This window comes from Cinclus cinclus, chromosome 12, assembly GCF_963662255.1.
Source record: "Cinclus cinclus chromosome 12, bCinCin1.1, whole genome shotgun sequence".
Lineage (NCBI taxonomy): Eukaryota > Metazoa > Chordata > Aves > Passeriformes > Cinclidae > Cinclus > Cinclus cinclus.
In genome coordinates, this window is record NC_085057.1 from 14,526,419 (window position 1) to 14,633,547 (window position 107,129).

Genomic DNA, 107,129 nt, shown 5'->3' on the forward strand with positions numbered 1-107,129 from the left:
TCCTGGCTGACACATTGCTTCTCTTGTCTGTTTGATGCAGGGCTCCTGAGTCTCCCCACAGACCCCGTACAGGGGCTGGGGGGAATTCTGAGGGCTCCCTGGGGTCCGGCTCCATTCCAGCAGGGGCTGAGGCAGCCACTGCAGAGGGACTGTCCCGTCATCCTCCAGCATGGAGCATCTCACAGCCTGCTGTCTTGTATGGCTTTTTATTCCTATGTGATTATACATCCCACTTCATATAGGGATTGAAGCCGTGCAATACGCCAGGGTCCTACGGCGGAGAGCAGCCCCTGTGCCGCACGAGCCGGCCTCAGAGGAGCTACCAGAGCTGTCCCCTGGGGAGCTGGAGGAGGATTGCTGGCCTCAGCCTGGACTCCATCCTGCATCCCAGGCTCCCTAGCCCTCTTGGGATGTAGGTGAGGAGTGCCAAGCTGCTTTGGGGTGAGGCCAGCACAAGCATTGCATCCCCTTGCAAGGGTGGGCCTGGTTCTGCACCTCATCTGCTGTGAAGAGCCCTGGTGACTGCTCTGGCAGGCTCATTCCTGGGGAATCTGCTGCTTTGGTTTTGTCCCCAACTGTCCTGGGACATGGGTGACAGCCTCTGGCAGCATCTGGGTGTAGGCATTGCCAAGAGCACAGGGGAGGAGGAAGAGGAAGAAGAGGAAAAAGATGCTGAGGAATGACCACGACAGAAAGGACTGCCCCAGGCACGATGCTCCTCAAGGTTTCTCAAGAGGCCTCAGCCGCTCTTTCAAGGTTTGTGCTATATCTGTCACATTAGCAAAAATAGTGAAAATCGTGGCTTGTGGAGGAGATGAAAGGCAGCCCCTTCCAATGCCTCCATAAAGGAAGGGCCCCATTAACACCTAGTGAATTATTGGCCATTAATCAGGCTCAGTGCAAAATAAAACCATCCACATTTATCATTATTGGATCCTTAATGAAGTGATAATGGGAATGCTGGGGAGCTGTGATATTAATGTCTTCTAAGAGGCAAGAGCAGAGCCAAGGGCGGCAGCCAAGATTTTTAATTTACTGCCAAAAGCTCGTGCTGTTAATAAGGCTGTTACTTCTCCCGGCCATTAGCACTGTTTGGCAACGAGCTGCTGACTTAGGAGAGCAAATCAACCCTGAAGATACCCAGACTTGTTCACCTGCTCCCCACCCCGCATCTGAGCACATCGTTCCTACCCATGTGTTGGGTTATGGCCAGGGAACTGGTGGCCATCTTCACCCAACTGACTCCTTCCTGAAGACTGGCTGGTGTAGGAAGATTTCTAATAAAAAGGGCTGTGAGCATCAAGCCCCAGTGGCTCTTATTGTCCTCATTCCCTCTGTGACTTTTCTCCTTAGGCACAAGCATGCCAGAGGCAGGGTGGCTCAGAGCTGGTACCAGCACAGCCCACACACTGGGGTTGCTCGGTGTGACCGCAGCCACACTCTGGTTTCTTTATTTGTGCAGCTTGATTTCCATGAGTCCAATATCCCATCCAGGGACAAGCATGGACAAGCTGCAAAGCCCTGCTCAGCTGTGGTGACTCAAATGAGTTCCCAGTGGGAAAGTCATTGCTCCTATCAGGCCCTGCCAGCCCGGAGGCAAATCATTACCAGGCAGGTAAGTGATGCTCTCATGTCTTCAGATTTGTGTTATCTCACAAATCCTGCTAAACCTGACCAGTGTGGCCCAAATGTATGTTGGCTCATGCATGGGACCTTTTGCCCTTTTGTGAAGGGACTGCAGGTCAGAGGGAGCTGGCATGGGGCTGGAGCACTAGCAGACAATTCCCTGCTGAGCACTGTCCAGAGGAATAAGATGATGCTTTGTGAGGGTTGCACACACTTCAATGCTCCTTTTATCCCTAGGTAGAAGTTGCACGAGGTACACCAAAGCAACCCCTCGGAAATGGAGCTTTGAGTTATCCAGGTAGAAGCATCAGAGGAGCATTTCTGTAGCCTGGGTGTTCTTGCCTGAACTTCCCCTGGCCTCTTCATTATCTCTTCATTAGGAAAGAAAGGACAAGAACAGAATCCATATATGGCAGCCAAGCAAAGGTAGATGGGGAAATGCACTTCAAACAGCTCCATCCCTTCAACAAACCTTTTATTAGACTTCTCCCCAACACACACTCTAATCATTATGAAAAGCGACCATTCAGGAAGCAAGGACACTGTTCTGGCTACCCGGGGTAGGCATTTCCCAGGAGAAGCCAGCCAGCACTAGCCCAAGGTCCTCTGAAATTGCCTGGGAGGCAACACAAGCAGCAGCTCGAAGTCCAGGGTGATGCTCAGCAATGTGGCAGCGCGGTGGGCAGGGGCTTACGGTGGTCCTGTGGCAGTGTGCCCAGGCTGGCACACTGCACCACTGCTGAAGTGACCCTTCTGCCAGGCACCCCAGCCCTAAACTGGAGTCACTGTGCATTCCACTGGAGCAAAGTGGTCCAGGGAGCACTCACCATGTTGTGGAGCCAGCTTTACCCAGTTATCCTGGCTGGAGCCCACACTTCTGGCTGTATCACTGCCTGTGTTAGTGCCCCCGTGGAGCTGCCCTGCTGGGCATGGAGCAGGTGACCTGCCAGTGACCTCTGGAAAAAAAACACACGGCACAAAGCAGCTTCTCCTGCACAACCACCCCCTGACATTGCAGGAGCACAGTGAGCTCTATAACGCTTGGCAGATTTTTCCCCAGCAGATCTTGGAGCTGTTTGCCAGTGTGAGCAAGTTCAGACATGTTACAGAAGACCTTCAGACTCAAGGACAAATGAGATGTGTGGACGAGTTTAAACCACCGGGCAAGACTCAGGTTTTGAAATTCCCAGGGTTGTGCCTTATTCTGAGCCTGGGCCGTAGCCCAGACAGTCCAGCTGCCAGCCTGGCATTGACACCAGGCCCTGTGATGGTCCTGCTGATATCCCTACTTGTTAGATACTGGCTTTAAAACCAAAATAGGTTTTGCATTCTCCTCAAAACCCCACCCTCTGATCCACCTTGAAGTGGGGTGCAGAACAACTGACTGTTCAGTGAGACACCACAGGGTGTTGGCACAACAGTGTATTTATGTCACGGGATGAGATCAGCCACACAGAGTAGGTCGGTCTGTCTGGAAAGAGTCTGAGTCAAGCGTGTCCTATTACATTAGAGCTGGATTTTCAAAGGAGCTCAGCTCCCACTTAGGCTCTGTAACAAACAGACAGATATTCAAAAGGAGTTGGACGTGCTGGGTCATATTGGCTGCTGAGCTGTAGTCCTTTGAATATCCAGCCAAACTGTCAGTGTGCCTGTTGCTGCAGGAAAAGCCCTCCTGAAATCCAGTCCCACTGTGAGCTCCATGTCCTGGGAAACCAAGCTCAGCTCTGCTGTCCTGTGTATCACACTGCAGTAGGTGACAAAAACGTGATAACCACCGTGTCCTTGTGCATGTGGGGGGAGCAGCTCCCTGTCAGAGCACAGCTCCAGCAGATTTGCCCTTTGATCAGCTCAGCAGCATGGGTCAGGAGAGCTGAGCATGAAGGTTTCCTTGCCTTTTGTTCTGTGGAATTAGCAGAGTTAATCAGAATGACAGCGACTTCTGCCTCAGTGCAGAGGAAAGGTCAGTGGCTCAGGCTGGATGCACGAGTTTTCTAGACAGTTGGAAAACACCATGAAAGCTCACAGCATACATGCTGCTGGCACGGAGGCTCTCCCAACAGGGACCAGCACAGATGATGTTACTGTGGAGGGAAGGAGGCTGGAGGAGGACTCCACACAGCTGGCTTGTCACTGCACTTCATTCATCCCCATCCTTGCATTGCACAGTGAAGGTATGTCATCCTCTTTGTCACTGTGCACTGCTTGTGTCACAGAACCACTATCAAGAACTTCTCTCTGCCAATGAGCTTCTTAGCCACACTCCTGGGTGTGCATCCTGCAGGACTTGGAGTCTCTGTCATCTCAGTTCCCTGGTGCTGGATGTCCCCTTCCCACCACATCCCCACAGCACCTCCATGCTTCAGGTGAGGAGGCCTTGCTGTTACTGCTTTTACATCCTTCAGTCACTGTAATTTGCTCCATTGAACCCCTAAAACCCCACTGCTCTTGAGCCAGGGGCACTGGAAGTGCAACAGTGCAGCAAGGGCCCTCTATGGTAGCCCTGCTATGACCTCAACTTCCCCACATTTCTTAAATTAACTATAGTTGAAGCAGACACAAGTTTTAAATCCAGTTTCCTTGTCTGTAATGTGACCTCTTACCTTCCTCTCACCCCTCCAATTACAAGTGCTTGTTTTTGCTGTGGACATCCACTCATGTGTCCAGTCAGTGGATTCTTTCTGTCAAAGACACTAGCAGCCTTGACAGTGAGCCCTGATTTAAGTAGTTTGCATTTGTCCACAGCATTGGTGCTTTCATTTATTCCTTCTCCTAATTAAGTGCATCTGGACATCTGCAGAGGGAGCTTTCATGATCTCTCCATGGCTCTAATTAAAATGACCTGTATGTCCATGACATTGGTGCCTGTCAAGCCTGTCACCAAGAGGTGACGCCCACCTTGGAACTGGCTGAAGAACGTGTAGGAATCATTGTTCCTGAGAAAGGCTTCCACATCTAGGCCCTCCTGAAGTGCCTCAGCCACCAGCCCTGGGCTGCAGAAGGCTCCTGCTGCCTCCGTTGGCCCATCCTGCCCATCTGTTCCCCCACTGAGGAAGAGGATCTCACACCTCCCTTGGGGGCTGTTGGCTCCTGTGGCCTGAGCCTTGTGCAGCCCCAGCCCCACACGCAGGGCCAGCTCCTGGTTTCTCCCTCCCATGCCAGTTCCTTGGAGCTGGACTGTGGTTTCTCCACCAGCCAGGATGCAGACTGGTCTGTCGGGCCATAATCCTCGCAGGGCCTGTAGAAACTCCTCCAGGTCCAAACCTGGGATCTGTAGCTCTGCTGCCAGCTGCAGGAGATTCCCCCTCAGCTCGTCACTCAGGGGCCCTTCTCCAAGACTGGTGAAACCCAGGTGGAGCAGCTGGATCAGCTGGCAGTACAGTGTGGCAACACGGCTGACTTCCCCATGGACTGCTGCACTCAGGACCAGAGCTGCATAGCCCAGGCCCTCAGCCTGGCATTTGGCCTCTTCCAAAGCCAGTGTGTTGGACCCAAGGATGATGTTGGAAACATGGGAGTAGTTTTCTGGAGCAGTGGGCTTGGTGGGAGAGCTGGAGAGGACCATTTGCACTGACTGAGGCAGGTTGTGCAGCAGGTTGTATTTGGTGAGTATCTGAAGGCAGTCTTGGACAGTGTGGGAGCTGGCAGCAGTAGGCCCACTCGCTATGATGTCCAGGGGGTCACCTATCACATCAGACAGGATGAGACTCACCACCTATGGAAAGAAATGCCCACAGATTATTGCAGAAGGCAAAGACGGGTGACCACAAAAGAGCCCTGACATAAGCACTGCTCTGAGTGCAATCCCCACATCAAAGCAGATGGAAACAGGGTAGGCCTTCACCCATTTTTATTTTATAGACCTGTGAGTGTCACCTTGCCCTTCTCACACCCACAGATTTACAGTCCCCTTTGAGGATGGACTGTCATATTGGAAGATGGAACCTGTGATACTGCACTTGTGAGGCCCAACTTAGTGTGGGTTCAGCAATGGCACACACTGAAAACAGCCCCCAGAAAAGCCAAGGGTTAGAGTCAGCCTTGAAAGCACTGTGCTGAAGCACCACTTGGAAGTGCCTGCTGGGTGTGGGCTGGCATTTGCAGAGTGGCATGATGGGATGGCTGATGTTTCCCAAGTCTGAATTGCCACTCTTCCATCTCTGTGTCCCTGAGAGTTTTGGTGCTCAGTGAAATCTCAGCCAGAGAGCCCAAAAACAGTGTGCAAAGTTGTTCACTCAGTATGGACAAAAACCTTGCAAGTTGATTAAAACTCTGTGTTGAGGGTAGCTGGGTGATCTCTGGGCAAACAGGGGTTTTCCTTGGTTACCTGTGCAGGATGTGCCAGCTGGGCCAGCCCTCCACCCTTCAGCATGGACAGAGTCTTCCGGACAATGTTCAGCTCCTTTATGGCAGCTCCTCGGGAAGCCAACATCTTTGTGAGTTTCTCCTTCTCCTCGAGGAGGATGGGAGGGATGGGAGCAGGCAGTAGGGCTGATCCACCCCCTAGGATGTAGAAGAGATGGCAAGGACATCAGGATAGCAGGAAAAGGAGGACAAAGGAGAGTAGGGCTTTAGCCTTTTAGCTTCCCTTACCAGTGTCTGGAGGGAAGGCAGAGGTGACTGGGGACATAAGCTAACATCTCTGGAGAATTCAGTCACCTTCAACAATATTCAGCTGCTGTCCTGTACTCTCTGAGCCAGCTACACTTCACCCAGGCAGTGTGAGCCTGGCAGGATGGGGGGCACCACAAGCCTGCAGTGTGGGGGATGACAGAAAAGGGACAGCAACTACCTTGACCTCTGCACTGGTTTACAAGTGGGTCCTCACACTGATACTCAAGGGTTACCTGGATGGGTGAGCAGAGAGCAGGGCCTCCAGGGCTCACACAGCAGTCAGTGCTGTGCACATGGGGATGCTGCCTGCTTTGGTGGCTCCATTTATTCAGGACAGAGTGTAAAAACATTGGCTAGGGATGCAGCAAGAGTGGAAACTGCTGAACTGCACTCATTTAGGCCTGAAAGAAGAGGGAGGACAGAAATGCAAAGGACAAAGCACACCCTGAGTCCAGGGTGATTGCTTCACTGATGGGAAGTCTGTCTGATACAAGCAGGCATTGGAAATGTGGAAAAGAAGGCAAGGTTCTAATGGAGAAGTGGAACGGTTGAAAACTACAGAGGAGAAAAGAGTGAGGTCTGTGCAGAGAGTGAACATGCACAGAAGTACAGCTGAATTTTACTGTCAAAATACAAAGCCTGCTCAGAGGTTTGAGACAAATCAGTATCAATAAAACATGATGAGCAAGAAAAACAAATGCAAATGCCTGTGTTTCAGTCAATAGCCAGGGATCTAGCTGAGAGGCAGGAGCAGTTGGGGACCGGCTGCTGTGTGGGAGTGCACATGCATAGGGAGTCACAGCCACGGGGATATCCTGTACAGACTCCCTGAAGGGCTGAGGAGTGTCTTGGAGATCCCTGTAGCCAAAAGACAGGAGGAAGCCCAGGGGAATCCCCAGAAAGCACAGCTAGCTTCCAATCACTTGGGTGTTTGCCTAATGGCACTGCTCTCTCTGTATCAGATCAGGCTTCAACATCCACAGAGGAATAAATACTGAGCAGAGGAGTCCAAGGCCTTTCTACAGAACTTTCTGCAGAGCTGCAAGCCCCTGCATGCTTTTACTCTGTGACAGCTCAGAATGAGGTGATGTCACTGCATCCCTCTGATGCATCTTCTTACACAGCCCTGGATCTGGGGACAAACTGGGGGCCACTAGCCAGGCCCTGGGGGTATGCAGGGCTGCCCCTGCAAGGCATGCAGCTTAATGTATAGTACCTGGAGGCCTCGTTTCCACTAGATGTGAAGGAGCCAAGCCCTGGGAAAAGTCAGTCCCAAATATCAGCTTTCATACTCGTACTCCTGCACAAATGGGGAGCATGCAAGTCTACCAAGTGCTTGTTTCTCCAGGTCTGCACTTCCAAATGTAAGGAGGGGCAGGAAAAAAGTGTCTCCTTGCCAAGAGGTGAGAACAGCTGCCAGGCTGTGCCCAGAGGTCCCACTTCACTATGATGGCACAACCGCAGGATGCAGCTGTGCAGCTCAGCCTCTTTCCAGTGCTGGGAGGCAGTGTATCCACTGCAGCAGCAGGAAGCCCTGTGCTCACCCTTTCTGCATCCCTGGAGAAAGGATGGCAAAAAGAAGAGGAAAAATCAGAAGTGCAGGTGTCCATGCTGAAGGGGCTGGCACAGCACGGCACTCTCTTGCTGCATGGCCCAGGGGTGGGCAGGTAGCTGGGGGTCCTCAGCAGATCCCATTCCCTGGGATCCCCACACTACCTGAGATGAGCACAAGGAGCAGGTCATCTGCAGTCAGACCCTCAGCCAGCTCCTGGATGGCAACTGCTCCCTTCAGTGCCTCTGCATCTGGGAGGTTGTTCTTGGCACCTTCGATGACCTGGATTTTGCTGTGTGGCTTCAGTAGCATCTCCCTGGTGAGGTAAGAGAGGCAATTACACCACAGATCTGTGCACCCACACAGGCAGCCACTGCAGGTACCTGGTGTACCAGTGGCGTTCAGCGAGTGACCAGGACAGGCAGATGGCCTTTGCTGAGAGTCTCTTCCCCACAGCTGGAGAATCAGCACATCTAGCACAAGAGGTGGGCTGCACCACTGGTGTTACTGGCACGTGATGATGGTTGAAGATGAGGGCAGTGGGGTGGATGGGCTGGGCAACAGAGCAAGCAGCTCAAAAGGACTTGAGGTGTTCACACCAATACCCCACAGAGGACAAATCTGACAGCCTACACCCCTCCTTCCTGCTCCCTAAAATTATCCAGAAAAAGTCCTTACTGCATTCCTGCTTGCTGCAGGCTCTGCTGGATCCCTAGTGGCACACTGATAATCCCCCGAGTGAGATGGTCTCCCAGGATCTCTTCTGCTGCTGCAGCCATCCCCAGCACAGCTTTTCCGAAACCCACCAGATACAGGTGCCTCTTCACTGGAAAGGCCTGGTCCTTCACCAGCAGCTGAGGGCACCCACCTCCCTGGAGCTTCAGAGCCCTCTTCAGCATGGGAACTGGGCGGATGGTGCTCACAGCACCATAGAACAGGGACAGTGCATGCTCACGGAGGGACATAGTGCACAGGCTGGCAGGGCTGAGCCACTCTGTGTTGTGGGGTGGGCTTGTGCACTCTCTGCCACCACTGGCAAAGCCTCAAGGGCTGAGACAACCAGCAGCCTCCAACCTGCAAGGGAAAGTGAAAATTTTTTTCTAGTAGAAGAGACAAGGCTGTCACAGAAAGAACAGAGAGATCAAAACATGAACCATGGAACTCAAGCTCCTGTTTCCCCTAGATTAAGGTGCCACACAAGCAGCATTTTCTAACTTTTCCCCAGGCAGGAAGAAGGGAAGGACATTGTCACATTCAAACTATCTGTAAGCTTGTGGTTCCCCTGCAATCTCATCACCTCCTGCAGGGAAGGTGAGCTCTGCCAGCCAGCTTCTCCATCACTGTAGATTTGCCACTGGCATGCCATCATTTCTATTTGCTTAGCATTTGACACCTTTCCAAATTGTGGAAGCTGCTCTCTGTCCTGGAGAGAGCAGGGCATCTGGGTGGAACAGCTTTTCACTACATTAGCTCCCTTCTCCATGCTAGCCAAATGCTGATGTCATCCTCTGGCTGTGCATTGCCCCGTGTGTCCCTGCAGCATCAGATACAGACTGAGGAGAAACAACAACCTCGCTGGCTGCTTACACAAAACGTCATTTACCTTTCTTTTTTTAGTCCTCATTTTCCATTAAAATAACATTTAGAGCCCAAATAAGACTTCATATCCAGGCAAAGTTGCCAGCCATGTCTGTGAAAGCCCATTTGAGCTGCTCTCCACTGAGCATTAGCATTATCTGCAACAGATCTGTGCATGGACCACAAGATCTCAGCTGCTCAAGGGCAGATACTTGTCTTGACAGAGGAAAGGTGGCCCCTGCCAGCACACACACATCTATTCCCTGCCAGCATTTATCCTTCCTTCTGTTAACTGGCAGCAAGTTCACTGCTGGTTTCTGAGGATCAAAGATCCTTGTGATCTGCATCTCTTCTGCTCAAGGCATTTAAGGCAGGATGCCAGGAGGCTGAAGCAGCCAGGGCAGCGCACTTGATCACAGACCCATTGAAATTACCTCAGAGAGTTAGTCCTCTCTCTACTAAGTGGATATGTTTTGTGCAAGGGCTTCTTTTAGGAGAGCTCAGGAGTCCAGAGGTCTCTTTGTCCTGACACTCCCATAGCATTGCGAAGTGTTAATCATTAAGCTGGACAAGCTTTTCAACAGCTCTTTTGGGTCTAAATCTGCCTTATTTTGCTGCAGGGATCCAAAGGTTCAACACAAAAAACCTCTACACACCTTCTCAGGCATTGAAACTTGGGTACACTCTGAAATCTTGCAACAAGGGACTTGTACGCAAGGCTATACAGAGAATCAAAGGTTTATCAGAGGAAGAGCCCCAAGAATCACTGAAGTGGGAAAAGAGCCTTAAGAACAAGGCTAACAGTAAATGATTCATTGCTTAGGAGAACAGATTTTAAAGCCAAAAGCCAAGACAGATTAACTACCTATGTGTACTCCCTTTAGGTGCTGGTCAGGACTGTCTTTTCAACCACGAGGAGACAGGAGAACAAAAGACAGGGTGCCCTCACCCTCAAAGTGCTCTCACCACTTTGTTACTAGACTCTTAAACTTCATGGCAGCTGATGCTGCCAGCAGTCTAAACCACTGACCCCACTTCAGTGAGGGCCAGAGTAACTGTGCTGACTGCAGTGAAGTCAGCTGTGCACCTCTCAGGAACTGAGAGAAGCGTCTCTGCTCCCAGCAGGTCTCTAATTCCCCAGCAGCACAGCTCAGAGGAAGGTGCTACAAAGCAGAGGTACATCACACCCCAGGTCACCAGTCTGAGCTGCAATACAGGGTTTGCAGGAATGGTTGAAGAAAAGTTTAAAGGGAGCCAGGGGAGTTTAAGGAAATAAAGCACTGAAGTTTTAACAGGCTTTGTCTCTGCCTTGATGTTTCTGTGCAAGGCTGACCCTGAAGCCTGGGGAAATTGAGCACAAGCAGACCTGTCTGTGGCTCCTGTCACATGTGCCCTCCTGGCAGCCCCGTTCAGCTCCGGCTCCAGACACGACAAGCAATCCTCTCCTACTGGAGGTGGAAAAACTAAATGCCAGCTTAATTCATCTGGCACTTGTGTACATATTGCTAATGCTTACTCTGGAAAGCATTTCAGTACAATAGCAGGCATGTAATCTGTTTTCTGCACTCTGAACTCGGATTATATTTTAACCATTGAGGCCTGATCCAGTCTGTGAAGTCAGCAAGCGCCTTTCTATTGCATCTCAGGATTTTGGGGTCCACTGCCTGGCACTGATCTCAGAGCACAGGTGTAAAGGCAGAGTAAATACAGTATAAAACCCCCTTGCAGTCAGACGTTATCCAGCTTTATACCAGTGCAAGAGAGAGCTGAATTTGGCACCAATCCACTTGCTTTGGATGTCTCAGTGTGTGACTCTGCTCCTTGTCAGCTCTGATTAGACACACAGGCCCACTGGAGGCTCCCTTTGGAATGCGGGTGCTGCTAATGATACCACAAATCCGTTTTTATGTAACTTATTTATACAGTTTCAGGCACTGGGTACTAAATGTCATCAGGGAACAGCTATAAATCAGTGCTATGAAATCCACTGTAGATATTAACAAAAAATAAAACTCCTACTCATTTTACTAAGGCTTTAACAACAAGATCAAGAGAACTGAATATCACCCCAAAACACAGGCAGTTGTAGAAAGAAAAATAACCCAAATGGCAGCTCTCAGGCTCCTTCCCCAGATGGTGGGTTTAGAAGTGGTCTAATTGCCTGTTAACTGCTACATATTGCACGAGGGGAAATTACACCCTCACATCCCTGCATTTTCCTCTTCCCACTGCTGGCTGTGAGGAATCTGGGGTGGAAGAAGGGGCTGATGATGTGATTCATTTTACTTCATACACTAATCTTAGTTTCCCAGTTTCTCAGGAAAATCACTTGTGGATGAATGAGCCCTCTTCTATATAGTTAAAGGTGACGAGCTATAGGTATGAGTGAGGTTCAGGTTTCACACCTTCCCTTTGTCCCTGGTTGGGATCATTTGGAGTTGGGATATCGACAGTCTTTTGAAAAGTTTCCTGTAAGTTCGCACTGAACTTAGGATGAAAATGATGCTAAGAATTGCCTGTTCCAAAGAGAGCTGGAGGATTGTAAGGGGTTTAGATTAATCCCCTTTAAATGAAAACTTCCTCCGATTTCATTCATGAATAATCTATGCACTTATAATAATCTACACACACCATTATAAGCCCTTTCTTCAGAGGGCTCCTCCTAAGCCTGTAGAAATTTCCACTCTTAGCTCTCACACCAAAAAGCAGCGAAACACCAGCTTCTCATTTTCACTTTCTCTGGGAAAGAGGGAGGGGAAGGAGCTGGACTGTGATAAAATACAGGCAAAATGCTCGTTTGCATTACCTTTCATTAACTTTTTAATTAAAGCAATTCTGCAGGCAAGGAGCCAAAGTCAGAGGGAGACCGAAACAATCCAGCAGTAGGGGCAGAAATGTGGTAAAGCTGCCAAGTAAATTGGATGGTGGCAAGAGACCAAAAACATGGACATAGCAGGGCAGAGCGAGCCATAAACTTGGAGGCACACTGGGGAAGAAAACAGTAAACAAACGAGCTGGCCATGCCCATGCAGTGAGAAAAATGAGCCAGCACCTCACTCCATGGCAGGTACTTGAAAGCTAGAAAAATACTTCTTTCTTGGGGCCAGTCTGCCATCACTGGGCACAGATGAGCTGTTCCAGGTGCTGTGGTTGGAGGTTTGTTCAAGGATTTGCATCTTGGGCTCGTGGTTTTTTTGAATTCGGGGCAATTAAGCTTGTTGCAAGCCAACCCAACCACACACATATCCTGAGCCTTTCAGGTGCTGTGAGATCAGAGGATGCTGTACCAGAATGTCTGATTTAACTGAGAACTTCAGGGACCTAAGTGACTTTAGCTTCTGTGCTGTCAGGATGCCTCTGGATTTCCTCCAGGACTGGTGGCTGGCCCACCTTGTGCAAGGTCAACTACAAAATCTCTGAGGGTCTAAGGAAAATATTTGAGATAGCACTGGATCAAACCCCAATTGTTCGAGGATAATTTTGAGCTCAAGCTTTAAGAGACAGATTACAGTAGTAAATTCCTAGACATAGCAAGTTTTAGCAGTGTCTCTCGCTACTTGTTTTTCTTGCTGTGTGACTTTTTTCTGGCCTCTCAGAATTTAAATTACTGACAGACTCACTAAGGCTTCCTGCTTCCATTTCTCCTGCATCACCAGGGGAATTTACCTATGAAGTACAACAGAGAGGAGATTTTACTGCCTTAAACTCCCCCGTTCCCACTTACTGACACATCTCCTCTATCATTTGATATATCAACTTTAATTTGCCTGGTGAGCCCTGCTCAAACCCAAGCTTGCTGCTCCACATGGTCCCAAAAGCATTACAAGAAAATTTTCCAGGAGATGCACTGAACCCAGGAGGGAAACAATGCAGTGAAGGCTTGTTCCAAGTGACTATTCTGAGAGGATCAGATGGGGGATTTTTTCGAGACTAATCTCTTTAAATGAAAATTTCAGAATTTGATTAATTTTTTAATCTGCACATGGATTTGCATAAAATTACTGCACTGCCTCATTCACATTTGGCAAAAGAGAAAATGTCTGCAGCAAGGATGTGCAACTATGAAGGGTCTGGTGCACGAGTGGGTGTCCAGGGGCAAGGTGAAGGGCCCTTTGCCCCCTCTAACTGCAGTGCTCCTCCTGCATCCACAAGTGGGAAAAAGGATGAGGGTAGTCAGAGCAGTATGATGAGACCAGAGGGTTTGCCAGGCAGGCAAGGGAGAAAGTAGGATGGAGCCTGGATACCTTTGTTTCAAGAATATGCTGAGCTCTGGGAAACCCAGGACTCCTAGTTTCTAGTACATGGCTTTCTATATGTTGCTTGGAAAAGAAATATGTTGCTCTCATGACTAATTTACTCACCAGGAAAGTGTCAACAGGGTCTCTTTGCCTTTGATGGGGAATGTGGCTTAAGGCCAAACACAGGGAAGATAAGTGTTCTATTCAGCATTTTATATATATAGATCAGTATCATTAGCAAAAAAAAAATAACTGGATCTGACATATGCATCTTACTAGTTTTTCTAGGTCACACTCCCTTCACTCCCTATATACCTTTTGGAAATGATTTTCTCATGCTCTGGGGATTGCAAAGAAGAGAAAAATTTCCCTAAAAATTCTTCTGTAGCTCAACACAGAACACTACTACCCTGAAGCCAAGCCCATGCCAAGTCTACTTCCTTTCATGCTGTAATTTTTCAAACTCCCTATTCTGAGTCAACTTGCCATCAAAGATGAGAGTAATTTAAAATACAGGGAAGGATCACAGTATTCTAGAGAAGATGAAAAGCTGCGAGCCTTGAGGACTGGAATACTAGAAAGGGGTTGAAATTCAGTGCTGCAAAATACAAGGTCATGGTCTTAGGGATTAATAGCAGAAAATTATGAGCTCCTCAGCTGGAAATAACATAAGAGGAGAAAGAGCCGGGATTCTTAATCAGTCACAGGATGACAATTACAGCTGCCCTCTGGGCTGAGACAAGAGGCTGTGGGGCATGTGGAAAGCAGCAGATGTGAACTGCCTGGACTTTGCTGAGGTTTTTGACATCATTCCTGTGAGCATGCTGGAGGGTGGGCTGGGCAATCACAGCCAGCCCTGCTGGAAACCAGCCTGACCACTGGGCTCAGAAGGCAGAAAGCAGTGGCTCAGGGTCCAGCTGACATCTGGTAATCAACAGGGACTGCTGAAGCTTGTGTCACCCCACAGCTTCATTAGCGACCCGGAGAGTAGCACTTAATTTGGGGGAACTGCTGATGGAGGCACCTTCCAGAGGAACTGCGATAAACTCAAGGTCAGGGCCCACAGAAACCTCGGGGCACTCGGTAGGGAGGGAGAAGCGTGGATTTTTGCTGCTGAGCAAGCACAAGTCCCTGTGTTGTGCAGGTTCCAGTGGTATCAAATACAGAAATGCATAGGTAGAATAACTGCATTTGATCGATATTACTCAAGCAGCAATTAAACGTTTTTTTTTCCATTAACTAATTTTGCAGAGACATTATCCATAATTCCTACTTAATATGACATTTTTCTAGGAGATCCAATTATCCTGCCAGCTAAATTCCAGCTTGGTATAAACTGACAAAGTAAGTTCCAACGATTAGGAAGAAAGGCAGAAGAATTAAAAGGAAGTGACAAAATATCAAATCAACAACCCACGGTGTTATACAACTCTAAAACTTAGCTAAGTATTGTAGGTGTTTTGAAGTAAATTGTCTTATGATGTTATTGGTGAGTCACCTCCGGAGCCCGCAGGAGATAATCCAGGCTTTGATCCTGCAATTTAGAGTGTGCAGGAGGTACAACATTCTGAGCTTTTCTAAAACCTCTCATCACATGAAAATCAATTGTGGGTTTTGAACTGGCCTAACAAAGGGGCAGCTGACCCCGAGACCCTCAGGAGGAATGAGGGTGTGTTTTGGTATCCCTGGACTCCCGTGTGAAAGTCTTGACTTTGTTTTGAAGTAAAAAAGGTAAATTATTCTGAGGAGCCAATTCCACTGCAGCGTGAAAGGATGAGTCGGGTGAGATCTCTAAACAGGTAACGGAGAGCTCCAGCAAGCAAACAGCAAGGGCGAGGATCAAAAAACAAATACTAAAGAGAAAACTTTAAGAATACTTTGAGAAAACAAATACTAAACTAAACCAGACATGCACACAAAATAATTCAGACTGTTTGAAGGACATGTAGAGCTTTAACAGTCCTTGGACTTGCTGAGGTTTGACCACAGGAGGGCAACAGGATCCAAAAGCAAAATCAAACTCTGTTCTGGACACTGTGAAAGGAAATGCAATTAATGCTCAGGAAGGCATCTAGTTTATTTTTGTTTTCTGATTTTGAGTTTCTGGGAGACCAAAATGACAAGATCCGGTGGTTTCTAAAATTAAAGTAGCAGAAAACTTTGTGGGGTGAGATTCTCACAGCTACTCTTATACTCTAAGAACAGCTTTTTAAGGTAAGAAATACACAAAAACATGGACACTGAGCCTGTCATCAGGATTCGTAAAAGAAAAAAGCTGTTCTTTTGAGCAGCATCCTCAAAAGCCACGGTGTTTCTCAAAGGCTTAAGTATGTGCTGCCCACCTTTACCTGAAAGCTAATGAGGTGTAGGAACATCATGCTACAGCTATGGTGTTGCTGTAGTATTGCCAACAAGTTTTCAGAGGAATAAAAATTACTTGGAAATAAGAATGTGCAATAACTGGATTGAAAGTAGGAGGGGAAGGGTGAGAAAGTGATCACAGTGTATTTCAGAGGAGGGGGAGCTGACTGATGCTCCCTTGGTCATGCTGGGCTGGCCAGAGGCTGTTCCTGCTGGACTCTGCCAAGACACTGGCACAGCACGTGCACCCCAGAAACGATTTCACAGAAGCACAAAATCAACTGTGTTGGAAAAGAACCCTGAGACACGGAGCCCAACCTATGACCCAACACCATGGTGTCACCTCACACCATGGCACAGAGTGCCATGTCCAGCCCTTCCTCCAACACCTCCAGGGACAGTGACTGCACATCCCCCTGAGCAGCCCATTCCAATGTCTAAGTACCCTTGCTGTGAAGAAATTCTTCCTGATGTCCAACCTAAACCTCCCCTGGCACAGCTTGGGGCTCGTCCTGTCAGTGGTTAGCTGGCCAAGCCCCACCCGGCTACAACCTCCTTTCAAGGAGTTGTCGAGAGAGATAACCTCACTCCTGAGCCTTCTTTTCTCCAGGGTAAATACCCGCAGCTCTCTCGGCTTCTGACATGACTTGTGCTCCAGAGCCTTCCCCGGCTCTGCTGCCCTTCTTTGGATTTGCTCCAGTATTCCAATATCCTTCCTGATTTGAGGGACCCAGAACTGGACACAACACTTCAAGTGTGGCCTCACCAATGCCCAATACAGACAGACAATCAGTGCCCTGGTCCTGCCGGCCACACTATTGCTGGTACAAGCCCGGTGCCACTGGCCCTCCTGGCCACCCAGGTACGCCTAGGGCTCGTATTCAGCCGGCTGCAGACCAGCGCATTTCTCTCTAGTTTCCACCGGGAACTGCGAAAAACGCCTTAAACCGACATAATACGGTGAATATCCCGCGCGAGGCGACGGTGACCCCGGGTTTCCGCGGCCCTTCACAACCCCCCCACAGCGCGAGACCCCTGCCCGGCACCGGAAGTGACGCGATCCCGCCGGCGCGAAGCCATTGCCTGCTCTGCGGGATGACGTCATGCCCTCCACCCGACCCCCCGCTCCTCAATACGCACGGAAGGGCGGTGCCTAAAGAACTGGTAATGAGCCCCGGCCCCGCCACTGCCACTCGGCCCTGCCCTGCGCGCCCCTTCCCACCTCGGGCCCCGGGAGCGGCGGGGATGGTGACAGACGCTGACAATCACGGCGGGCCGGGAGCGCGCAGATCCTTTTGCCATTCCTGCCACACTCAATATGGCCACCGGACACCCCGTCCTCCCCGTCCCAGCAGCCCGTGCGCACGCCCCCCTCGCCACCCCTCCGTTCCCAGAATGTCCCGCGCGGCCCCGCCGGAGCCGCAAGATGGCGGACACAATGACGGGGAGCCGCCTCTCCGCGGCCTGACCGCGCCGAGCCCACCGCCCTCCGCCGCCTCCCACGGCCCCTCACCGTCCCTCACCGTCCCGCCCGGCCCGGCCCGGCCCGGTCCGGCCCGGCCGTTCCCGCCACCGCCCGGAGCCCCGCCCGGCTGCCCTCAGCGCCGCCGCCGCCCTCGCTCTGCGCGGCCCGGCGGGCGGGATGAAGCTGACGGACAACGTGCTGCGGAGCTTCCGCGTGGCTAAGGTCTTCCGCGAGAACTCGGACAAGATCAACTGCTTCGACTTCAGCCCCAACGGCGAGACCGTCATTTCCAGCAGTGACGATGACTCTATCGTTCTCTATGACTGCCAGGAGGGCAAGTGAGTGGCGGGGCTGAGGTCTGCGGCCTTCGGGGTCTGGAGCAGTGTCAGGGGCACGGGAGTGTGAGAGGCCGTGGGGACTACCCACGGTGGCCTTTGGGACAAGCTGTGCCCTCAGATGTCGCCGCTCGGCTTTAGCTTTAGTTCTCTCCTGTTCTTTTTTAGCGTAGGCTTGTCAGTAGAATCTCAGCCGCACTGATGACAGCAGCGTGGTTTGCCTGCTCTGCGGGTGTGCTTAGTAGGCTGGAGACAGTGGTGATAATTTCCTGAATGTAAGCAAAAGTTCTGTGAGAGCCAAACAGTTGCTAAGCCTAAAGGGTTCAGTCTGGTCACATTTCCAGGTCTCGCGATTGCTGCATGTGTGGAACTGATTTCTCGGGCTTCTCTGGGTTCAAGTCTTGCTAATTCATAGAGAAGAGGTTGTGTGCAATGTGCACTTGTGCCCTTTTAACGCCTCATTTGAGTGTAACTTCTTGGCTAAATACTTTAAACCAAAAGGTGCAGATGGTGTGGTGTGTATCACTACAAATTCTATAAACCTGATGGTGTTTTCCATAAAACTCAGTTCCTTAGTGGTGTCTTGGATTGCCACAGGCAAACGTGGTCCTCTGTGTTTTAAATAATTTTCTCTAGTTGTGTCTTTGTATGTAAAGCACAGTTAAAATATGTGTGATTTGCCTGTGTCCTCAAATAACAGCTTAGATGTGATAAATCAAGGTGTTGATTGTTTTCTGTTACCTAAGGGTAATGAGTTCAGGGTGTGTCTGTATCTCGATTAACTGTCCCGTTTTTTCTTTCTTCTACCATTGATCACATTGTGCTCATCTTGTTTTTTGGATAAACTCTCAGAAATTTGCAGAATATTTGAGCTCTGGTGCTCCTGTTGGAAACCTGCACCAAACACGTTTGTAATCTGTGAGAGTTGGAACAATTTGAGCCAGATGGTGTCATTATGCCATTAAAATCTTTCTCCATACAAGTGCATTTGTCTGCTTTAAATTCCTTCCAATCTTAAGTTTTGCGTGTGCTTTTTGGTGTAGAGATGTAGTCCTGAGGTTGTTGGTTGGTTTTGTTTTTTTTTTGTAAAGTCAGGACTGGGAAGCATCACATCTGCACAGAATGTGAAAGGAAAACAAGTGTGTGTGTTATAGGACAGGGAATAGAAAGGTCAGGGTAATGTGGGAATGAAAAATAAATGGCTTAGGGGTATCAAGATAGAGATGTTTCAGTGTTGTATATATTTTCTAGTAAACTGGACATTCCTAATCCTCCTGCTTTTCCAGGCAGGCCAAGACATTATACCCACTGGGAGGAAAGATTGCCTCCTGCATGGTATCTTAATTTTGTGGCTCACCTATTATATATTATTTTAGACTTCTGTGTAGTTTGATTGCCTTACACATTAAAGCTGTTGGTGTTCCCCATCTACTAGAATGAGCTCTGACATGAAAATATTTAATTTTTATTTATGTTAGAACGGATAACTCTATACATATGGAGTGTGCCATGGATCATATCCCAGATCTTAATTATATACAGTAGTAGCAGGGCTGATGTTAATGCAGATGGTATTGATTGCTCTTCCCCTTTTAAACTGTAAAGAATAGTTTGATGTGTTGGGAGGCATTTGGCCCTTTCATTCCAATCTTTATCTAATCCTGATGCACTTTATAGTCAGAGGGTTTGCTTTAATTAAGTTAAATGTAGATCAGTGGTACTCTACTGCAGTGCTGCAGGGCAATGAGAGTAGTTTCAAGGTAACTTATGTGTCAAGATGCAGTTCTCTAGTGGTTATAAAATTATTTGAAAGCTTCTCATGCACTATTAACTGGCTTAAAAGTGTAGCTGTGATTTTTAGGAATATCTAGGAATGCAGGACACATTTGTTCTCTTACCTGGAAGATTTTTCTTTGAATTACTTTGTCACTGCAAATTCACATAGAGCTATTATTTCAGGTCTCTGAGTGATCACTGACTGCTGTGGCAGTTTCAGGCTTGTAGTTGGTTTATTTCTCCTTATAAATCACAGTTTCAGGAGCCTGGATCTCTCACCTGCTTGGATGTAATGGCCAGGAGGAAATTAAATATCCTGCTTTCTGGGGTTCAATGTAGGATACTCTGCTTCACCAAATAACCTGAAAAGTAATGCCTTTCCCTGTGTAAAAGTGGGAAAATTTGGTGTGTATCCTCTGTTACTGAGCAGTTCTGCTGGTAGAATTAAAATGCAGCTGTTTGGTTATACTTTAGGAATATCCTCACCTAATTTGCTTTGTTTTGCCACACCAAAGCGAGTCGTATAGCTTTATGAGAGTGTTTCCAACCCCATCTTGGTGAACTTCAGCTTCTGACAGTTTCAGGACAGTTGAAACAGTGCTGCATAGCCAAGGGCTGACAGGACAAGATTATCTCCTTAACATATATTGTTCTGGGCTTAAGCAACTGACATGAACATCCAGTAATTTTAGTCCAGAGATTCCACCTCTATTTCAAAATATGCAAGCAACTAAATTGCTATTAAATTTTTAACCCATCCTGCATCACCAAATCTCTTCACCATAAGCTGGCTCAGAGACATTAGCTAAGAGGTTCATTGGAGTCTGGACTTCAGGAAGGATTGTGAAAACTTGTAGGACAGTTGTGTGCTGGGATGTACAGCAATCCCTGAGGCTGGGAGCAGCTGTACATTGGTGGCCCTGCTAAGATAGAATGGTACTCTAGCAAAGGTTTAGTTTGTATTTTAGTGTATATCAGTTGTGTGTTATTGATACAAATAAAGTGACGGATCTGGACCCTGTAGCTGGGCACATCCCCATTCCTGCTTGTGGGTGATATTTCACCCAGAGCAGCAGTGATTCAAACCAAGGCATGGATGATATTACAGATTTTGTCTGTGTTTTGTTTCATCTTTGTAGCAGATTTGACTGACATCTTGTATTTTTCTTTGTCAATATTGCTTGCTGTGTAGGTGGGCTGGATAGATTACCTTGACTTTGGAATTGTTTTGTGATTATGATTTATTGTTAAAAAGTACTTAGTTTTCTTGTTTGTGTTTAAAATGGTTGACTGGCAGCAGGTCTTATGTGCAGTGACACACTTCTGTTTGTATCTGTTTACATAAAAACTTCACCTTTCATAGAACACAGAACTTTCTTTCTTTTGTCTTTTCTCATCTTTTTGTTAAATGTGCCTTTGGCTGTCTGTCGATCTTTATTGTCTCTCTATATATTAATTTATTCTAAATAGATCTTCTAAGGTTTAAACTTGTAATAGAAAAGAAGAAGCCAAACTAGGCATGGGAGAATTTTGGGAGAATTTAATGTATCTAATTTTTTTTTTTTTTTTTTTTTTTTTTTTTTTTTTTTTTTTTTTTTTTTTTTTTTTTTTGTAGTTGTTGTTGGCTCATTGTTGGGTTTTATTCCCACCCGGTTGGTCAATAGCATAACTAAGGTAACTTCAGAAAGCAGAGTGGGGAAGTATATCACACATAATGTTACAAGTGTGTCAGAATTCAAATTAGGTGTGTTTTATTCAGTCTGTGTGGTGTGTTTGGATCTGAAGAAAGGTTTTAAAAACTGTTGGAAGAAACTGGGGAAGAATCAGTTGAGATTTGGTCTATGGTACAGGCGGTGTGTGGCTTTTCACTGCACTTGCTGTGATGGCTTTCACTTCATGGGAATTTGTCCCCAGCAAGTTTGTTTGAAGTCAAAACCCTATGCCTTCTGCTGTTTGAGAATTGCTATTTAAGAATGAATGTCTATTTTTGTTCTGATAGGAAAAGTCTCCAACTTGTGCTCTTGTTTGGGTGTGTCAGGTTGAGTCTAATGAAGAAAGGAAAAAGTCCAGCGTAATAGGAATACCTTGCCTGAGGGTGTAGCCTGACAAACTTTTCTCTTGGCAGCGGTATTGGTTTCGACTGCTCTTGCTGTTTGTTTCTGTTCCCATGCTGTTGTCTTTGGTTGAGTGGGTAAAATATTTTGTGGGCCTTTGTAATAAAAAGAATTATGAATTTCTGGATTAAAAATAACTCCTGGAAGAGATGGTGTTTCTGGTGTGGATCAGTACCCTTGCTGGTTGACTGCCCAGCTCTGAAACCTTCATTTTCCCTGAGTTTGGGATTAAAGGGAAGGGAGGGTGGTGGAGACCTTGCACTGCTCAAACAGGCACTACTGCTGTGAGATACCCTTATTAGTCAGCTGCTTCTAAGCTTATTCTGCAGTTTAAATTTTTAATACTGCAGTGCATTGCCTGTTTGCCAGACCCCCAAAAACCCAGTTCTGTGGGTTGTGTTTGCTCTCACTAGAGTGTTTTTCATTCCGATGCAAAATGTTAAATTTGAGTTTCTTGCCTTAAGACTGGATACAAGTATAATTCTGCAGTGGTTTGGAAAAGTCCCTATGTTATAGATGACTGCTATATAGATGTGTTTGGGTTAATACCCCATGAATGAAACACCTTGTTCTAGGTTTTGAAGTAACACAGAATAAAGACAAATTATACTCAGTTTAAAATAAGCAGTAGATAAATGGGGGTTTTGAATGGGCAAGGGCACAGTGAGGCAGTGCTTGCTGTGCTCATTTATGTTAGCTCCTTCTTTTCTTTTTGCAGTAGGTGTCATAGGAAAAGGAATTTTTGGAGGAGAAATGTGCATTTTACAGGTGTTACAGAGAACTCTTCAAGCCTAGGGATTGTCTTGGAGAAACAACAAAATCCTTCTTTGAAAATAATATACAGAAGCTTTTCTTTCTTGGTACAAAAACGTCTGACTTCTAGAAACAATCATGTAATGCCTCAGTGAGAACAGGCCTTGTTGATGTGAGTTTTGTTTTTAAGATTTTTGTTGCAGAGAGTGCAACTATTTCTGCTTCCTCCTGACAGACCAAAGAGGACCCTGTACAGTAAGAAGTATGGAGTGGACCTCATCAGATATACACATGCTGCAAACACTGTCGTGTACAGCTCCAACAAAATAGATGGTAAGTGATCCACTGGAGTGGGGCATATTAATCTCATACTACATGTCTGGATAATTAGTACTAAAGATTTGGGAAAAAATTATAACAACTCTTCAGTGATGAGAACTCTTTCAGAGGCAGAGAAGGGATTTAGTGCCCAACACTAATACACAGCTTGGTGCTAGTCCCTTGAGCTTCCTTACACATTTCATTCACTGCTGCAGTAACTGAGGAATAAACATTGTAAGGGAGATAAAACTTGGATTCTGCTGTTAGGTTGGTGTTGGTAGCAGTGCTGTCATCGGCCTCTGAACCTTCATTTCTTACATGTGAGTGAGGTGAAAGGAGCAGCTGGGCCAAATGCCATAGCTCAGCTACCCAGGAAGGGAGGGTAGGAGCCTCAGGTATCTCAGCAGATCACCAGCCAAGCCTGGAGAAGGTCACAGAGCTTACTCTTAGTCTTGTTTGTTGTAGTCAATGCCTGAGAATTTTGCAGTGGCCGAGTCTCTTAGCACAGCACTTCACAAATGGATTTTAACATTGTACTTGTTTTTGGGTTGGTTTTTCCCTTGCAGAGATGAAACTTAACAGTAGAGTTGCTGGTGCCTTGTGATGTGTGCTGGCTACTAAAGAAATTGCAAAGGCTGTGAATTTAGAGAAGATGGAAGTTGTTAGGGAGTCAGGTTAAACTAGAACAAGCTGGGCCTGAAACTAGAGGAACAAGGAACGCTCCACCAGAACTGGATTTAATGGTGTGAAAGATTGAAAGTGTCACAGGAAGCACGTGCCTTTTTTTAGTCTGTTTCAGAACCTACTTTTTTTTTTTTTCAAGTTATGTTATTACTATATGTCACATTTTTTATTTGGCTGTATTTAATTAACAATCTAATGAAGCATTTTGATGCCTTTTTGAGTACTAAGTTTTTGTTGATAAACGCTGGTAAGCCTTAAATCTTCCTTCTGCAGGGTAGCATTATGGTGAACACTTAATTAGAAGTAAAGAAAAAGAGACAATGTGAGAATGTTTATTGCTGTTACAAACTGTAACCTAAATAAACCAACAGTGTGTTCTGTAGGAGTCCAGGTACTCTGTAGTCCCTAATGCATGTGGTCATGGACAAGGTGCATTGTATTAACCTGTTTTGCAGGTATTGGGAGGGAAAATTACCTGAGGAACATGCTATAGGAATGCTGGTGCTTGTTTCCAAACATTTTTTTTCTGTTGAATTGCTACCAATTTACTTGTGAAGATTTCCTCAAGACCTCTGGACTTCTTTCCTGTTGCCTGATTCCAGGCTGAGGTAGTAGTTTGTACAGTTTGAGGGTCTATGATACCACCCGGTACAGGAGATAACTGTACAGGCCACTGCCTTGCCTGGGACAGAGCACTGCCAGCAGTGAGGATCTCAGAGGAGCACAATTCCCCAGTGCTTCCTCTACAGCAAAGGAGGATGGAAGTCTGCATGGATACTTCGGAGATCAGGTAATGACAGTTCTTGCAGGAAAATCTAGAGTCTTTACAGCAAGTTTGAAGCATGTTGATTCTATCCAGTGGAGCCAGCTGGTGTTAGGGATTTATATTTTGGATAATCACCTCAGGTCACTTAGAGCTTTTCAGAACTGTCTGTCACCAGTACCACATTTCCACTTTGTTTAATCAACTTCACTTTGCTTGTCAAATACCGGAGGGTGGTTTAGACCTCTGATCTCAGTTTGATGAGCAACCTCAGGCAAAAATGAGAACTTGGTAATTTTTCCACAGATAGAAACTTTTGCTGAATGAGCCTTTCAAAACATTCTGAGCACAGTAGCCCCTCTGACTGTCAAAACACTCAGTGCATGTTACATCCTCTCGGCACATGTTCTTTTGAGTCAAAAGTAAAAATGTCCTTGACCCTCAGCAGGATGTGTTGTTCCAGCAGTACAGAATCTGCACATGAAGATTAAAAAGTGGCTTCTGTCTTTAAATAACTGTTTCCTCTTGGAAGGATTTCTTTTAATTTTGGGGAGGAAGTCTCAACAGCATCTTCCAGAATTGTGAGCCACTCTTGGTTTGTTCACCTATACTCCAGATAAAATTGGCACTTGAGAAATGTTGTGCTGCTGCTCTCATCTATTCAGTTTATGTTTAGGGTTGCTTGAAGTTCACTAAGCTTTAGATTACTCTGTCCTCTTCTTAGAGCTTAGTACAGAGAAAGTGTGAAGCTGTTGATTGTCAGATTAAACAAAGAGAGATTTGGTAGTTTTTAATGATCTTGTCCTGATTTGAAGTTATTGTTTTGTCTTTATCTGAGTGCCAGAATTTGTACATTTCCTGTGTGTACTGCTTAGCTGGAGATTTGTTGGCTGAATATGTATGTAGGAAAGAGCAATATTCATGCTGCAAAGCAATACAAAGTGGTTGCATCAACTCTGTAAATTTGATACTCCATTTTGTGAGAGCGATGCAATAAAACCTGTTGCTACTTAAATTTTAGCACCTTTGAAATTGCCATGCATGAATCACATGACACTTGTTTTTAAAATGTAACGTGACTTCATATTGTGGGAAGTATCTTTTCCTGTTTCCTAATTTTCAGTTCTGCTTAAGAACTGAGTTGGTTTTTCTAACTTGATTCTCTTTCCAAGTCTTACTTGAAATTAAACAACCAGACCTAAGCACTGTGGTGACATTACTATTGCTCTGGGAAGTAAGTTACTGTGTGATCACTTTCAGATGACCTTGGGCTGGTGGTATAATAAAGCTTATGGTTTGTTTATGTTTCAGACACAATCCGATACCTCTCCCTGCATGACAACAAATACATTCGGTATTTCCCAGGGCACACAAAAAGGTGAGATGTGGCTTGGGAACAGGACAGGAGAAATTGAAATAAGAATGGTCAGGGGCTTGGGTTCCATTACACTTCTTCCATGCTGCTTTTTGCTTGCTTCAGTTATGGGTTTGTCCATAGCTGTTGGGGTAGGTGTTGCTCCGTTGACTTTGGTTTGTCTCTGATGCATGTCGGTTTCTGTATTGCAGAGTGGTTGCTCTTTCAATGTCTCCAGTGGATGATACTTTTATTTCTGGATCTCTGGATAAAACTATTCGACTTTGGGATCTCCGCTCTCCAAACTGCCAGGTAGGTTATAAAATTCGTGTGCACAATATGTTGAATTTGAAGTTAGAAGGATGAAAAATGGATGTGTGTTTGTAACTAACTAAAAATACTGCCAGAAGTGTGTGCTTTTGATTCAGTGTTGACACCTTCCTGAAGGAGCCGGGATCAGGAATCTCTGTGCAGTGTGTGTGTTACATTGTGTAACACCACTTGCACTCACCTGTGTCTCTGCTGGTGAGGCACTGGGGAGCGCAAGAAATAACACCCAGAGCTGATGAAACAAGAGAAGGGCTGGATGTCATCAGCTTGTTCATCAGGCTGCTACCTTATGCAGAGAGTGTTCTCTCTGAGCTGGCATTCGTCCTGTGTTGAAAATTCATCTTATCTAAGTGTTTGTAGTGTGTGTCTGAAATTGGTGCCTTGATGCAATTAAATTTGATGAAGAAACTGGTGATCTAAAGTAAAACAGCAGCTATATGGTCTCCCACCTCCTTGCATGACCTCTGTTTTTCATCAGAACTGTTTGTGAGCAGATTTGGCTTGATAGCAAGACAGAATCTTTTTTATTTACTTACTTTGCTGGAATACTTCACTTTTTTTTAGTGGAAGCAGGCTTGTAAGGGCTGAGAAAAATACAAGAACTGACAGCAGAGGCAGGAATGAAAGATTGGAAGTAGAATCTCTACCTTTAGTGGTGCTGAGTTGTTTTGTCTTGATATCTGGGTACATAGTGCTGTGCTCTCATATTTCTCCATTTCTCTGGGACCATTTTGCTAATGAGAGAAGGCTCTTTGCTTATTCCAGATGATGGAACTGTAAATGAAGGAGAATGATAAAAACATTTTGTAAGAAATGTAATTTTTTTTCTTTCAAACCAAGCCTTTTCTGGCAGACCTTAGTTCTGCTATTTTTTGGGGGGAGTATGCCTTTAACTCCAGTGTATAGGTTTCCCTTGGGACGAATCTCCATCTCTGAGTTGCTGCAGATGAGATAGGGTTGTAAGTGCAGTAGCAATTCTGTGATTTATGCTAATGCCTGAACTTGTAAGAATGGTAAAACTAGGACTTGTAACTGGAAGCTTTATCTGGCCAAGTCTGGGAGACAGGCTGAGGAAGTGTTACTTGTAGTTTTCAGTTGGTTCGCAAGATGGCAGCCACTCTGCCTGGAATATTCCTGGGAAACCAGAGCTGGCCCACTCGCCTGGGCCCTGAGCATTGCCTTCAGAGACCACAGGGAAAACTGACCTACAAGGGAAAGAAGAGAAGTAGTAAAATATCTAGACTTTATCTAGAGAGAAATGCAGAAAGAAAGAAAAATGCAGAAACTTGTTTAATGTGTTACAGATTTAATCAAAGATGTGTTCTTGTTTATGATCATATAGTTCATAAAAATGTTTGACTAACATGCACAGACTGCTAGTCAGGATACAGAGAATTACGTACTTTGTTGGCTTTTACCAAATTTTCTCAGGTGTATTCTACTATGTGACTTAAGGAAAAGTAAACATTAAAAATAAGCATTGGTAGTAACCTATCAATTTTAATATGTAAGGTCTTTTGGCTTCCAGCAGGTGTGAGGTTTTATTAAACAGGCATGTGAAGCTCAGCAGTGATATTTCCTTGCTTTCAAAGTACTTTTTTTTCCCCTCTTGTGCAGCCATAAGGGGTAGAGCATTGCTGTTGATCCCAGCAACAGTGTTTTGTGGTACTGCCTGGTATGGTTATTAACACAGCCTTATAAACCTCCCTTTTCTGAGGACTTTTGAAGTGCATGACACCTTGAATGAGGTTTTGATTTACACTTTGTCACTGAAGCAAACTGGAAGCCCTGTATGATGACCTGAAGTTGAGAAAACTGAGCTCTGAACCTTTGTAAAACTTCAGTATTTACAATTGGAATTAATTTGTTCCATCCCTAGTGTGCTGTTCTGCTCACAGTGGTCTCAAAGGGTGGTGGTAGAAATGTGAACATCAGTCTTGCAAAATAATTCTGTTTATTTCTATTTCTAGGGTTTAATGCATCTCCAAGGGAAACCAGTGTGTTCTTTTGACCCAGAAGGGTTGATTTTTGCTGCTGGAGTCAATTCTGAAATGGTGAAGCTTTATGATCTCCGTTCTTTTGACAAGGTGAGGTACCCTAAACTTCCCTTCCTACAGCTTTTATCTTGCAAGAAGTAATCTAACCTCTGTAGATTTGTGTCCTTGGGCTTACTGTCTGGGGTGCCTCCTTGGTCTCTAGAGAGTTCTCAGTAAGCACACATCTCATGGACAGAAAGAGTTACAAATCCTGAGGTACATGCTAAACCAGTGTTAAAGTGAACCTGCTCCAAACTCCAGCTTAGGCTCCTTGTTGTGCGGTTTTGGCCTTTCTTTCCTTGCTACTTATTCTGGAAGAACACTGGCAAAGATTGAGCCAGAACTGTCAGAAAGGATGGAAATTTCAAAGGAAACTGTACTGGTGTGGGCAGCTGAGCTGAATAAGCACTGAGCATAGTTAGGTCCATGGTTTTCAAAATTCAGAGGATGATTACACTGGCTCAAACTCTTTCTCTAACTTCATTTAGCAGCCTTGTTCAAAAACTTATTCCTACTTTAATTTATTTTGTGCTGTTGATTGTGGTAGAGTGTGAAACTGTTGGATTGAAACAGCCCATTGCACTCTTTTGTTTTGGAAACTGGATTCCTATGTTGAAACTTTCACAGGCAGTGACACATTTGCCTTGACACTCTTTTGGTATCTTAGGGCTAAGGATTTTATTTTTAAAAATCTGAAATGTTTTCCCGCGCTAAGGTTAAAAGCAGATTCTTGTAAATGGCAATGCATAGACTTGCTCATATTTCCCATTTTCTCTCTGCAGGGGCCATTTGCTACATTTAAGATGCAGTATGACCGAACATGTGAGTGGACAGGCCTGAAGTTCAGCAATGATGGGAAACTCATCCTCATCTCAACAAATGGTGGCTTCATTCGGCTGATAGATGCCTTCAAAGGAGCTGTCCTGCACACGTTTGGGGTGAGCCTCCTGCCTGTGCTACTTGCTGGAAAACTTGGTGTTAGTTTGGGGAACAGGTGCCCTTTGGTTGTGAGATTGCTGTGGATACTACACTCTCTGCTACATATTCTCCTGTTTTGTGCCATAGGGTTATAACAATAGTAAGGCTGTCACGCTGGAGGCATCATTCACACCAGACTCTCAGTTCATCATGATAGGTAAGATAATTCTTGGCAAGAATTGCAGTGCTATTAAATTAGCCGTGTTATGCAGGGCTAGAGCTGTGTCTGTTGGGAAACAGAATGTATTTAAATAATACAATGCAGCTGTAAGCTTTCTTTGCACTGACAGTGTTCTGTTTTATTAGATTGCTCAGTGTTGTCTAGACTGAAATGTAAAAAAGCCTGCAAGAAGCCTTTTCTTCTTTTCTTGAATATAAATGCTGTTCCAAAATGGATAAGAAAGCGGGAAACTGTTGTAGTGTGGGAAGATGGGTCACACAGTTTGTTAGTGGTCCTCACCCCTTGGCTAGGACACCCTCGTGTGTTGCTTCACAGCATTTTATGGCTGTGTTGTGGCCATCCCCTGTTTCCTGGTGACCAAAGCACATGTTTGTGCTTGGGTGGCTGGTCTTGTAGCTTGGTGCATTTGTACATCCTCAGGGATGTTCTGCACTGGTGACATTCTGGGGCAGCTGCAGTTTGTTCATGTGGCTCTTGTAAATCCCCATGTCTGTGGAACAAGCTCTTAACCCTTGATAGAAGCTGTAGGCATCAGCCTGGTGGCTCCCAGTGTGTGATTACCCTGCCCCTCTGCAAGATGGACTCCTGAGGGAAGCAAGTGGCAAAAATCAGCTTGAAATTCCTGTACAGCCTGGTGCTGCACCTGGGGCACCCCAAAATGTGCACTTTAGTCACCTGTTGCCCAATAGAACCTGTGGACACAAGTCAGATGAGTCTGTGTGGTGCTGCCCCTTCCTAGAACTTTATATTTTGTTCTTGTTTCTGTGGCTGGTATATCACATATGTTTAACTTTGTGGTAACTAGATATCCAGATCCTCATTTTTCCTGTATGAGTGATGGTCTTGGCAAAACTTCTTTTCTTTTGTTCTGGCTGAGAACTTCCTGATTGCAGAGAAGAGGGGTGGGGTTTTTGTTTAGTTTGTCTCTGGAGAGCACTTTATTGCACATATTTACCTTCCTGTTGTGCTCTTCCAAATCAAAACAGTCGTAGAAGTTCCAAAGCACTTATTCCTGTTCAGTTTTTACATACAGTTGCAATTCTTAATTTTTTTTTCCTGAAAGGCTATAGGCATAAATACAGAAGCAGAAGAAAATACTTTGCATTTTTATTAGGAATCCTATTTAAAATTAGTCTAAAGCAGAACTGAATTATAAAGATATAAGGTTCTCAGCCTTAGAGTTTGAAAAATGTCATTTTAAAGTGAAAAACTTAGCCCATTATAGTAATGTGGCGAGTTGATATCTCCAGGGGAGCTTCTGATATTTGGCTTAGTGCGCTGAAATCTGGTTACCTTTCTTGGTAAAGGCTTTGGGTTGATTCTGTGCCCACTGAGTGAGACATTTACCTGTGTCTGAACTGAGAACTTGTGTGAACAATGACTCTTTCCCCAGCACTTGGCCTCTGCACATTGGTGCAGGTTGGCCAGGGTCTCTCCTCCACAGCTCCACAATGTCAGCTCTCATTTCCTGGTGGAGAGTAGTTAGCATCTTTGCCTGCATAGTGTTACCCTGTTGTGTAGTTGAGTCTCTGCAGTGCAAAGGTACAAACCTGCTGTTTGGATACAGGTGTTTTAACTCTATGATGTTTTGTATGTGCCCTTGTGACACTTGGAGAACTCTAAAAGTTGTGTTATGAAGTTGAGACCTCCCTGTTCCAAAGTTCTGACAAAAAAAATGTTCTTCCTTTCCTCTGCTGACCTCTCCAGTGCATCTTGCATATCTTGTTTTCCACTCCTACCTTCAGGTTCAGAGGATGGGAAGATCCATGTTTGGAATGGAGAAAGTGGGATGAAGGTGGCTGTCCTAGATGGAAAACACACAGGTCCTATAACCTGTCTGCAGTTCAATCCAAAATTCATGACTTTCGCTAGTGCATGTTCCAATATGGTAAGGAAGTGGGCTTTAAGTTCCTCTGAGCTCTGTGAGGTGCTGACCCTTCCAGACATGAATCTGAGAAGGCTCAGTGCCTCTCATGTATGCTTGTAGAAGGTGGCAGCTCCTGCAGGGTGCGGTAGGAGAGATTTGTGTTCTGCTATGAAAAGATGTTTTCTTTCCTCCTCTCTAGGCCTTCTGGTTGCCAACTATTGATGACTAATTCCTACACTGTGGCTGCTGTCGGATGGCTCCCAAGCTGCTAACAGCAGCAAGTCATTGCAAGCATAGTTTTGGAATTGCCTACATCTCCTAGACTGTGTTCCTGTTCCTGCATATTTTCCATGTCTTACCTTTATATACAGCATTCCGTTGCGAGGACTGCTCCTCTGGGCCTCCTGGCACACTCAAGAAGCAGCCTGCTACAAGTTCTTACCTTCCAGTCCATGCCTGGCACGCTTTAGCCCAAGGTGGAACTGACACAGTGTTATTTCTTAGAGCTGTAAAGTCTTGTTTTATCTACAAAATGTTGGTGGCATTTTTTTAAAGCTGTAATTATGTGTTTTCCTGCTGTAAGTGCACAAGGCTATTGATGTTCCAACGTGGAGCGTGCAGTTCTTTTCCATAAGTGCATGTTTTTAACGTCTGGGATCTCTGGTTTCACTGCAGTCCACAGATGCAAGTACTTCTGTGCCAAATGTGAACACTGACAATTTTCAGCGGCAGATGCTGGATTCTCTTGCAGTGGAACATGCACCAGAAGTGTGGGTAGCTGTGAATGTACCTCATACATCTTGTCATCCTTTTTTTTGGCAATTTAGTGTGCAGCTGCACAGGTTTCATCCACTGTCAGAGGTTGCCAAAGCCTCCCTGCTGTTTGCTGTGTCAACATCCTGGAGGCGTAGACAGCGCTGCTGAGGTCCAGCCAGTGTCCCGAGCAATAAAGGAGTCTGTCAACAGGAAGATGGAGAAACCACCCTGAGACTGAAAGCACAGTCTGCCTGTGTATCTTCCTTATGTACCATCCTGGCTATTCTTACTTGTAAATATCATGGGGTGGGTGGGCAGTGGGAATGGGCCATATTTTTTTACTTTTAGATATAAAAGAATATGATGTGGGCCAGTAATGTGAGGTGTCTAGGCTGTTTACTTTCATTGATGCAGTTTTCCACCCTCTGGTCTGTAAATAAGCTCCATGAAACTCATCCCACACCAGGCTTAGACCGGTATCCCTTTGCTGGTAAAACTGACGTGTGGGTAGTCCATCAGTTTGGTACCGGTCTGCAGGTTTCCAGTGACAGCTCCAGAAGAGCAATACATCCTTTGTCAGATGGTGTCTTCAGAAATTAATTTTAAAACTCTTTGGCATGGCTGTGCTGATTCTGCTTTGCCGTGGCCCTGCTCCATGGAATGCCCCTGCAAAGATATGGGCATGCTCTACTGCCTCAGGGGCTTGTAGCACAGAAAAGCTGGCAGTCTGGTCTTCAAACCCAGTTCCAGTTTCTTTTTCCTGAAATGCTGCTTCAATTGAATGCCTCCACCAGCAAGCTGGGACAGGCCTGGTGAAAATGTAGTATTCACTGTATTCTTGCCTTTCCAAACACACTTGGGTTTGTGCTGGGTCACAGCTTGGGAAGTCTGTTCTTTCCCTTGCCCAGTCATAGGTGCTTCCCTGTTCATAAATATGAGAAGCTGGCAAGGTGACAAGACAGTAAAAGGGGCATGTTCTTTCTGCTCTCCAGTGCCACTCCATACTGGCGAACTGCTGGAGCATTTTCCTTAAGTCAGTTGTCCTGATGTTTCCCTGTTACAGCAAAGTTAATCTCAGCTGTATACAGTTCACATCATGACTCTCTGGAAAAGTAAATGCCTTGTAGAACAGCTATTTCTGTTTTGCTTTTTCTTGCCTTTTTCCCCCCTCCCAGTCCTTGTCCATGGAAAGGTGCTGAGCACTGAGCATTTCTGCGCTGCTGGTTTGGTTCAGGTTGGAGCACTGCCCACAAGGGGCAGGCTCACACCGTGGTGCTCCATCTGTGCTGCCACACGGGGCATTTCTAACCACAGGTCTGCCATATGAGTTTGCCATCCTCCAGCAGGGTTGATGGATGCTTGCCCTCTGCCACCTACAGGCCTGCTGCTGGAGATGAAGATGAGAGGTTCATGCCATCTCTTTCTGTGCTGTCCCACCATTGCCTATAAATAAAACTGTCCCCTGCAAAGGAAGGTGATTTTCTTGGGCCTCAGTCACTTGAACTCAGCAGTGTTGCATTTCAGCCTGCTTGGTGCTATTTTACCTTTGTTGGTATTTGCAATGTTTTGTAAAATACAGATATTTGGGGTTTGTAGTGTTTTCTAACAGTCAAACTTCAGCATCCAGTAGTAAATCATCTTTGAGGTTTTTCAAATCTTTGCCTGAGGAAGGGAACAGATAGCCTCTGGCCATATTCCTTGTTACTTTTCACAGGGAAGCATTTGGAAGTCTTTTATTCTATAAAAGCTCTTTGTTAATGTGGTTTTGAGCACTTGTCTAGAGGTTGTTGTTCAGCTCTCCTGCTTGCAATGTTGTAAAACATGGTGTGTTGTGGCATGGAATGTTGAAGGAAAAGGGAACCAGAGGAGTGGTTTAGGAGGATACACACACAAGCATATCAGTGGCTTTCTGGAGTGAAGAGGGATGTTCAGGCTCATGTACAACAGCACTAGTTCTCCGTTCAGGGTGGCAGGTGAGTGCCTTCCCAGGGCCCACTGCCACCCACACAGGCAGAGACATCTCTCTTGCTGTATTCATGGAGTGCTTTCCATCTGGCTTTAAAAGAGGGGAATATGCCAAGTGTTGTCAGGGAACTTGAGGATTGTGTTTCAGACAGTTAGACAGGAAAGGTGAATAAAAGCTTTTAGCTTTCAGCTTCTTCGTGCTTCTCTAGGAGTCTCAGGGCTGCAATTCATATATTCTTTGGGGCTGCCAGCTGATGAGAAACAGATGTGATGAAAAACAGCCTTCCCAACTCTGACAGTGTGGCCAAGCAGCAAATAGCATTCCCCCTCCAAATCTGACATGCAAATCCCCCTGTGTCCTTTGGGATGAAGTAAAGACCTTTTTTCAAAACAAGGGGGAAATGAGACTCAAGAGCCCACCTCTAAGTAAGCACTGTGGTGGCTGAGCACATCTGCCTGGCCTGCAGGAGATTTCAGGTGTCATTCTCCAAGTCAGTCTTGAAAGATTTTTGTTACTTTATTGGAGCTCCCAGGTCCTGGATTCGTGCCCCAATCCCTGCTTTGGAGGGTGCAGGAGCAATTGAGGGACAAATTTGGAAGCAGCAGGGTATCTTTTCCAATGCCTCTTGGCTGTATTAGCACTTTAAGAGACTTCACCTTGGTTTTGGGTTAGGGGCAGGAACCTGGTGAGCCTTTCAGAAACTGGTTTCTGTGGTTGTGAGCTGCTGTAGGGAGTTGGACTCCTCAGTGGTATCTGCCAGTGAGTGTAAATACATAAAGTCAAATATACTTTGTCACAAAATACTACCTATGTGGAGAATTCAATGTTGTGGCTGTGACAAATAAATATTTTGTAGAGAGACCACTTGAGTGCTGTAAATCCTGTCCAGTGTGATACAACTTGCTGGCTTCTTAGAGGGGGAATGTTAAACTCACCCTTTTTTAAAATCTCCTTTTGTTTTGGAGTCAGAAATTATGTAGTGGAAATCGTGATTCTTTGAGGTTACCCTTCCATAAATTGCCCATTTTAAGAGGGGTTTTTTGCCTATGAATGTATCAGGAGAGGGAAGCCTTGTGATAGCTACATATGGAGCTTGGTGCCCTAGGTAAAGAGGTGTTCACAGCAGCCTGTGGTCTGGATGGAACAGCTGAGCTCTTTCTCAGCAAGATGAGAAAATAACTGGATTTGAGTAACAGGAATCTTGGATCCTTACAGTTAATGCATATAAATAAATGTGTTACAGCTGCTGAAGGGAGGACAGCACCAGTATAATTACCATGGGTGAATCCTCATGTGCATTGTTTTCAGGTCAAACTTAAGAGGATGGAGGGAAAGTGAAGCTGGAGAGAAATGTTTTTTATTCCACCCCTTGCCTAAACCATGAGCAGATAGCTGAGAAAGCTGCCCTATTCCTGGAGGGAATTGCCTCCCACTGCAGGAAATAATCTTCTGACACCAAGCCCTCCCAGCAGTTCTGGTAAAGGGATGCTTCTGGTGACAAGCAAAGACAAATTAAAAGCAAAAAATCCCCAGTGATTTTCTGAGGCTGCTTTCCCCCAACTGAGCTCTCTGTGAAATCCCTAGCAGGAATAACACCACAGTAAGATGCATGGGAAAAAAAAGAAAGTACTTTTATTTGGACTTCCATCCTTGCAGAACTTAAACACACACTGGGGTTTGGCTGCTTCTCTAGGGAATCCTGGAACCTGTGTAATGAGTAATGAATACCAGAGTGGGGACTCGGGGAGAGAGGAAGCTTGTCCAGACCTGAATTTGCCTGGCTAATGAACAGGTTGGGAAGCAGATCCTCAGAGTTTAAGACAACTGTGCTGTGTCTGCTGCACTGTGTTTCTGCTGGAATAAGTGCTTGAGATTCAGTACTGCAGACAAATTTCAACAAATCAGTTTCATTTTACTTGGAGCTCTTCTACTCAATCAGATGATGCACTGAAATACCTTGATTCCCATCAGTGCTGCTGCCACAAAACCTGCTTTGTTATCAGAAATTACCTGAAAAGAGAAAGTGTCAGCAAGTGTGGATTAAGATTTGTTAGAAATCTGTACACTGTGGTACTAATACACTTCAGTGTTCTTAAACAAGAGCAAGGCACGGATCTTTGCACAGGAGGCTTCTGTACCCCAGCCTGAAGGCTTCACCTGGCTACATTCTCTGGGTTTGAGGTGGTGCTGCCTACAAATGGCAACTGTCTCAGGAGGTCTGGGCCACTGCTCCAGCATTCCCATGCCACAGGCAAGGCTGTGCCCAATGCTGTCCTGGCAGCAGCTCACAGGTTTTCAGCACATCTCACGTTACAGCAAATGGATATGAGAGATGCTTTAGCTTATGCATCCAGTTCAACTTAGTTCAAGTCTGATTAAAAGCCAGCTCTTCAGACTGACTGGATCTCAACTGATCCTTATTGTTCAATATTAAAAAGGGAGGGGGATCAGTAGAGAAATATGGGTTTGAGTCTCACTGTACCGCAAAGATTTTAGAAAAAGTGCCCTTTGGCTTGCATGGCCCCCTTTGCAGGTTCTCCTTGGTCCAGCAATGAGAAGGGGGAGCGATTTGTTGCCCACTGTGCTTCTCTTGCATGTTGTTAAGGAGCTAATCTTGTTCATCCTGTGCCAAGTGCTGGCTGTGCGTTTCAGGTTCCACTGCAAATGGTTTTGCTGGAAGAGAGTGTACATGTGTGCAGCAGAAATCCCTCAATCTCAGGCTGATGCTGAATGGCACCACAGTAAGGAAACACAGAGATGCTGTGTGTCGTCCTGACAGTCAGTCCTCTTCCCTGTTGTGCAGTGGGATGACAAATACAGAGATGTCATCATAGGATGCCTCGTGGCTATCATCCAGCATCCACTGATGGCCTCTCTTCTTTCCCCTTGCTCTGCATACCAAGCACTTGGCCAGTTCTGAAAACCTGTGGGAAGACAAATTCAAGGCTTGGGCTAATATAGCAACTATTCCCTTTAAGTACAATGTTGAGATGTGGCTGTTGTCAACAGGGTTCTTTAAGAGATCAGCTTTATTACTTCAGGATGGGGACAGATTAGCAGGCAGCTTCCAAAGTCATATAAAAAAAATGGTCATGCCAGAGCTGACCTGGAAACAGCGGGATCTCAGCCTGGTTTAGGTCTGACCAGGTTCTTTGGAAGGGAAAACAAAGGCAAAGCTGGTATTACCTTCGAGGATCTGTCCTGTTTTCTGCAAGGAAGCTCCTGACCACATGGGCCACCTCATCGTTGCACAGAACATCCCAAAGGCCATCAGTTGCCATGATAAGGACATCATCTTCCTTAATGTCATGCAGAGCAAAGTCAAATACATTCACCTGGAAAGGAGAGGAGTAAATCTGTGACAATTCCTGCAATGTTATAGAGGGGTCAGGGAGATGAGATTTCCCGAGACATGACACACTGGGACCAGGGTGCTTGGAGAAATGCTAAGACCTGCCAAGTCTGTAAAAGTCCATCCTACAGAGGAGCAGCTTGTTTAATTCCACCCTACAATTCCCATGTGCTGTTACTGACCTTAGGAATGCAGGAGAGGAAGGGTTTGACTTCAATGTTGGTGTCGATGACCTTGAGTTGATGATCCCCCAGGCCTCGAGAGACAGACAAAGTCCCCAGCAGGCGAGCCTGGCCGCAAACAAAGCAAAACAGGATTGAACGTCAGGGTGTGGTGCCTTTAATGGCTGATGTCTGGCTTGTCCTGACTGATCTATGTGTTGCCTTAGGACTTTTCTCCAAGCATCACCCAAAACAGCCTCTGGGGACTTTGGAGATAGAGGAGTGATCAGATGCAATGGCCTGATGGGAACATGGAAACAGCCTGACTGAATGGCTCCATGTGGCCCATGGTGTGCTCTGGACTTAGTAGATGTGCTCTGGGTAATGCTACAGACCTCAGGACACTCATGGTGACATCTGCTCTTGGTCAGAGGTGGCAAGAAAGAAAATTGGGTTGGTTTGGGGGTGTCTGTTCTGGCAGAGGAGGTTCTGCACTGACTTGGTAAATGGGGTGGCATGTGGGTTGTAGTGCTGGGACTTTCTGCTCAACCTCAGCAGGCATTTGCTGGATGGGTGCAGTCACTGCTTCTCCCTACCTCCTTCCCTTTCCAGGCTTATTTCTCAGCCTTTCCTCATTTCCAGTTTGTGGGAAAGGCACTAGAGCTAAAGGAGACAGGACAGTCCCAGTGGGAGCTGATGAAGTTCTCATCTGAATCAAGTTCTTGTGTGCAAGGGGAGATGAGGAAAGGGCAGGCTCCCTAAGGGCTGCTGTCTGCTCTGCTGTACTCTGGAGGAGGGTGCTCCAGAAGGCTCTGGGTTGTACCAGTCAGGCAGCAAAGGAAGCTGCTGTATTCTGGCTGTGGGACTGTGCTGTGCTGGAGAACAGCAGAGCTCCAACTCTAGTGCCCCAGAGTGTGACACGAGTGATAGGGACACTGAGGACCCCCATAAGACTTGCCTGTGCCTTCCCAGTGTGTAAAGCATTAAGCTACCTGCTTCCCATGACCATGGACAAGAGGATACTTGAGGTCAGCCTTCTCCACCGTCTTGTACCCCCTGCAACAGAGAATTCACTGCTGATTTGGGATTTGGCTGACTTGATAGTACAACCCAGCCAGAGCATTTTGACTCTTGATTGAACCCTTGTGGTGTCCCCATGCACAGGCAGCTCACTGAGGATGGGGCACAGTGGTCCTCACACTCCCTCCCTAGCTTGTACCTGCACCAGCCCCACCACAATGGATCCCAGAAGGACCATCCTGACTGTTTTCTAACCACCCTGCCAGAGCCCTGGTCCTTTGGATGAAGCTGCTCACAGCATCCTTCTCTACCATCCTGCTGCTGCTCTCACTAGCAGGATGTGCCCCTTCTCCCTTCATTTCCCCATTGGTGTGAGCAGGTAAAGCTGACCTAAGCTGCAGCCTTGCCTTCAGGCAGAAGGGACTCACCAGCCCTCCATGAAGTAATCCCGGTACAGCACTTTCTGGCCCACATCATCTCCCTTCAACCTCCGTGGGAACTCAAAGCGGGTGAATTCACCTTCCAGGAGCTTGGGGAAAAGGAAAGCCTGGAGGAGGGAATGGAGGGGTGAGCATGGACAGGCTCTGCTTCAGTGCAGTAGGGCACTAGAGCTGCTGCTGCCTCAGGACTGGTGCTCCCAGCAGCAGAATCGAGACCAGAACTGGGAAAGCATGTTCCAATGAGGACATGAACATCTCCCATACTAAAGACTGTTGGCTGAATTTCTAGCCCAGTCCTCCCACGCTACTGCCAGCTGACATTATGGCCACACAGTGGCCCTCAAGTAAAGCTGGAAGTCCTCTGGGCACAAGCCCTCTCTGGCCCTGTGGGATGCTTGCAGTTGATGTGTGGAAGGAGTCACTCACCAAATGCTGGATTCGCTGCCTCTCTGACTCAGGGGTGAACTCACTGCTCATGGGCACAATGTTGTCCTTCAGGACAAGAATTGCCCTACAAGGGGGAAGAGGCAAAGCTCAGCTGTGCCAGAGGATAGCTGTGCACCCAAAACTGTTAAAAAATGCCACTGTATTTCAGAATAGCTCCATTGCAATTGCACTGTTGCAGCAGAGAACTGTGCTTGCCTGGTTTGACAGTGCTCACTGTTAGAGGAATGGGGGGGGGGGGGGGGGGGGGGGGGCACAGCCAAGTGAGGGAAATCACCTTTCACTTTTAAACACCTGCCAGGCTGAGTACACTGCTGCAATACCACCCCAGTGCTGTGTCTGGGCAGCTTTAGTCCCTTGAAATCCCCAGACTGTTCTGGGGAGCCATGAGAGCACCTTTCTTCCAACAGGTCCCGTGCCAGGCAGAAGGGGCATGGCTGGGCTGCACATTTACTGTCTGTAGGGTTAAATCAGAGTTGTGGTTTAACCTGGCTTAGCTGTGGTTTAAAACACCACACAGCCACTCACTCCCTCTCCCACACCCAATGGGATGGGGCAGATAACCGGGAAAAAGGAAAGTAAAATCTGTGGGTTGAGAGAAAAAGTTTATTAGGACAGGAACAGAGGGAAAATCATGACAAAATAATCAGAATATAGAAAACAACTGATGCACAGAGCAATTGCTCACCACCTGCTGACTGGTGCCCAGCCACTTCCCCAGCAGTTGCCCCAGGCCACTTTCCCCTCAGTTCACACACTGAGCATGGTTCCATGGTCTGGAACAATTCCTTGGGTCACTTGGGGTCAGCTGTCCTAGCTGTGACCCTTCCCAGCTTCTTAGGGCCCCAAACCTCCTTGCTGGTGGAGTGAGAAGCTGAAAAATCCCTGACTGTTGCTGAGCAGTGCTTGCACAACTTAAACATCAGTGGGTTTTCAACAGTACTCTCTAGAACTGTATCCCAGCTGAAAGTAGTAAGATCCTGGAAACCTTACTTAACTCTCAGCTCTCATCCCGATCAACTTCCCCCTTTTATTATGACTCACCTGCTGTCCCCAGCATTGGCCACATACAGCTTTCCCTGGAAATAAAGGGCAGCCAGAGCAGTGCAACCTCCTGTCTGGTTTGTAGCTTCCATCTCCTGGCCAATGACTTCATCCTGTTGGTTTCAACAAGTTTGGAGAATGGCGTGATCTGGGCTGCTGCCTTTACACACTGTCTCATCCCTCCCAGCAGAAATCCAGAACCAAAACTGACTGTGGATGAGCCACAGGAAACCAACGAAGTAACAGACAATGTTGCTTCTGTACAGCCTACACAGCTGCTGCTGCTGCTGGACTGTGGAGGCTTTAGGAGGATGATGGGGAGAGCTTGGACTTGTACATGCTGTGTGAGTGTGACAATAGCCACCCTCCTGCCCTATAGGATTGTACAGAGCTACTGTAGCTTTGCTCTGGGTCAGCACTGTCAATATACCAGTCTGAGGCTAGCCTTGGGGTCTGACCCAGCGTGATCTCAGCACATTTAAACTTTTGGCCCAATGTTCCAGCCTATTCAGCAAGCAGCAGAACTGCAGACCCTGCCCTTCCAGGGCTCAGGGAAGGACAGACTGTGACCAGCAGGACTGGTGCCCTGCACGGGGTACTCACACATTCCTGGAAGGCATTCTCCAGGGCTCCCACCACCAAGTCTGCTGCATGGATGTGCTTCTCCTCCACAAACTGGGGGTCACTGTCACAAACGCAGCGTCCACTGAGGTGCATGGGGGGCTGAGCCTCGGTGATACCACCCACAATCTCCTCCAGCTTCTGCTTGATGCAGTAGTGCAAATAGTTGGAGGCAATGATGGCAGCGTCTGGGCCACCGTGGCCATCAAACAGTGCCCAGTAGTGACCAGTCAGAAACTGCTGTGAGGAAAAGGGACAAGACAGGGGCTGAAGAGGTTGTACAGATGCCAGGCTCTTCCAGGATGCCACTGTATGTGTTTTGCCTGACTTTTCCACCCCAGCTACCTTTCCCTGCCAGTGGTAAATCTCCTGTGCAGCTCAAACTCAAGTGATGCCCATGTGCTGCTCTGCCAGACCCAACACCTCAGCTCTGAGCATCTGGATTTGCACCACACACCCTCATCTCCTGTATTAGGGGAGGTGAGGCCATTTCACAAGAAGTGAGCAGAGCCTGGTGACAGCATCCTGTGTGCCCAGTTCACGCTGCTGCCCAAGTGATGGCAAGACATACTGGCCCTTGAAAGCACAGTGGGGACAGGAAAGGTGAGGACACCAAGGGCTTGGATGACCTCAAATACTGCAAGTCATGGGCCATGGAAGTAAAAATGGTATTTACAGACAGAGCTACTTATTTGCTGGCCACAGGGTACACATGTCCCCTAAACACAAGCAAGGAAGGGTTTCAGCACATGGGAATGTAGGACTGATGGAGCAATCCTGTGTTTCCTGAACCTGCGCCCTTGGGTGGCAGCAAAAGGCTGGCAGCAGGGTAAGCACAGCCTGCCTGGGGGCAATACCTGCGTGGAGCACAGGATCAGCCATTCCTCATCCTCCTCCAGGCCTGGCTCTCTCCTCCGGACAGAGATCCGACAGCAGGCTGCCTGGTCCTCATTGAACTGCGACTTCTCGGCATTGATAACCCTGCAAACACTCCAGGTGAGGTGTGGGGACACACTGCAGCTCTCCTGCTCCCAGCCAGCTGTGCTGGCTGCTCTGCAGCCCCTGCAAACAGCTGCACCTTGTCCCTCCTTTCCTGCCCCATGCTCCCTGCTCCTTTATCAAACTCATGGATCTCTTTGCTGACGACTGAAATAGTAAGTCATTCATGTGCAGCAGGGAAAAGCCCAGCTGAGGACACAGAGACCTGCACCCTGGCCTCAGGCAGCCCTAATCAGCAGCCCAACCGTGCCATTTCCGTGTTGACACAGTGCATTGCAGAACACCACCCCGGCTTTTCCTTCCAGCTTGGGAATGTTTATCCCTGGATGGGAGTGTGCCCTCCTTGCGTTTCACGCTGTGCCATCCCAACACTATGGGGTCTGGCCAGGACGTGGGGACAGCTCCTGGGAGGAGTTCTGCCCGAGCCAGTTAAAACAGCAAACCAAGAGGTTTCAAAAAATGTGGTCTTCCCCTTCCTTTGTTTAAAAGACATTTTGTTAAAAGCGGCGCTGCTCTCGGGGCTGCCCCGGCCACTCGTCACAGTCCTGGTGCGGCTGGCAGGGGGTGGGCAGCGGTGTCCCCGGAGGGGCTGGAGGATTCTCCTCCACGCCAAACCCCCTCCGGGGCAGAGAGCCCCTCTCCCCGGGCCCGCAAATGGTGCAGGAGCCCCCTCCACACCCCTTAAACCCGCACCATTCCCCGGTACCGGCACCCCTCACCCCGCCCGGCCCCACTCACTCGGCGTATCCCGCGCCCCAGGGCAGCGCCCGCTCGGGCCCGGCGCCCCACACGGCCCGCCCGGCCCGCGGGGCCTCCTCGGCGCCGCCGGGCAGGAACTTGGGCCGGCGGTAGCGCAGGGCGGGGGGCGGCGGGCCCGGGCCCGGGCCCGGTGCCGGGGCTCCGCCGGGCCGCCCTGCGGGGCCGCCCCGCCGCCAGCGCCGCAGCCACTCGCCCGACATGGCGAGGCAGGCGCGGCTCCTCCCGGTCCCGCCCCGGGGCGGTGCGGAGCGGAGCGGCCCCGCGCTCCGGAACGGGCGGTGCTGCCTGCCCAGCCGTTTCCTGCCCGGGACGCGGCGGAGCGGAGCCGAGCCGAGCGGAGCCATGACTCACCAGACCGGCATCCACGGTGAGCGGCGCCCGCCGAGCGCTCGCGTTCCCCCGCCCCGTCCCGGGGGCTGCCCCCGCTGCTCGGCCCCGGCCCCGGGCGGGGCTGCCCCTCTGCGCCCCCCGCCATCGGCACCCCCGGGGCCGCGCCCCGCGCATCCCCGGCCCCGCCGCGGCGGGCTGCGGGCGGTGTCGCGACAGCGACGGCGATGGGAGCGATAAGATGAAGGTTCCCGAAGGAGCCGGCAGATTTCCTGCGATTAGCGGGGGAGGGGGACACTGAGTCAAGCTCGGAGAGTTTGGGTGCCAGGAGCGGGTCTGGCCCCGGGGTGCCGCCGGTGCGGGGTTCTCCGGCATCCTTTGTCTGGGATGATGCTCAACACCCGCCCCGACGTGCTGGGACAGATGTGTCCCGCACATCTGCCTGGCCGCAGCTCCGGACACCGCTCCTTGCCCACGGGGCTGCTCGGCTCCAGCGGCTCCCCAGCGTAGCAGAGCTGCGGAGAGCCCGAGCGAATTCCTGCTTCCCGGTTTCTCCGCCCCCAGGACCCAGCCAGCACCCCGACACGACGGCTTCTGCATTTCTGAGTGTGCTTGGTGCATGACTGACTGTGTGTCCTCACGGTATTTCCCTCCTTCCCCCCGCCTTGCCAGCTCAATTAGCAGTATTAACCAGGAGTAGAGGTGCTGCATAATTTATGTAACCGAATCAATATGCGAGCAGGGATGTGAGAGCAGCTGCCCCTGGAGCCCTGGTCTGTGCGGTCGGGTGTGAATCCAGCCCACAGCGTATCCTGGGAGGGAGCTGGGACATTGGCCTCGTAGCTCTCTCCAGTTAGCGCCTTTGTGCCCGGTTAGGAATTTGTTCCTGCTGGTCCTTCATGGCGTTAGCATCCTTCCCCTCCAGTTGCTTCTGGAGGGGCTGTGGCTGAGAAGTGGCCAGCGATGATGCTTAGATGTTTCTCCTGCTTTTGCTCAGGAGAGCTGGTGGTTGTTGATGGTGTGTGGGTTCAGGTTCATTGCTCCTGGCTTGAGCTGAGGTCCCGAAGTTCAGGCTCTAACGAAACCTTCCTTGCTTTGTAAAAATACAACAATAATTTTAAAAAATAAAAATCAGCAGGAGGGACCCCTGCACCCTCCTGAGCTCTGGGTATGCTGGTTTGGGTCGGCAGGGCCTGTTTCACTGTGTACCTCTGGAGGCTGCTGCCTGTTGCTCCCTGGCCATGCCCGGCTGCTCCTGTGCTGCTGCTGTCCTTCCTAGCACCCTGCAGCTGCCAGGGAGGGAGATATGCCAGCTTGGCTCTCTGAGAGCACTAACCTTTGCTGACCTTGGTTGCCCACTGCTTGGCAAACTGTGCCCAGTGCTGGGAGTCACCATGGGCACATGTGTGGGTTGCCTGTAGGACGTGACATGCCCTGTCAGCCGGAAAGGGGAAGGGACTTGACTTCCCCCAAGGAGCTGCAGCGGTGCAGGGTGGGGATGGAGCTGATGACTCTGCCCTGGCAGCAGATTCCTGGGCTGGGGTGGTGTAAAATCCTCCCAGTGGTTGTGGAAAATAGCTGGTGTTGGGTGATCTTGCTGTGCAGCATCTTGGGCATTTCTGGGTTCTCTCTCCATGCCTTGCTGTGCCATCTCTCTTCCGGGAAGCTGCTGCTTCCTCTCTGAATGCAAATCTGCCCCTCCAACACCTGTGACGTACAACTGGGGTGCTGCAGGCTTTAAGGGAACACCACCACCCCGCCACCCCCCCCCCCCCCAGGTGGGTTTGGGATATTTCAGTCTGCCCCATCCGGTCACAGCAGTTGAATTATTCTGTTTGCTCAGCAAAGAGCAGATTCTATATCGAATGAGGAACAGCAATCCCACTGCTACTTTCATCCCCTCTGAGGTCTGTTGTTTGCTGAGGAGGAGGAATCATTCACCTGTTCCTGGTTTCCAGGGCCTTGTTATCTTTGTTTGCACCCAGCATTTTCTGTTTTTTCATTCCCATTTCTCCCGTATTTTCAGGAAGACATCTGTTCCCAGGGGAATTATGATGAGATTCCACGGCTGGCTTAGGGGAGGTTGCAGACAAGCTGAGGAGGGATTTTGCTTGACACTGTCCTAGATCTGTGTGAGGCAGGGTGACGTGGTGTGGAACCCCCAGAGCAGCCCCTGCTGTGATACTCCCACGTCATCCTGGCTTCTGGGGAGAAACAGGTGGTGGGGAAGCAATGTCAGTGAGAGCTGGGGTGTTGGAGAGTGCAATTAAGCCTGAGCCATTCATGCAGGGGCAAGAGGCTCATTATTATTTTTTTAGGTATCCCGGCAGCTCTCTCGAAGGTGTTGGCAGGAAAACCAGGCTGCCACGGAGACTGCTAGGCTGGGGAGGAGGTTGGAAGCTGTCAAAGGGTGCTGTGGGCTTCCTGGGGCTGGAAACCTGCATTTTATTTTAGCTATGGCTGAGAGGATTTATTGAGTGTTTTTTCAGTCCATGTTTTTCTCTGAGTGGCATTAGATTGGAATAGCATTTGCTGCCTGAGCCTAGAACCTTGGGAACGTGATGCTGAGCTGGGGCTTTGATGCTGGTGGGAGGTCATGTGCTTTCAGTTGCTTCTGGGTTCTCTTTCAAGACCACTGGGTAGAGGGAAAAAGTCTCTTAGAGGGTATTTTTTTTTATCTAGAAAGTAGAGAAATCAAATGCATTTTGTTTCTTCAACCCAAAAATAGCTGCTCTTTCTGGGGAAGACAGCAAGATCTGGGGATAAGGGAAGACCTTTGCTCCCATCCACAGCTGAGCTGCCTGCCACTTTCCCCTGGGTGTGGATCTTGCTTTGGGAACGCATGGTAGGAGTGGATGTTTGCTTCAGGAAAAGCATAACCATGGTGCACATGGGCAGGAATGCTGTCAGATGAGCGAAAAAAGAGCAGTGAGGTGGGACCCAGGAGTTGCTGGGTCTGCAAAAGTCTTCATGGAAAGCAAGTAGCTTCCTCACTCTCTAGTGAGAAGAAAGAAGGTCCTTGTCTGCCTATCCACCACATCCTTAGCCCCTCTCCTCTGGCTGTTCTGGGAGGCAGCACTGGCTCCTGAGGCACCTGGATGCACAAATTTGGGGGGCAGCTTTGGAATGTTGGAGGCACCATCTAACCAGAGACATGCCACAAAGTGCCATCAGCAAAGGAAGAGAAGGAGGGATGGCTGGTTCATGGTCCCTTTTATTCATGGGGAACTGAGGGCCCTGGGCTGCTGCAAGGACATTTTTGAGGAGCCAAACCCGGTCTTCTTTTCTGGGACCGCCTTGAAGATTGGTGCCCAGTGGGGGTATGGCCCATAACCAAGTGGAGGGCATGTCAGGATGGCCAGAGTGGCAGCACCAGTGGAAGACCAGGTAAATGCCCTGAGATGTCAAACCACTTGAAGTCACGCACCTGAAGTGGTGGGATAGAGAAAACCTCTGGAAAATATGCAGTGGGAGACAAAATGCAGTGAGACTGTGGCCAGGGTCTGTCCCTGGGTGCCTGCCCCCTCCAATGCACAAACCAGTGCTCTGCTGGTGCCTTTACTGGGTGGGGAAAAGGAACAGCAGCCAGCAGCTTCTGCAAGCAAGGAAGGACCATGTGTGCTGCACCACCGCTCTGCCCCAGCATCCTACTGATGCTGCCTGCAGGCTGAGTGCTGTCTACCCTGGAGCAAGGGAAGGGATGAATAACTCCTATCCAAGGTGGCAAAGTGCAGGCAAGACAGGTCCTGGGCACACATGGAAAATCAGGTGTTGAGAAGCAAATGTCTGGTGTCAGGTCAGTGGCTGAAAGTCTCTGGGCAGGATTTGCACTATGGACCAGGAGCTCTCCCTGTGAAATCCTGCAGGAATACAGTCTAGCCCCACAGAAAATTGGGAGAAAATCTTTGCTTGTCTCCTCTCTGGCACCCTTTTCCCCCCACCCCGCTCCCTTCTTTCTATTTTCTTCTTCTGACATGTGTAGCTTTTTTCCTCAGAAAAGATTCCCTGCAAAGACGTATTTATTTTTTCCATGGTGAGAAATAAAATCCTCTTACTGCTTAAACTGGCCAACCGTGTCCATTGGCAGAAAAGCTCTCTGCAGCAAGCGAGTTGAGCAGGCACTGCATAAAAGAATTACACTGGGAGGATAGACTGAAAATAAGGAGTTTTAGCAGCAGCAAAAACTATTTTATCCCTGTAGCAGTTGTATTCTTTTCTGGATGCCCAGACCAGGAGCTGGGCAGGGAAAGCATGGGTCATGCAGGTATAACCATGTTATTCATCACCACCTTGACTTCTGTCTGGTCAAGCATCCCTGGAACTTGGACAAGTTTTGCCTGGGTTTGTGGCTGGATTTTTGGCAGAGTTTTCCTGTTGCATCCCAGGCACGCTGTGGCTCGGACAGTGAAAGAGATGCAGCCACTTGCAGTCTCATCGAGTTGGAGATGATGTCCAAGGAATGAAAGATTGATGGCCAGGGGCTCGGGTTTCCTGTCGGGAGGGCAAGGTGACTTGATGTATTGAGAGAGGCATCTGTTTCAGGGAGCATGTATTATTGATCTGGGAGCTGGGCACTGCCTGGGGGCCATGGGGAGCAGTCAAATGAGCAAACACCTGTTGCTGCCCCAACAGGTGGGTGAGAGGCTGGAGGAGGGACATGCAGGGGACATGCTGGGGCTGTTGTCTCCTTCCCCGTGCTTCCCTGGAGATTGCTTCACTCTGGCATCCCCAGGGACAGAGTGGCCATGTCTTTGGCTACAGCTGTCATCACTGTTTCTCTCCCCCTCCAGGCTCCTTGCAGCCCGTCTCTGCTCAGAGAAGCTAACTGGGGCTGTGAGCAGCAGAAAAAGGCTCAGTTTGGGAACAGTGTTTGGCAGGGTGGTACCCACGAGCACCATCCTTCAGCAGTTTAAACGGGAGTGATGCTTCAAGCCTGGCACTGGAATCTCCTGGGGACTGATCCAAACGGGCACATCCCAGCACAGGGCAATCCTCTGGCTGCAAGCAGCATGTCTGTCAGTAGGTGCAAGGATCTGGCTGCCCTGCTGCTCCCTGAGCTGGGGGAATCCAAGCTTTGGTCTGCACCTTTTGGGCGGTGCTGCCAGAGAGGAGGCATTGTCCTGCCCTCTCCCCACCAGCTCAAGTTCTTCTTTGGCTGTTTGCCTGTGAGGTCAGGGCCACCTGAAGGCCACTGCTGGCCAGCCATCACCTCCCTGCCATATGTGAGCTGCCCAGCCTGGTGCCCCGGTGTCATCAGCTGGCTCTGCTCAGCCCTCTATCCCAAATGGGCCGGGAGGCTGTGTGGGACAAGGGGACCTGGGACATGCTGTTGTTAGGCTTCCAAATGCAGGTTGCTTGTGAACAGGGGATGACTCATCTGCAGCCTACAAACGAGTGGGAGAGGGAGGTGCTGCAGGACTCAGTGGCTGAAGGCGATTTTGGACTGGGGTCCTAGCCAGGTCTGCTAGGAGGGTCAACAGGGCTTCTTTGTAGGAAGGCCAGAAGGTTCCTCAGATGCCACTGAGCTCATGCTGCCTCAAAGCAGCAACATTTTTCAGAGCAGGGATAGAGACGTGGTGTCCTTCCCAGGGTTTGGTCACCTCAAGATGAAATTTCCCAAATGCCAAGGTGGCTCTTCATGTTTCTGGCTGGAAAACCAGTACAAGCTGTTCATGACTTTTATTCTCTTCCCTGGGCTGACCAGCTGCAGCTCCTTCGGTGGCTCCTACACACTGTGCCCTCTGGCACAGGTGCTGTCTGTGCTGTGCCTTGCTCCTTGCACGATGCGGAGCCTGGGTGTGCTGTTCGTGCTGTGCCTGTGACCTTGTCAGCACCAGATAACATGGTCATGCTCTTGTTCCTGCCTTCACAAATGACTTTACCTGTGGCAGCATGAAGTGACTAACCTGGACTTGGCTTGTGACCCACCTCTCTTCTCTGGGGCTGCTGGACCTTGCCCTGTCTGGTCTGTTTCCCCAGTTATGGTAATTTGCTTCCTATTAAGTTTCATCCTATGTCTTTTTTTCCCAGCCCATTTCTCCAGTCTCCTGAAAGAACAGTGAATTTTTCTCCAGTGCACACTTGCATCACCTCTAGCTTCCCACCTTACAGCTGCAGGAAGCGCTATTGCAGCTGCCAGAAGTGTTCATGGACATATGGATAAACCTACCCCACCACAGGTGCCCAGGACACCTTGCTCGATCCCACCTCTGGTACCTCCCTGAGTGAGTTATCCATGCGGTTTTGTGTCCCTGCCATGGAGGTTCACCACCACCATGTTCCCAAGCTGGCAGCTGACATTTGGAGACACTTAGAAGCTGGGCTGAGACCCCTGAAGCCCACAGGTCTCTGGCTCTGCTGGAGGAAGCATGAGGGATCTCATGCATCTTGGCCTCAGTAGATCCACAGTGGCTGTAGCCCAGCTTGGATTTGTTTCTGGATTATTTGTTCCAGGATTTTCCAGGAACCCATGTCTAGAGGGTGAGTTGGATATGTGGGGCCCTTTCAGTCCTCTGCCCTGTTGCTCCTCCCTCTCCCTTGGTTTTTATGGTTTCTTCACACATGGGTTTTTCAGCTCTTGAGTTGTATCCTGGAGACTTCCTGGCAGGGGATGCCATGAGACACCTTCTCCAGGGTGAGGTCTCCTCCAGCTCTTCCTCCAGAGCTGACTCTGGACTTCTCTATTAATATTCGAGGCACGCAAGCCATCTTGTCAAGTCTGCTGTGCCAATTAAGCCGTAATCATGCCGTAATGAAGCAGTTGCTGAGCTCATGCTCAAACCTTCCTGGTTTATTCCTCTCCCTCCTCACTGGCTCTTGGCTCTGCATTGTGAGAGGCAGAAGAGGACGTTGGTGACACTCTGGTGTTTTTATGTAAATGAAAATTGCTTTAAAAAATGCAGCAGAACTGAATCTTGCAAGCCCCCGTGAAGTTGTTTTTTTTTTTGAAAGCTTTGCTGCTGTCTCCTCTGGGAATAGTCTCCCTCCTTGGAAGACCTTGTGGTATTTCCTGTGGTGCATTTAGCTTCTCTAGCAACATCCAGGCTTTTCCTCATCCCCTTCAGCCCCAGTACCTACACAGACCCCAGTTCTTGGCTGTCACTTGTCAGCCTCTCAACTGCATATCATCTCATCTATTGATCTTCAGGGCATTCCTACCATTTCCAAGTGGGCTACAGGGTTGCATTTGCCCAGACTCCTGATTTTTCAGACCCCCCCACCTGCCTGTGGGTTCTGTGAAGGATGGGGTCAGACTGGAGGGATTTGCAAGCTGGTTAGTGCTGCCAGAGCTTTCCTATTTCTTCCCTGAAGCTGATGCTATAGAAACATCAAAGAGCAATGTTACTCTCTCATAGTTTTGTGGTGTAATAGGGATTGGTGAAACTTAGTGCTTATGAAGAGCTTCTGTCTCCTCCATGAGGTTTCCTGGGTGTATAAATGTCTTTTTCCCTTCCTCTTCCGCCCTGTGTGTGTGCAATAACCACAGATGCTGCCAGAAGGAAACAGCCACTTTCAATAGGGAAAGGGGCTAAAAATACCAGAGTATCCTTGGTTGGGCACAGCAGGAGCGGGCTGAGCTCCCAGCTGGCACTGGGAATGTCTGCTCTGGGAGGTGGGAGAGCTACATGCCTTGATGCTGTTGGGGGAAGCATGCTTGTTGTGGGATTACAGCAGCAAACCTTCTGTTTGTCCACTAAAATGCCATTAAGGAGTGTCGTGCCTTTGCTGGGGTGTCTGTGTGCCCATTCCTGCAGAGTCCTGTCAGAATGGCATCTCTGGGTTTGTATGGGAGCTGCTGCCTGCAGGGGAGTCTTCTTCTTCCTCATGTGTGCCTCTTCTCTCCGTGGGAGGAGAAGCCCCCAGACCTCTGTTCAGGCAGGCTGTGAGCTGGTGGAGCAGATGAATCACAGAGGTGTCACTTGCGGGGGGACAGGTGGGAGTTTCCTGGGAGCTCCCCAGGGATTCCTCCTCCCGGGGCTGGGGGAGCTGCAGGCAGTGTCCAAACCCAGGGTCTGCCTCCCGGGTACAGAGGGCACCATGGAGTGACAGTCACTGGCCACCCTTGTCCCTTGTGCGGATAACATCGGGGCTTCTCCTGGGACTGTGCCAAGGGTGGTGCCCAGTGCTGGAGGGACTGCAGGGAATGGATATGGTTTTTGTAGGGGTGGCTTCCTCTGCCAAGTGCCTTAGGTGTGGGTGCTCTCGGGCTACAGGTTCCTTCCTGCTGCTGGCTCTTTTGGCACAGCAAAGCACTGGGAATGGAGGGGCTGCTGGTGGAGATTCCAAGCAAGGATCCTGGTGTGGGTTGAGGGGCGTCAGCCCAGTTCTCTCATCTTTACAACACCAGTTTCTCTAACAACTCAAACGGCCCCCATTCCTGCATGGCTGCATCCAGGAAAAGGCTTGGGTGGCTTTAGGGGGAGCCAGGCCAGGACATGATGCTTGTTTGGGGATTGGCCCTCAGAGCCACATCTCCTGGGCTTTACCTTCATACAGAGCATGTCCCGAGTGGCACAGGGAGCTCTGGGCCAGTGATGCTTCCAGGGTGGGCAGATGGAGCCTCCAGTGCTGGCTGTGGGCTGCTCCTTCAGCATCCTGTGCCTTCAGCTGCCTCCTGGTAGGATGCTGAAGATTGGTTGCCATTGCCTGGTGCTCAGGGAGCAGGGTGAGGAGGAATATTCCCTGAAACACTTCCCAAAAGCCTCCTGCAATCCAAGCCCTGCTAGCTCCAGAGCAAAACCCTGGGGCTGTTGCCTTTCCCTTCCCCAAGGGCTCCGCTTCAAACCAGCATCTTCAGTTTGGAGTTGTGCTAGTTCCCAGCCACCCGGGAGCAGCATCCTGCCATGTGTCACAAGCCCAGGACATCCTCTAGCCACCCTGACTGTTGTGCCAGCCCTGCTGCTCTGTAAAGTGAATCAACTTGTCACTTGAGCTCTCCCTGCCTGCACTGGCCAAGCCATCATCTAAATTTGGGTGATTATGTTCACCCAGGCCAAGTATCAGGTTCTGTGGATCACATGTGCTCCCAGCTGCTATTTAACTCTGGCACCTCAGGGAGACACAGCACTTCTCTCCCAGCTTTTTGGGTTTTGTATTATTGTTATTTTTTATTATATTTTTTTTGGCACCAGAGATTTTTTTTTTTAAGTTTTAAATTTCTATCTTGCCAAGTTGATCCCCTTTCTGGTCAGTCACTGAGCAACCCAGCACCTGCTTTGATTGCTAAATCTGATCACGATGTTTTTGGTTCTTTCAGCCACCACAGAATTAAGGGATTTTTTTGCCAAAGCCCGAAATGGTTCAGTTCGGCTCATCAAGGTCGTCATTGAGGACGGTAAGTCCCACTTTTAAGTGCTTTGATTTGCACTCTGTCTATTCTCTGTTTCCTCTCCTCCTTTCTTCTTCACCACTGCAGCACCAGCTTGTGTTTTTGGAAACCTCAAGGAAAATGCTGCCAGGGCTTCTGGGCATGTGGGAGCCCAGACCTGAGATGCAAACCCAAACTTTGGGTGTGCTGGTGAGCAGCTCCTGGAGCCCCAGGGCAGCTCCAGGGGAGCAGTGACTTTGCCAGAAGAGCAATGCCAGCCTGGGATTGGTGCTCTGTGGAGGCTTTTGCTGCTGCTGTGTCATATTTTATTATGGGATCCCTGTGACAGGCTGCTGAAGGGACCCTGGGACCTCTCTTGGGGATGATGCACAGGCATCTTCCTTCTCAGAGGTGTCATCCCACACCTGGCAAGGAGATGCTGGGGTCAGAGGGGTGTTCTGTGGCTCAAGGCCCAGCACAGGCCCGCAGTGGCATCCCGTGAGGAATGCCACACTCTAAGACCCATCCCATCCATGGGGCTGCCCCTAGTCCAGGATACAGGCTGGCACCAGCCTTGCCTGTTTTTATTCCATGGAATGGATCCTTTGGGTGGCCTCTGCATCTGTCAAGCAAGTGAGCAGGGCTAAGCACTGATTGAATGTCCCAGGGGCGGGGAGCTGCTCTGGTGTAGGTTTTCCATCACCTCGGCCTCATACAATTGCATATGAATGACTTGTTTCTCATGGCAGTGGGGACATTGCTGCTCTGCCAAGCTGCTGTCACCACCTCCCCTGGGTGGGCAAACACTGAGTTTGATGTGGTTGTAAGGAGCCTGTGGTCATAAGGAGCCCACCTGACCTTTGGAGAGGCCACAACGTCCTGTTCAGAAGAGCAGCGTGACTGGAAATGCGTGGGGCACATCAGTGGGACTGCAGCAAGGCTCAGCAGTGTTGGCTTTGTCCTTGGCAAGGTCCCCATTGTTGGGGGATGAAGCATCCACATTGTTTCTTTGGAGTCTCTGACAAAAATGTTGTGCCATCAGCTTCTTTTGCTTTTAAAAAGTGGGAATCAGGTTTGTGGTAGGATAGATCATGCCTGTAACTAAGCTTGAACTTGGGATGCTTAGGGCTTGTGCCACTGGTTTTGGGTTGTGGCTGCTGATGCCAGCGAGGGAGACTTCTTATCACCAATGGAAAACTGGAAAACTCTGCTCTGGTTGAATGGGATTTATTTATCATTGTCAGCAGCAGAGCCACACTCTTCTGTCACACAGGGGACATCAGCCTGCTGGTACCCAACAGAGAAGGACCTTTGGGCACTAACGAGTGGCAGATGTCACAGCTAGACAGATGGATGCTCACCCTGGAAGGGAGGTGTCCAGAACTGCCTGGAGAGGACATGTCAGCTGCCCTGCCTGAGCAGGGGATGTGGAAGAGGAGCCTCCGTCTTTGCTGGCTGGCTTGCAGCATCTTTTTCCTTTTGGAGAATTTGTCCTGGGGCATTTTGCAGCAGGCAGCAGTGAGTAGAGGGAGAAGAAGATGGTGCAAGGAGCCTTATGGCAGATGCTCTGTGTCTAAGCATCTCCAAGACCACCATTGTGGCTGAGTTACCCTTTGGGAGCAATTTGAGAGGTCATTTTGCTTTTGGAGAGCTACTGGGAAGAGCTGAGATTGGATGGAGGAGGGAGTAGGGGAGCAGGATGTGCACCAAGACTCAGCAGCAGTTTCCCAGTATGAGAGCAGCTTGTGCTCCAGTGTGTTTTCAGATGATGCTCTGCTCTTCACTGTCAGCAGGATTTGGCACAAGATTGGCTTTGTGGACTTCCCTGTTGGATGCATTTCTTTACTCATAGGTGATGGTGTGCACTGAGTTTTGCAGATTTGCACCCTCCAGAGCTGTGGGCAGGACTCCCTAGCAGAGCCATTTCAAAGCAAGGCAGGGAGTGCTGGGGGCACCTCGAGAGGCAGAAACACTCCCAGCTCTGCTCTTCCAGCAGCAGCTCCTGGTACAAACAGAGCCTGATACAGCCAGGGTTGTATAACTTTGTTGAAGGATGTCTGCTCTGAGTTCCCCCTTTCTAACACTTCCCAAGGAAGAAAATTTGTCCCTGAATGGGTTGATCAGAGCTGCAAAGAGCTCAGGGGAGAGTTGAAGGCTGTCAGCTCCTGCAGCACGGCTGGGGTCCGGCTGAGTCAGAGCCTGGAATAGCCTGAAGTGACTCAGCACTGATTGCTTTGTGCAAAGCGGGAGGTGTTGGTTTGTTTTGCAGACAGAGATACCTTCGAGCTGCCAGTGGGTTTGGCCCTGCTAAATTCCTGCAGTTTCTTCAGGATCGCAGGTCTTTGTGATGCACAAATCCATTCACTTAGCTTTGTGTTTATTTTAGGAGTACACTAAGGTTCTTACTCTTCCCTTTCTCAATACAGGTAGTTTTGCTAAAGGTAAAGTATTTCAGACACCTTGTTCTCTGCTGTCCTTGTTACTGAACCAGCAGCTTGTGCCACCCATGCTGCACAAATAACTGGATTCAGTAGTGGTGGCAGATGCCAGGGCAGTGCTGGGCAGGGGAGGGCTATGCTACTGTCGTAGGGCATGTCCTGCCTGGGTGGGAAGAAGGAGTGAATAATTCCTTCCAAACCCTTCATTCCTCAACTTCCTTCATTCCTTCAAAGCTTTCCTGCTATGAGATTTGGAGCTGCTGAGCTGAATGTGCTGGGAATGGAGAGGGTTGTGCCCCAGCCAAGGGCTCCCTGGCTCCCAGTGGGCATCAGAGCTGTGGGCTGAGGTCCTGGCAGGGCATGTGCCTGGCCAAGCATGCCCTCAAGTGCTAATTGTCCAAGACCCCAAAACATTTTCCTTTGGCACCTCCAGAACTTCCTACATCTTGTTCTGAATCCCATAATCTTCCCCCAGGTCTTTCTGCATCTACAAATGGAGTAAAAATACAGGCTGTTTTCCAGCAACCTATGCTGGTATCCCCAGCACCACCACTTTTCCACCCAGCCATCTCAGACCTTGACTTCACCCTTGCCAGGGTGTGGATTCACGTCTGTAGGATGCCTGTGCCAGTGCCCAGCTTACAGGGATCCTAGTCCCACTGCCACATGTGTAGCAGCTGAAAATAATGCCTTGAGGTGTGTGTGAAATACACAGGTTACTTCCAGAGGCTGGGGCTCTCCTGGCAGCATGGTCCCCCTCCAGTCTGGGGACTGTGGGACATCCCTGCTGCCCAAACACATGGGCTTTGGGTATCAGCTCTGATTTTGACCCCTGTGAGGTTACGGGAAATCCAGTGAGAGCAGCTTTGACTCATCATCCTGGATTTTGCTGAGACCATTACTTTTCTCAGCACCCAAAATGTAGGTTGTTCTCTGTGTCCCTGCTGAGGTGTTCTAGTGACCCTTGGGCTTGTCCAGGTGGGATGGGGGAGGTCTTGTGGTCCCTGTGAGCAAGAAGGGATGGTTTGGGACTGCAGAGCTGGAGGGAGAAGAATGGAAGGAAGTCACAGGTGCTCACCAGAGAGGAAACTTTGCTGGTAAGAAACACAGGAGAGGAAAAGATGGCTGACAGGAAGCTGGCAGAAAACCAGCCCTCCACAGCAGCCACAGCCCCATGGTCCCTCCTGGGGTGTCATCCCAGGAACTGTACACTCCTGCATGAGTCTTGAGCTCATAATTTGTTCTTGTGCAGTACAGCATCATTGGTGGTGGTGGAGCTGCAGTGAACACTTAGTGAGCTGCCACCTGGTCCTCTCCTTTCATCTAACACCACCTTTCCTGTCTTCTCCTTGCAGAGCAGCTCGTGCTGGGAGCCCACAAAGAGCTGTCCCGGCGCTGGGATGCTGACTATGACACCTTTGTGCTGCCCTTGCTGGATGAGCAGCAGCCCTGCTATGTGCTGTACCGCCTGGACAGCCAGAATGCCCAGGGTTACGAGTGGCTCTTCATCTCCTGGTCCCCTGACAGCTCCCCGGTGAGCTCCAGGCCCTGGCAGCCAGCCTGGAGACAGGGATGTGCTGTGGGAGGTGCTGGGCAAAGGGACTTTGCCCTGGAGTTGGGGAGGAGTGTTCACACCCTTGGTGGTGGTGCCTGGGTTGAGAAATGGAGACTGCTGTGGGGATGGAGAATCTTTTAAGGCACAAAGAGACACACTGGGATTGTGTCTCTATTTCAGTGCTACTTGAGGAGGTGAAGGAGCCGGGATGTAGAGGGGGGAGTGGAGTGGATCATGAGGTCAGGATGGAGACATCCCACTGTGGCTCTGGCCATTGCTGGGAAGAGCTACCAGTGACACTGATTCCAGCCTGATGCAGAGTGGCTGCCAGCCCTTCTCCAGGCCTTGCTCCAAAACCAGCTGTTGGAAAGTGGGCACAGAAGAGCTGGTCGGATGGGAAGCAGGTTTAGAGGGTGTCAATGGGGTACAGCTTGGAAAATGCCATCCTGTTGAGCTCATCTCTATAATGGGTCTGAGATTTACTGATGTGTTAACATGTGTGCCTGTCTTATATATTTATGTGTGCATCTATATGTATATATATATATTCCAATGTATATATTTATTATATATTCTATAAGCTAGATCTATTTACTGCCACATTAATACATGCACTGGTCGCATATATAAATATATATATATATATATATATATATGAGTAATATATATGTAATTTTATATGCATGTGCATATTTGTGCACGTGTACATGTACATATACATCTGTATATATAATAATATATTTTTTAAATATGAATATCTTTCAACAAACCACAGAGGCTTTTACTGCAGGAGCACGGTGTGCCCAGGAGCACTTGCCAAAGCTCTTCCCTGCATTTTACAGAATGATGCAGTAGAAGTGCCAAAGGCAAAAGTAATTTTAAGTGGCTCTGTGATAATTTGTGCCTCCTCTAACCCAGGTGCTGGTGGGAAATAGTGCTCTGGAGCTCAGGGACTGGAAAGCAAAGCATGGAATAAACTGTTGGATTGTGGGCAGCATTTGGCAAGGCTGCAGCCCCTGAAATAGTGCTGGTGGGTTTTCCTAGCTGATCCCTACCTAGGGATGCTGCCATTGAGTTAGAAACTCAGCTAGGAGCTCCCAGGAGAGGCTGAGGTGTGTGGAGGCTGTGGTGAGGTGGTGGCTGGGCACACTGGACACCTCTCTGGTCCCCTGTGTGACAGCAGTGCCACCCCTGTCCTGGCAGGTCCGGCTGAAGATGCTGTATGCTGCCACCAGAGCCACGGTGAAGAAGGAGTTTGGAGGGGGACACATAAAGGATGAGATGTTTGGCACAGTGAAGGTATGGTGGAGGGTTCTGGGCAGCCTTTTGGGTCTGACCCTGAGCTTCAGAGCCTGCCTGGAGCTCAGTGTGCGGGTGGTAGGGTGTGGGATGCTGGTGTTTGGTGAGGGAACAGCAGGGTGTTGGTCCTTCAGACTGCTCTGTGCATGGCCAGTGCTGCTTTCTCCTGCCTGCATGGCTGTGATCTGTGATAGGGAGTGTGGAAGAGGTGGGAGGAAGGCTGCAAGATGTGGAGCTGTATGCTGAATGGGAGAAGTGCCAGGTGGTGGCAGTGTCACTGCAGCAGTGAGAGCTGCCTCCATGCTGGGGATATCCACAGCCTTGCATGGAGGTTTCTTCTCTTCCATGGGCAAAGGGAGCTGCACAGCCAGGGCCTCCTGGAGACCAGTCCTGCCGGGGCCTCTGGGACTGGTGGAGCCAGGGAGCATTCCTGCTCTTCTCCAAGGTCCCTCTGCTGCTCCTGGGCTATGGGCCCTCCCTTTTCCTCTCACTTCCATGCTCATGAGCTTCATCAAACAGCCAGAGGAGCCCACTGCCACAGCCATGGGTAACTGGGGAGGGGCAGGGTGGGCAGAACAGACAAATGGAGTGTGGGATTTGCATGGAGGAATCCAAGAGCCTTAAGGTTGATCGTCCTGGTCAGGAGGGAGGAGACTCGCTGGGTTGCTCAGACTCACCTTAAGGCTAGGGGTACATCCAGCCCTGCAGCGATGACCACCCATGACACTTGCCCTGTGCCTCTGTCTGCAGGAGGACGTGTCCCTGAATGGTTACCAGAAGCACGTGTCCTCCTGCTCTGCCCCAGCCCCGCTGACCGCAGCTGAGCAGGAGCTCCAGCAGATCCGCATCAACGAGGTGGGTGTGCAGGAGGGATGGGTGTGCAGGAAGGATGGGTGTGCAGGGGAGGTGGGTGTGCAGGAGGGATGGGTGTGCAGGAGGGATGGGTGTGCAGGGGAGGTGGGTGTGCAGGAGGGATGGGTGTGCAGGGGAGGTGGGTGTGCAGGAGGGATGGGTGTGCAGGAAGGATGGGTGTGCAGGGGAGGTGGGTGTGCAGGAGGGATGGGTGTGCAGGGGAGGTGGGTGTGCAGGAGGGATGGGTGTGCAGGAAGGATGGGTGTGCAGGAAGGATGGGTGTGCAGGGGAGGTGGGTGTGCAGGAGGGATGGGTGTGCAGGGGAGGTGGGTGTGCAGGAGGGATGGGTGTGCAGGAGGGATGGGTGTGCAGGAGGGATGGGTGTGCAGGGGAGGTGGGTGTGCAGGAGGGATGGGTGTGCAGGAGGGATGGGTGTGCAGGAAGGATGGGTGTGCAGGGGAGGTGGGTGTGCAGGAGGGATGGGTGTGCAGGAGGGATGGGTGTGCAGGGGAGGTGGGTGTGCAGGAGGGATGGGTGTGCAGGAGGGATGGGTGTGCAGGAGGGATGGGTGTGCAGGGGAGGTGGGTGTGCAGGAGGGATGGGTGTGCAGGAGGGATGGGTGTGCAGGAAGGATGGGTGTGCAGGGGAGGTGGGTGTGCAGGAGGGATGGGTGTGCAGGAGGGATGGGTGTGCAGGAAGGATGGGTGTGCAGGGGAGGTGGGTGTGCAGGAGGGATGGGTGTGCAGGGGGGGTGGGTGTGCAGGGGGGGGTGGGTGTGCAGGAGGGATGGGTGTGCAGGAGGGATGGGTGTGCAGGAGGGATGGGTGTGCAGGGGGGGTGGGTGTGCAGGAGGGATGGGTGTGCAGGGGGGGTGGGTGTGCAGGAGGGATGGGTGTGCAGGAGGGATGGGTGTGCAGGGGGGGTGGGTGTGCAGGAGGGATGGGTGTGCAGGAAGGATGGGTGTGCAGGGGAGGTGGGTGTGCAGGAGGGATGGGTGTGCAGGGGAGGTGGGTGTGCAGGAGGGATGGGTGTGCAGGAGGGATGGGTGTGCAGGAGGGATGGGTGTGCAGGGGAGGTGGGTGTGCAGGAGGGATGGGTGTGCAGGAGGGATGGGTGTGCAGGAAGGATGGGTGTGCAGGGGAGGTGGGTGTGCAGGAGGGATGGGTGTGCAGGAGGGATGGGTGTGCAGGAAGGATGGGTGTGCAGGGGAGGTGGGTGTGCAGGAGGGATGGGTGTGCAGGGGGGGTGGGTGTGCAGGAGGGATGGGTGTGCAGGGGAGGTGGGTGTGCAGGAGGGATGGGTGTGCAGGAGGGATGGGTGTGCAGGAGGGATGGGTGTGCAGGGGAGGTGGGTGTGCAGGAGGGATGGGTGTGCAGGGGGGGTGGGTGTGCAGGGGGGGTGGGTGTGCAGGAGGGATGGGTGTGCAGGAGGGATGGGTGTGCAGGAGGGATGGGTGTGCAGGGGGGGTGGGTGTGCAGGAGGGATGGGTGTGCAGGAGGGATGGGTGTGCAGGGGAGGTGGGTATGCAGGGGAGGGATGGGTGTGCAGGGGGGGTGGGTGTGCAGGAGGAATGGGTGTGCAGGGGAGGTGGGTGTGCAGCAGGGGAGGGTGTGCAGCACGGTTGGGTGTCTGACTGCCCTGTGAGTGGAGCCTGAGACCCTCTGGGCACAAAGGGGTGAATGATGCAGGGAGTGAGCATTCAGGTAAAAGGACTGGCTCATTTTGACTTCACTCTCTGCCATTTAAACCATTCCTGCCCTTCTCAAGGTGGATAAGCACTCTCACAGTCAAACTGGTAACATAAAGAGGATTTTACATTACTCTTTTTTTTCCCCTTGCTTGTACATTAGCTCAGGACTGTGTTTTGCTGACAGTCAGAAGATGACTGGAGCTGAAAGCATGTCTAACCTGTGGGTATTGGAGCAAAAGCCAGAGCTGAGTTTGAAGATAGGGATGGCAGGAAGAATTCAGGCTTATCTTTGGACTGCAGCAGCATTCTCTCTCATACACTTCCTTTATGTCTATAAACATGAGGGATGCTGTCTCAAGAAATACAGATCTTAGCCTGCATTTGGGGGTTTATGTGCTAGAAAGGATGTGAAAGTGGCACAGGGTAGGGCTGGGGACACAAAAGGCTGTGTCACCATTGTTCCCTGCTGGCCTTTCACAGCCTCTGTGGTGGTGTGACACACTGAGACAGAAAAGGGGGTGTGCTCACTGTGTGGGAAGATCACCTGAAAGCAGTATTTTTGTGGGGGGTGGGGGAGTTTCCCTTAGATGCATGGCAAGCTTTCCTCTCTAGAGGAGCATCCCTCTCTTCTGCCTGTGCTGAGCCTGTGGTGCTCTTGGATGGATCAGGATATGTGTGGGAGATGTGAAGCCAATCAGCTTCATGTCTTTAATTAATAGCACAGATGAGGCAGGAAGTTTCTACCTGTTGAAGCAGGTCTGGGGGTGATTTCCACCTGCCAAAGCAGGTCTGCAGGTGGCAAAGTTGAGGGATATTTGGGAGATGCCACCAAGGGGTGGTCTCCACCAGGTGAGTCTTAGGGGAGTTATCCCAGGTCCTAGCCTGGGGGCCTGGGCAGAATTTGTTCTGTAGGATCCAAGGAGATGCCCATGTTTGGAGAAGAGAGGTGCTGATGGTGACTGGGTGGCTTGTTTGGCACCTTGGGACATCTGGACTTGATGATCCTTGAGGGTCTCTTTTGACTCAGCTGATTCTGTGATCTGCCATCACCTTGTCTGGCCTGTGCTGCAGGATTAACTAGTTTTGGGGGGCTGTTGGGGTGTGTTTTCCAGGGTCATACAGCCCAGGTAAGTGGTGCTTGTGATGCTCATTGATCTGCCTCATTCTCCTTCCCTCCCATCCTTGCCTTTGTGAGATGCAGCTCCTGGATGGAGGTGCTGCTGCTCTGTGGTTTGTTGGGGGTTATTTTAAGGGAAAATGGTCCTCTGTGTCAGCCTGGGCCACAGGGAGGAGTCACTGACATTAAGAAAAAGATGAAGATGAATATATTTTTGTCTGTGGATTTAGGGATGGTAAGCAGCAAGTGCTGGGTGTGCTAAGGAGTCTCTGTGTTGGTGTTAACAGTGATGCTTCCAGCCTTGTTCATTGCCTGCAGCTTGCAGGGTCCCTTCTACACAGGGTCAAGGGGCTTGCACGTGGCAGTTGAGTTTGGGGGAGCAGATCCAGTGCATAAAAATAAGTGGGGAGGATCAGCACTGACCTGGGGATCAGCCCTGGGGCAAGCCCTGACCTCAGCACTTCTGTGTGTCTGCCCAGGCCCTGCAAGGTCCAGGAGCCTGTGCTTGTGTTCAACCAATCCATTAGGATTTCAGAAGGGACACAAGGGATATGGCTTCTCTAAAAGCCACCAGCCCACAAGTGCTTTGCTGTGCTCCTTGCCTGGAGCTGCTGCTGGGCCCCACTCCCCTCTCCTCTCATGCTGTTGCCTTGCAGCCTTCCAAGACATTGGCCAGATTTGCACATGGCTGTGTTTGTGGTCAGGCAGAAGCAGCCTGGGATCCTCCCCAGCCACCAGATGGGTGCAGAGAGGGAGTGGGAAGAGAAGGGCAGGATAGCCTGAAGGGACAGGTGAAGGCTGCAGGGCAGCAGCTTCAGGGCCAGCACAGCAGCTTTTGACACTGAGCAAGGAAGGACTCAGCTTTGCACATCCCCCAGGGAGCTTCCCAGCCTTTGGGAAAGCAGGTTTTAGGCTGTGGTTTGAGGATTGGATGGACAGAGGTGATGTTGTGAGTTAACCTCCTTTATGATAGCTGGGTGAGAGCTCATGCAAATTTGCCACCTGCTTTATATATATATTTTTAATAGCTGGAAAATGCCAGCTTTACTGAGCTGATAGTTGTCAGCAGACCGTGGGCTAAGACACAGATTTGAATTTGGCATTGAGCTCAACACCCACAACTGGGGAGTCTTTGTAGAAGTGTTGCAGGTTCAGAAACATGGGTGGAGGGAGAGCTGGGCATCTCACTGGTGGGGCAGAGGAAGGCAGCCTTGGAGCTGGGAGAGGAGGCAGGAGAACTGAGAAGAAACAAAGGTGAAGGCCATGAGGACTTTGCCATAAGAAATGCTCCTTATGCAGGGTCAGCAGCACACCAGGAGGGAGGAAAGAGGAGGAGAAAATCTAACCTAAAGAAAAGGAGATAAAATAACCTCCCAGGCAAGCCTGCTGCTTGCAAGGTTGGGAGGCTGGGATGCAGCACATGCTCAGCTGTCCCATGCACTGCTCCTACGCTGCGCCTTAGGGAGTGTTTCAGGCAGCCAGTTTTTAATGTTTTTGAAAAGGGAGGGAGTAGAAAACACAGAGGTATATGAGGGAGTTAGTGTTGCTGGGACAAATTTCCGTCTCTTGGTGTTTTTGGATTTCAGAGTGCTTTGTGTCAGAGCTAAGGTCTCTGTGGTCCTACTGTAAGTCTCCTGGTCCTCTTGCATTTATGGGAGAGAAAGCTGGGGTTCTGGAGGTGTTGGCAGTGCTTATGTCCTTGTGCTGCACCTCTCCACAGGGTGGGACCAGGTGAACTTGTATGTGTCCTTAATCCCTGGGCACTTGCCCTCAGGCCCTTGCTGGTGCCAGGGCACCCTGTGGGATGGTAGGACAGCAGAGCTGGAGGTCAGCTGGACTTCGTGCCCACATGAGCAATTATTCCCCTTTCCCAAGGGCTACACATCAACCCTGCTCATCCTCCAGGATGCCTGGCATGGATAGAGGCATTTTTTTTCCTCACAAACCTTCCATATATGCTCCTTGGTGGAGGATAGACCAAAAGCTATTGCTGCAAGTGTTGTACCTCCTCCAGACCCTGGGTTGGGGCCACCGTGACTGGGGAGCCAGGAGGAGATGGGGCAGGGGTGGGCTTTGAACAGGGATGTTGGTGGAGACCCTGCACACCCAGGCATGGGACTGCCCAGGCTCTTTCTCCCAGCACTGGCATCTCCTGTGTCGTTTTTGCTGCTCTCCCTGCCCACATCCCTGGGATCAGCCTTCTCTGTCCTCCAGCAGAGAGGTGGTGCAGCTTCCTCCTCCTGGCCCGTCAATGTGTCCCCCTCCCTTCTCCTGTCACACGAGCCCCCCTCCCTGCGCCGGGTGCCATTGACAGTGTGTCTCCTCTCCCCACGCTCGCAGGATTCCTGTTCCCAAGACTCAAGCACTGAGATGGTAGGCTGCTCTGCCTGCTTGATGCCCAGTTTTTCCTTCTGGCAGTGTTTTCCTGCATGCTCTGTTCTGGGCATCTGGCTCCATCATCTCCCCAGAGTGTGGGAACTGTGTGGGGCTGCTGTAACAAAGGACAGCCTGTAATGAGACCCACTTTGGTGCTGCTGACTGGTTTTGAGATGTCAGCTCAAACTTCTGTGTTTCTTTTGGCATGCCTTGACTTCTCTTCCTTTTCTCTATCAGGGGGAGGGAAACAAAGAAAAAAAAAAAACAAAACCATAAAGGTTGGACTCTATCCAAACTCCCCAAAACTGATCCCAAAGGAAAGGGACCCACGCTCACTGCAGAGCACCTGGAATAGTGTTGCTGGAGTGTTTCCCTGGGAGGGGGTCTTGAGGTGGGAGGGGCTCCTCTGCCATGGGGGTGACACCATCTCCCTGTATCCTGTATTCTGTGGCAGATGGTGGGGGGCTGTTGCTGCTGCCCATCGCTGGTAGAGTACCCCGACCCCGAGGAGGTATGGTGTGCCCGCCGCGTCCTGCCCTTCTCCCCAGTCCCCACCAGGGACCCATGCTGGGGCTGGATGGAGGCACCTGCAGCCATTTGATGTCTCTGCAATCTCATTCTCGCCCCTCTTTGAAGTGGGGTTTGGTCTCCTGGACTAGGGGGTTTGCTCGGGATATAGCTGGCGGCCTCTGCCTTGTAGGGGTTGTGGGGAAAATTGTGGCTGGGATCTTTCTGAGCTGTGCAACTCCAATCCCCAACTCCGGCATTGGAGGGAGTGTCTGTGTGCTGCAGTTAAACCCACTGAGGAAGGTGGGGTGCCCAGCTGAGTGCTGTGATTTCAGGGCTTCTCCTGTCACCCACAGGCTGCAGAGATGATCAGAGAGGACACGTGCCAGTGCTTGTACAGCATCCCTGCCAGAGATTCACTGGGAAACATTGGTTTTGAGCTGGGCTTTGCTGAGAGTGAATCAGGAGGTGTGGGGGTGCATGGCTGGGGCTGGGTGATGTCCTGGAGAGATGGGATGGTGACAAGCACCACCATCCTGAGCCTGGCTGACTCTCAGTGATGTAATGCCATGATCCCTGTGGGACAGGTGTCAGACAGCTCCTTGGATAACAGCTTTTAGCTGCAGAAGCAGCTGGCTTTCCTATTCCTCCCTACCCTTTGCCACTGTGCCCTGACACTTGAGGTGGTCTCCATCCCCAGGTGAAGACAGAGATAAGCGTGGAGAGCAAGCACCAGACACTGCAGGGCCTGGCCTTCCCCCTGCAGCTGGATGCCCAGCAAGCCATCCAGGCTCTCAAGCAGAAGAAAATCAACTACATCCAGCTGGTAGGTCCTGCAGATGGCTTCTCTGTGCCCCACACCCCACATCCTGCTCCTGTCTCTCACTCCCATCTGCTCCCTGTCCCCTCTGTCTCAGAAGTTGGATCTGGAGCGGGAGACCATTGACCTGGTGCACACGAGCCCCACAGAGATTTCTGACCTGCCCAAGAGGATCCCCCAGGACTCTGCTCGCTACCATTTCTTCCTGTACAAGCACTCACACGAGGGAGACTATTTGGAGTCTGTTGGTGAGAGCCTCAGCACTGGGAAGGGCCAGTTCAAGCCTATGCCAATCCCTGTTTTCCCTGGCCCATTGGTTGTGTGGGAAGCAAGCAGGGATGGGGATAGGGATGGTGCATCAGGAAGCCTTGAGTCAGTTCCCTTGTGTGGTGGGTGCTGGCAAACCCTTTGGTGCCATGTGCAGTGTAGGTCTCTGGGTGCTGCCACAGAGGATTTGGTGTTATACTCTGTTGTTACTCCTCTGCTGTTACAGGAGTACCAGGGGAGATTTGGGAGGGGTGGTGGATGGGACGGCTCACCCTCTGTTGCTGGATGTTGTCTGAGATGTGAGCAGGGCGGGATGCAGCCCGTGCTCCCTGGCCATGAGCCCAGGCAGTGCCACGAGCCCTGCTCTCTTTCTGCAGTCTTTATCTACTCCATGCCTGGCTACAAGTGCAGCATTAAGGAGCGCATGCTCTACTCCAGCTGCAAGAGCCGGTTGCTGGACACTGTGGAGCAGGAATTTTGCCTGGAGATAGCCAAGAAGGTGAGTGTGAGCTGGACACTGCCAAGGGACTGTGCTACAGCCTCGATCCGGGGCTTGGGGGACAGTTGGGTGCCCCAAAGGTGCCCGTCAATCCCAGGTGAGCTGCTGAGCCCCCGTTTGCCTTTGCTGGGCGCAGATCGAGATCGACGACGGCGCGGAGCTGACGGCGGAGTTCCTGTATGAGGAGGTGCACCCCAAGCAGCACGCCTTCAAGCAGGCCTTTGCCAAGCCCAAGGGGCCCGTGGGCAAGCGGGGACAGAAGCGGCTGATCAAGGGGCCGGGCGAGAACGGCGAGGACAGTTAGATCCTGCAGGGCTGGTGCTGAACGGACACCATCCCTGCGGCGCTTCCCGCCCTCCTCTCCGCTGACCTGGGGATCTTTCCCTCCATCTCAGCCTTTTTGGTTTTTTTGTTGTTGTTTTTTTACCTTTTTTTTTTTTTTTTCCTGTTTCATTCCTTTTTTAAACATCTGGATGGCTTGTGGCACCTGGGGGCAGAGCGATCGGGAGGGTTCAAGGTTGTTGCTCTTTCTTTTCCTCGTGTCCTTGTGCAAGCCCCAGGGCTGCGGGGGGAGGATGGGAGCGGCAGAGCCGTGTCCCCAGCCTTGCTCCTGTCCCCCTCAGGGTCACGGCCACTGCTCTTGGTGTTCCCTGGGTGACTGAAGAACACACTCACCTGAAAGCTGCTCTATGCAAAGGGAAGGGGGTGGTGTGGGGGATTCCTGTTTGAAAAGAGAAAATGCTTCTTTCCCTGCCCCCACCAGCCTCCAGAGTTTGTTCCCCTGTCCCACTCTTGGTGTGCACAGCCCCTCTGCCCCAGGCCTGGAGCGATCCCGCACCCCCTCAGGGTGTGGGCAGGACCCCCTTTGGGGTGGGCTTTGCTTCCTGTGGGATGGGAGCTTCTCCCTGCAGAGAGCCAGGCAGCGGGAGGTGGAAGTTCCCCACTGAGTCCTGAGCTCAGCCTGGACCTGGGGCAAGGTCACTGCCTTTGGGTGATGTTTGCATCTCCTTTTTGAACTGCCCCAGTAAGGTCTTCCCCCTCAGAAGGAGCTGTTGCAGCCCTGACTCAGCCCCATTCCTGTTTAGGATGGGAGCTGAGGGGTTCCTGAGCCCTGGTTCCCCCACTCTCCGTTCCCCAGCTCCCACCATTACCTTACCCCCCAGCTTCTCAGCTGGGTCTCTGGGCTGGGGCAGCCCCATGTCTCAATAATCACATGGGCTACCCCAAATCCTTGTGGGGGGAAGTGTGTCAGCCCCTGTGTGCCCCCAGGGATGTCCCCAGCCACTAAGGGCCATCATCAGCTCCACGGTCTGAGCTTGAGTGTTTTGGGCTGCACTGGGGTCCTGGGGGAGGGCCCCTTGCTGCTGGGTACCAGCAAGGATTCAAGAGCCACCTGCCTCCCTGAGAGGATGGAAAAAGGGTCAGTGAAACCTGCCCTCTGCTTTCCAGCTGTGGCAGTGAACGTCCTGATGTTGCCTTGGCCTCAGTGGAATCAGGGGGTTGAAGCTGGGGGGAGCAGAGCACACTGTACTGAACGCTGTATTTTCTAAAGAATAAAGTATTTTTAAAACAGTCTGATGCTCTTTGGAGATCCCCTGGGTTCTGTATGTTTGGGCATGCAGCTGTGGATTCTGGAGCTGCAAAGCAAATTGTTTGGACATTGTGAGCCAGGAGCCAGCAACTCTCACAATCTGCCTCCCCTGGCTGAGTCCAGCCTCACCACCTTGAAGGACATCCACGCTTCAGTCCAGGGACTGGCACAACCACACTGTTTGGCAGAGATTTTTACACTGAGCCACTCCACAACTGCCACTCGAGCTGGCTGCAGGAGGCAGCATCCCTGCTCAGCCCAGCTTTCCTTGTTTTAATGGTTGGTGATCTTGCAAGGTTGTGAAGATACTCCTGGGGCTGTTCTCTTGCCTGGAGTGCACTCCTGCCTGGCCATGAGAAGGGAAGGCAGGAAGATGCAGAGCCAAGAGAAGAATCGAGAATGCCTGTATTGGGAATGCCTGCAGAATGGGGTCTGCCTTCATCCTAGGCTCCAAATCCTCCCACTCCTCATCCATGTCAGGGCATTGCCATGGCTCAGCTTTACCCTCCATGCCTGGGATGAGATGGAACATTTGCAAAGCCAGCTGTAAAACGTTTCAAAAAAAGGTTAAAAGAAAAAAAAAATCCAATGCTGAATTAGTTTCCCTTTGACATGGGGAAGGAGGAGGGAAGATGCTGCTGTGCAGGAAGCAGCCTCAGTACAGGAAAGCTCCCTCTGTATATAAATGCTAATAAGCCTGGCTGATGCCACCGGTCATTTGACAAGCTGAGTCACCATTCTCCTTTGGATCTTGCTCCCCTTCTGTGCTCGGTAGTTCCTAACTTGCCCAAATATTGAGGGGGACTGAGAGCTGTGCCGCTGTTCCCACCTGTCCCACCCCCTGCCAGTGCAGCCATTCCAGGTGATCGTCCGGCTGTGCCAAGGGCCTATGGTCATGGGAGAGATGGCCAGGAGCAGCCCAAAGGCTGGGCACCCTTTCCATCCTTCCTCATCCTGTGTTCTGTCCCATCCCATCCCATCCCATCCCATCCCATTCTGTGTCCAATCTATCCTCCAGCCCATTCCCTATCTTCCATCTCTTGCTATTCTGTCACCACCTGTCCCCTCACTTCCTATCTCATGTCCATCTCTTTCCATCTCATCCCTTCCTTTCCTCTCCAGCTTCTCTTTAAGGTTTGAACTAAAAGTTTCTGCTGCTGCCTTACAAAAGACCTGTGGTTTGAAGCAATGTTTGGGAAACCCACACTTCTTCAGCAGAGACTTGTGACACCTCAGGGCACCTGACATTTGCCTGTCTGGGCAGAGGACAGCAGGGCACAGCCTGCTTCAAACAGAAGGGGAAGCTGCAGGGGGCTGTGGCTGAACACCCACACAGCCAGCCTGAGTGCTCAGGGTTTTCAGACTCATAGGCAAAGGTTCATGGACTCCACAGCACAGGAGCTGCACAGTAAATTATAGGATTGCAATGCTTTTCCTTATGGGATTCCCACTTGAGAAAGGTTGAAATCTCAGAGGAGCTAACTCCTTTGGCTTCCACTCCCCTGAGATCTGAAGCAGAGGAGATGCAAGAGAGTTATATCTGGTTGTAAGCTGAATGTGTGAATTAAGAGCCAGTTGGCAACTGGGCCATGAAACCTCAGGTACCCCTGGGAAAGGGAGATGAGCCCTTGCCCTCTCAAGAGCTTCATGCCCTCCCTCAGTCCTTGGGGAATGACAAGAGGCAGGTAGGAGTAGCAGGGAGTGAAAGGCTATTTACCTGTGGGGGTAAGGATATGTGGGATCAGCCCCCCTGGGACTGTGCTGGACTGGTCCAGGTGGAGAGGAGGATGCCTAACCTAACCTGGGGATGATGAGGGTTTGGGATCAAGCTGGAGGGTGGCTGGGGCACAGAACATCCAAATTAACCACGAGTCCAGCTGTGCTGGTGCTGGGCTAGCAGCTCTGGGCCGGGGGCTACCTTGCCTTAGGCTTTTGGTACCTTGTGCCAGTGTGTGCCCCAACAAGAGTGGTTTGTGGTGAGTCCACACTCCAGCTGCTGGCAACAGGCCAGGGTGCAGTGCAAGGGGTTTGACCTAAACTAAATGGGTGCAAAGCATCAGGGATAGCAGAGCTGTGAATTTGGTGGTGTTAATAATGCCCCTGGCCATGGTAGGAAGAGAAACCCCCCTGCAGCCTCCTCCCAGCAATGGGGAACACATGCTCCTGCTTGCACCTGGAATGGTTTTGCTGCTCCTATAGCACCTGGGGTTTCTCTGTTGTGTAAATAGGTTGGGGGATGGAAGAGGGTATGAATTTAGGGCTATGCAACATTTAACTAGATGAATTATTTTGCCCCAGACAAACGTTAGCCATGGCTTTATGGCTGCATTCTTGCTTCCTCACTCTGCCACTGCCATTATCTGACTTTAAACATATTTTACTGATTACTTCCTCTATTATTTTTTCCAGGAACCAAAGCAAAGTTTGCACAACTTATCCCTACTTATACAACCCCCATTCAATTTTTATTTGCTGGGAAACAATATGTGTTCATTTTTTCTTTCTTTGTTCTTTTCATTGGGGAGAATTTATCCTTTCAATGTGTCATTGGATTTGTCTTTCTTTTGCAGTTAAGTGATGGACATCTGCTGGCCTCTTGCTGTGCCCTGGGTCTGCTTTCACACTGGCTTGCCAGCACCAGCGCTAAAGGTAATTTGTCACAGCTGATGTTGGGAGGTGTGGAGGTACTGGCTGCCACGTGCTGAGGTTGTTCGTGTTCCTGCCATTTCAAAGGTTGTCAGCTTTGAATCCTGGGGTTTGGTTCTATCCTGTGATTAATTTGGAGGAGTGCTGGAGATTTCTGATAGCTGGTACCTTTCTATGTCTTATTTCTTCTCCTTGGTAGTACAAAGTGTTGAGTTGCTGTTGTAAAAACTAGGAAGAAAAACTGGGCTTTTTAACTGGTTTGTAAAATGGACTGGGCCAATTCTGAAACCTTTCAGTGAAAAAAACTAGATATGCAAGCGACCTGGTAGTGTCAGCATATAGCCATATGTGAGTCAGCACGTTGTGTTATCTCCCACACACACTGATTGCTTACAGCTGCTCCCTGGTTGTTGCCAGAGTTAGCAATGATATTGTTGGCACGTTATGGTGCTGGGGACAAGGTCCTAGGGAGAGGTTGATGGAGGAGTTGTGGCTTGTTATTTTATGTCTCCAGTTAATGCAGTAATATAACCTAAAAGATAATGGGAAGAGTTCTATAACAGATGCATATGCATTGAGTCTGGGGCCACAAATGGTTCATGACAAAGGCAGGCCAGGCCAGAAGGGTGACATTCTCTGTTTTACAGAACATTTGCACATGGCAGAGACAACAGCAGCATGCTCTTGGCTGGCTGGCAAAGGGCTTTTTCAAAGCAGCTTGACTCCTTGGAAAGTCAAATATTTTATAAAAACTCTTCTGAGAAAAGCAGGGTGCTTCAGTACATGCTTAAACAACTGGTGACTTCCAGCTGATGATTTAGTTTTAATTTGGGATTCTATCTTCACCACACATGGCTATTAGTGATATTGTAATAGATGCCTAGTGAGAGGGAGGTGCTCAGCACACATGGCAGTGTGACAGCAGGGGGAAGTGCCAGGTTGGCTCCTTACAGCCAGAAAACAAGAGTCCCTGGAAGACAGTGGCTGTTCAGGAGCTTGTGAAAGCCACTGTAGCAGCTCCTAGACATGCAGCACCTGCAAGGAGCAGTTCAGTGCTCTGCCTGACTTCATGCCAATATTGACCTCTCTGAGTACACGTGCTCACCCAGAGAGTTACGTTCCCCCTGTTCAAAGCAGGCCTTTGCTATTCACCAAAGCAGGAAATAAGGTGGCAATTGAGTGTAACAGGCCTAAGGTTTCAGAAGGGTTGCAAAGGCAGTACCGATGATCACCTACAATGACTTCTCTCCTATTACAGTGCTTGCTGACAGTTTTTACACCAGTCTAGCTCTGAGTGCACTGAACAGCAGCTCATGAAGACCTGCAGAGATACAGGCAGCCAGAGCCAACCTGCATTGACAGGTGTAGTAATGAACACACCTTCCTTTTCCAGCCCCTGCCATACCACCTCCTTGGGGCGATCAGGTAGTCAGAAAACACTGAATTGCACTAGCATCTTTTCCCTCAGTGAATGCCAGAAGAGGAATGCTTGTGTACAAAACTACAACAGAAGAAAAGTGTAGCAGAGGGAGAGAGCATCTAGCAGAACTCATTCTAAATGCCTGCCTCCCAAAACATGGGTGCAAGCTGCTTATCAAACACTTCTCACTCCAAGGGTTAAAGTTTCAGTGGGCACACAGAACTATACCTACATGCTTTCAAAGGCTTTCAGGAAGATGCCTCTGTGAAACTATTTTCTCTTTTCATAATAAATAAACCCAGTGCAGGAAGCCCTACTCAAGTCCTTTGAGCATAGTTACTAGAGAGGCAGTAGTTCAGCTGATGGGCATTAAGCTGTAGAGCACTGTTTTATTCCATCACATGCCCACCCAGCTCCTGACACTTCAGTTCCAGTTATGGAAGGGACACAGAGAAGCACACAAATACAACTGGGTATCATGGCTCTAGAAATTTATTTTCAGAGCAGAGCGCTTCAACTACGATTAAAATACTTCAGCAATTAAAAAATGCTACTGACTCAATACTAGAGCTGGACAACAACTAAGACTGTTGCTTTCATGCACTGACAGATACTAATTTGCTCATGCCACTGAAGTAGGCTCGTTCTCGTTCACTCATCACTTCAAAATGCAGGGGTCTTCTACAGAAGTTGCATTCAGCTGAAGAGTGTGGTTTCAGCTCCAGACCAACATCCTTCCACGTAGCCAGCAGTTTTTCTGTTAAGAAAAGTTTATCAAAATCAAAGCTTAAGACTGGATTGCTTTAGAGAAGCAGCAGAAGTGTCAGCATATTTATTCTCCTAACAACTGAGCAGGGATAATAGGATTTCTCTCTGACACAATCTACCTCTTGAAACAACTGGGCTGCAACTAAGTCTCAGCTATCCTCATATCACCTCTCCTAACAGGATCTACAGGAAGGATCTACTTTCTCTGAACAGATCCATGTTTAAGACACGTTAACAGGACAGCTGAGTTTGGGATCCACATAACATGTTGTAAGATTGTTTTGGACAGTGCATGAGCAGAGCCCTGGCTGGGTACAGGTTTGCACTGGCCTTGCACCCTCTGTTCCAAGTCAGAGTGCACTGGCCTTCACATCTCACACTCCAAGCAGGGAAGTGTGCATGATGTGCTGCAGCAGAGGAAAGACACTGTCCTGCTCATGAAATCTAAAACCTAAGTACTTCCTAGTCTCATCTTTAGTACAAAGACGTCAGGCAGGATCTTGACTGCACTGATGGCAAGAGTCCACTTACCAATAAAATAACTCATCATCTGAGGGGTGTGGTGAGGTGTAGGGGCAATTCTGAGCAGCTCCTCTCCACGGGGAACTGTCGGGTAGTTGATGGCTTGGACATAAATGCTGTGCTGGCTCATCAGCTTGTCACAGATCTCTGTGTTTTTAGCAGCATCTGCAACCTGAAGTTCAAAATTTTAAGTTATAGGATCAACCAAAAGATGAGAGTTGGTATAAGTGTCAGCCCAACTTGGCAAACCGTAAGAATCCAACAGGGCAGGTAAGTAACACATAGGTCAGAAAGAAAGGCTAAAAGCCTGTGTTGCAGAGCATTCTGGCACAAGAACACCACTGCAGGTAGCTGTTTACAACCCCAATATTTTTACTAGCTCGTTAGCAACTTGCTTTATTTTCTGTGTATTGTTAGTGTATGAAACTCACAAGCCTTTCTCCCTCCATTTTACATTTACACCCGGCTTAAGCTTAAACCACACTCCAGGAACAGGACTGCTGAGCAACAGGGTAAGTTTTAACTTCGTGAAGGCAGTAGCTAATACTTGATAGCATAACATGCTCATGGACAGTAAAACAGGCAGCACAGCCCTGTGTTAACAGTGCCCTAAATCCTCACCCTTACGGGAATGATGTGGCTGGGGCAGTGCACCACAGGCAGCCCTGCATCCATCAGCATCTGCCTCATGAGCTTGACGTTGCGCTGGTGCTGGCGCCTCAGTGCCTGTCCCTCTGCACTCTTCAGTGTCCGCACGGACTCCAGGGCCCCTGCCAGCAGCATGGGGGGCAGGGATGTGGTGAAAATAAACCCGGCAGCGTACGAGCGAACTGTGTCTATCAGAGAACTGGTGCTGGAGATGTAGCCTCCCACACAGCCAAAGGCTTTGCCTGAAAGGAAAAATAAAAGGTAACTGGACTTCTTTATTCCACCTATTGGAATGAATTGAAATATTGGAGTTTTTCACGTGAGGAATGGTTTATTCTGACTAAATATTTAATGTAGTCATGGTCAGTTCCAGCCCCGCCTCGGTAATCTTGTATTTACTCAGCATGTAGTACAGCTTTGTTTTTAAGTCAATCTTGATTACATGGATCTAGTTGCTACACAGCAAGGACAGTTCATGCCTCTATCAAATCCCCAAAAATCAAAACTTGTGTAAGACCTTAGAAGCCAAATCATCAAGCAGGGACTTCAATAGTGACCCCAAGCAATCAATAGTAAGTCTCTCAACAGATTTAAAATAATCTGTTTCAGAGATGCTACAAATAGCCTGTGCTTCTAAGACGCACAGAAGGCTGTTACTGTGATTGTGCAGTTGATACCAGCCCTCCTTTCCAAATGTCTGGAGCGCAGAACACAGCCACAGACAGAACTAGGGTGTCTGGTGAACACTTCTGTTCCTATTAGGCTGTAACCCAGGACTTTAAGTTCCAAAGGGCATGAACTTTCCTAGTAAATTTTATTTGTTTTGAAAGCTGTTTAAACAACCCTCCAATTTGCAGAAGTAAACTTACTCCTGAGCCTGCATTCTACTCAGATAATAGCAGTTGCTTCAGTACTTGCCAAATCTCTTTACATAACTCCCCATCTCAGGTTTCTAGATTAGGAGCACCCCATTTCACATATAAAGGAACTAAGTACTACTAAATATAGAGAACTGCTCTACTAGCATTCTCACCTGAATTTCTTCTTGAGTTGTATAACATGCCACTGGAGGACTTTTTGCTATCTTGCTTAAAAGAAAACCCATACAAAGCTACCATAACTATTTCTAAGGCAGTCTAAGTAGCTTAACAGAAGCTTTTCAAGCTGTGGGGCACACTTAAATCCCTTGGGCTTTCTGAAAAATCCTAGGCCCCAGCAGCCCTTAACAAGTTCATTTGACTAGACTGATTCTGAGCTAACCCACTTAATTTGGCTGCTCAGCAGCTTTGCTGCCTCAGCTCCTGCAGGAGTGCCAGGCTGTTGCATACCAAGCGTTCCAGAGATGATGTCCATCTTGTGCATGATCCCATCCCGGTCTCCAATCCCACCTCCTCGGGCCCCGTACAGCCCCACAGCATGCACTTCATCCACAAAGGTGATGGCCCCGTGCTCGTGGGCCACATCACACAGCTCTTCCAGAGGACAAACAGCACCTAGGAACCAAAGCAGTAACTGGCAGTTTTATGATTTTCTGTGTGACTGGATAAACACCAGAAGTACCCCCAGACAACCTCTACAGCACTGTACACTTTGAGACCCCAAACACAGGCAATTTGAGGACAAACTGCCCTAGAAACAGAGAGACTTTGATGTCACCTTACCATCCATTGAATGCACAGTTTCAAATGCAACAATTTTAGGAGTGGATGAATCAGACTTTTTCAATAGTTCTCGAAGATGGTTGACATCGTTATGGCGAAATATATGTTTTGGTACCCTGCTGTTACAGATCCCCTGGATCATGGAGGCATGGTTTCCAGAATCAGAGTAGATCTCACAACCTGAGGAAACAGCCCAGATACATTTTAAGCATAGAAAGCATTAACTTATTCCTAGCATTGCACTACATACGGGAAGAGTTCAGGAAACACGGTAGCTTTTCTTCAAAGTAATGCTCTTGATCAAAAGAACAAGTTACAGATCATGAAGTAAGAATAATAGCTGAAGTTTATTTTAGGTCTCAAGCTAAATGAAAGCTTGAGAAAATAGTTATTTAACTCTTGTAACTTCTGAAGTGAGTGAGAAGTTCACCCCTTCCAGTCTGAGGAAACTAAATTCCTGCTGTCTCATTTTCAGGTAGAATTTAAAACACAAGAACAGAAGACACTGCTTGTCTAATTCCTCCAGCAAAAAGCAAGGGTTCATGGATCACAGATCAGTTCATAGATCTCAATCTCAGCAGGCTGATACTGTCATTTGTATTGAACATCACTTGAATATGGTATTAAAACCAGCAAACCATACTCTGCTGATGGATTAGGGTGAATCCTCACTTTGGACTGCTATTTGCAAAACATACTCCCAACAGTTTGGGGCAGGGCTGTGTTTTTGTGGCAACAGAGGTACAGTCTGAGTTCCTACCTGGCAGCATTTTAGCTAGAGTGAAGAGAGTGGAGTCATTGGCTACAAAGCAAGATGAGAACAGCAGTGCTGCATCTTTTCCATGAAGATCAGCTAGTTCTTTTTCCAAGTCAACATGAAATTTACTTGTTCCTGATATGTTTCTCGTGCCTCCTGCTCCAGCACCATGTTGTTTCAGTGTTTCCCTAAAGAGGGCCCAGGAGAGGCATTAGCATTGCTGTGGGACACACAGAAGAGTAAAGGATCATTGCTGAAAACGTTCTGGTACATTATCTGGACTGTTCTATAAAAGAACTGTCAGCAAAAAGCAGCTGTTGGGTCTTTGAGCAACCTGCACACTCGAGTCCAGCAAGGTCAGAAATCAGTGACCATGTACAGCTGCAATTTACCATCCAGTTTACCTATCTGGGAACACGTAGGGGGCTTCTAAGGAAGACCCAAGGAGCACAGTGACCAGTGCAGCTCTGGACCTAAACACTAGGTGACCCACCCCAGCTCAAGAAACAAGTATAAACTTAACTGTACACCAAGAATCACATCAGAAACAACTTAAGCACCACAGTACAGAAAACAGTTTTTCAAAAGCCTTCCCACAAAATACAGCTTGAAAACACCTCTTAACACAGCACTACTCACATGACTGCTCTACAGACTCGAGGGTGGCGGCTCATGCCGAGGTAATCATTGCTGCACCAGACTGACACCTCCTTTTTGGTGATCAGGGAGTCAGTGTAATCGTCTGCCATGGGGAAGATCTGCGCCTTCCGGTTCACAGTCTTGAACACTCGGTAGGTGTGATCTTTCTTCTTCTCATCTATCTTCTTCTCAAAGAACTGATCATACTGGAAGGTGGATACAGCTGAAAGGAGACAAACTTCAGCACATAGGAAATAACCACAACAGACCAGGCCTCCGGGGGTTTTGCCAGACATTCTTACATTTTGGCAAGTTATCCTGAAGCAGGTGAGAAACACTTTCTGGTCTTTGCTTGAGCATAATATCCTTAAACTTCTTGAGCAAGCCACTCTGCTCTTCCCCCTCAGTCTCAATCTTTCTCACTGTGGAAGTACTTGGCATTTTGGCAAATTCTGTACCTACAGACATCATAATAAACTCTGGTGAGTTTGTTTGGCTTGAAACAGAGTGAAGTAAGTTGAATTCAGCACAGTAAACATTAAGCAAAATCAACATTTCAATCTTTAGGAAGGACATGCCCAAAACCCCATGTTCATCCTGCTAAAATCAACTATTTTATTTACTTACAAATTTGTATTGGACAAGACAGAAGGATTAGTCTTGCTAATCAATCACAATGCAACAGGCAATTTCCTCACAACATATTTAGTTCATCACGACTCAGAGAACCATGCTATACAGCTACAGCATTTATCTGAAATGATTAGTACACACCTAACTGAAGGCAGAGCTCTAGACAGATACTACTTTTTTGTTCTGTTAGCACAGGCTTATTTTTAAGAACTATTCCACAGAAGGCAAACAGAAAAGTAAAATACGTCCCCTGAGACAGGCAGCAAGGCTTTACTGATACTGCTAAAAAGTTCCTTTGAAGCACAGTCCTTTCACACTACCACTGCAAGCCAGCCAACACCCTTTAGTTCCATAAACACAAAAAGCCCACCCCAAAACCATATGCCTGTTTTCAATCTTGGATTTGTGCTGGTACTTGCCTGGTGTCTCCACACTTTCCTCCATCTTTGGATATAAAACCTTTGCCTAAACCAGCACCCTGGCAAAGCTCTCTTCAGATCTAAGCATCTGCTTGGGTGCCAGTGCAACAGCTTGACTCACACATCTAGAGCCAGCCAGCACACCAGAATACAGCTCACGTTATTCCCACATCAAAATCACCCAGGAAAACCCTACACGACATCACAGGTATGCCATTAACACCTAAATTCTTCAGCAGCTTTTCCCTGCAGTCTCCCATAATCCCAACTGCATCATTCCAGTGGTGCCTGTCAGATCTGGCATGCTCCACAGCCAAGCCAGGCACCAGAAGCTGTCGGGAGGAATCACTGCCTCAGTGCACAGAGAACATACCTTTCCTGTCCGCCTGCATTTCCTGCACATCCTCCTGCAGTTCCAGGCTGGCTTTGCAGAAAACATTGCTGTTCTTGTGATTCATCTGAGCTGCCAGGAACGGGCATTTGGTAGCCGTACTCTGGCTAGTGGTGGCAGGTGGGTGGCCAGCAGGAGGCTGCGTTCCATCTGCGTTCTGCTGGGCCACTTCTTTGACATTTTTGGCCTCTGAGATGGGGGCAGAGAAGGGAAAACACTTCAGCTTTAATTTAATACACTGATGCCAGTTTTTTGATCCATTACTTTTGCAATTAATTTCGCAGGACCCATTCAGAACTATTAAACTGAGCAGTCACATTTTATTTATACAAGCACTAAAGCCGAGTAACACCCAAGGGACATCTGATTTAAGATGCTAGATCTAGCACTCTACCCTCTGAGGAGCAAAAATATCTCCCTTTCACTCCCAAAGGGAATGTTTATGGAAAATGCTTAAGGAAAGTTTGGATGTGGCACTAAATGCGATTGTTTAGTTGACATGTTCAGTCATAGGCTGGACTCGACCTCAGAAGTCTTTTCCAACCTAATTGTGAGTCTATAACCTTCTTTTGAGGAGTTCAGAGATGTTTCAGCCACGCAGCTTCCTCTGCTGCCAAGCCTCAGCTCCTTCCCCGGGGTACCTGGGGAAGAATTTCCCGAAAAATCATTCCCGGGTGGGGAATCAGGGTCCCTGCACCGTGAGAAACGCGGCCCTGAAAGAGAGCCAGGATCCCGGACCCCGCCCGGGGCTCGCCCCAGGACACCCCAACATGCCGGTCCCTGATTCATGCCACGCTCACACATTTCCTTACCGCGGACATTTCAAGGATTAAGCAACCCCTGCCTCAGCGCTGCCTATTCCAGAAGCTTCCTCCCGCGGCATGCAATGTCTGTGTTATTTTCCTCCCTTTCAGGGGTGACCCTCGGTTCGCTCCCCCAGCCGTACTCACCGCGGCGGCCCGCGGGGCTCTCCTCCTCCGCCTGCTGCCCGCGGGCGGCGGACATGGCGAGGGAGCGGGCGGCCGGCGGGGCCGCCTCCATCATGCGCGGGCAGTGCTGGGCGTACAGCAGCAGCGACGGCCCGGCCTTCTGGAGGAACGCCTGGGATACACGGGCCAGGAACGGGCAGCGCCGCACCACCGCCTCCATCCTCGCTGCTGAACGGGACACCGGAGGTGACGGCAAAGACACCGGCGACGAGCAAGCTACACCGGGGAGCGCTCCGAAGCTGCCGGCTTTATAGTCCCGGGGGCGCGGCGCAGGCGCGGTGGAGCCGCGCAGGCGCGGGGAGGGAGCGGGGGCGGTGGCTCTGGGGTGTTGTGGGGTAGAGCGGGGCCGAGGGGAATGTGAGGGTGTGGAGGATCCTTTTGGGGCCGTGCGGGGCTGAGGGGAATGTGAGGGTGTGGAGGATCCTATTGGGGCCGTGCGGGGCTGGGGGGAATGTGAGGGTGTGGAGGATCCTCTGGGGGCCGTGCGGGGCTGGGGGGAATGTGAGGGTGTGGAGGCTCTTCTGGGGGCGGTGCGGGACTGGAGGCGTCCCGAGTACAGGGAGGGGCGCACGGAGGCCTGAGGGGCTGGAGGCGTCCTAAGTCTAGGGAGAGACCTTTGGGGGTCGTGCGAAACTGGACGCATTCTAAGGACATGGAGAGACCCCCGGGGGTCGTGAGGACCTGGAGTGGGTGTGGAAGGCATGGGGGAGTAGGGCGCCGTGAGGGTACGAAGAGGGTTTGGGTCGTGCCGAGGGTCTGTGAGGGCATGGGGGCAGCCGGCCCTCAGCGGGGGCTGTGTGGGCGTGGGAAGCGCTGCTCTGGTTGTTGTCCCCAGAGCCCCAGGTTGTGCGGTGCTTGTTTCCCAGAAAGTTCGGGGTCCCTTGCACCCAGGAGAGGAGATTGGGACGCGCGGGTTTGTGGGAAAGGGCGAGCTCCGAGCTGGCCTGGGGGAAATCCAGCGCTGCTCCAGCGCGTCTCGGTGTCTTGTTCCCAAAGGCACCTCTGACTCGCTGCGGAGACCATGCCCTGCGGCTCAGATGGTGGTGGTGGGATTCTGAGCTCCTTTCACTTTCCTAAGGCTGGTATGACTCTTTACAGCTCCTCTGTAGGTGATGCTCAGACTTTCACCATTGCATTTTTGCCGGGTTTTGAAAGAAAGAACAGCAGCAGCAAGTAAAATTGAACCCTTCGTTCTCTGTTTTGCAATGGACATTAAAGCTTGTTTGGTTACAAGAGTATTTGGTGGGGAGGGTAATGGTAAAAGGAATTCATACGCATGTGGCCACTAGAACTACAAGAAGTGGTGCTACTTCTGGTAAGCACTGACTGCTCAAGTGTAGAAAGAATGGAGAAGGAAAAATGACTACGCATTTCTTTCCCTCATCTTGTGAAACAATTTAATGGAAGAACAGGATTTGGTAGAGAGCCAAAAGCTGTCTTGGGTGCTTTGGGGCAGGAGTGGGTTTTTGTAACAAGTGTGGAGTTTGGAGAAGAGCTTTTTTGGGGTCACCCTTGGCTCTTACCTTGCATGAAGTCACATTGTGTAGTTACTAGAAGGTGTTCATGTAACATGACTAGAGGAATACAAAGCCTGTGTAGGACTGTGGCTGCTGAACACAAGTTTGGCTATTAAAAAAACACTTCTAAAAGTGTTGTTTAGCATTCAGATGTTGCAGATTAATATTTAGACAACTACTCTGTCTGAGGGAGTTATCTGGGGTACAACCAGCCAGGTGTTTGCCTGATTCTCTTTTATTCACCACTGACTCACTTTGAGGATGCTGCATGCAGTTTGTAAACTTTGGGATCTGGGTAAGTTGGTCAGGAGGAAAAACCTCGTAGTCAAATGTCAGATTTGATGTCAGCTCCCGTGTGTTACTAAGCACTGAGGCAGGAAGTGGGACAGACTTCTGTCCTCATGTACTATTTACAAAGCCCTGAAAAAGTTAGCTGGGCCTTTACAAGGTGGGGTGTGGGATTTGGGTTTTAGCAGGGCTTTAGTAGGTGTGTTTTAAGCACAGTTCACTTCTTGCTTATTAGAAATTTAAGACAGTATTATATAAGGAGTCTCAATGCTCAGATCTTAATGCAGTATTTACCAGTGTAATGCATCATTGGCATTGTTAAACTAGGTATGTGCTAGTTTTAATTTGTTCCGTAGATAAACAAAGTAGGGCAATGATACTTGACCTCAGTCTGTGTAGCAGTTGTGATAGCAGGAGTCCTGGTTATTTGGTAGTACCAAGATAGTGTTTTGAGTTATTAGTTCAGTTGGTCATTAAGATTTTTTTTTGTTTCCCCTTCCCCCTTCCCCCACAACTGGGCTTTGGTTAGTGTTACATGGCTCAAATATTTAGCAAAATAATAGTTAATTAGTACTTGAAGTTTAAAGACACCTGATGTGTGTTTCAGATTACTGCAGATAACATTCCCTGGAACATCAACATTGGACTCTCTATCCTGAAGCTTTCTCTCACATCAGTTACTCTAAAAATTGAGGGAACATCACAGCATTCTAACTTATGGATACCTGACAAGGGTCCTTAGAGCACAGTTCATGTGTCTGGGCCTAAGGGATCACTCCTGTGCTCCTGGGATTAATTGCACTTTTATCAACAGAAATCAAGTCACATAAGCTTGATTTATAGTATGTTGAGAGTATTTATCTTTCTCGTCCTATTTTTCCCTGAACAATTGTCAGTGATACATAGCTCAGAGGGAACGTGTGTTTTGTTGTAAGAGGCACCAGAAAAAAGTGTTGTTCAAATGAGCACAAATCTTCTGCAAGAGGCTTCGGAGCTTGTGAATCATTAAAACCAGTATGTTCATGGACAAAGACTCTAGTTAAGGTTAGAAAGTGGTATGTTTAGAAAGTGGTATGTTTATTAAGACACCTGTGGGCTGCATGGGGGTAGTCCCCTAGAGATGTGACAGTCCTGTACAAGGTTCCTTTCCCTCTATTTATGTCCCAAAGTCTTACATTCCATACATGTGCATAACCCCAGCACCTCCCATCCCTGCTCTGTATTAAAGTGGAGCTATTGGTCCTTCACATGTGCGTGGTTCTCTTGAATTGGTCTTGAAGGATGAAGTAAGGAATGTCTTCATCAGGTCTCAGTGACCCTCTGGCACATCCAGTGTCCCCTGTTTTGTGATCGATTGGTATGAAGTCTAGGTGTTAGTCATTGTTCTACTGGTTTCAATATGTTCTTATAACGGTTCACTTACTCCATCTCTTTCAATAATCAAAACTGAAACAAGCTCATAATGGCAAACAACACCTCTATTATCTCTAGCATAAGCAACTAATAATCATTAACCTATCGTTTGTTTATGTAACTTACACCCTGATCAATATGAATTGCTTCTAACCCTTAGCTAAAATCTTAACTCTTTAAAATCATGATTCACTTGTCTACCTGGATACCTGCCACAGCAGGTTAGAGCCCTCAGAAATCTGATAATCCTTCTTTATCCTGGTAATCTGAACAGCACCATCTTGCCATTTTGTAGGGCTGAGGGATGAAGTACATTAGTCTGCTTGCTTGCTTGCTGGAATTCAGAGACTTGTGGGTTTGTATTCAGAAGTGCATGTGAAGCCTGAAGAGCATCTGCTTTTTACACAAACATCATTCAAGGCTGGCAGCTGAGACACAGTGACCTTGGCTATGATGTGGAGATCTCCAAATGGAGCAGAACTCTTGGTTTTCCTGTCAACCTCCCCTCCAATCTGTGCTGTTAATCAAACACTGCCATAACATTTCTTTTTAAGCTTGATTTTGGTGAATTTATTTAACCTTGTACATGACGGGAATTGCGCAGAGCAATGGAATGACATTAACTTGACCCCCCCCCCCCCCATCTTGGAGGGTGCTGAAGGAGCTGTCCTTGTCAGTGCACAGAGCTGGCTGGGAGCTGTGGGAGCAACAGAGCAGGGAAAAGGATGTCTTGTCAGCTTGTCCAGTGTCCTCCCCTTGGAAATACTGCCAGAATTTATGTGTTGAAGGTGAAGTATATACTAATAAAGCTGCTGTCAATTAAAATTTTTTAGGGCTTCAGTAGATTAATTAAACATTGGGTAAGGATGTTAATTGTGGCAGTGTACTACTGCTATCCTACAGGGCTCAGGAGAAACCGGCATGAGGTGCTGCACAAATGGTGTTCGCCGCAGTGCAGGAGGAGGAGTCTGCAGCAAGGCCAGTGGCAGCCCAGGAGGGGACAGGGAGCCCATCCTGAGAGAGAAAAGCAGGCTTGGACTGGAGAGAGGCAGCAGGTACAGCAGGCAGGGGGAAGGGATGGCTGCTTGGCAGTGTGGAAAGGGCAGAATAGCATGTAATAAAGGAAGAAAAGGGTTTAGGCAGATGGGATTGTGTTGGTGTGAGAATATTCAGCTGGTCCTGACAAAGTTTAGGTCAGAAGGTGAGTAGTTCCTTGCTGTATGTACCCGTGCTTTGGAGCAGCCTTTAGAACTGGTCCCTGAGACCAGATGGATTGAGCAGAGGAAGCTCAATCTGCCTGAAAGGCCCATGTATTGCAGTGGCAGAGGAAGAGAAGGGAAGACAGTCAGCTATCCTGAGAGCCTCTGCTGATTTTAGTTTTCTAAAGCCCATACTGTTCTGATGAATTTTCAATTTCTTAGTTAAATAAAGTTAAGGGAAAACAAGGTTAAATTCCAGCAGTTTGGCTGGTGGGTGAGAAGCCACAGAAAGTGCTTCCCATAGAGAAATTGAAATGGGGACAAATGCCTTACCACAAGATCAAGTTGATGTCTGCAGATGTCTCTGAAGAGTTGGTTTCTTTCCATGTTGCTGTAGAGTCAGGTGCAAGTTACCTTGAATACTTCCCTCCCATCCCTCTTCTCTCAATCATGTTTGCTCCAATATTCCTGGAAACAGAACCTGGTTCACAGGTTTTTAGCATTCATCTGCCCTTGCATTTCTCTGCAGGTAGCTCCTTTAATAGAATTTTAATGAATTTTATGTTTTTTATGCTTTGAAGAAAGCATTTAGATACTTAGCAGAAAAACAAGGGTCAGAGCCCCTCTGCATTCAGTCCATTCAAATGAAAGGCTATAACTGCACCATAATTAGTAACATCTAATCCCTTTTGCCCACTTCTGAAGTCAGGGCTGTGCATATTCCTAATTTTTTCCCATCTAGTCAGTGTCAGAGAGGGCAAACCAGAAAAAAAATCCCATTCCCCTGTCTATATTGAGATCTGAATTTTCCGAGGGAGTGGGTATGATCCTGACATCTGGATTTAATCCAGACTCAGAGTCCAGGCTTTGTCTGAGAACTTCCACCTCTGGTCCTGAGACCAGCAGTTCTTAGAGAGGATTTAGTTTATTTACCTTTTAAGGCAAAATTGGAGGGTTGTTATAGCAGCTGCATAGTGACAGTTCTGATGCTGAATTTCTTTAACACGTTTCTTGATTTGGAGCCAGTGTCTTTACGTGACAGAACAGGAAATGTAATTTCTTTACAGCAGCAAATGATTTGAGCAAGCTGGAGTAGCTGCTGGATGCTGAGCAGTACCCCTGTCTCACTGACATGGGCCAGGCAAGATCTGTACCCATCTCATACAAACAAGTGTGAGTGTTTTGTTCCCTACTGTAATGGATCTCTTAAAATTCATGGTCTGCTGGTGGGCCCTCACAAAGCTGTTGGGCTGGGACACTTTTCCTGTCTGCCAGGCCCATTGATGTGGAGGTGTTTGGTTTCCTGGCCAAGTCCAGTCACAGGGGTGTACATCAGGCTCAGTCTGGGCAGTGGGAGCTGTTGCCACCCTCGTACAAGATACCTTCCTGTCACACTGAAGGGTACCACCCCATACTGCTGCAGTCCACAACCCAGCTGATTAACACATCCAGCAGTGGCTTATCCTAAGTCCAGAATATCTCCCTGACGTCCCTCCACTTATTTCAGATGTGGAAAATCACATAATATATTTTTTTTCATCTTGCATTGTTGAATTTGTCTTGCTTTGTGCAGCACATGGCAGGAAATGATACACTGATCCTTCCAGCTACTGTGAGCTTTGCAGCACTTGCCATGACTTGCCTCCACACCCTTATTTCCTCCTCTCTCACACAGTTTTCCTCCTTCTCTTAGAAAAAGCCAGTAGACCCTAACCAGTGTACTTATGGTTATTGAAGTTACTCAGCCTTACATCTCAGCCCTCAGTTCTCCTCATTAGGTACTTGGACAGAGAAAGCACCTTCCACATCCAGTTTAGAAGCTTAAAGTCTACTCAACAGAGAGCAGAAATACCTTAGAAAAGTGAATTCAAGTGCTTCCTGTACTGAAGATGTGGGGAAAGGACTTGGATCTTTAGTCAGAGCTCTCTATAGAAATCTGGAACTGAGGCTTCCAAAAAGGATTTAAGTAGATAGTCTGCTCCTCTCTATTTAGGAAGGGCAGCTGTCAGAGGAGAGAAGTGTGTGTCTCTTCTTCGAATTTAAATGCTTTAGGCCCAGAAAGACACTCAAGTTCATGCTTATGTAGTAAATCATCTTTGCTGTACCAGGTATCTCTAGTGAGAGCCCCTGCTGCTGCTCATACCTATGGTACTGTGGGCTTTGGCAGGAAGGTGGAAGTCAAAGCAGAAGGGGGATTGTCCAAGTCCTTGAAAACAACCAAGAAATCAACCCGTAGCAGTGAAAAATGCTGGGCTGGAGCCTATTGGCTCTCTCACTTAAGCAAATGTTGATGTTAGGTGTTTTCTGTCGAGAAGATTGCTAGACAGCAAGGAGCATACCTTGTTCTTTCTCTCTTCCTCTACAAATGTGCTGGTTTTGGCTGGGATAGAGTTAGTTTTCATCATAGCAGCTTGTATAGTCTGTGCTGTGGATTTCTGATGAAAACAGTGATGATAAGGGGGACTGCTGAACAGTGCTTGTGCAGTGTCAAGGGCTTTTCTGTTTCTCACACTACCCTGCCAGCAAGAAGGCTGGGAGCACACAAGAAGTTGTGAGGGGACAACCCCAATTAAGCAGAGAGATATCCTATACCATATGACATCAAAATCTGCAGTTAAACTGGGAGGGTGGAGGTTGGCTGGGGTTGTCATAGCTCAGGGACTGGCAGGACATCAGTCAGTTGGTGGTAAACAATGGGGGTTTTTTTGCATCACTTGTTTTCTTTTTGTTACTTTTGTCCTCTTTTTTAAACTGACTTTATCTCAACCCAAAAGTTTATACACTTTCACCCTTCTGATTATCTCCCCCATCTGACAGAGAGAAAGGACTGAGAGTAGGGGTTGTGTGGGGGATTTGTTGCCTACTAGTGTTAAATCATGACCAAAAATCATCTCTCTGGCTTGTGTAGCTGTCCCGTGGGCCTGCCATGGACAGCTGAGAAGGCAGTAGCATAATAAAACTGCCCTCACTTCTTCCCAGTCACCACAGACTCAGATTGATATAGGAAGTGAAATTCTTTGTAGAAACTGATGTCCTGTTGGTGTGTTTTTTTTTTTTTTTTTGTCAAAATGAAGATTCTGTGACTGGACAGTTTTTAATCAGTACTATTTCCTGTAGCCTTTACACGCTACCTTTCTGCTTCCAGGTGTAGTAATACAAGTAAGATTGCCTTTTCAGCCTGGGAATAGGGAAAAAGGCATCCAGTGAAGTCCTAATAGACACAGTACACCTACCAGTAAGGCTCGTTGTTGTGGATTTTCTCAGCAAAGGCTTGTTCTTCTTTTATACATCTGGTAATACGAGTTTTTCTGCAAAGATCAGTGAAATTCAGTGAAGTAAGGAGTAGCATTTCAGAATGAAATACTTGCTGATGACATGAGAAGGTGGGGGAAGATCCCACTCCTGACTAGAGCCAAGCTGGGTGTTTCTGTGTAGGTGTTATCCCATGAATGAGTACCCAGTGAGGCAACAGAACTCTGTTACCTGGGTGGCTTTTCCCCTTATCCAGTCATTTCATAGCATTAGATACTGCTGGTTGTGAGACAGTTTTAAGAACTGTCTTGGAGAAAGCAAGCAGTAACAGAGTGTAAAACACAGTGATCTTTCATTATTTCCATCAATGGCCAGGGAAACTTTATAGTTTTAAAATTAGTTATTATAGTTAATATTAGATGCTACAGTTGTACAGTCAGAATTGGCTCCTTGCAAGAATGAATCCAAACGGTTGAAGTGGCCAAGCAGTAGAGCAGAAGGATGCCTCACATTTAAGTAGAGGTTTTCCAGACATGAAAATAGCATGAAAGTGTGTGGTAATGGGAGGTATAAAACCTTGCAGAGCCAAACTCCTGTGAGTGGAAGAGTCTCTGTAACACCACAGTCTGTGTATACACCAGAAAGGTGGAAGGAGAAGCTTACAGCCTTCTTAGGGTCCAACTCCAAATGCTTCCACCTCCCAGTGTGCATTCTTTCCATGGAATTTGCTATGCTGTTTTGCAATAGCTCTTGTTGCTTAACATGTGAGATGCAAGAAATACTATTCCTCCTTATGCACTGAAGATTACAGCTGAAGTTAGAGGGTGGTAATAAGGTATTAAAATGAGAAGAGTGTCAGCTATAGGGAAGAAGGGGCCTTGTGCTGAAATATTAAGGGAGGAAATCAGTTCATCATATCTCCAAATCTGAACTTGAAAGCTGCAGGTCAGAGAAACTCTGTGATGTACTGGGATTATTGGTGTATACAAGGCTTCCATTCCTTGTTTGCTTTTGTACTGGGCTCTCCCAAAAGCTGCCAAGTGTTCTGTGTGCACTGTTTTACAAACAGCCTCAGTGATACAAAGCTCTGAACTCTACTTCCAAGGCTCCCAGGCTGCTCTGCCTGCCAAGCAGCACAGGCGGTACCAGGAGCAGTGCGAGTGAGGATGCCAGGACAGCTGAACTGGGAGGTTTCTTAGGGTACTGTGACCCTGCTGGCACCCTTGTCTGCATTGGTTTATTAGACCTGATGCTTCTGCAGCTGCTTTGAACATCATTCCAGCTGAGATCTATGGGACTAGAGGACTCAAAGGAGTGTACTGTCTCTGGCTTGGTGTGCTGAGCAAACCTAGTTGTGTTGTGCTGGCTTGGGGTGGTGGCAGTGGTGGGAAAATGTGTTGCTCTTGTGTCTCCAGGAGATGTTGTAAAGGACTCAGAGCTTTTAAGGTCTTCTTTTCAGGAATTTTACTACTTAATCTGGAGTGAGGCATGTGCTCTCTCTTGGCAATGCATCTTGGCCCAGCCCTGGGCAAAGATCAAAACTAATTTTAGGGAATGTCCTAGAAAGAGATGGAAGTGCAAACATTACATAACATAACTAAAAGGTTGAGAGGGATCAGCTGAGACGTTAGGATTGAAATGGCAAAAGTACGAACCCGAGGTTAAGTCATTCTCTTTACTTCTGTGCCTGGTTTCTCATGTCACACTGACTGTAAGAGCAAACCAAGGGAGAGTGGAAGGTTATTGCTGGCTTAGCGCTAGTGGTGGCTGTAGTGATTGACCTGTGTGCTGTGGTTTTATAGAAAGCTCTAATAATCTTATAGAGATTTTATGGACATTAGATAATCTATTCTCTTCAGACTTGCAACCCAGAAATTCCTGCAGACATCCCACAAGCTTTTAGGTAAACTGGGGTGTAGTTCTGATTAATTAAGTTTTTACTTCCTTATCTTTTTTTTTTTTTAAAGACCTCTAGTCTTGAAAAGTCTCTGCTTCAAAGTTTAACTTGAAAAAACAATTCAGAATTCATGTTCTCAGAAAGATGCATCGTGTTTTCACTGTGAAATCTAATAATGCATTAATTAATACAAAATTTAAATAATTTGATGCTACTCCAGGTAACCTGTTGTGAGACACCCCCACTAGACACTGGTAAGGATGACTGATCACATAGGGAGGAAGCACTGAGCCCTATGAGAGGGAGGTGTGGTGGCTCTGTGGGGAGAGGGAACTCGGGGCAAAGGGTAACTGATGGTTCTCCAGACATTAGTAGCACCGGAAAACTTTCAAATTAGCTCCACTGCAAAAGGCTCTTGCTGGCAGTGGCTGAACTGTTTCCCCAAAAGCCCTGATGGCAGTTTTGTAGTTCTCTGAGACTTCAAAGCCTGCAAATACAGCACAGATGATGTATTAGTGCAGTATTTAACAAGTAGATGGGTGGTTGGGTTGCTTTGCAATGCTTTTCCACAGCCCATTCACTACTTAAAGGTTAATTCTTCGGCCTCTGATGTAGTGTGTTGAGCAATCTCTGTGTCCAGGTGGGTGTGAGGTCAGTTTTTTTGTCGAGCTGAATTTTGTGAGCCAACAATAACAAGAAGTAATTTTGGGGAGAGATGCCATGCTGGGCAATGCACATTTATTGTCCAGGCTCTGATATGGAGCAGATGTTCATCCTCTCCAAGATCCTTGTCCTCTCCATCCTGCAGCAAGAATGAGCCACTGTAGTGGAGGGTGGGGTGCCTGACAGACACCATTTCGTCCACAAAAGAGGATACAAGAATTCTAACGAGTGAACATGTGCAAACCTTCTGGACCTTTGTGCTCTCTAAAATCCAGAAGGATCTTCAGAGCTTATGTAGAACCTGGTCTTGCACTTTTATTGGAAGAGGTAGGGAGGAGGCTGGTGCAAACAGCTGTGCTGTTCTTTGGGGGGTGTGATGGGGGCAAGCTCCGAGTTCATTTGTGAGCCTTTGGATTGCTCTGTGAGGCCTGTGCTCTCTGTACTTCTGTCTTGGAAAGGTGCTAATCTTTCCTGTGTTTATTTCAGTTTTGTTCCCAAAACTGCCTGTCTCCTCCACAGTAAAAAACCTGTCACAATTATTTACCGTGAAGAACACTGAGATTTTGAGCAAGTAATTGGAATTTAAAGCTCTAATTACAAGAGCAAATAAACTAGAGATGCTTCCTAAACTCATATTTGAATTGGAAGAAGTGATTTCAGTGCATCCTTCCCAAAGTCCTGGCACCATCTCCTGGGTTTGATAGCCAGTGACCCAGTGTCCTGGTTTACAATACAAGATACATATTCTATTACCATCTGAGAAGGGTGATCATCCTTATCTCTGTGGGAAATGTCTTCTGTTAATGGGCCATTGAGTCCTACTGTATAACTGATAAGATTACATCATCCCATTGGGAGATGCTCCAGCCAGGAGGACGAGCCAAGCCTTTCCTACCTAGATAAAAACTGAGGTTTAGAACGCCAAAGGCAGCCTTTTTCCACTGGATTCCAGAGGAAGAACCAGGCTTTTTCCACATCATCGCTGGACCTTTTGGAGGAAAACTGCACCAGCACCCTGACTGACAGGGTATCAGGTTGTATTCTGACTCTGTCAGTGGTTTTATTTTTATTATTGCATGTATTTTGTTTTTCCTTTTTTTTCTCTTCCCTAATAAAAATTGTATTACTTGAAGTCTCACTGGTTTTGCTTTTCAAACCAGTACACCCAGTTTTCATGGAATGCTCTCAGAGCAGTGCAATCCCTCACCCAGCTGCCCTTGGATGAGGGAGAACAGTGCATGTCTACAGTGATGGTGCATATACTGTGGATTTGATTGCTCTGCTTTTCAGAGTTTCCTTGGGTAAAAATACTGTTTTGTGTTTACTTCTCAGCTTTTCTTCTTTCTACTTGTCCTGATTTAATTGTGTCTGTTCCCTGGCGTGCTGTCAGTTATGCATGTTGGGCAATACAATGCCTTTGGGGGTGGTAGTGAGTGCAAGAGACACCTTAATAAGGGTCCCCAGAGACATGGCATGAGTACTAAGCTGCCCCTATCTTCCACCAGTTGTCAGTGTAGGGCTTATTAGTCACCCATTTATCCTCTGGAACAACTACTTTTAATGCTACTGCTCTGTGCTGAGTCCTCAGAAGCTCTGTTAGGTGTTGCTGTTTTTGCTGACACTGGCTGCTTTTTAATAGCTCAGGTAGCAGAAGCAGGGCTTGAAAACTCAATCAACATTATCTTATCTCTCTGTCACTAGTGGATTTAACCAGATCAATACATTCATATGGATCATGTGTAGAAGCAAAACAGAACCAGCTGTAGAGGCCAGGGCAGATGACATTTACCTAGACTTCTCTCCCTAGTGCCAGCCATCCATGCCCTTACCCTCAGTCAGTCTCTGCTCCCTGTTGGCAGATGGGCTCTCCACTATCATGGTCAGGGGCAGCTCTTTCTGCCAGGTGAACAACCTGGCTTTGCCAGCTTGTGACCTTTCTTAACATCCATCAGCTGTCGTGTTAGGTGCTTTTCTCCACTGGCCTTGGTGCCCTTTTGCAGCATCCAGGGCTGTGACTGCCTCTGTGCAAGCTGAGGCAGCCCAAACACAGAAGCTGGTATCTCTTAGCTGCTCTCAGAGGAGTTGTAGGAAGAAGTCACTTGGGATAGCACACCCCACTCAGCACAGGGACATGTAGAGGAGAAGAGCAATGCTGAAGGTGAAGCACAGCCCAGGGATCCAGGGTTCAGCTCTCCATCAGGATTTGGTGTAGCTCCTCTGCTGAAGCCCCATGTCTGCCTGCCCTGGTCTGTTTTCAATCTCATCTCTCTCCTGTGTCATGGATTATGTCAGCATGGTTTGGGCAGCGGCTTGTGAACAGGCTCTGGGTTGCTGTCACTTCCTCAGGGGAGATGGGGAGAGCCTGGTGTGTCTGCTGGCTAAAAGCATGGCAGGGAGCAGGCTGAGTAAAGCAGCTGCTGCTTGGCTGGGGTCTGGTATTACCCTGGCCTGCTTCTGTGCCTAATGAGCCACCTTAACTGTCATGTTCCCCATGGCAGATAGGGTCTCTTTAGGATTAATTAAGGATCATAACGGTGACCTAGTTACCAGACTTGCACTATTGTCACTGGAGCTATCTGAGCCATCAGGCTGTTTGAGAGAGCTTCTTACCCTTGCCTGTTCTGGTTACTTGCTCTGTGTATCTTTTTGGAACTGAGCCCCAGGCAGGATCACTTTACATTAATTTCTCTAATAGATCCCTGCTTTACCCGTGGGTAGGTAACTCGCTGCTTCCTGCTTGCAGTGCCACAGTCAGTGTGGGGATTGGATATGCTGACATAGACCTTTCACAGGGCTGTCTCCTGTTTGGGAGCAGGGAAGGGGCCAGCTGCAGGATAGGGGAGGATGGTGCTGGAGACAACACCCTGAGACAGTCCAGTTCCATGCTGTCATACTTTAAACCATATGGATACTGAAAGGTTATTCCAGGGCATCTCTTTTCTTGGCTACTCAAATCTTTCTCATTTCTAGTTTGTGCTTTATTGTGGCAAACCCTTAGGGATGCTCCCCATAAAGAAGCAGCAATGATGACTAGAGCTTGAGAAGTAAATTGAGTTCAAGATCTTCTAACCCTGCTTTTCACCTGCCAGATTTTCAGGTAGAGCACTGTTCCAGCTGGCATTGTCTCAGTCCTGTGCTCCTGGGCTCTGCAGACCTGCTACAACCCAATCTTTGCTGGGGAAGGGTTTGCACCACAGGGATCTTCTTGCTCTCTCCTTCCCTCCTGTTGTTACTGGTTTGGTGGGAACTTGCCTTGCCCACAGGATTGAGTCCCATGCAGCCAGGCCATCACATGAGCTCCCAGCCTTGTGCACAGGGACTGCACATGGCCTATGTACTGTTCACGTGAGGGAGATTTGTGTTCCTGAAGCTCCCCTCAGTCCCCCATGGAGCTTTAACCAGTCTGATGTTCTACTCAGGGTCTGTCCACATGCCCAGTGGGATCCTAGCAGCTCCTACTGGTTTTGGACAGAGGAGCATGGAGGGGGCTGCAGAGTGGAACCCCAGGGAAGCAGCACTTTGTCCTCAGAAGCCCACGTGGAGGGGGAGCTGCCTGGCTTTTCCTCTCTGCCTCAGAAAACATCTCTTGTGTTCCAGTGACCTGCTTATTATGTAGGTCAGCATCAACCAGAAAAGAAAAACAATTTCAAAAGTAGGAGAAAGCCTGCATGAATCCTGCACACAGCAGTTCTTTCTGGAAAAGCAAGGAAAGTTTTCCTGGGGGAGGTGGCAGGCAGCATGGCTTGTCCTTCCACCCACCCTGGGCAGAGCACTTGGAGAGGGGAAGCTCTGAGGCTGCAGGGATGTGTGATACCCTGAAAGCCAGCACAGTGTGCCTTGTGATGGGAACAGTACATTAAATTAGGCAACAGGAACTTGACTTGAGTGGTTGGGGGTTGTTTGTCATTTATTGACCCTTGGGCTTGGTTTTGGTAAAGAGGAGGTGGTTTCTGCTGGTCTTTACCTTGGTCTTGTGTCTGCACAGCAGACACTGGTGCCATGTTGCTGGAGGAGCAGTCCCTGCTGGGACACAGCTGTTCTGCAGGGGTGAAAAGGATACACAGAACAAATGCCTTTGGATGCCAAAAGCAAAACTGGGACCTCAACCAAAATTCATCTCAGTGTTGTGCTGGTGCCTTTACTCTGGGGCTGCTCCACTACGCTTGTAGCAGAGCTGACACCTTGTAATACCCAGTGAGAAAAGAGAAAGCCCTTAGCATAAACCCCTGACTGTAACCTAGGCAAGGGACAAGTTGTCCTTTGCACAAGAGGTTTAGTGAAGTCCAACTTCACTTGTACTTGCCTCTGATGCAGTAAATCTTAGTATCCCTCACTATGCTTATTTCTCTTCCAAATCACCTACTAAATATCAGTTCAGTGGTAAATACCCTGTGCCCTGGCTAATTCTCATTTGGGAAAATGTGTGTGTGTGTGTGTGTGTGTGTGTGTGTGTGTGTGTGTGTGTGCACGCTTGCTGACCAGCCAGCAGGCAGATGAGAGCTGCAGCTTTTTCTTGGCAGAAGCAGGAATGTAGCTCCCCTCTATCCCTGCTCACTATGGAATTTCTCTTTCCCTTCAAACATGTAAGAACACCATGTTTTTGAGACAGCTGACTTTCACAGGAGAAGCTAAAATGACTCAAAGACTTCACTCATAATCAAGGTGAGGCAACACAATCTCATCATTGTAAAATGAGATTTCAGTATGCTGCATTTTTCACGATGAAAAGGTCTGTGGGGGGGTGGGTTGTGCAGTGAGCAGACAGCTCTGCCTGTGTCTGCCTTGCTGTTTGCTGGGTCCCCTCCCCACTCACCCGGCCTAAAACTGAGTGTTTGAAGCCTCTCCAGCTGCAGGAGGCTCCTGGCACCACCTCTTGTGCTTGAAGGTGCACTGGATTTTTCCCAGATCACAGGTTCTTGCAGAGCTGCTCACTCTGTTTCAGATACAGCCTCCTACAGCCTTTGCTTCTTGCTTTATACCAGCATCTCCTGTGCTGGCTTGATAAAGCATATCTGTCTGTGACAGGACTGTCTTTCCTCTTCAGTGTCTTGATCTTGGTAGTTTCTATTTAGTATTTGAAGAGCTCTCTGCAGATCCCAGGTCTCCCACTGTCTCACCCAAGGGCAGGCAGTCCTTGCCCCACCACACCACAGTAGTCTGGAGAAGTCAATGCAGGAAGCAACACAGCAGTGAAATTTTGAACGGAATGATGTTTTTTCACCTGCAGTAACAGGACATCTCCCATGCTTTGTGAACTCACATGGAGTAGAGCCTTAAGGAAGCAGGCAGCAGGCATGTGTCTTAGCTGGAGGCACTGCCATGTGTACTGCCAGTGTACTGCACGCAGCTTAGTCAAGATGCAGGGTTAGGGTACGTTCCTAGCACAAGATTTTCTGAGTTAGCAGGGGGTGGGTGCCCTGAGGCTGGGATTGTCACACTGGCTTGGTGGGTCCTTGCACAATGAGGCTGCTGTGTGTTGGAGACAGCAGAGCGCTGGTGCTGTCATGTACTTGTGGTGAGAGTGTTGAGGATGGCTTATCTGTGCTTGGGGGAAGGATTTGATTAGAAACTGTCACATAAATGTGTGGTTATTGAATGAGTTGCTCCTTTAGTATGCATGAGCCATCTCCACATATGTGCATCTGTGATAGGCAGGCAGCTGCTATAAAGAAAAGCAGAGGACATTTCCTCATCACAAGCTTTTCCTCATCAAGCTTTTTCTAAATTGCTCCCTGCATGGAGCAATTCTACAACAATACTGAACACAGCAGCAGGGGTGAGTCAAGCAGATCTTGTCAAAGCTGCCCTATTTTTTCTCTTTTTGGTTTTATTATAAATTGAATCCACTGTGCCACAGGGAACAGTGCTGTTCTCAGCATGATTGGTGGCAACAAATAGCCACCCAGGAAAAATATGTATTGTGTGGTAACTGGGAAGAACCTCCTGTTCCCAACATTTCCAGCCTATCTGGGGCTTGTTGCCATGAAATTGTGGAGTTTAACTAAAGGATGATTGGGCTGTGAGAAAATCCTTTTAGCCACTGGTTAACTGAGCTTACTTGTGTGTGTCTCGTTCTCTTCGGAAGTTGGTGAGAACATAAATTTAGCAAGATGGAGTGTCCAGCTCAGGTTCTTAAATGGAAAACAAAGCAACCTGTGTTGGAATCAACAGGGATGCTTTTCTGAGGGAAACTTGGGTATTACTGTCCAGACATAAACCAGTCCTGAGATACTAGAGGTCAGGTCAGGACCTATACAGACAGTCTGGGGTTCTTGCACCTCTTTGGGAAGTGTCTGGTGTTGGTCTGGATAAGAGATGAGGTTAAGTGGCCCTTGGACTTGACCCCTTGACACGGAGGCTTTGACAGCACTCTGCCTGGCCTGGGGCTCTGCCCAGCTTTCTGTTGCGAGAGCACATCTCCCATTTCTCAACTTTGCTTTGCTAATATCAAGATAAGTCTCAATATTGTTCAATGTAGGTTTTTGCCCAAACCATGAACAGCAGTTTAACAGTTACTGTAGCCTCAGATGTTGTAAAACTTGTGGGCAATGGGCGAGCTGTACTGGAACATGGAGGGTCTTTGAAGTAAACACCAGCCTGAGTCTTGGATGTAGTTATTGTCCCACCAGTTACTTGTCTCGGAAGCTTCAGTTGTCCTGTGCATGAAGCAACTACTAATTTGAATTAATGTCAAAGTAAAGGGTACTTGAAGAAATAAACCACCTTGGCTGTTTGTGTTGCAGTGAGCTCTCTGCAGCTTGGGGTTGTTCTTTCCTGCACACTCCCAACCTGCCAGTGCATCAGATCTTGGTTTCCACCTCTGGGGTGGTGCAGTGGCCCCAGCACAGACCTGGGCTGCCCAGGGCAGGAATGAGTGAGGAGCACAGCTGGGCCCTGCTGGGCAAGAGAGGGAGGACTTGGAGATGACTGTGCACCTCTGGATGCAGCTTGAGGGAGGTAAGGAGGCAAGATGAGGCCACTGGAACCTCAGCGAGATGGTCTTGGCATGCTTCTGCTTTTTCTGCAGCCTGCAAAGTAGGTCCTTGCAGCTTCTCTCTCTGTCCCTGCACAGCCTTGCCCAGACACTGCTGGGTAAAGCAGGCAGGACTCCCTCCCTAGTAGGTGACTTAATTACAACCAGACAAAACCTTAAGGATCACAGCCTCCAAGTAAGCCTCTGACATCTCTGGCTGCTCAGCCCAGTGGAGTGGGACTATGCAGGAAACTGCTTTCACAGCTCTCTTATGCTGGGTGAGTGAGATCGTGCTGGAGAGACAAGAAAATATCCCAGTGTCCCTGCATGAATCAGCCATCCATTCAAACCCAGCTTCTCCAGCAGTACCAGGCAGTCCTGCACAGTGATGGGCTGCAAGGATAAAGGACTGACTCTCTTCTTGTGACAGGAGAGTTTATGTCAGGCAGTTGTGGCTGGCTACTGATGGTGATAGGAGAATGAGACTTGCACTGAAGAGCTTCCCTATGCTCTGGGTGCTCAGGGCTGAAAATCCAGTAACTAGATCATGTCTGTTCAAGTGCTTTGGTTTGGAGGTTCAGGCTACATCTTGAAGAATTGAGGAGAAGAGCCTACGAACAAGAATCTTCTGATTTGGTGTATTTTCAGATTTGGTTTAGCAAGTCTCTTATGTTTTAAAGGATTTATGCTATGCAAGGATATGACTTGCTCTTGGCTTCCTTTCCCATTTATTTCAAGCTGAACTCCGTGAGAGCACCCTGTTGTACTGTGGTTGTGCTGAGTGCCTGCCAGCAGCTTTGAACGTGGTGGCCCTGCTTCAGTTCAGTGAAGAGCTCAAAGGACAGTAAAGCTTTTAAAGGTTCCTAAGAGATCTCTGAAACCACAAAGTCAGTTGACAGAGACCTTGCCATCTACTGAGCAAGAAACTGGCTGTTGCAGACTTGAACCTTGGCAGCTATGAGAAAAAAAAAATACAAACCAGAAACAAGTTATCCAAATACTAAATCCATGAGGGACTTGGTTTCCTTAAGTCTGCTGTTGATGGAGCTCTTTACATGGCAGAGGAAATAAAATTGCTCACCAAGTAGAAACTAAATGAGTGGAAACAATTTTCTGGATTGCTTGCAGCTATTTGCCAGTAGTGTAAGGCAGGAAAAGGTTAAACATTAATTTCTGTCTATCTCTTCTGTACTTTTTTTCACTTGCCCAGTGCTAATTCAGTGTAGCAATCTGGAGGGTGAATGGCACACGAAGTGCTGGGGAAAGAGGTGCTTTTGGGTGAGGCTATAGTGTGAATGTCCACCTTTGGGGGTCATCCTGCCAGGCCAGGCTTGCTGTTGCCAGTTAGGCCAAATGTCACTGAGCTGTTGGAGCGGGGGTTTGGCCTTGACAGCCAGGGTTGCTGCTGCTGTGGAGTTACTCTGCTGCAGCCAGGCCTGTTCTGTACTGTGTGCCTGGACAGATGAGAAGGTGATGACTTAGCCTGTGCTATAACTCCTGCCCTGGGTTTCTCCAAGCCTGTCACTTGTGAGTCACTATTTGTTTATTTACAAAGTGCAAGCAAATGATATCAATACAGTGTTGCAGACACTGCTGTTTGGACATCAGGTATGTTTACAGAGCAGAGGCAGAACAGTTGCACAATCTGTGGAAGTAGTCAACCAGTCCAAAGAAAACCGCTCAGATACCTCAGGCTGTTACCTGATCAATTGCCTGAGCCCAATGACCTGGCTTTCTGCTTGCTTTTACGATGTAGAGGTTTGATTTTCCTGCTGCAAAGGTGTTTTACCATATGTGGGCTTTGTGTCTTCTTTCCACCTCCCCTACTGCATATAAGTATTAGGTCAAAAGCTGTAAGAACACCATATCCATACAGGTGCAATTCACTTGGGAAGGACAGGGGTTGTGTAAAAGATATGTTCAACTTAATTTAATGTGGTGGATGATTTTAATTTTTAATGCTAAAGCTTCCTCTTCACAGTCTAAGCCCAGAACCCCATTGTGAATGCTGGTTTCACCAGCACAGCAGAGACCACAGCTCAGCTCAGGAGTGGAGTTTTATACCACACTGAGCAAGGTATAAGAGCTTATGGTGGGGTTGGTGCCAAGAACTTTCACCATATAATTATGACATCTGGAGGTGATATGAGAGTACCTCTTTATAGTAGCAAGGAAATGTTTCTGTAACTGTGCAAGAAATGTATATTCAGATTAACAGTAAAATGATGCTTTTGCTGTTGCAGTTGTAAGGCAACCCACTCCAGATATGTGGCAGAAAATCTGCTCTAGAATCGTTCTCAGCTAAGATAACAGGCCACAGGTAGGTGCTAGCTGCTTGGCCTAGGTTAAGAGAGTTGGAAATCTCTGTTTACAATTAGAGAAAATAAGCCCTGATCGAAATTTGTAATCCTCCCCTGCTTTGGGTCATTTTTATCCATGACACCCATGACTGTGACATCAGTATGATTAATTCCATGCAAGGGATTTATCCAAGATGTCATTTCATGCGAGATTAGATCATTTGCTTGCACAGTGTTGTAATACTTAACAAACAAGAAGCAGAGTAACCCTGTGTCTGCCCTCCTTGGCGATGGTGGTCTGTCTTTTCAGGCTCACAAGAGACAGAAGGAGGAACTGATCACTCTGAGAAGACACTTTGAGAAACGAGCCTGTGAAATCCCACACTGCCAAATGAAGCTTTGTTTTGCACAAACAACATTAAGCCTTGAATGCTTCAGCCTTGGCTGACTGTATGTGTCAAGTGAGTCAGAGCAAACGTCCATCCAGCTAGCAGCAGACTCTAAACGAAGATGGTGGTGTGCACTGTGCTCCTGGCAATCCCCTGAGCCAGAGCATATAGACCAGGAATTAGAGAGAAAAAAAAGAAGTGTTAATCATTAAAGGAATAAAAGTTCTGGTGAACTCTGTCTTGATGAACTTTTATGAACTTGCTTAGTTTAGATCTGAAACTTGGCAATGAGTTATTGTCATTTGGAAACTAACTTCCTTAAAAAAATAGTATATATGTGTTCAATGTCAGCTGCATTTTCCTGCCTTCTAAACTCTAGGATAGCATATCACACTGTCATGAAACTTGCTGGTCTTTAAACTCACAGTTTGAGAGCCATATAGTTTTGCTTTGGCTGAGTATCCTGTAATGGCAACAGCCCGCATTTCTGACAGCTTTTGTCATGGTATAAGTATTTATGGCAACCATGTTGTGCTTGAGAGATTTTTTCCCTGAAGGTCAGGACAGTTGCAGATGAAACAGCCAATCCCTTCCTCTGCTGGTCCTTTACTGTACCTCTGCAATTTCTAATAAATGCTGATTAGAAGAATTACCTTTGGGGTAATTTGACAGAACTAAATGCTGCCAACCCTAATGTGTTTGTTCAATAGGTTGATTTAGCAAGTTAAGTACTTCCCCTTTGCCTTATAGTTAGGGCCTTCTTGGTGCACCTAGGTTTGCACCACTCTGCTTAAGTAGGAAAACAAATCTGGATGTTTTTAGCATGAAATTGGACACCATCTCTCTTCAGGTTAACACAAAATACTGAAAGATACATAATAAAAATAACAGGAGTTAGAAACAACTGGCCTGGAACCTCAGCTGTAATTAAAACAGTGTTCAGTCAGTGCCTGTACTTGGCAGAGGTACTGACTTCTGTGATCAAATCAGCCAGCTTGAACCAGGGCTTGGCCACTCTCCAGGTTTAGTGTGGCATTTTCCTGGGCAGGCAATGCCTTTCTCGTGCTGGTTCTCTGGGGAAGTCCCTCACACAGAACAAGTTTCAGTGGATCACTTCCTCATTCTGCTCCTCAGCTTCTACTTAGTGTAGGCTAGAAGTTGCCAGGAGCTTGCCAGCTGGGCAGTAGCTGTACAGCCTTTGAACAGGAGCCAGCATGAACGCATCTATGGCAGAGGCTGTGGGGTCTGCTCCCTCCAGCTGAGGGTCTGGTCTTTCTGTGCAGCAGTGAATATTCATGGGACCAAGCAACCCCTGAGGAGCAGCTGAGTGATATTCCCCCTGTTCTCCTCCTGGCTGCTTGGAGCATCCTGAAACCTAGCAGGTATTCTCTGTTCAGCTGTGGTAGCAGGCTGTAATAGATAAATATCTACATATTCAGCAGGCTGAGCAGGAGGGTTTATTCATGTCTCTGTTTAGGCTGGTCTGGACTTTGTCATGTTTTGCTGCTGTTCCCAGATGCTTCCTTCTGCACTTAAAGTATGGTATAGCGTCACTTTTGGTTTTGTCTTTGGAAGAGTAAATAAAACAGAAGCCCAAAAGCCAGTTACTTAAAACATATTTCTCTGCTGTAACTGGGGAAAATCTCTCCTTCAGATACAGACATCCACTGTTTGCATTGCTCCTCCTTCTGGCAGGGGTTATGGGCTTTGTCTGCCTCACTTGGTTCAAGACTTACCTTTCTGATCTTTCTATTTCTGAAATGCTGTTGCTTCCTCTTATGGATCCTGGTTCCAGCTGCTTTCCACATCTCCAGGAGATGATGAAAAAAGACCTCATCAGTGGGTGAAGGTATGGTGCTAGACAAGAATATGCTTGATAAACCAAGCAAGGGCTTGGTTTATCTATCAGTCACGTTGCAGGCCTGGCATTGAGTTGTAAAGTAGAGGCAGAGGTATGTATCTGCTCTCCAAGAGGGAGTAAACCCTACCCAGAAATGCAGATCTGGATGACTTGCAGTGGGAAATAAATTATTTTGAGAAGGCCTGTGGTGTTGTAGGAGACTCCTACATCTACAGGCTTTTCCTATAACTCAGGATTACTCAAAGCAGCACGCCCCAAATTCACAGGAAAAAGCACAACTCACTTCCTGAAGGATGAGTTGGGAGAGGTGGTGCTGTGATCACTGGGTGCTGGCTCTTCATCCCAGAGTGTTTACCCTGCTGCCAATAACTGCATGTTGCTGCTCCCTGTCTTCTGTGAATGCTTGGTGAGCTTTGCCCTAGGAATAGGGTGAATTGCTGAGGGTTTTCTGGAGATAAAGTTGAAGTCAAATGTGAATGTGGACACTGTTAAAGGGTCAGAACATGTTTGGAACTGGCTTGTTGAATCTGTGGTTTGAATGGAGAATTCACACCCATTTGCAAAAGACAGTGAAATATCCTCTGATCCTCCAATTTTCCAGCCCTTAATACAGTATTACAACTCTGTTGCAGCTGTTTGAAGGATTCACACCTATATATAAACCATTCTGTAGAGGAAATATAGTCATGTTTATACTTCTCCCTTGTCCTGCTGGTGACTCTCCCCCTGTTGACAAGCTCTTCATTCACTGGAATGACCATGACAAGACTTCTTTTAGCACTGTTTCCAAACTTAGCCAGTGTTTAGAACGGATTGTTGGAGAACAGCAACCTGGCAGGGCTAACAAGGTGAGCTCAGGGGTTGTTCTGGGCTCTTAGCCATCTGCTGGGTCTCTGTCACCTCAGAAATAGCCTCCCCTCTTACAGAGATCACAGAATACTGCAGCCAAACTGCCTCACACTGGGCTGCAAGAGAGAGACAAGCAGCAGCTCAGAACTGGGTACCCAGACGAGTTGTTTGTATTGATCCTGCTGGCATGCAGAGTGTTTACTCCACAGAAAGCCTTGCTGAAACGTGTTTCGACAAGGAAAACCCCTTCCCCTTGCTTGGCAGAACATTTCATAGCCAATTGAAAGGCTAGTTTGTTACCAGGGTCCTTGCAACATGTTTTTCCAGTGAATCACAAAAGGTGCAGATTGTCAGGGTGTTTCTGCTGGTTTCAGAAGGGTGCAGCTGGAAAGGTTTCCAGAGGGGGCACTGGGATGTCCCAGGCTGCAGCTGTCCCTACTGCTCTTTTGAGAACCACTCCTGGGTGCAGCTAAACATGGCCCAGGCCTCTCCTTGCCCACAGCCCTTCAGGACCGCTCTGTGGACTTGTTCAGGTAAAACCCCAGGGCTGGTTATCACTTAACAGAACCATATTGTAACATCTGAGCCAGTCCAAGCTTGAGGTTTCCAACTCTCCTGTCTTCTTCAATGCCCAGGTTTGGCTTTTGGCCAAGACTAAAGTTTGAGTTCTTATGTATTTTTGTTTTTCAGGCCTGAACTGGTTACAACTAACTATTCTCCTCTGTACTTTCTAGCTTCTAGGATTCTGTTATGGCCCAACTTTAAAATGGGTCATCCTGAGGTGCTAGAAGGCTACAAGCCAAGAGTGGACCACAAAAGAAGAGCCCTAGCTGCATTGTGCCTGGATGAGGAGCTGGAGGAAAGCTGTCCCTCAGGAAGCTGCCAAGACATTTGGCCTGTCCAGGGAACTGCTGCTGACATGGAGAAGGAGGTGTTCACACCAGCTCCTGCACAGGACAGACAGGTGTCTGCTCACAGAAAGCCTGTACTTGCCAGGGTAATGCAGTTAATCCCTGACACATGTCCGTGCACACACAGACCCTGTACACCTTGACAGGCAGCTGCTCCCCCACTTCCCAACCCTGCTGGAGAATGTCTGGGATGCCTCATCTCTGTCACCACCACCCAGCAGCCAGGCCCTGGCATCACCTTTGGCATCAGGGCTGGGCTTTCCCACATTCCCCCTGTATAGTCTAGTGCAATCCCTGGGGTTGGTCCCTTGGGATGGCTTCTCTCTCTGATATCCACAAGGACATTTCTGCAGGTGTCAGAGGGGCCCAGCCAGAAAGCTCCCCAAACAGAGCCCTGGGATGTTCAAGGCTGCAGCCATCCTGGCTCCTTCCTGGTGACCCACTTCTGGTGCAGCCAGACACAGCCCAGGCCTCTCCTTGCCCACAGCCCTTCGGCTCAAATATAACAGATAATTGGGTTCTTTTCTGTGGTCTGCTCTGGTCACACATATCTCCCTTTCCTCTCTGCAACATGCAGGAATGGTGTGTGGAAAGGAGAGAAGCCAGCTCTGAGTCTTCAGGAGGTGCAGGGCTCCTGAGAGCATAGTGCTTTAGAAGAAGGACTGGGAAGTTCTGTGCTTGCCTGTGCTAACCAAACTCTCCTGTCAGCAGGAGTTTCTCTAGGAAGGTTGATGTCCCCCTGCCCACTCTATTCTCATAATGACTAAGTGCTCATCCTTTCAGTTTTCCCATGTGACACTTTCCACAGACACTTGATACTCTTCAGCAGGGTCTGACTGATACCCTCCTTTAATCTGCAGAGGTGGGGACCCAGATTTGGGAAGTTCTGAGACAAAGAACTTTTCCATAAGATTAGAGGTTTAAAAGTCAAGTCCAAATGTGATCTAGCCCAGTGCTCAATGTTGTTTAGAAAGAAGCCCCATGGGGAGAGGTGAATACTGGAACATGCTTCTAGTAACTGGTAATACCGACCTGCTTTGTTGGTGGGTGGTGCTGGACCACACAGTGTTACCTGCCCTGGCCAGTCCCAGCACCAGGGGCTGTGTGGCAACAAACTCTGCTGGGTGTGGGTGCTGGACATCTGTCCCATGAGTCAGGAATTCCATGTCCCAAAGATCTCAGTTTCGCTCCTGTGAACTCAACTAGCATTTTCCTAGCATCCGTTTTTGTGCACTTTGGGCTCTGGGTTGATGCAATAGTGAGTTCAGTGAAGCCTGAACTCTGCTGACCCCTGCAGACACCGGCAGCGAAAGTTCAGGAACTGAGAACAGCCACCTGCCCTTGGTCAGCAAGATCAGCTGAGCCACATGTGCTGGAGACATTTTAAAGCCATGTTTGATCTATATTCTTGTAACAGATTTTAAGATCTTACAGTGGCTTAAGACACTAGAACCGATGTAAGTGGACAGAGAACTTCATACATGCCAAGAAAGCTGCTAATGGTGTTTTGTTTGGATCCAGCTCGCCAGGTTTTCTCACTCCTGAATCCTTCTCCTTTAGGCTAGCTCTGGAAACTGCAGGCATGTACAAGCTCCCTTTACTCCCTCTGTCACGGATGGCTTAAGAAGTGTGTAGCTCCAGAGAGGGAGTAGCAGCATATTGCTCTGGTGCTTCTGCATATGACCCCTTATCACCCTTCCCCTCAGCCCTTCAGCTATATGGATGAGCAGTGAAAGTAGTACAAATTCACTTCAAGGACTAGGAAGCAAAGAAAAAAGGGTATTGTAATTAACAGGGTGCTTTCTAACTCTCTGCCTAGCAGATGCTTCAAATCTGAAGCAGAAATATTTTCCCTTGGTGTCCTGAGCAACTGCAGAGCCCAGACTTTGCAACCTCTGTGCTTTACAGCAACAAAGACCCTGTGCGAGAGGAGAGGACTCCCCCAGCCCTGTCAGCTGTTTTGTGCTGTTGCTATAAATCACCTTGTGTCACTTTCCTCCCTCTTTTCAAGGCTCTGATAACAAGCACCTGGGGCAGCCAGGTGACCTTTGGCTGAGCTTCTTGCTTCTTTGTCTGGTTGTTATGTAGTGGTAAAGATCTGTTCTGATAGCAGTAGAGGCTGCTGCCCTTCCCTTTCTCTTCTTATGCAGCATCAAAGCTCTCTGAATTTACTTGAACAGATTTGCATTTAGGTCAGGACTTACTTGAGAAAAAGATGGGGGTTTTTCCTCCTTTTTTTTTTAACTCTGTAAGGAAGGGTAATAAGCACAAAGGCAGGTGAGAAAAATAAATCTAGGCTCTTAATAAACCGGTTTGGCACAAAGGGGAGGACAAGGTCATTAGTAAGAGAGAAAACAACTGATGTAGCAGCAAGCTGCATCTTCAACTGATGTAAAGCAGCCTCTCCCTATGGAAGCAATGGGACCATGTCACTGTCATCAGCTGAGCTGCTTGGTGGGTCTGCTCCCTTCTGCAGTGTCTAACCTGTCTGCAGCTGCCCCCTTCCACAGCAGCAAAGGAGCTTGGACAACAACTCTCTGTGCTATGAATCTTCATCTATGTTCTTTGGCTCCTTGTAGCTGTGTGCTTGGGCTGCCTAAGTCCCTGCTGTGCTCTCTAGTTGCAAAGTGCTAGTAACAGGCTGGCTGTCACATCCCAGGTGGTCATTTTGACCTATGCCATAGCATTGCAGGATTGGTTGCCCCATGACACTGCCTCCATCTCCAGGATGTATTGGGATGGGACACAAAACAGCTGTGAAGGACCCATGCTGGGATCGTGGGAACAGGGTGACCTTGCTGCTAGCAACTGGGAGACCTGGGTGTAGGTGTTGGTTCCATTTTAGCATGTGTGTATTGCATTCACCAGTTTGATGTCTCTTGGAGCTTCCTTTGTAGATGGCACAGTACTTCTTCTCACCACTGGTCCTGTTGAGAACCTCAGGTTTTTCAGAAAAAGTCTCATGGTGGCTTTCTGAAGCTTTGAATGCTGTCCCTTGGAATATTCTTAGAACTGCAAAGGTAAGAGTAGAGACGGATATCCTCAGCAGTTTAAGTTTCAACACAATATATGAGAACTGGGGTTTGTGGTATAGAATTGGTAAACATTAAGTTTAGTTGCTAAACTTAGACCCATGCACTCTAGAGAGAAATTCAGGGCTTTATGAACTGGGGTTAATGTAAAAGGTTAACTGTAATTTCATGCAAGAATGACTCACCTGAATTCTGGGTGTGTCTGATGCTCTGCAATAGCTTTTGCCGCTTTGCAGCATGCAGGGATCACAGCTTTGGCAGGGCTGGCAGTGCAAGGCTCTGTCGATTTGACAGAGGGGGCAGATCCTGGGTTCTGGTCTCTTTCTGATTCAGTGATACAAATAAGCCCAGGGAAGGACCTGCTGAGAATTACTAGATAATGCTTAGGTGGCAAGCTGGGAAGTGGCATTTGAAAGAGGCAAGCTCAGCGCTTTTATCGCCTAGAGTTACGGTATTTAAAACAAAACAAACAAACAAACCGACCTGCGTAGACTGGCCTGATTAATGAAGCCGCGTTGCACTTCGTTCCGTATTCCTGCTCGCTTTTCCCTCTTTAGCCAAGGCAGGCTCAGGCTGCCTGCGGCCCCAGCCTGCTCCCTGGTGGCCATCAGGAAGACGGCGGGAGTCCCTCCAGCCGCGGTGACACCGGGGTGACAGCGCACGGCCTGAGGGCTCCTCCCAGGGCCAGCCATCCTGCCCAAACCCGGGGCAGATAATGCCACAAGGACGTTTGAATGGCTGAACTGGGCTATTCAAGATCATCACCTCTGCCGCTGGACCCAATGTGTGCTTCTTCTTCCCAAGGGCCCCTTTGATCCTCTTGACATGAATTTTCTTTAATTCTTTCTCTTGTGACGTTTGCTCTAGAGTCCCACGGGGAGAATGTCTTGCCGGTGATCTGCTGTCACCTCTGCCTGTTGGTGTCACACAGTGGCACCCCAGGGCTGAGGTAAGCAAAGTAATCATCCATAGCCACCAGAGATGCTGCTCATGTATTATCTAGAAGGCAACTTGGGGCATTTATTGGGGTGGTGGAATCCTTCAATTAAAGTAAATGTTTCCATTTCATGCTTTTATAAGTGGGAGTGCAATCACAACATATTTCTGGTTTTTAATTTCTCTAAAATGGATTGTACAAGATTCCTTCAGGCTTTGGGCATGTTTAGCATCACATATATCTTCAGTTCATATATCTTTCAGTGCAGAGAAAGAAAAACCTAATATTCAAATGCCAAAGAATTTAATGAGGAACAGGTCAGGTCATGCTAGAAACTGCTTCAGACTTCCAGATCCAAAATCAATAGCTATTTGGGTAGAAAGGCCATGTTTGAGTGAGGAATGTATCTCTTCAGATGCAGTGACTCAAAGGGCAGGGAGGAATGCAGAGCTTTTCAGGCACACAGACACCCTTGAACCAGCAGACTGTTACTACAGGAAGGCAGTGCAGCAGGGAGAAGGATGGATGCTTCCCTGAGGAGACCAATTCATGGGATTGTGTTCATGGCTATGCATTTATGAACAAAGCAGAAGCGATTCAGATAAAGTAAACCAGAACATCTCTTAACCAGATGGCTTGAGTGAGGGCTTGGGCTTTGTTCCCCCAGTCTGTTTGCTGGGTCATTCATGGATGGAAAGGAAACTTACTGCTTTTGACTCTCATGCTGGAAATTAAGCAAGTGTGTTCCCTGGTCCATCTCTCCCAGCTGATTGTAAACCCACAAGGTAAAAAAAATAGAAGTGCAATCCTACTGAAGGAGTTTTGCAAAGACAGTGGGTTGACATCAAGGGGTCCCTGCCGCTTTGGGACAGAAGAGGTCAGGAGAAGGATTCTCCATGCTACAGCTGCTGTTTCTGCATTGCAGGGGTCCAGAGAGTAACATTTCTGCAGGTGTCAGAGAGGCCCAGCCAGAAAACTTCCCAAACAGGGCCCTGGGATGTCCAAGGCTGCAGCCATCCTGGCTC

The 107,129-nt window shown here is 48.7% G+C and overlaps 5 protein-coding genes across 8 annotated transcripts; 2 read left to right on the top strand and 3 right to left on the bottom strand.

The window, feature by feature from the left end:
- Positions 1-2,153: 2,153 nt before the first annotated feature.
- GLYCTK (glycerate kinase) lies at positions 2,154-17,316 on the bottom strand. Its single transcript, XM_062500614.1, has 5 exons — positions 17,189-17,316; positions 8,468-8,863; positions 7,954-8,105; positions 5,951-6,126; positions 2,154-5,338 (listed from the first exon to the last, which is right to left on the bottom strand). Exons 2-5 carry the CDS (start codon positions 8,752-8,754, stop codon positions 4,433-4,435), a joined length of 1,521 nt encoding a protein of 506 aa, XP_062356598.1. The 5' UTR covers positions 8,755-8,863; positions 17,189-17,316; the 3' UTR covers positions 2,154-4,432.
- A 292-nt stretch (positions 17,317-17,608) lies between these two features.
- Positions 17,609-31,967, top strand: WDR82 (WD repeat domain 82). The gene is made up of 9 exons (XM_062500651.1): positions 17,609-17,769; positions 22,645-22,742; positions 25,489-25,555; positions 25,744-25,843; positions 27,832-27,948; positions 28,680-28,835; positions 28,963-29,032; positions 30,802-30,944; positions 31,123-31,967. The coding sequence occupies exons 1-9, from the start codon at positions 17,609-17,611 to the stop codon at positions 31,150-31,152; spliced, it is 942 nt and encodes a 313-aa protein (XP_062356635.1). The 3' UTR covers positions 31,153-31,967.
- Positions 31,968-35,251: 3,284 nt separating this feature from the next.
- Positions 35,252-42,685, bottom strand: PPM1M (protein phosphatase, Mg2+/Mn2+ dependent 1M). The gene is made up of 10 exons (XM_062500828.1): positions 42,465-42,685; positions 41,585-41,708; positions 40,710-40,964; positions 40,107-40,219; positions 39,045-39,129; positions 38,607-38,725; positions 38,151-38,214; positions 37,180-37,287; positions 36,832-36,980; positions 35,252-36,569 (listed from the first exon to the last, which is right to left on the bottom strand). Exons 1-10 carry the CDS (start codon positions 42,683-42,685, stop codon positions 36,425-36,427), a joined length of 1,383 nt encoding a protein of 460 aa, XP_062356812.1. The 3' UTR covers positions 35,252-36,424.
- Positions 42,686-42,786: 101 nt separating this feature from the next.
- On the top strand, positions 42,787-67,111 carry TWF2 (twinfilin actin binding protein 2). Of its 2 annotated transcripts, none has more exons than XM_062500734.1 (9): positions 42,787-42,852; positions 52,069-52,146; positions 55,913-56,091; positions 57,316-57,411; positions 58,162-58,266; positions 64,654-64,779; positions 64,871-65,021; positions 65,418-65,539; positions 65,676-67,111. In XM_062500734.1, the coding sequence occupies exons 1-9, from the start codon at positions 42,828-42,830 to the stop codon at positions 65,841-65,843; spliced, it is 1,050 nt and encodes a 349-aa protein (XP_062356718.1). In that variant the 5' UTR covers positions 42,787-42,827; the 3' UTR covers positions 65,844-67,111. The 2 variants fall into 2 exon arrangements, with proteins under 2 accessions (XP_062356718.1, XP_062356717.1); XM_062500733.1 differs by lacking the exon at positions 42,787-42,852 and adding an exon at positions 49,181-49,292.
- A 4,597-nt stretch (positions 67,112-71,708) lies between these two features.
- On the bottom strand, positions 71,709-78,783 carry ALAS1 (5'-aminolevulinate synthase 1). 3 transcript variants are annotated; one of them, XM_062500653.1, is made up of 10 exons: positions 78,585-78,783; positions 77,617-77,823; positions 76,494-76,649; positions 76,192-76,414; positions 75,556-75,740; positions 74,796-74,975; positions 74,463-74,627; positions 73,108-73,376; positions 72,496-72,658; positions 71,709-71,953 (listed from the first exon to the last, which is right to left on the bottom strand). In XM_062500653.1, the coding sequence occupies exons 1-10, from the start codon at positions 78,781-78,783 to the stop codon at positions 71,793-71,795; spliced, it is 1,908 nt and encodes a 635-aa protein (XP_062356637.1). In that variant the 3' UTR covers positions 71,709-71,792. The 3 variants fall into 3 exon arrangements, with proteins under 3 accessions (XP_062356637.1, XP_062356638.1, XP_062356639.1); XM_062500654.1 differs by having other exon boundaries at positions 76,494-76,643; positions 78,567-78,783; XM_062500655.1 differs by lacking the exon at positions 78,585-78,783 and having other exon boundaries at positions 77,617-78,208.
- Between the last annotated feature and the right edge of the window lie 28,346 nt (positions 78,784-107,129).

Excerpts from the sequence above, each read along its gene's own strand:
- GLYCTK (XM_062500614.1), bottom strand. The coding sequence starts at position 8,754 with ATGTCCCTCCGTGAGCATGCACTGTCCCTGTTCTATGGTGCTGTGAGC. Across the intron at positions 8,106-8,467 it reads CTGCAGCAAGCAGGAATGCA|GGAGATGCTACTGAAGCCAC; the intron begins GTAAGGACTTTT and ends TTACCTCACCAG. Across the intron at positions 6,127-7,953 it reads GCTCCTTGTGCTCATCTCAG|GGGGTGGATCAGCCCTACTG; the intron begins GTAGTGTGGGGA and ends TCTACATCCTAG.
- WDR82 (XM_062500651.1), top strand. The coding sequence starts at position 17,609 with ATGAAGCTGACGGACAACGTGCTGCGGAGCTTCCGCGTGGCTAAGGTC. Across the intron at positions 25,844-27,831 it reads TCCGCTCTCCAAACTGCCAG|GGTTTAATGCATCTCCAAGG; the intron begins GTAGGTTATAAA and ends TTCTATTTCTAG. Across the intron at positions 28,836-28,962 it reads CTGTCCTGCACACGTTTGGG|GGTTATAACAATAGTAAGGC; the intron begins GTGAGCCTCCTG and ends TTTGTGCCATAG.
- PPM1M (XM_062500828.1), bottom strand. The coding sequence starts at position 42,685 with ATGTCGGGCGAGTGGCTGCGGCGCTGGCGGCGGGGCGGCCCCGCAGGG. Across the intron at positions 40,965-41,584 it reads TGATCCTGTGCTCCACGCAG|TTTCTGACTGGTCACTACTG; the intron begins GTATTGCCCCCA and ends TCCTCACAGCAG. Across the intron at positions 36,570-36,831 it reads AACAGGACAGATCCTCGAAG|GTTTTCAGAACTGGCCAAGT; the intron begins GTAATACCAGCT and ends GTCTTCCCACAG.
- TWF2 (XM_062500733.1), top strand. The coding sequence starts at position 49,181 with ATGAGGGATCTCATGCATCTTGGCCTCAGTAGATCCACAGTGGCTGTA. Across the intron at positions 57,412-58,161 it reads AGATGTTTGGCACAGTGAAG|GAGGACGTGTCCCTGAATGG; the intron begins GTATGGTGGAGG and ends CTCTGTCTGCAG. Across the intron at positions 64,780-64,870 it reads AAATCAACTACATCCAGCTG|AAGTTGGATCTGGAGCGGGA; the intron begins GTAGGTCCTGCA and ends CCTCTGTCTCAG.
- ALAS1 (XM_062500654.1), bottom strand. The coding sequence starts at position 78,783 with ATGGAGGCGGTGGTGCGGCGCTGCCCGTTCCTGGCCCGTGTATCCCAG. Across the intron at positions 75,741-76,191 it reads CGAGTCTGTAGAGCAGTCAT|GGAAACACTGAAACAACATG; the intron begins GTGAGTAGTGCT and ends GGCCCTCTTTAG. Across the intron at positions 74,976-75,555 it reads TCTAGCTAAAATGCTGCCAG|GTTGTGAGATCTACTCTGAT; the intron begins GTAGGAACTCAG and ends CTGTTTCCTCAG.